This window comes from Pinus tabuliformis, chromosome 5_1 (assembly GCF_031772625.1).
Source record: "Pinus tabuliformis cultivar Carrire ecotype Pingquan chromosome 5_1, CPIR1, whole genome shotgun sequence".
NCBI lineage: Eukaryota > Viridiplantae > Streptophyta > Pinopsida > Pinales > Pinaceae > Pinus > Pinus tabuliformis.
This window is the reverse complement of record NC_142305.1, coordinates 359,880,679-360,024,857: the sequence shown is the minus strand read 5'-3', so window position 1 is coordinate 360,024,857 and position 144,179 is coordinate 359,880,679. Positions and strand designations below refer to the sequence as shown.

The 144,179-nt window shown below is 35.9% G+C and overlaps 1 pseudogene; it reads left to right on the top strand.

The window, feature by feature from the left end:
• Nucleotides 1-27,571: 27,571 nt before the first annotated feature.
• LOC149164932 (laccase-3-like) lies at nucleotides 27,572-85,744 on the top strand (annotated as a pseudogene).
• The last annotated feature ends 58,435 nt before the right edge of the window (nucleotides 85,745-144,179 follow it).

Below are 144,179 nucleotides of genomic sequence, written 5' to 3'. Positions count from 1 at the left end.
CAAAGCAATGGGTCTTTCATCTTGCATTAAAACAACACCAATTCTATTTCCTGAAGCATCACATTCCACAATAAAGGTTTTTGTGAAGTCCGGTGTAGCTAAGACCGCTGCTTGGCACATTGCCTCTTTAAGATGTTCGAAGGCCTTTGTTGCTTCTGGAGTCCATGAAAATGCATCTTTATTTAATAATGTTGTTAGAGGTGCTTCTATTCTCCCATAATTCTTAACAAACTTGCGATAATACCCTGTCAATCCGAGAAATCCTTGTAGATGCTTTATGGATGTGGGGATTTTCCATTCCTTAATGGCTTTAATTTTGCTAGGGTCTACCTTAACTCCTTCATGAGATACAATGTGACCCAGATATTCCACCTCTTGTATGCCAAATAAGCATTTGGATCTTTTTTCATATAATTGTTCCTCCTCCAATAGTTGTAGCACCCTGTCAAAATGTTCAACATGATCCTTCCAAGACTTGCTCTAGATTAGTATATCATCAAAAAATACTAACACAAGTTTTCGAAGGAATGGTTTGAAAATGGAATTCATCAAACCTTGAAATGTTGAAGGTGCATTGGTAAGGCGAAAAGGCATGACATAAAATTCATAATGACCCTCATGAGTTCTAAATGTTGTTTTCGGAATGTCTTCAATCTTCATTCTTATTTGATGATATCCTAAATGAAGATCCATCTTGGTGAAGTAAATTGATCCATGCAGTTCATCCAGTAATTCATTAATGACAAGAATGGGAAACTTATCTTTAATAGTGAGCTTGTTGAGCTCCCTATAATCCGGACACATGCGCCATGATCCATCCTTCTTGTGCACTAATACTACTGGAGCAAAGAAAGAACTTTGACTCGGTTGAATTATACCAGCCTCTAGCATTTCTGCAACCATACGTTCAATTTAACTCTTTTGGGCATAGGGATATCTGTATGGCTTGATGTTTGGAGGAACACTTCCTGGAATCAAATGAATAGAATGATCATGATTTTGAGTAGGTGGGAGACCTTTGGGAGTCTCAAATACCTTGGAATGATTGTCCAAGAATTTCTGGAGATCTGGAAAAATAGATGAATGCAATGTGGAAACATCTAGCGAACATAATTGTGCAATTACACCCATTTGTTCCTTTTTTAGAAGCTTTGTCATACCATTAGAGGTAATTATCTTTCCATGTTTCCCTGCAATACCCCTTAATTCAACTTCCTTTCCTTCCATGGAAATTTTTTTGAAAAGTTCTTGAAAATTAAAAGCTATTGTACCCAAGGATTGTAGCCATTGCACTCCTAATACAACATCAACACCTTCCATTGGAATGGAAAGCATTGAGCTAGTCAATACATATTCTCCCATCGATACCTTGATATTATGGCACTTGCCAGAGCAATTGATTGTTCCTCCATTTGCAACCATCACTTGACACTCTGGTGCTGGATATAAGAAGCAATTCAATTCTTTTGCTACCTTACAATCAATAAAATTGTGGGTACTTCCTAAATCAATCAACACTATCACCTTTTTCTTCTTGATTTGTCCTTCTATCTTGATTGTTTGAGGAGTGGTAATTCCTGCAAATGCATTACAAGATATGGTTGGATTCATTTCTTCTTTATCTAGGCTTTTTTCCTGGAGTATATCCTCTTCTTTTGACCTTTCTTGCTCCTTTTCTTCTTCCTCTTTGCAATCTATGTAGAATAATTTCTTCTCAACACACTTATGACCTTTAGTGTATTTTCTATCACAACTGTAACAAATCCCTTTTGCTCTTTTTTCTTCCAATTTTTGTGGTGTCAACCTTATAGGTTGTGGAAGACTAGGGAAAACGACACTTCCATCTTTAGAGTTGTGAGTGGTATGCTTCCTGGTTGCCATAATTTTGCTTTCCATTTTTCTTGCTAACCTGAATGCCTTTTCTAATGAATCAGGTTCCCAAAGGTGAACATCATGTTGGATATTATCCTTTAAAGTCCCTATGAACACATCAATCCTATGCTCCTATGAAGTATTTTTTGCCCTTATGTTCAATTTTTGGAACTCTTCAATGTGCTTCATAATTGAACCCTTTTGTTTGAGACTTATCAATTGGCTAAAAAAAGTGTTGCTTTTTGTATCCTCATAATGTGCTATCAATTCTTCTGTAAATATTTCCCAAGTGATAATTTGTTTATAAAAGTAAAGCCATTGATACCATACAAACTGATTTGGTTCCAAATATAAAGTTGCAATACGTACCTTTTGTGTGTTTTGCACATTATTGAGATCAAAAAATTGCTCCATTTGTAATATCCATGTTGCAGGATCCTTGCCATCAAACATCGTCATATCAATTTTTGGAATACTGTGGGTCTTCGATCTCACATTAGAGTCTAAGAAATCATGATTAACATTTCTTTTGTTTGCATCACGAGTTTCCTTTACTACCTTTTCACCATTAGTAAGTATTTCTTGTAGAAAATTTGTCAAATATGTCTTCAAATCTGCCATTCCTGTCTTCAAATTTATGTTCAAATCTATCTTCAAGTTGTCCATCTTAGCTTCCATGCCATTCATCTTAGCTTCCACGCCATTTATCTTAGCTTCTGTTATCTTTTGCGAGAGTGACATTTGTTGCACTTATTCTTGTAATTTTGATATATCATGTAGCATTTCTTCCTCTTCTTCATGAGTCATGCTAGCTTTCAGATTTCTTACTAGGTGTTTGCATTTTCTTTCCTCGGGGTATCAGTTACTAATAATAATGCTCTACTATGCCCTTTGAATTCCTTCAAAATAAATTTTCAAACCAATCTTAAGCAAAAATTTTAAAAATCTACACACCATTTTTCACTTTGTAGAAGCTCGATATTGCCTCTGATGTATCTCTGTACTTTTTAATCATCCAGTTCTCAAATTGCAACCTATAGTATCCCTCTACGTTCTCTTTCCAATGCCACTAGTTTGACCCAAATTGGATTCTCCAAGGAAGAGTCATGTGAAATCTCACACAATGAATTGATTATAGCCTAGTTCAATAGAGCAAAATTGTATGACATGCCACGAGTCACTGTGTCGACCTTTGGCTCTGAAAAATATCTACAAGAAACTAGAGTCTACCCTCTTTCTATAACTTCTAACGAAATTTCAATCTGATGCTCAGAGAGAATGATATGACGATTTTTCCCAGGTCACTTGTTTGGAATGTAATTCAGGAGTTTGCAAAAATACCAACTTCCTCAGATCATATCTCTGAAAATATAGTGCAGAAAGCTATGAAATGTGGACCCGAGGTTCAGCATGATGTCTTCTCAAATGGGTTTTTTTTAGCTTTTGAAACATCGCAGAAAAAAAAAAATTATAGTGAAAATTCCACGATGACCTATTTGGAGCAGCGAAACCCTAGAATCCAAGGCTTTGACTCCAAATGTTATGGAAACAGCTCAAGAAAATATAGAAAAGATAGATCAACGCCTTAGAATTCAGCCTCTTTGAGAGGGAAACCTCCTTTACATTACATAAATCAACAATTCTTGGATGATTCAAATGACAAAACCTCCTTTCTATATAGAGGAGTCTAAGGAGTCACAATATAACCTAGCTGACCTAACAATAATAATATAAAGCCACAAAAATAACAATAGAGGGATTATATGGGGCACAGTAATAACAATATGGGGATAATAGGGCACAACAATATTAATAAGGGATGCAACTACAATAGTAATGGGGTAATCACTAGTATTATAGGGACCCAACATAGAAGGTATGAGTAATAGCTCTCTAGATTTTGATTTTTGTAAAAATTGTGTATGCGGGAAGTAGAATCGGGTGAGTTTCCCCTATAACAATAAGAGGGTGAAATATATATTAGAGCTTGTGCACAGTGATGTGTTTGGACCTGTGAAGGTTCCATCACTGGGTAAGTCTGTGTACTATGTATCATTTATAGATGACTTCTCAAGGAATACATGGATATATTTCCTTAAGAAGAAATCTGAAGTCTTTGATAGGTTTAAAGAATTTAAGGCTCCAGTGGAAAACTAGACAGAGAAGAAGATAAAGGTGCTGAGGATAGATAATAGTAGAGATTTTTTCAGTAAGGAATTTCAAGAATTCTGCAAGAAGTGTGGTATAGCACAGCAGAAGACTACTCCATATACACCTCAGCAAAATGGAGTTGTAGAAAGAAGGAACAAGACGTTGATGGAAAGGGCAAGAAGCATGCTGAGTGGTGGGGGGTTAGGACAAGAATTCTGGGCAGAGGCGGTGGATTTTTGCTTGTTACCTGGTCAACAAGTCACCTTCATCAGCATTGGAGGATAAGACTCCACAAGAGGTATGGACTGGTAAGAAACCCTCTGTTTCACATCTTTCAATATTTGGATGTGATGCATATGTACATGTTCCAAAGGAGAAAAGAACAAAGTTGGATAGTAAATTTGAAAAGTGCATCTTTATTGGGTATAAGAATGGTTTAAAGGGTTATAAGCTTTGGAACTCAGTAACAAAGAAGATTATGTACAGCCAAGATGTGGTGTTTAGAGAGGTGAGAGATGTTATTAAACATGAAGTCCAACCAAAGGAACTTGAGAAGATAGAGTTTGAGATAAAGGAGGAAGAATCAGACTCTGCAACATCGGAGGAATCAGAAGATGAAGAGCCACAAACTCTGGCTGTGCGAAGATTAGTTCAAGAAAGAAGGCAACCAGAAAGGTATAGTCCATCTGGTTTTTGTTCAAATTTCCCTTTGTCTGTCACTGATGATGATCCCAGAATTATGAAGGAAGCAGTGGATTCAAAGGATGGAAAACTCTGGAAAGAGGCCATGGTTGATGAAATGGCATCTTTGCACAAAAATGAGGCTTGGGATATGGTGGAGTTGCCAGCTAGAAGGAAACCCATTGGTAGCAAATGGGTGTTCAAAAAGAAGACAAATGCAGAAGGAAAAGTGGAGAAATACAAAGCTCAGTTGGTAGCAAAAGGTTATTCTCAGGTGGCGGGAATTGATTTTGGTGATGTTTTTTCTCCTGTTCCCAAGGTAACTTCTATTAGATAGATTTTATCTGTTACTGCTGCTTTTGATTTTGAGGTAGAATAGATGGATGTGAAGACAACATTTCTTCATGGGGATCTAGAAGAGGAGATCTACATGAAGCAACCTGAAGGCTTTGCAGTGAACGGTAAGAAAGAACTGGTATGTAAGTTAAAAAAGTCTCTATATGGGTTAAAATAGTCACGAAGGAAGTGGTATTAGAAATTTGATACATTTATACGGGAACCTAGCTGCACCAGAAGCAAAGTAGATCATTATGTGTATTTTAAATTAATTGGTGACTGTTTTATTTATATGGTCTTGTATGTTGATGATATGTTGTTGGTTGGAAATGACAAAGAAGTTATCTAGGATTTGAAGACCCAATTGTCCTCCTAATTCGACATGAAAGATCTTGGTGTTTCAAACTATATTTTGGGCATGGAAATTAAAAGAGATCAAGCAAAGAGGAAGCTCTAGTGAAACCAATGGAAGTATGTCGAGACAATATTGCAGAGGTTTAATATGAAGGATAGTAAACCGGTGAAGGTTCCTATTCCTGTAGGTGTGAAGTTCTCTATTGAACAGTGTCCCAAGACACAAGAAGAGGAAGAGGACATGTCCTTTGTTCCATATGCAAGTGTAGTCGGTAGCCTGATGTATGCAATGGTCTATACTAGATGAGACATTGCACATGCAATTGGAGTATTGAGCAAGTTTATGTCAAAACCAGGGAAGGAGCACAGGATAGCAGTGAAGTGGGTTTTCATGTATTTGCATGGCACTAGTGATTATGGCTTGTGTTACCAAGACCAGGATTCGACAGAGTGTTGGATATTCATGGTTTTGTTGATGCAGACTGGGCTGGAGATATGGATCAGAGAAGATATACAAATGGGTATGTGTTTAACCTATTTGGAGGTGCAGTCAGTTGGATGAGTAAGAAACAATTTTGTAGTGACACTGTCAACTACAGAGGTAGAATATATGGCAGCCACTCAGGCAAGCAAGGAATCAGTTTGGTTGCAGAGCTTGTGTTCAAGTATGGGGTTAGTGCAGGAAGCTATAAGGATAGACTGTGACAGCCAAAGTGTAATTTTCTTGGCAAAGAACCCCGCATATCATTCAATGACAAAGCACATTGATGTTCAGTATCACTTTGTGATGGATATGGTAGAAGACAAAAAGGTGTTGCTGGTAAAGGTGGACACTTTGAAGAATACTGCAGATCCATTGACAAAATCTGTGAGCTCTTAGAAGTTCTCTTGGTGTAGAGAGACAATGGGCATTTCAGGGCTGGAAAAATGACTAAACTTTCTTGTGGGCCCCTATGGAAAGAAAACAACAAGCGGGAGAATGTTGGGTTGTGTTATATTCTTTCCACGTAGTTAACAGGGGGTTTGAGGGACACCCGTAACCCCACTTTATAGGGTCCAAAATTTTGGTTTTGGACCCTATGTTAGGTTGGGCAGACCCACCTATGGTTTTGTGCATGATTTTCACACATGTTTTTAGACGCAATGGTTTTCAGTCCATGGTATTGGATGCTTTGACATGTATAAATGTGTATTATAACATTGAAAGGAACATAATGAAAAATCAAGTTGGTAGTCCCAGTTTTGCGATCTAGGGGAAAATATCTGTGTATATGTGTTTTATGTGCTTTTCTCTCACATTATTTATTTTCTGTGATTTAGAATTCGTATGAAGGTAATTTCTATACGGGGTTAAAACTTACAAAGTTTGAGATTTGTGACAGTAATAAATATGTGAAAGATGTTACAATAGATCAGTTGTAGGTAGAGGATAATTCCATAAAGGATATCAAGGTGGAAAGGATTTCTTGAAGATTAATGGTCTTATAGTTTAAAGTTGTCAATTTTTGCAGGTAGCAAGAGTAGACAAAACATTTTCATAGGAGATCACAACTATAAGTTGTAATAAAGGGAGCAAGGAGCATGGGGGCTTCACTAGGGAAGAAATACCATGCCACGTGTATTCATATTGGGGGTATAAATTGATGAAAAAATAACAACATATATTAAACATATATTAGAGGGTAAAGGGGTTTTATATTAGCAATTATAAAAACTGGATCTCAAAGTTAATGAAAAAATATAAAGGCATATAAAAAAATGTTAATGGAAAATGGATACCTATAATATCTAGTGAAAGTAGGGTTCTTTTAATTGAGAAGGCGTATTGGGTTCATATTGATAGGGGATTAAATCATCTGATTTTTGGATGTATTTTCCAATATGTAGTTAAATTAGGGGTATTGTTTAGTATGCCATGAATGCATGTGATATGTTATAGGTTCATTGAGTGAAGCCCTTGTTGCAAGGAGGCTCTTAATTGAAGAAGATGTGTGACACTCATAGAGATGTTGTGGTATTGAAGACAACTAGAAGAGCTTTAATAGTGGACAATGGAATCTCAAAGAGGTGAGCTAGGTTAGTGCAATAGTTAGAAGAACAAGAAGTGCATGGAAGGAAGAGGTTGTAGAGGAGAGATCCTAAGAATACCAAAGGAATGAGTTAAGGACGACCTTGGTGAGTTATTTGGTAATAGGTCAATGGAGAATACTTGTTACAAAATTTGGATTGTATCTCACATTAAGCTAGACAAAGCTCACATAGAGAGGAATAAAATGACTATTGATAGTCATAGTAAAAGGTTCAGGAATAAGCCACAGAGGGATAAGTGAAGAGGAATTTTATAAGGAGCTCACCCAGATAAAAGTACAACTATATGTACTAATGAGTATGCTACAAAAAACCAAGGAAGAAGAGAGGTGTGGATGGAGTATGCAAAGGAAAGAGAATAGGTTGAATGCTCAATTGGAAGTGAATTTAGAGAATAGGTTGAATGCTCAATTGAAGAGGGAAGAGCTCAAGGTAGAAGATATGAATGTTTTGATATGTGAAATACAATGAGGATGTATCCTTGGTGAGGATGAAGATGAACGAGTTCATGAGATATAAGAATCTCATGGTTTTGAAAATAATGAATTTTTGTGAATGCATGTGTTGAAGATAGAGTTACACATTATTTTATTGCAGTCATGACAAACAATGTCATATCTTTATTATTTGTTGTCTGAAGAATTGTTTCCATGAATCCCTAAATATGGAACCAAAACATTACTGTGGAGAACAAGAATATGAAATACCTTAAAATCCATTTTTTGGAAGAGTGTTTCATGTTCCATAACTAACAAAGCGTGACAGTATCACATGTTTTGCAACTGTGAGGGTATGACACTATTTTAACATGGGTAAAAATAAAAAAAATCATGAGAAGCTTCCATTATAGAATCCTCATAATGGTATCTGGTCCAAATGGTGGGGATTTGGATCACAACCCTTCTATCATGGATCTCACTCCTATCTTACTAGATCCCATCCCTAAATTAATGGATCTTAACTCACGTTTCTTATCCTCCACTCACCCTTACTTGACTTATAAATACAATGTTTTTTCATGATAAGGTGGTCGGAATTTTCACTTGGAAATATTCATAAGTTTTCATACTCACACTTTCTCTAAGCAACCATACTATGATACATAGTATTTTTAAGCCATGGTTTTTGGAACGACGGTAACCGGAAGGAGGTCACAACATGAAGGCTTTGGTTGTAACTCACTTTTTTTTTTAAATATAATCGCATATTTCCCTTCTCGCATCCATTTTCTCAGATATACATGGTGTTTGTTATGATTTTCCATCATTGATATATATTTCATTTAATCATATTAGTATTATATGATTGATGTTTTGTTTGAGTGTGTCACTTACAAGTCCTTTCACAAAAGCAATGAGGACAAGAGAAAAGACAACAAATAATAGTGAGGAAAAATGTCAGTAGAAAAGGTAATATTTATTAATCATTCACTTTATATTTATGGTTTAATTATCATTAAATATAGAGAAAGTTGTATAATTTTGTCCAATTTGTTTTAGATTTTGTTTCCATATCTAGATAGATCACTCATGCCCTTAGGAGAGATTCATGCATTAATAGATAAACAGTTTTCTCATGAAGGAAATGCATTGAAAATTCCAATCCATGGAATTGTGGAAGACCTTCTTGGAAATAGGAAATGGATATAGACTATGGGGAAGATAAGGAATCTTAGGAGTATCTCCTATATAATGAAGCATTGAACATGACACGAACTAATAATGTATGTATTCATGCAGATTATGAAAAATATGATTATGGAAAATATTATACAACTTTCATGAGGATGGATGAGAGTTTCAACATCAGATATGATGAAGAATGTATCTTGATTGAGGATACTTTTGAGTTATTGCATAAGAGGAAGCTCATAGATTCACTATTCAATGGAGGAAAATTTTAGTCCGATGACTAATTAGATGAAGCAAATATATATGGATTATGGTATGGAATTTGATAAGCATAATGATATTTTCTACTTTATTTAGCAAGAGAATATAGAGAAGAAGAAGAGAATGAAATAGTATATTTAGAGACTGTTGAAGAGGACATGGAAGATAATAATGGTTTCGCAAGATGGCATAAGTTTTTGGAAGATGTATTGAACAATATAATGGAAGATTAAGACCATAAATTCATTGTAGGAATAATGAGTTCCAAAATAATATGTGGCAACCATATAAATAAAGAAAAGGAATGTCAAAGCATACATTTTTTACTAGAATAAGGAACGAAAGCCCAAGAAGATACCTTAGAAGATAATTAAATAACTAAAGAGATGACCAAGGTGAAATCAAGAGTTTGTGTACAAGAGGAGTCAAAAAATTACCTGTATGTTAAAGGGGATTATGGTGAGTTAGCAAAGATTGATAATGAATAACACGATATGGAAAAAAAAAAAAAATCTATCATAAACTTATCCATGTAAGCATTTTTGAAATCAAGGAAGTGAATTGTTTGTAGAGGAACAAGAATGACGGAGTAGAAAATTATACCTCTAAAATGGTTTGAAAGGGACAAAATTTCGACAAAGTTCATTTTGAAAGGCAAGAAAAAGGTAGATGAATATACTAATGATTTGTGAATTCTAAACAGGAAGATTATCATAAAAAGGTACAACAAGAGAAAAAATACAACAAACAATATTGTACAAATAACAAAAGATATTTCCATTAGCAAGGTAAGTGGATAAAGAAAACATGGGATTTGGATTAGAGAATTAAAGGAAACAACAACAGGGGCAATGTAGCAGCAACATGATGAAATTGATAACCAATTACATTATAAAGTGTGGGATGAAAGAGGATTTTGACCAGGGGGTTATAAATTTCTATGCATTAGGTATTTGTTGTAGGCGAATTTCAACTTCTTGTTGACCTTTTACTCACATAAACAATAATTAAGTCCTAGTTTTTCACCTTTAGTTATTTCACATCTTAGGAGATAGATTTAATCCTAGGTATGTTTATAGGGTTGTTTGATTGGATTTTCTCTCTTCCTCGTTTATCTCTTCTGTTAGGTGTCGAGGTGAGAACATATGAGGTGGTTTCATCATTATATTATATATTTGTATCACTGGAAGATGAAAATTATAATGTGAGTGTGTTGGCATTATGATTCTGGTATGGTTCTATGATTCATGTGTTGTACTTGATGCCAACTCATACAGGTGGAAAAACTCTAATCAGGCTCTCAAAATGATAAAAAAAATTAAGAGGTCCGCATGTGCTCAGTGAAAAGCATGCGTACCTGCAGGTACTTCGTGCAGGAGCTGCGGCCATACACGCAGGCCACCCGTTCAGAAGGTGCGGACACCCAGTTCACTTACTTCAAGGCAGAGAATCGCGCTCACTAGGGGTTTCTTATGTTTTGGCCCGTGGTATTTAGCCCGCCGTTCTTGATCCTATGGTTTTGGCCAGTGGTATAGGATCTATTTTAGCCCCGGTTTGGATTCCTTGTATTGGTTATTGATGGTTTTGTCCCATGGTGTAAATAAGGCCTTGACTATAAATAGGGAAGGAGATCACTTGGCTAATGTATCTTTTGCAAATTGAATATCTTAAGATCTGAAATATTGGGTTATCGGTTTAAAAGCTTGATCTATATAGAAGTGAAGTTGAAAGTGAATCTATGAAGTGTGATCTCTCGGGTGCATGATCAGATCTGGGCATCTGACTATCTGTGGCACACTGGGGAACTGCCAATTCGGCCCAAATCAGAGGTACGCAGGTGATTAACAGTGCAAGTGCATGGGTACGCAGAGCAGAAGAAGGCGTACTGCGTGGGTACGCAGAGCAGAAGAAGGCGCATTGCGTGGGTACGCAGCGCAACAAAAGCCGCAGGTGCGGAGGCACAGTGAAAGTACGCGGCGCGATATAAGCAGCAGGTGCGGAGGCACAATGAAAGTACGCGGCGCGATAGAAGCAGCAGGTGTGGAGGCACAGTGAAAGTACGCGTTGCGATAGAAGCAGTGGGTGCAGGGGCACAGTATAGGTACGCGGCACATTTACAGGAACAGTGCGTGGATACACAGTACAGTTCAAGGCTCTCTGCGGGGATACGCAGAGGTGCAGAAGGTGAAGTGTGTAGCAACGCATGCTAGATAAAGAAAAATTGCGTATCTGTCTTAAGGCATTTATTTGACTGATTTTTCTCTCTTGATAAGGTGTTCTGGGTTTAGTTTACTGTTACTATTGATCTGGTTACTGCAGTTGACTGGGTGATTTACTTGTACTTGATGATCATTTGATGTTCATGGATCCAGTTTGAAAATTTATGAAAAGTGGTCCTTGAAAGAAAAGAAGTAGGGGTTTGCAGCTCCCTTCCAGGAGAGACTGGAAAACGAGAGAGAGTTGTAGCTCTCTGCAGGTTGCAGCCTGTGTATTGGTAAAGGACTGCACCAGTACAAAATCATTGTAAAAGGAGTTTCTAATTGGAAAAAGATAGAGACATATTGCAGCAGGTGGTTTTCACCCACATTTGGTTTCCACCTTACATCTGGTGTTCTTTGGTGTGACTATCTATTTTTCTTGTTCATGCTCACTGTTTTATGGTACTGACATACAAGAATAATTCAAAGTATAAATAAGGAAGATTTATTAAAAGAACTTGATAATATTGATTCACCCCCCCTTTCAGTATTATTTCCAACAATTGGTATCAGAGCAGGTCCTTCAGAGAAGCTTGATCGCTTGAAGGAAGATCATTCATCATGAGCAATTACGAGAGGAAAGCATCAATCAGGCCACCAATTTTTGATGGGACAAACTTCAATTATTGGAAGCTAAGAGTTACTGCCTATCTTCAATCTCTTGGTACAGAAGTTTGGGATATCATAGATACAGGCTACACTTTTCCTTCAGCTACTCCTACAGATTCGACCGAGAAGAAGAAATATGAAACAAATGCTAAAGCAGTCAATACTCTACTGGGATGCTTATCTCAAACATAACTCGTAAAGGTTATGCAATATAAATCCGCAAAGGAAATATGGGACAAGATTGTCTTGAGCTACGAAGGAGATGAACAGGTAAAGCGTGCTAAACTTCAAACCCTCAGGATTCAGTATGAGAATCTCAGAATGTATAATGATGAAAGTGTGCCTAACTATTTTCTTCGGGTAGACGAGATTGTTAATTGCATGAAAAACTTGGGTGAAGAAATAAAAGAGGCTATTGTGGTTGAAAACGTTTTAAGATCATTGTCCCCCAAGTTTGAATCTAAAGTGTCTGAAATAGAAGAAAAGGAAAATCTACGAATTCTTACTATGTCTCAGCTACACGAAATTATAACTGCTTATGAAATGAGAAAGGGAGGTCCATCAGATAGGAGTGAAGCTGCTTTCAAGGCTTCAGGCAAAGGAGACTACTATGAAGCAAGTCACGTGCCAGAAGAAGAAGAAGAATCAAATTTTGTCAGAAATCTTCAACGGGGTAATGGAAGGTTCAGAGGTAAGTTACCTTTTAAATGTTTTGCTTGTGGAAGAGTAGGTCATTATGCTGCGAAATGTCCACATAAGGATAAGATTGAGAAAGGAAAGGAACCTGCTAGATGGAACAAGAAACATAATGCAAATAAGAAAAGCTACTACACTCATGAAGATAGTGATGGTCTATCAAATAGTGATGAAGATGAACGAGGTAATGACTATAAACTTTTAATGGCATTTGAAGATGATTATTACATGGATGCTATAGATGTGGATAGCCTTTATGAAGAAATTTCTAGACTCAAGAGATGTATAGAAGAAAAGAATATGATCATTGATACTCTACAATTTCAAATTGATGAAAAGGAAAAATATCTTGAAAAATTAGAAGGTGAAATTGTTGGTCTTAGAAAAGAGATTGAGAAAAAAAAGGCTATTAATCTTAAGTTTGTCAAAGGATCTGAAACTCTGGATGAGATCATCAATGTACAGTGTTCTCCACTAAACAAGACAGGTATGGGCTATAATGGAGAAACTTCTCAAGCATCCACCTCAAGAAGTTATCTTGATGCAGCAAGAAGGAATGAGCAAAAGCATAATGGAGATCACCAGGTAAAGCAGGGACGAATTGCAAACAAAGACTATCAGGGGCAATCCGTCTTAACGGTGAACAATAGCTACAACCATCCACAGGTAAAATCTTCTCAATTTGGTTCAAGAATGGATGACAATAGAAATTACAATCATTTGGCTAGTAGATTTGATAACCGCAGAAGTTTCTTCAATGGACAATGTTTCTCTTGCCATAACTTTGGTCACAAAGGAGCTCAATGTGTTGCATATAAAACAATCATGACTAGAGAAGCTCAAAAACAAAGAAGTATGACCGGGATTACAAAAAGGACCTATAACAACTTTTCGGCTCTTGAAAATGAAGTTGAATGTTCTATTTGCAATCACTACAACAAAACCAGCGATTAGCATCCCTTTTTACTTCTTTTTTTGCATCTAGAGCCCATTTTTGGTGCTATTTGCATCCATTTATGAAATATGGTGCAAAACGTGACACAAAATTTGCATCAAGTTTTGCACCAAATCTTACACCAAGTTTAGCACCAGGTATTGCAATAGGTTTGCACCAAATTTTATGCCAAGTTTTGTGTCATCCTTTACACCAGGTTTTGCATCAAGTTTGGCACCTAATTTTGTTTGACATACTTTTGCATCCTCATTTTCATCCACTTTTTGCACCTACACTTGCATCAACTTTTGCATCGACTTTTGCATCCTTTTTTAAATCATTTTTTGCATCCATTTTTCCATCCATTTGTGCATCCCTTTTGCGCCAAGTTTTACATCATGTTTTGTGTCTAGTTTTGCATAAAATTTTGCATCTACTTTTGTTGCATCCACTTTTCCCTCTTGTTTGGCATCCATATTTACATCCTCTTTTGCATCTATTATTGTACCCACTATTGCATCTAATATTTTTGTGCCACAATTAGCGCCTAGTTTGGCACCTCCTTTTGCACCCACTTTTGATTATAATTTTGCATCCACGTTTGCATCCTCATTTGCGTCTAGGTTTTCATCAACTACTACATCTATTTTTGCATCCCTTTTTGTATCCAATTTTGGACCGGGATTTGCATCGGGTTTTGTGTCTCGTTTTGCATCTACTTTTGCATCGACTTCTATTGCATCCACTTTTGCACACAATTTTGCATCCACTGTTGCACCCATTTTAAATTTCACTTTTTGCATCCCTTTTTACATCTTCATTTGCATCATACTTTGATTCTTTTTTTGCATCTATCATTACATCCACTTTTGTTATGCCACAATTTGCACCATGTTTTGCACTCACTGTTGTATCCACGTTTGCTTCCAATTTTGCATCCATGTTCACATCCTCTTTTGCATCAAATATTGCATCTATTTTTTCATCCACTTTTATGTCAGGTTTATGCATTGGGTTTTGCATCTTGTTTTGTATCTACTTTTGCATCTACTTACATTATATCCATTTTTTGCATCCAATTTTGTTTTGTCTGTTGCATCAATGTTTGCTTCCACTTTTACATCCATTTTTGCATCTTATTTTGCATATTTTTTGTCTATTGTTACATCCACTTTTGTTGCACCATATCTTGTGCCTACCATTGCAACCACATTTTCTTCCACGTTTGCATCCCCTATTGCATCCACTTTTGTTTCATCCATTTTTGCATATACTTTTGTTTCCGTTGTTGCATCCACATTTGTTTCACCACAATTTGTGCCAAGTTTTACACCTACCATTGGACCCTTGTTTGCTTCCACTTTTGCCTTCATGTTTGCATCCAAGTTTGCATTGACAACTGCATCTACTTTTGCATCCACTTTTGTGTCCGGTTTTTCATGTTGTTGTGCATCTACTTATGTTGTATCCACTTTTCATCCAATTTTACTTCTATTGTTGGCCCCGTTTCTATGTTCGCTTTTGCATCCCTTTTCCAACACTCATCATATTTTCTGCATTGATGATATTCCTTATGGCATTGACAATTATGAACAATTGATGACAATGTCAATAATATTGACAATGATGAAAATGAAGATGATGGCGATGACATGAATTGTGATTATGATGATAAAGATGATAGTGGTTACAATGACAATGATGATGATGGCAATGATTATGATGATGATGATGCTAATGACGTTGGCGAATCTTCCCAATTTTAGATGTTGTCATTGTCATAATCATAAGCATTATCTTTGGTGTCATGATCATCATTTTCATCTAGGTCATCATCAAAAACAATAATGGCATGAATGATGATGATGCATGATTACAACAATGTCGATAGAAATTACATTAATGATGATGATGGGGATGATAAAAATGACAATGACGATGATAATGGTGGTGATGATGATCATCATCGATCATCTGTCAAAAATAGAGTTCACTACAACAAAACCCTGTGATTAGCATCCCTTTTTGCTTTCTTTTTTGGATCTAGAGACCATTTTTGGTGCTATTTGTGTCCATTTATCAAATATGGTGCAAAACATGATGCAAAGTTTTTACCGAGTTTTGCACCAAGTCTTACATCAAGTTTAGCACCAGATTTTACACCAATTTTTACGCCAAGTTTTATGCCAAGTTTTGTGTTATCCTTTGCACCATGTTTTGAATCAAGTTTGGCACCTAATTTTGTTTCACCATCTTTTGCATTCTCTATTGCATTCACTTTTTGCACCTACACTTTAATCAACTTTTGCATCATCTCTTGCATCCTCTTTTGCATCATCTCTTGCATCCTCTTTTGCATCATTTTTTAAAATCATTTTTTGCATCCATTTTTGCATATTTTTTGCATCCCATTTGTGCCAAGTTTTGCATCGAGGTTTGTGTCTAGTTTTTGCAACTAATTTTTCATCTACTTTTGTTGCATTGACTTTTACATCTTGTTTTTCATCCATATTTACATTCTCTTTTTCATCTGTTATTGTGTCCACTATTGCATCCATTTTTCTTATGCCATTATTTGCACCTAGTTTGACACCTCCCTTTGCAGCTTTTTTTGTTTCTAAATTTGCATCCACGATTGCATCCTCATATACATCTAGGTTTTCATCAACTCTTACATCTATTTTTAATCCATTTTTATATCCACTTTTGCGTCAAGATTTGCACCAGGTTTTGTGTCTCGTATTGCATCTACTTTTCCATAGAATTTTGTTGCATCAACTTTTGCATCCTATTTTACATCCATTGTTGCACCCATGTTTACGCCCACTTTTACATCCCTTTTGGCATCCTATTTTTCATATTCATTTGCTTCTTTTTTTGCATCTATCATTACATCTACTTTTGTTGTAACAAAATTTGTTCCATGTTTTCTACTTACTGTTGTAACCATGCTTGCTTCCAATTTTGCATCCATCTTCACATCCTCTTTTGCATAAAATATTTCATCTATTTTTGCATCCACTTTTGTGTTTGGTTTTGCATCTCATTTTGTATCTTCTTTTGCATGTACTTCCATTTCATCCATATTTTGCATCCAATTTTGTTTCTCATGTTGCACCCGTGTTTGCATCCACTTTTACATTCCTTATAGCATCTTGTCTTGCATCTAAGTTTGCATATTTTTTGTGTCTATTATTACATCCACCTTTTCTGTGGTATTATTTGTGCCATATCTTATGCCTATCATTGAAACCCACATTTTCTTCCACTATTGCATCCATATTTGCATCTTATTTTGTGTCCAAGTTTGCATCAAATATTGTTTATGTTTTTTGCATCCCATTTCGAATTTACTTTTACATCCACTTTTGATTCGTCCAGTTTTGCAACTAATTTTATGTTCACTATTGCACCCATGTTTGGCCCATGTTTACATCCCTTTTTTCATCCAAGTTTTCCTCCTTTTTGCATTCAAGTTTGTGTCTCTTTTTTTTTACATTCATTGTAGTATCCACATTTGTTTCACCACAATTCATGCTAAGTTTTATGCCTACTATTGTGCCCATGTTTTTTTCCACTTTTTCATCCATGTTTGAGTCCTATTTTGTGTTCATGTTTGCATGAACTATTGCATCTACATTTTCATCGACTTTTGTGTCAATTTTTTTGTCTTGTTCTGCATCTACTTATGTTGTGTCCACTCTTCATCCAAATTTACGTCTATCTTTACCCCCATTTTATTTGTTCACTTTTGCATCCCTTTTTCAACACACATCATATATTTTGCATTGATTACATTTCTTATGACATTGAAAATTATGAACAACTGATGACAATGTCAATAATTATAACGATGATGATAATGAAGATGATGATGATGACATGAATTGCGATTGTTATGATAATGACAATGATGATGATGATTCTAATGACCTTGGCCATTCTTCCCAATTTTTAAATGTTGTCATGGTAAAAATCATAATAATTATCTTTGGCGTCATCTTCCAAGTCATCATCATCTAATCATCATTATCATTATTTTCATCTTGGTCATCATCAAAAACAATAATGGCATGAATGATGGTTATGATGCTCATGATGAAGATGACAACAATTATGATAAAAATTATATTATTTATGATGATGGGGAAGATGAAAATTATAATGAAGATGATAATGGTAGTGATGATGATGATCATCAATCATTTCTAAAAAATAAAGTGGTTATTTTTCTTGCATATATCATGTGTCCTAACAACCCTTTTCGAGCACTCGTAACATTTTTTAGGTTGGTGATATTTCTTATGATACCTATAATTATGAACAATTGACGACAATATACATAATGATGATGATGATGATGATGATGATGATGATGAAGACATGAATGGTGATTATGACGATAATGAAATGATGACAATAATGATCACATTGATGGTGGTGATGATGGCAATAATGAAGATGATGACCCTCCCTCTAAACTAGCAAGGTACTCATAATGAGACAAAAAAGTACTCTCAAGTTGAAATATTCATATAAGAAGGGATATGGATTGACAAGCATCAATGATGATTTACATCATCATAGCCAACATTTTCAAAATAGTAAGGCCTTGACTAACAAGTTTATCTCTCGATTATATCAGAGCACAATGTTGGGAGGCATAAATTTGGACACCACTGCCTCTCAAGGCACCTACCCCACGAGAATGTTTAACCAGGTATGTCCTCACATGATCATTTCCTAATCCACTATCATAATATTTGACACCAGAAAATGTCAATCCTCATGACTATTCTTATCTTGGATTAATGTACTTGACTTATGGCGATTAGTCCTAGTCAAAGTCCAAATTCTCAAAGAATATTGGTCCCAAATGTTTATCCAATCCACCATTATCCCTACTAGTGTCTTTACTAGGCTTACGATTGTTAGTCCTCGCCATAGTACATGACACATGGATAACATGGTGTCTACCCTCACTCCCTCTCAACCAGGGAGGAGGCATCCACAAGCATAAAATTTTCTCAAGAATACCCATCAATTTCGTAGAGAATAACATCATTAATTTGTTTTCATCACATGACGCCTTTATGATTAAGCATTCATAGATTTGTGGCAAAATATTTCCCATTTTGTCATTTGTGATGAAATAAAATAAAAAAGTGAAAGCCAAAATTACACTATATTGATTTATCTAAGTCTAAACTCTAAGGTTGAAGTGAAAATTCATGTAAATCTTATATGAGTTGTGCCAAACTTATGAAAACCTTATTCCCTAAGTCCTATATATAACAAAATGAAAAAGAAAGAAAAATAAGGGCCAATAAATGGTAACTCATGTATTCACTCCCTCTTTGGAAAATATATGATTATATCCACTCCTAGTCACACTTGATCACATCTATGTGATGGTTAAATCATGAATTCCTCTTTTCTCCTTGCATTTTCACTTCATCATTTAAGCACCTAATTGAGGATCTAGGGAATGTTTGTTTCCTAAGGCTTTCATGTCTACTCTTGGTTTACTTATGTCACACTACTGTCAATTTATGTGACAGAGTGAAATACATAAGTTTGTGGAGTTATTATAGAGGTGTATTGAGTTAGTAACCACACACACATGTATTACATCTCATTGATCCACATGTGTGGGTTGGAGACTCATTGCTTGACAACTTTAATGGAGACTACTTTGTGGCTTTAATGGTATAGCTTGTAAAATATCTTGTTAAACATTGCGATTCATTCTTTCTTTTCCTCGAGACACTTATAATATTGAAGTCACTCCCAGTAATCCATGGAGATGGGGAGTATAAATTACTTGTGCTAGAAATAGAATTGAGAAATAGAGGTTTTCCATTTGCGATATTGGAGTCATAGACATTGGATACATGGTAGTAGTCCTCAATGTCAATTAACTAAAATTGTATTGTCATAATGCGAAAAGAGGTAAACATATTGGTAACCTTGATGTCTTAATCATTTCAAATAATAACCATTCCACCCAAGTATCTCTAAGCATCAATCACTACTACTTGGAAATTCCTCCCCCATTTTCTAATTATATGAGGTAGAACCTCACTTAATATTTTTGCTTCTTATATCAACATTATTTATGGGTGCTTTGCGTACCATTTTTCTTTTAGGAGTTTGTTTTCCTTTACTATTGACGCCCCTCATGTTCGAAGACTATTTTCATCAAGAATTTACATAGAAAGGAAGTATAACGTGACTAAAAAGAAACATGTCTCAAGATTTAAGTGCTTGGACAATTCCACTTCATGGCTCCTATATTTCCTTAACCTGGGACCAAATGGTGAACTTGATGGCCTTAAGGGAAATTGACCAATGAAAATCTAAAAAAGTGGTGATTTTTGACTTTATCACATACAATTTAATATACTAAAAAAATATCCATAACAATTTCATCAACCAATGAATCATTAAAAAAAATATCCAAAACAATTTGATCAAGCAAAGAATCATTGCATTATAAAATACAATTTATAAACATTTTGGGAACGTTTTGCTAAAACATGCTAAAAAATCAGCATATTTAATATTAATATTTAATAATAATATGGACAATAACACATTTTAATAAATTAAATAACATATTATCAAGCCTAAAAAATGTCACTAACAGAAAACTATAAAGCATGCAACTAATGGAAGTGACCACTCAAGGCCACCACAAGACAATTAATCTATTAAGACCAAGATTAATGGGGACAAAGATCTATAAAGGACAAAGGCAAACCTATTTTAAGTTTATTGTTTTATTAGTCTGGTTCAAGATGAACATTTCAAGATATCATGAAGAACATAATTAGTTTTATTGCATTAATAAAACCCAACCACATTCTATAACTTAGCAAGGAAGAGATGTATAACACCCATCTTAGCGACACAACACATGACATTAAGTTACTTTTTTATATATAATTTAAACTCCTATCATTAAATCACAAATTTAGCATGAATGGAATGTTTAAAATCCATTTTTATAAAAACAAAATATAATTTTTCTTATAGAAAAACATACCAAAAACTAAATATATTTTTCTAGAAAATAAAAAAAATACTAAAACTAAATATATATTTAAAAAAAAAAACTAAAACATAAGCAAACTAGAATTTGAATTTGACACTCTTGGTCACTTTCGGAAACTCATATGGTGGAATGTAATATCTTTATCCTCATTTTTAGCTTTTTCCTAAAAAATAAAAGCATAGAAAAGCGGGGAAGAGCCATAAAGCATGGGGAAGATTTTTCCTAAGCACAAAAGCATCTAAAAAGTGGAAAATTCCTTTTTTATATGAGGAAACATTATTCACCCAAAAGATTTTTCCCAAATTGAACTAATGAGGAATTTTGGAAATCTTCATAGCCTTCACTTTCCTATATATTAGAGGCTTGGCCATTGAAAAAATGATGGGAATTTTGTATTGTCACGCTGTTGAGATCTATCTTGAGAGGGAGATTTTTGGAGAAATGAGTTGGGGGAGGTGATGTTGCAACTATATCTGATTGTTGTAACTTTCCTCCAACTCCTTTATTCATATAGATCAGTTGTTCTTCCTTCCATATGTTTCTATTCATTCTTTACTTCTTCTATTTAACTAATGGATGTATGGGTTTTTGGTTTATATTTATTTATTCAATAATATTTATATGTTTTTGATAGTTTTGATTATCAAGATATTATGTTGTGAAGGTTGCTTTATTCTCTCTCTTATGTGTAGGACCAAGCTTTGGAGCTAGCTAGGAGCGCTTCTTGGCTATACTAAAAACTCCAAGAAGACCTGCATGCGAGGACTCACAAGAATTCATTCTCTTTTTCTTAATATATACTCTACATCTTGATCTACTAAGAATCCTAAGCCTTAGAACAACCTTTCTCTTAATTGGTTTGTCCTAGGTTTCTGAGATAAACTGAGAGGGTTTTATTTTCATCTAACCGTGTATTAAATCCTACAGCAAAATGATATTTAGAAACTTTAATATATTTCACTATGTAAATTAACTTAGTAAAATGAACCCTTAGAGGGGGGTCATAAATGGAAATAAAAGTAAAACTCTAAACAAGAAGCCAAAAGTGGATTTAACCATGGATGCAAAATTGGGAGTAGAATTGGATGTTAAACTAGCCATCAAAAAAATATGCAAACAATGACACAAAAAGGTTTTTAAAGTAAAATTAAAAAAGGGTGCAACACTAGACACAAAGAAGGGAACAAAATACGGCATATGAAAGGATACCGAATTGGGTGCAAACAAGGATGCAAAAATGGACACCAAAATGAGGATGCAAAGAATGGTGTAAAATTAGGATGCAAAAAGGATGTAAGAAAAGACACAAAACAAGATGCCAAATGGGACTAAAAAAGGGTGAAACCAGGGATGTCAAAGATGATGCATAACTAGATGAAAATTCCAACTAAAATCTAGGTGCAAAATGAGATGCAAATGTGGACCCAAAATGTGGCAAAAAAAAGGATGCAAATTTGGAAGCCAAAAAAGATGAAAAATTAGATACCAAAAAGGAAGCAAATTTGGACATAAAAAATGGTGCAAAATTGGACACAAAAGAAGAAAAAATGGCGCGAAAATGGGCATAAAAATGACTCAAATTTGGATGCAAATTGAGATGCAACATTGGATGTAAAATGATGCAACAAATCATTCAAAACTTGGTGCAAAAACAAATGCAAAAGTAGACGAAAAAATGGCTCAAAAATGAACGTAACAATAGACACAAAATGGGATGCAAAGGTGGATGCGACATATGTTTCAACATAGGATGAAAATTTAGATGCTCAAAAGGATGCACAATTGGATGCAAGAAATGGTGTTAAAAATGATGCTAAAATGGATGCAACAAATGATGCAAAATTAAATGCAAAATATGGTGCAAAATAGGATGCAAAAAAGGGAGATAAATAAAACGCAAAAGTGCATGCAAAAAATGGTGCAAAAATGCATGCAAAATTTGGCACTAAATCAGATTCAACATATGGTGCAAAATTGGATGGAAAAGATGGTGTAAAAAAAGGCCCAAAAATTGGCACAAAAATACATGTAAAAATAAGTACAAAATTAGAAGCAAAAGATGGCATAAGACCAGATGCAAAAACTGGCACAAACTGGATGTAAAAAAGGCACTAAATAAGATGTCAAAGATGGTGTAAAAATCGATGCAAATTATGACACAAAAATAGAAGCAAAGAATGCCACAAAAGAGGAAGAAAAAAATGATGCAAAAATAGATGCGAAAAAATGGCACAAAACTAGAAGCAAAACCTGTTGTAAAACCAAATGAAAATATTGGTGCAAAATATGATGCAAAAAAGGATGGAAAATTTGGCGTAAAAAAGATGCAAAATTTGGTGCAAAAAAGGACGCTTTAAAAATTGTACAATAGAGCCAGATTTAGCGCCAGGCTACTCATTCCAATTGAGAAAAAAATGCACTAGAATCTGGTGCTAAATCTGGCGCAAATTGCCTATTTTGTTGCAGTGAATAACTTTGGTAATGAAGATTCTGAATGCAGGAGCAGGTTTCAGCAGACAAAGGAACAAGCCTCAAGCACCAAAACATGGAGAATAAAGGAACCACAAACAGAAAGATGTGGGATAGCATTTTATGCAGAGGGACATGAAAATCTATGGTACATTGACAGTGGATGGTTGAAGCATATGACAGGTGATAAAGAAAAACTTGAATCATATTCTGCTTTAGAAAAGGGAAAGAAAGTTTCATTTGGGAATGATACTCCTGCAGCTATAAAAGGAAAAGGCACTGCTCAGTTAAAAGGAAAGGTCAAAGCTGGAAATATTTTGTATGTTGATGGATTGAAGCATAATATTCTGAGTGTTAGCCAGATGTGTGATCAAGGAACCGAGGTGATATTTAGATCAAATGGATGTCTTGTTCGTGATCTCGATACAGGTAAAACAGTGATCAAAGGTGAAAGAACTCCAAATAATTTATACATATTTGAAGAAGGACAACAACAATGATATCTAAGCAAGGATGATGAACACTGGTTATGGCACCGGAGGTTGGGGCATCTAAGCTTTTCACAAATAAGGAAAGCATGCAAATATCAGGCAGTTCGCGGTCTTCCAGATATCAAAATTCCAGACAACACCATATGCAAATCATGTCAGTTTGGAAATCAAACCAGAACTAACTTTCCGGAGAAGGAATGATCAGCTAGCATGCCTCTTGAGCTAGTACATATAGATGTATGTGGTCCATTCAGGAAAAGGACACCTCGAGGAGAAGAATACTTGATATTATTCATTGACGATTTCTCCAGGTTTGTTTGGTTAGGACTTATGAAGCACAAAGATGAAGCATTCGAAAAATTCAAATCCTTTAAAGCCTTGGTTGAAAATGAATCAGGATACAAAATTAAGTGCCTTAGATCCGACAGAGGTGGGGAGTTTACCTCAAATGAATTTTTCGATTTCTATGAAGAACATGGGATAAGAAGAGAATTCTCTACAGCTAGAACTCCTCAGCAAAATGGAGTGGTGGAAAGAATGAACAGAACAGTCCAACAAATGGCTCGTGCTATGCTTGATGAGTCTGGAACTCCCGCAACTTTCTGGGGTGAAGCAACATATGTTGCGGTCGTTATTCTCAACAAAACAAATGTTCGGGTGAACAACACTCAAACCCCTCATGAGCTCTGGTATGGTGAGACTCCTTCGGTAAAGCACTTCAAAATCTTTGGGAGGAAATGCTATATTAAGAATACTGATGAGCAACTTGGCAAACTTGAACCTAGAGCAGATGAAGGCATTCTTCTTGGTTATTCTCCACATAGCAAAGCATACAAGTGCTACAATAAAAGACTTGGAAGAATTGTTGATAGCATTGATGTAGTGGTTGATGAGAAGGGATACATTCCTAGGCAAGTAAATCATGAAGATATCGAAGAAGATGAAGACTACCCTCAAAGACAGAATGATGAAGAAGAAGAACCTCAAGAAGAACCAGAGGAGCAGATAAGGATAGAAGAGAAGACTCCATCCAGATATGTTCAGAAGAATCATCCACAATCTCAGATTTTGGGGCAGAAAGAAGCAGGTGTACAAACAAGAAGAACAATTGCAGAAGCTTCAAGCTATTTGGCATTACTCTCTTCCATTGAGCCACAAAATGTGAAAGAGGCATGCAAAGATGAATGTTGGGTCAAAGCAATGGATCAAGAACTTGAGCAGATCGAAAAGAACAACACTTGGGAGTTGGTTCCTAGACCAAAGGATAAGAATGTTATAGGGACAAAATGGGTCTTCAAAAATAAATTGAATGAAAATGGAGAAGTAATTAGAAACAAGGCCAGACTTGTTTGTAAAGGGTATGCGCAGGAAGAAGGAATAGATTTTGAAGAAACTTTTGCTCTTGTTGCAAGACTTGAGGCCATCCGAATGTTCCTTGCTCTCTCAAGCTTTCAATACTTCAAAGTATTTGAAATGGACGTGAAATCAGCCTTTCTGAATGGAGACTTGGAAGAAGAAGTATATATTGAGCAGCCAGATGGTTTCATTCTTGGAAATGATCCAAATCTTGTATGCAGATTGAAAAAGGCTCTCTATGGTCTCAAACAAGCTCCAAGGGCTTGGTACTATCGTTTGGACAAATATATTCATCAACAAGGTTTTTCAAAAGGATCAGCAGATAGCAATCTTTATATAAAAGTTGAAAATGACAAATTGCTAATACCTGTAGTGTATGTAGATGACATTATCTTTGGCAGCAATGAAGAAGCTATGAGTCAAAGCTTTGCCTTGGTAATGCAGAAAGAATTCGAAATGTCCTTGCTGGGAGAACTGACATATTTTCTTGGTTTGCAAATCCAACAAAAAGAAGGAGGGATCTTTTTGTCTCAAACCAAGTATCTCAAGTAGATTTTGAAGAAATATGGCACAGAAGATGCAAAACCAGTATGTACACCCATGGTCACAGGATGTAGCCTTAGTGCAAATGATGAATCAGCAGCAGTGAATCAACCAACCTACAGATCTATGATTGGAAGTCTACTTTATTTGACAGGTACCCGACCAGACATAATGCATGCAGTAGGAATAGTTGGAAGATTTCAGGCAAATCCAAAGGAAACTCATCTTTAGGCAGTAAAGAGAATCTTCAAATATCTTCAAGGAACTCAAAACTATGGCTTATGGTATCCTAGAGATACAAATCTCACACTTCATGCTTATACAGATGCAGATTGGGCCGGAAGCATGGATGACAGAAAGAGCACAAGTGGTGGTGCATTCTTTATGGGTTCCAGATTAGTATCTTGGTTCAGCAAGAAATAGAGTTCGATTGCCTTGTCTACAGCTGAAGCGGAATATGTTGCTGCTGCATCTTGATGCACTCAACTCCTTTCGATGATGCAGACCTTGCAGGATTTTCAAATCACTTGTATACCACCCATCTCCATCTTATGTGATAATACAAGTGCAATCAGCATTTCAAAGAACCCAGTCATGCATTCAAAGACCAAGCACATACCGATCAAGTATCATTTTCTCCGAGAACAAGTACTTGAACAAAAGGTCAAGTTGGAGTATGTTCCTTCCAAGGAACAAGTTGCTGATATACTCACCAAACCATTGTCGAGGGAGACCTTTGAATACCTCAGGAAAAATCTGGGGGTTGTTGATGCATCATCTTGTTGTTGAATCTCTTCTGGCTGGTTGTACGCAAGGCTCATCTGGGGTATATGCGTACATGTGCTGGGTTGCGGATTGGTCGAAGATCGAATGGCACAGGTTTAGGGGGAGCATATAATGTATTGTTGGCATTATGGAGGAAGTACAGAAAGAGATCATGGATGCTGGTCTGAATATTGCTGCAATATGTCTCTATCTCTTTCATGGTCATTTATGGTGTTTGGTGGATTATGGTTTTTCTTTGCAGATCTGGTTTATAGTCAGGGGGAGCATGTTCTTAGGGGGAGCATCACCCTTTGCCCTTGATGTCAAACGGGGAGAATGACATTGAAGATCTTGAGGTTTCCATCAAGTCCAAAGGGGGAGATTGTTGGCATTATGATTCTGGTATGGTTCTATGATTCATGTGTTGTACTTGATGGCAATTCATACAGGTGGCAAAACTCTGATCACGGTCTCAAAATGATAAAAAAAATTAAGAGGTCCTCATGTGCTCAGTGAAAAGCGTGCGTACCCACAGGTACGTCATGCAGGAGCTGCGGCCATACACGCAGGTCACCCGTTCAGAAGGTGCAGACCCCCAGTTCACTTACTTCAAGGCAGAGAATCTCGCTCACTAGGGGTTTCTTATGTTTTGGCCCATGATATTTAGCCCACCGTTCTTGATCCTATGGTTTTGGCCCGTGGTATAGGATCTATTTTAGCCCCGGTTTGGATCCCTTGTATTAGTTATTGATGGTTTTGTCCCATGGTGTAAATAAGGCCTTGACTATAAATAGGGAAGTAGATCACTTGGCTAATGTATATTTTGCAAATTGAATATCTTAAGATCTGAAATATTGGGTTATCAGTTTAAAAGCTTGATCTATATAAAAGTGAAGTTGAAAGTGAATCTATGAAGTGTGATCTCTCGGGCGCATGATCAGATCTGGGCATCTGACTATCTGTGGCACAATGGGAAACTGCCAATTCAGCCCTAATCAGAGGTACGCAGGTGATTAACAATGCAAGTGCGTGGGTACACAGAGGAGAAGAAGGCGCACTACGTGGGTACGCAGAGCAGAAGAAGGCGCATTGCGTGGGTACGCAACGCAACAAAAGCCGCAGGTGCGGAGGCACAATGAAAGTACGCGACGCGATATAAGCATCAGGTGCGGAGGCACAGTGAAAGTACGCGGCGCGATAGAAGCTGCAGGTGCGGAGGCACAGTGAAAGTACGCGGCGCGATAGAAGTAGTGGGTGCGGGGGAACAATATAGGTACGCGACGCATTTACAGGAACAATGCGTGGATACGCAGTACAGTTCAAGGCTCTCTGTGGGGATACGCAGAGGTGCAGAGGGTGAAGTGCGTAGCAACGCATGCCAGATAAAGAAAAATTGCGTATCTGTCTTAAGGCATTTATTTGACTGAATTTTCTCTCTTGATAAGGTGTTCTGGGTTTAGTTTACTGTTACTATTGATCTGGTTACTACAGTTGACTGGGTGATTTACTTGTACTTGATGATCATTTGATGTTCATGGATCCAGTTTGAAAATTTATGAAAAGTGGTCCTTGAAAGAAAAGAAGTAGGGGCTTGTAGCTCCCTTCCAGGAGAGACTGGAAAATGAGAGAGAGTTGTAGCTCTCTGCAGGTTGCAGCTTGCGTAGTGGTAAAGGACTGCACCAGTACAAAATCATTGTAAAAGGAGTTTCTAATTGGAAAAAGATAGAGACATATTGCAGCAGGTGGTTTTCACCCACATTGGGTTTCCACCTTACATCTGGTGTTCTTTGGTGTGACTATCTATTTTTCTTGTTCATGCTCATTGTTTTATGGTACTGACATACAAGAATAATTCAAAGTATAAATAAGGAAGATTTATTAAAAGAACTTGATAATACTGATTCACCCCCCTCTCAGTATTATTTCCAACAGAGTGATTATACCTCTAAGGCATTTTCCATCATTTTTCTTGTCTATGATATTATGTAGGTGTTTGTTGTAGGATAATTTCAACTTCTTGTTGACCTTTTACTCACATAAACAATAATTAAGTCCTAATTTTTCACCTTTAGTTATTTCACATCTTAGGAGATAGATTTAATCCTAGGTATGTTTATAGGGTTGTTTGATTGCATTTTCTCTCATCGTCGTTTATCTCTTCTGTTAGGTGTCGAGGTGAGAACATATGAGGTGGTTTCATCATTATATTATATATTTGTATCACTGGAAGATGAAAATTATAATGTGAGTGATTATAGCTCTAAGGCATTTTCCATCATTTTTCTTGTCTATGATATTATTATTTCACTTTCTTATATTTCTTCACTTCTAAGCCATTAAGCCTTTGGAGTCAAAAACTTCCAAGAGGGGTGTTGACCTTTTTTTACAAAAATAATCATTTGATGTAATTAAATCTATTTTTGGAGAAAAACATGAATATTGATAATTAGGGAATATAAAAAGAAGAGATTCAGTCTCTTCATTAGTGGTAGTTAGAATAATGTTAGTTATTCGTTGATTTTTAAAATAATTAGTTAGAGAATGAGAGATTATAAGGAAATATATTAGCATAGGATTTAAACTAAAATATTTATCATTTCAAGGTTTTAATGAAGCATTGTAATCCTGTGGAAATTAGAGAAAGGATAGGAGAAAACAGAGAGGTTTAGTATGTGTAAAAGTGAAATGACTTAGCACCTATGTTGAATATTAGGCCAATAATATATCTCTATTTTAGTGAATGAAGAGAGATCCCTAGGAGGTATTTCTATACCCCATGGCTTAACATTGTCTAACAATGTTATGCATATATCTATAGTAGTATTATTAATGAGCGTAAGTAATTCTCATATATAATTCTTGTACCAAATGCATAGGTTTTAACCATTGGTAAATTTCTAGTAATTGAGAATGACCGATTTTCAAGAGAATTATGAGTGTTTCTTGGTCATTAAAATCAATATGTATGTATATAACTGCATGAATGTGTGCACAATAATGTTGTGATTTGTAATAGTTGTAGGAAAATGAGTTTCCTATAGAAAAGATTAATACCTATCAGACTTAGAGTGGACTATTGTTGGTGAGAGCATAAGTCGAAGGGAGCAATAAATGGCTCATAGTATGCATTAGAAAATTGATGATTAAATCCTAGTGAAATCATCTTTTCATGTTAGTTTGATGATTCTTTGACCTTAGTATTCGTTGCATTTGAAACAGAGTCTTCCTAGTGATGTGTTATTGAGGAATGAGGATCATTCCAAGTCTGAATCAAGTTACATGAAGAGTCAATCAATGCATATCTTGAATGGAGTTCGCTTTCTGGAGATAAAGAATTATGAAATTCAAAGATTTTATCTAAAAGTAATGAATCTAGACTGGGTCATACATGCATTTGGCATGCATAGGAATGCATAGGATCAATGTCTTTAAAGGTGTCCTTAGAATTCTAGGTGTGACAATGTCGACACATTTTCGGAATCAAACCAATTTCACAACACTTGTGTTAGTTTGTATTCAATATGAAATATATATGCATTGGTAAAAAAGGAACATGGTTAATTGAGGAAAGGAATAGTGGACACCCTGTGCCAAATTGGCATTCTTGATTGGCAATTCGAACTCAGTCACAACATGAGAGAATTTTAAGAGACGAGAATTTTGATTGTGTTGTGATCTTCATAAAACATTGGAGATGTGTATCCTCAAGTCTAGACATTGTAACCTTCTATATACTAGTTCTTCGTATGGTTTATTCTTTTGTCTGTAATTGAATTAGAGTGAGCCCTATGTGGCCAATGAAAATGATAAAGAATTAATTGAGACTATTTCTCTCATAACTTAGTGGTAAGTTAGAAAATCAATCAAATCAGTGAGTTTTTAGCTATGCTATCTCGCTCTAGTATTTGTAGTTCACTTCCTGTTATGGGTATAAACTTCCTATGAATAGAATTATAGTAGAACATTCCTCTTATGTGACAAAACATTGATGAATGAGTAAATGAATGTGTAATGAATGCCTAGAGGACACAATATGGTGATAGCTTAAGAAAAACATAAGAATATATTTGATAATGATCTTGTAGATGTTCATCTTATACCATATTAAACTGGAATTTTCTGCAAAGGAATATGGATAAGAAGACTTGGGAAACTATTGGCTTGGAAGTTAGCATCACTTAAGAAGGGTTGAATAACTAAATCTAGTTGACTATTGAAGGAATCAAACTTAACCACTAGCTAGTGATAAATGGGTGCTATTATCAAGCCAATTAGACAAAACGCTGATCCATTCTATTTGAGAGAATTTTGTTGCATAATAGAGAAAAGTAACTGCCATTAATATAGTGTGGACAGAAAGAGAGCTAATCATAGAGGGGATTTATATTCTATATAAAACATGGTACATTTCTCAAGCAACTCGATACCAAGTATATTCTCTTTTGTATTTCCATCGGATCCATTCCTGAGAAAAGTGAACTTATCAAGCTCACCTTGTAACAATTTTTCTCCAAAAGCTAATTTCCCAAAGCATATTACAATACTTCTTGTGGTTTACAACTAATTGTGTTTACATGTTCCCTATTTTTGACATTTTGTCTATTGCATGAATAAAAAGTAAAACAATAACATCAAATTGAAAATCTAAAACGATTCAATTCCTGAAAGTGTATATTTTTGTTTATTTTTAAAAATGTATTTTGATTAACTATACAGATCAACCTCATTATCTCATGTAACTTTAGTTAATCTTCTGTGATTGCAGAAAAACATATTCGTTTACTTCATAGAGCGTACACAAAAACTCCAATGTATAACCTACTGAGGAAATAATTATAATATTGAATTTCTAGGAATAAGATAACCAAAGCTTCATAATATAGTTTATTAATATAAAGAAGTGATGGATTCAAAAATCAATGGAGTTGAATACCGTTCTTTATACATTTGTCCATTTTCTAATGATAAAGACATTACTCGTTTTGCATTATTTTAATGTTAGAATGTAAATGTGTACATTGAAATTTTATCCACTAATATTGAGAATCCCATAACATTTGAATATAAGAATGAACGTAAAAACATTGTAATGGAGAAAGTGTCACCATTTTGTTTTTGTTTTTTGGTTTCGGCGTAATAATGGACTCCATTTTGGATCAATGAAAAGTAAAATTGTTTTGTAAAACTTCATAATACTATATACCACTAGTGTCATTATTTTTTTTTAAATCACTTTATACCACTTCAATTTACGACGCTAAAATATATATATATATATATATATATATATATATATCCTTTCTCGTCTTATACGATAATTTACATTATTTTTTTATACAATAAAGTTAATAAAAAAATAAATAAACTAAATTTAAATTTAGAGAACAAGTATGAGAAATTTTTTATTGAAAATATATATATATATATATATATATAGATATATATTATTTTCTCAAGGTTTAAAACTAAAAATATTGTGAAAATTATATTTCATTCTACTTAAATTACATAAAATAAAAATAAAAATTGATGTGAAAATTTTATTTCTATTGTAGTCAAATTATATAAAAAACTGTCTTAGATCTATTTTAATTCCAGAACTATGAAACATCAAGTGGAACCAAAGATCCTATATTTGAATGTGATATGTATATTATAACTTTATTTTATTTAAAAATTATTCATAATTTTATTAATTATAAAAAATTACAACAAAAGGGAGTTGAATTTAAAAAATATTTACACCTATAATCTAATATCTAAAATCTAGCTACTAGATATTTACCTCATATAAATGATTTATCTTTTAAATTAATATAATACTTATTTTTGAAGTAATTGTTAAATCTTAAAATAACTAAAAATAATATCTACCTCCTGCACATCTACCTCATATAAATTACTTACCTTTTAAATTAATATTTTTGGAATTTTAAAATAACTAAAAATATTTACAATCAATATATTTGTTAAATTTAATATTTTGTTAATTATTTAAAAGAGACCATACATCAATCCTTTTCTTACCATAGTCTCTCACTATAAAACTAGGCCAACAATGGAAAAATATTTTACTTTTCCAAAAAAATTATATAATACTAAAATTTCTACTAACATACCACATGTTTAGTCAAATAAGATTACTGTCAAGGACTTTATTTTATAGGTAAGAGTAATGAAACTACAACTACATTGAGAATACATTGGGAATAACCTACGGTAGATGAAGACATCAATAACCATTGGAAATCATTTTTGTAATCAACATAGTAAGCCATATAATAGACTAGGTTGAAGTTGGACATATCAATTGGCACAATGTAGGAACATGCAGAAGATGTTTTCTTTCCCTTATTGAGTAGGGTCTCAATCCTAGGTAATCAGATTTCCATATCCTTATGGTTGACAAACATTTTGTAATTCTCTAGTAGAGAAATATTACTTTTAGTAACTTCTTTATCCTCCAAATTTGTTCCAATATTCATTTTGAGATTCCAATAGAGCTCAAAAGTCCATAGATACATATTTTTTCGACCATGTGTAAGGGTTAGATCAAGAGTCCAACTTGTACCATGGCAAAATATATCACCATTAATGTAAGCATTATGCTCTTTCATAGCTTCCAATGTGGCTGTACCCATTATAGAATGAATATGTGCCAAAGATGAATCCTTGTATCTGTGAGTTATTGATTATCCTCGAGAGTAATCCTAATAACTTCATTCAATTCTACTTGCTGAGCGACATTGACGCACATAAGAAAAAGTGTTAGCTCGTTTTTTTATTCTTGGAAGAAATCATTGTAGATAGAGAAATTGGCTTTTTCCAAGGCAAATGTAACCAAGTGGACCAAGGCAGTGGATTGTGAATCCATCACGAGGATAAGTGTTGCTTGCAAAGGATATCAATCACTATTAATAAATCTCATCCAAAATATTATACTTTTATATTCTTCCTTTTTCATTTCAACATGACATTATTCCGGTGTAGATGAACCCAGTAATTCAAATTGCATGGGATCATTAGTGCTACGCAAATGTATGTTGCTTTTCCAATTGTATCTAGCACATATGGAGTTATGCCACAGACTTATTATATAGTACCTTGTATTAACGAGTATGTGTTACTTATTAGATAAAAACAAGTGGATAGTGAAATAGAACCTAAAATTGTGTGGAATTGTGGGATATTTTATAGAAAAGATAATAAAGCTATTGGTTATGAGGGTGAACCAAAGGAATTTGACGTTCATCCAAGTATTTTTCTAAAAGGAATGATAACTAGGAGTGGTTACAATGGACTCAGGGGGTAAGGTTATTGGGAAACCATGTAGGTGTGCATGTAAGGGACACTAATGAGATCTCGTGAGGATTCCTTAGAGTGAGGAGTTAGAGAACTAATAGCGCAATTGATAAATTCATAATTTAATAAAAAATAAACTTATGGTCTTGGATTATTGAGTGCAAGGAAATGGCATAAATAGTCATCTTTTCTGAAACTATCCATGAATTCTATAGAATAATGTAACAGGAGTTGGGGAGAAGTTGTGAAAACAAGACATTTTTAATTCTACATCAATTTTGTTAAATGTTATTGAACACCAAGAGTTGTATTCCATTGCGTCTTCAGCACCGAATACTAACAAAAGTTACGCTAACAAAAGTTACGCTACCCTTCACAAGTTGCTGAGCACTCTCATAGCGCCTCGATGGAATTTCGATTCTCCACTCGAACATGGTCCAATCACCCACGAGATATAACCAAGGGGAAGCTAGGCTAGGTGGACTTACCCTTTCCCTTCTACTCAACATAGAAGCAACACTCTAGAAACAAACTTTTAGAGAATGATTAGTTAACTACCCAATGTACTAAGGCTATGCTACATGAAACCAATGTGCCTCAAAATAAGTTTATGTCGAGATCACCTAAGCATCTTAGCCATATTGATAAAAAAAAAAATACATGTATTCAATACCTTATCATGTCATTTACGTGTTTTTTTAATTGGCCTTTCTAGATAAAAAGCATGATGAGCCTTCTTCCCCATCGTGAAAGAGGAGTAACAACAAAGAACCTATCTACCTACCACCTTAACGTACCTTGTTAGTAATACACTCGAACTCAAAGAAAATTAATAATAAAATTTAAATTTAAATAAAAAATAAAAATAGTAATATTAATATATAAATAAATGCAATTAACCTTTAGATTTCCCTCTATATATATAACCTTTTATTCAAACATCTATGAAACATTCTTATGAGTCCATTCAATGTAATATCTCCTTCCTCATCAAGAAGCAGTCAGATTGAGTGGGATCAAATGAAGAGTTAATATTTTCTCATTTTGTTATAAATTGGTATATTTTTGGACAATTTACTTATCATACAATTTTTAATATTATGTTAACGTAATTTAAAAAAGTACTTTTAATTTTATATATATATTTATTAGTTTTATTATTAATTTTTTTCTTTTAAATATTTAAATTGATTGACTCTAATCAATCACTTTAGTTTCTTCATTAGCAAAATCTAACCTAAAAGTCTTAAGGAAGAATTAATGAGATAACCCCTTATATATAAATATTTTTAGTAATATGAATTAAACTCATTAAACTAACTACCTAGACTAGTTTAAAATTTTTTATAAAACAAATGTACCTCATTTTCTATTATGAAATTCTTGAAAGGTAAAGTTGATATATTGTTCTTTTCGATATGAATTTAACGAATTTAAGTAACCGCTAGACTAGTTTATAATTTTTTTATAAAACAAATGTTATCTCATTTTCTATTATTAAATTCTTGAAAGATGTTATTGATTACAAAGTTTTAAAATTTTAGCTTTTAGCGATTAATTTATATAAACAAATAATATGTATTAAAGATGATTTTTTCGTAGTTATTTATATAGTTATGAATGGTTTCTAATTGCTTTGAGAGACATATTCTACCCCCTAATGTATGATGTGTAATCTTTGTCAAAATTAAAAAAAAGTTATCTAAAATAAAAGTTATATGATTTATATAGTTATTTAAATTCAATGTATATGATAAAGTAATTATTAAACGAATAAAATAATTATATTGTAATACAATTATCTTATGTGTTTAATAGTTATTTTATTATAAGTGTTGAATTTGAACGGATCATAAATTTATCTTAAACAGAAAAATATTTTCACATTAAAACTCCAAATCACTTAAAATTTTAAACATCTTTACTCTTTACTAAAATCAATATCATTTTGTAAAATAAAGTAAAAAGTTTATTTCAACACAAAGAATCGAGAATCTTCCTCCAAAATCTTTTAATATTTCTTTTAATTAAATATTTGTAGAATGAATCTTTCAAAGTAAAACCATATCCTATGGATATATTAAAATCTCTAAAGATATAAATATTTCCATGTAAAAGTACTAATATTTGAAAATTTCCTTATCATGCCATGTAAAAATATCATTAAATCTAATATTAATATTAATATATTTTAATATTAATATTATAAATTTAATAACTTAGGATGAATACAATATTAAGCTTAATATAATATTAAATTTGTTATATTATAATTTATATTAATGTATCATGAAATATATTAACTCCATATATATATATATATATATATATATATATATATATGGGAGAGAAGAATAAAGACAGAGTGATCGAAGTGGATAAATAAAGGGAGTGAGAGGAAGTGAGAGAAAGAGAGGGAGGGGAATGATAAGATATGACATGAGAGACACGAGGAGAGAGGGAGGGATAGAGAAATGAAGTTTGAAGGAGAAAAATTTGGAGAGAAAGAGAGACGGAGACGCAGATGGAAGGAGAGATAGATAAATATGTAGAAAAAAAGTGTATGTTTTGGGGGTGATATAGAGAGACACAATAGAGACAAATATATATATATATATATATATATATATATATATATATAGAAGGTGAAGAGAGAGAAGAAGAGAGAGATAGAGAGGGAGAGATAGATAGATATGCAGGTAGAAAGCATGTGTGTTTGGGAGGGGGTGTTAGATAGAGAGACAAAGAAGGATATATGGATGGGGATATGGATATAGATGGATGGGGGAGAGACAAAATAAGAATTATTTCACTATATGCATTGACTTCAGTGTAGATGGTGATTTATAATCCTTTTTCATTGATTACATTGAAGGAGATAAATTGAAGGACATGGGAGAGGAAGAATGAAGAAATAGAGAAGGAGAGGAGTGAGAGAGGGAAGGGAGGGTAAGAGAGAGAGGGAGACACAGAGATGGAGGGGGGAGAGAGGGGGAAAGAGAGAAGAAGAGATGGAGGGAGATAGTGACAGGGTTGGAGGGTAGAGTGATATAGAACTAGGAGAGAAAGGGAGACATAATAGTTACAATAGAGGAGGAGAGAGGGAAGAAATAAAAAAAACATATAGAGAGAAAATTGAACTGAGAGAAATGGGAGAGTGAAAAGGAAGAGAGGAGAGAGAGTGTGTATGTTTGGGGGTGAGGTAGAGAAACAAAGAAGGATAGATGGTGGGAGATATAGATATAGATGGATGGGAGAGAGAGGGAAAAATATTTATTGAACTAAATGCATTAAATTCATGGTTCATGGTGATTACTAATCCTATTTGATTGCTTGAGCTAGATGCACTGATTTCAGTGTAGGTGTTGCTTTTCAAGGATATTTGATTGCATGCACTTGATGCATTGATTTTAGTGTAGATGTGGATTTCTAATCCTATTGATTGCTTGCACTAGATGCATTGATTTTAGTGTAGATTTTTTCTAATTCTATTTGATTACTTGCTCTAAATATATTGATTTCAGTGGAGATGTTTATTCTAATCCTCTTTGATTTCTTGCAATAGATGCATTGATTTTATTGTAGATGTTTTCTAATTCTATTTGATTTTTTGCACTAAATACATTGAATTCAGTGTAGATGTTGATTTCTAATTCTATTTGATTTCTTTCACTATACACATTCGTTTCAGTGTAGATGGTGATTTTTAATTCAATTTTATTACTTTCACTAGATACATTGATTTCAATGTCGATTGTCATTTCTAATCCTATTTGATTTCTTTCACTAGATGCATTTATTTCAATGTAGATGGTGATTTCTAATCCCATTCGATTGCTTGCACTAGATGCATTATTTTTAGTGTAGATGTTGATTTCTAATCATATTTAATTTCTTGCACTGGATGCATTGATTTCAATGTAGATGCTGATTTCTAATCCTATTTGATTGCTTGCACTAGATGCATTGATTTTAGTGTAGATGTTGACTTCTATCTTATTTGATTTCTTGGATTGGATTCATTGATTTCAGTGTAGATGTTTTCCAATATTATTTAACCGTGTGCATTGGGTGCATTGATTTCAATGTGGATGATAATTTCTAATTTGATGTAATTCAACGTATGATGATACATTAACTTAAAGTGATTGGATTAACTATGTCCATTTATGTCAGTGTAAGCACAAAAAAATGATCGAGAAATTTTATTGATTTTTGTGTTATCGTAGTTCAACCTATTAATATTGGAGAGCAAGAGAGACAAGGTATGACGTTTACTACAATAGTCCGAGTTAAATAATTTAATGGTCCAAAATCTCAACTATCATTTTCATATAATCAATATGAAAAGATGGAAAAACTAACAAATAATGCAAAGATTTTCTAAATATGACCACTCATTAAAAAAAATCAAAATTAAATTATTTCTTGACTTTTTCAAACAAAACTATCGATAAAAAATAAATCATCAAAATATTTTGAAGGAAATAAGTTATTTCACACATTAGCAATGAAACAAATGATTTCAAAATATTTGAAGGAAATAAGTTATTTCACACATTAGCAATGAAAAAAATGATTTCAAGACTAATCTTGATGCATTAAATTATTAAAACTACTCTTCCAAATATATTTAGCAATACCTAGAGTGACACTATTAAGAATTATTAATTGTCAAAAGTTGTGATAGCTAACACTAAATCAAATATATGTGCAGTATCAATCCTCTTACAAACTATTGACAATATTGTATCCCTTCTTCATCACCAACAAACAATTACATACACACATAGAAATATAACACAACAATTGTAACATTCACAAACATTATCATCCAAATCCATACACATAAACACACAAACCACTCAAAGCATCCAAGTGCAGATGTACAAATCATTGAAGGCAAGCAACAAAAACAAAATTAAAGAGGATAATGATATAGTAATGTCAAACGAAGAAAACATAATGTAAATTTCAAAGTATTAAGTTTATCTCAAACATATACTTAATAATGATAATACGAAAATGTGTCATTGTTGCTCTCAGCTAGAACCAACATAGATCCATGTAACTTTGAATCTACCATGTGCCAAAAATGATAAAGTCCCTCAAGGTGAAAACCTTTCCTCAAATTCCAAGCTAAAAAATTAAAGTTTACACCTAAAGGTGTAAACCTTTCATCAAATTCCACACTAAAAAAATTAATACCTCGAAAAATTTGATCCCTATCTACACATTAAATACATTTACGTTGATTTAAAAAAAAACACACAAATATAACAAAGAAATAAACGTACAAATTAAACTTTCCCAATCTATAAAATCAAGATTCCTTATGTTATGCATTGAACACCATGAAAATACATAAGTAATCATTGGGCGGAAAGAAAAGTATGAGGCTTTCCTTTACTATGATGGAATCCGAAGATTATGAAATTCAATTCTTACATCTTATGGTATTCAATTCTTACATAAACGAAATTGGGCGTAGATCCAATCAAAGTAAAACATGGCTTAATTATATGAGTAACCTTTGAGCTAATATCTAGCTTTCCATCAAACGTTACTAATTACAAAACATATTTAAATTTTTATTTTTTAAAATAATTTATAGTAATAATTATGCTAAAATATATTTATATTTAAATAAGAACACATATTCCATTGAAAGGTATATAGATTAAAAATAAACACCCCTATCAATCACCCTATTAGAAGTTCTTAACATCTGAAGAAATATCTCAATTATAGGAATTAGAAAAACAACGACAATGATAAAGAAGAGATATCAAAATTGAAAAGATAAATTCTGTGCATAAATTAATTTTTTAACCACTATTTTTATTTACATAGATAAACCGTGATTATGATTTTTAAAATTTTAAATTTTATAAATAAAAATTAAGATGAAATATTATCTTACTTTAATAATAATTTTAATTTTAAATTTCTGGTCAAATTAGATATTTCTGGTTTTATTATCAAAATTTATGAAAATGGGCATGTGCTACATCATTTTAAATTTAAACAATATAAATATCATTAATTATGATAATCAAACTAGAAATAACAATGTTTACATGATTCAGTGTATAATATCAATTAACGTTCAACAAGATTGTTTTAAGATATTTATAGTTGAAAAATTAGGAAAACACACAAGCATATTTTAATATATATATATATATATATATATATAATTTTAACAAGATTGTTTTAAGATATTTATAGTTGGAAAATTAGGAAAACACACAAGTATATTCTAAACCATAGAACTCTTTTGGAATATATATATATATTCCATTCCATTCTATTTAACATCTTTATATACAGATTTAAAAAAATATTTGAATCGTAAAAAAAATTTATCTTTCTTTTTATTTATATAATATACGTTTTCTTGATATTGAAATATTTTAGTTATTATCTATATTTTTCATCTTAATATTTTTTTAACTAACAAATTTTCAAAAGTACACCTCCTTTATACCAAGAACTATAAAGTACAATGAGATACAAATTATTTCTCTTTATATATATATATATATATATATAAGTTGATGTTTTTGAATGCATTTTCCACGTTAATTTTTTTTTGTTATTACTATATTTTTAAAAGAACACATTTCTCATATAGAGAATGTTAAAGGATATATCAATGAAATAGAATCTCTTTGTATATATAATTAATTTTTTTTTTGTTGATATTTTTCTTTTTTAGAAGAAAAAACACTAGATTTATATTACAAACATTAGATCTAGTACATATAGTCAGTGAGAATCATATACTCCTAATTTCAACCTCTGAGCTATATCCAAAACTGATGAAAATATTATGTGTCCAAACATACTGTGATAAGTTGCATGTGAGATTGGATCCAGACAAACTACAATATAAGAAGGAAAAAATATAAACATGGGTACTATCATATGCTATGGGGAATGGAGCAATCACACCTCACGAGTGATATTGTCATCTATATACCTGTACTTCATCGTCCCAAAATCTCTGTGAGCCACTTTAGAGAGAGAGTCTATCACCATGTTTGATTCATAGTAAATATGTTTAACATAAATACCCAAAAGAGTCCCCATGATTTTACTCATACGTTCAATCCATCCGGATAAGAGTAGAGGATCAAAATTTATGTTCCCTTTTATTCCTTCAATGAGGGATCTCGAATCTCCATAGATATGTAAGCTATTTACCTGCATTTTTTTAGAAAACCAATGTAATGTCCATAATACCATTAGTTTTGACTTTGTGTTAGTACCTTGGCTTACATTCTAGTGGAGTTCATTATGTTGTATTTCATTAATTATGATCCATGTGCCACATCCATAGTTTTTATGTTGAGCCGCCCCATCGAACAGACTTGTAGGAACACAAAGTTATGATGGAATGTTATGATAGGATAAACCTTTGATAGTTCCATCATTTCTAGAAGGAGTAGATAAACAAGAGATAATTAAGTGGCATATCCTATTAGAGTTTATAGGCACTCCTTCAAACAAGCAATAATTTTGTACTTTCCATATCTCCCACAATAGGGAAAAAGGAAATTCTTTAAAATTCCCATCTCCTCAAGCCTAGTGTGTGATGCAATGTTCGATGTTGTTGGCCCATATGTCCATAATGTGAAGAGCATGTGTAGTGCTCCTCTAGATCAATCTAGTGGTTGAACATAAAAGGAAAATATGAATGCAGGTTTCCATATCATTTTTACAGAGAATACACTACCCAAGACCTAAGTATCCTCTTTTTAGAAAACTATCCCATGTAAGAATTTTATTCTTCCAGATCAACCAGATGAACAAGATGATCTTGAGAGCAATGTTCCATTTCCATATGTTCCATAACTATGGAGTGGTTTGTAAATCATATGTTTGTGCCATATAAAATCAATATTATTCTTCAACCTCCACTGATTAGATCTGAAGACATCCACTCCAAGTGATATGATCTCCCTATACATTTTGATAGAGGCTAGCCGTGCGAAGGGTTCTAATATAACTGTTCCATTATTCTGCACTTTGTTCGTGTAGTCCCATCTCTGCTACCTCCTTCCAAATTGGGCAACCTTCATGGCAACGTCTGATGACTTGATATAAAAAGAAGTAGCCTATAGAATGTACGATTTACAATGTCTATCCATTTAATAATGAATCCTCTTAGGCACCCAAAATATTCTCTAGACCTATGAGAATCATGTGACCATTACCAAACTCCCATATTATTCTCATCCTAAACCCGAATATCACTTTAGTAAATCTCCTCCAAATGTATGACCCCTTTACCCTAGAGAGATAACTATATCTATACAATGTGCTAATCCGAAATCCTTTTAGATATTTTTAGTTGATAATGTCATGCCAAATCCTATGACATGTTAGAGCACTCTAGAAAGATTTGATCAATACGGTCTCACCAAAAACTTTATTTTCCAACACCCTAACCGGCCATATTCCTTTGGTTTAGTCAGAGCTTCCCATTTACACATATGTAATTTAGTTTTCTCTCCCACACGAGATCATAGGAAAACTGTAAGGATGGTTTTGATCTTGGATGTAATAGTGGATGACATCAAAAATAGATGTGCCTAATAAAAGTAATTTATTGTAGAACAACTTGTATAAGAATTTATCTGCTTCCCATAGTTAGCCATATGTGGGACCAATAGTTCAATTTCTTCTTATACTTGTCAAATCTGAGTTAATGTAATTATTGGGCTTGAGTCTAAAGCTCAGATAGGTGAATAATTCAATGAGAAGAGAAATTATCACACCTAAAATTCCACCAATAATCTCAATGGCCATCTTGTCACCATTTGAAAAGAGTAGAATATATTTTGTTTCCATTTTCCATTAGACTAGAGACTGCACCATGTCGTCAAAAGATATAGGATAGAGTTTACCATTGAGCTCTATAATTAATACCAAAGGTAAGGATATCATCAATAAAAAATAAATGAGTGATAACTACTTGAGAAGATAATGAGAGACCCAGAAAGAGACCCCTAGACTAAGCATCTATGATATTCAGACTAAGACTATACATTACAAGAAATAAAATTAAAGGGGAAAGTCAACATCCGTGATGAACTCCTCTATCAGCATGAAAGAAGCTTGAGGGAAAACCATTTATCAAAGAAAAATATCAAAAAAAGGAAATGCACCCCATTATCCGCTCTACATTTTGTGGATATAAAACATTCATGATATAAATGAGGTGGTTGTATGACTAGTCCACATAGTTGTAGGCCTTATGTAAATCCACTTTCATAACAAGAGCTTCCTGCTTCTTTGTATAAATAGTATGAATGCATTATTGTGTAGTATCTATTTCATCATGTATCAAAGGATGTTTCAAAAATACATATTTCTCTTGGGATATATATTCATAGATGACATTAGAAATATGTCTCACAATCACCCTAGCAATCAATTTTTATGTGACATTGTAGAGGAAGATGGACCTAAAATCTCAGAAAGTGCAAGGGGAAGAATATTTTGAAATAAGAGCTAAAATGCTTTAATTAATACCACGAGTGAATTTGTCCCATCAATTCAAAAAAATGAATAAAGAACTGCACAGTCCACCCGTTAGGGCCCAAACATTTCTCTTTAGCAAATGATTTAAGAACCTGTAGAATTTCTTCCATTAGCACAAGGTGATACAAGGCTTCATTTGAAGCCTCATTAAACATAGTAGGATATAGGTCCAAGGGCCATATTTGATCCATATAATCTACTCAAGACTCTCTTATAAAAGCCTCGTTTTGGATCTTTAGTGTTGAATATTTAATCTCCCCGTCTGATGATTCAATTTGCGAGATTGAATTCACTTTGTTTTATTCGGTGTGCATAATCATGAAAAATGAGTGCTACGATCCCCATATCTCATCCATATAGGCTTTCTTTTGAGTCGTCAAGTGGGAAGTAAAATTTGAACGATGAAAATTTATTTTAAAGTTTATAAACTTTGGCGAATATCGGTAGTGCATAATATGAATTTTGTAGAGCGTTTGGAAAGGTTTTTGCAAAATTATTCAAATTTCTAAGAGATTTTTAAGGTAAAAAAATATTATAGTATAAAATTTGGGTGAATGAATTTTAGAACAAATGAAAATTAACAAATCTTTTTTTTAGGAAAAAAATGGAAAATTAGCCCACCTGCAAATACTGGCCCCCAAAAGTTTCCCTGACAAGTGGCTTACAGAATACTGAATATTTAGAATCTCATTATTTCTATCTTCGAGGGATTTTAGGTGATCCAGGTCCTGTTGTGTGAGACATTTCATTTCCATGGACTTACTGAAATTGGATATATCCATTATAATATGTTGCGGTTTCATTATCATATGTTGTGTTTTTTCCTCTCCCGTATGTGTGCCCTTATTTTTAATACATGGAGTTTCTAAGTAATGGCTTTCATGGGACAAGATCCCTATGGTCATGCAACCTCGGTCAATGCAATTGTGATTAGATCATTAAAATCACGATCATCAAACCAAACCCTGTTATATTTGAAAGGGATCTCGTGATGAATATTTTCAATTCTCCATTGTAGAATGATAGGTAGGTGATCAGATAGATAAGACCTGTGAAATTTCGACTTCAAATTACCCAGAGTCTCCACCAAGTTACGAATGCCACATAACTACATATTAAGATTTCAAATACGTTATTATTAATTTGGGTATTGGTTGAATATTTTGTTACTAATTTCAATAAGATTAAATTTGAGCATAAAATGGTCTCTTAAAAATCAAGAATTAATAAAAAATGCTATGTAGAATTTTTTATTATTTCTAATTTTTTGCTTTTATTAAATCCGTCAATATAGTGATGAAATATATATATATATATATAAATATATATATATATATATATATATATATATAACAATTTTTTTGTTGTTTCCACAATTTCATTTGGAATATATTTTATTTTTTCGGAAATGATCCATCTATGCTGTCTATATATATGTTATATTTAATTAAAAATTTTGGTGTTTTATTGAACATGGTTATTAATGTTAAATGAGCCCACATTTCTAATTTATATTTTTCATTAATATGAAGATTTGCATTGCACTAGTAACTTTTTCAATATTCTAATTCATATGGGTAATGTAGGTAAATAACATTAATAAAATATTTCATGAGTACTAAAATTAATAATAAAATATACCACCAATACCCAAATTAAAAATAAAATACTTTACAGATACGCAAATTAAATAATTTAAAATTATTTATGACATGTAACTTTTTTTAAATTTAAAGGATTTTGATTGATTTACATATTATGACATGGAGATTACATGAAAAATTAATGGATTCTTTTAGGCTAAAATTTCCTCTAATCATATTGACACCTTGACTCATCGAGATTTCTGCAGTAAAAGTAATCAAGTAATAAACTATCCTATGGACCAACCACAATCTTTCATATATTTCGCTTCTGGATATCCATTAGTTGCTAGGATGGAAAATTTAATCAAATAACTTGACCTTACTAACACACACGAATTAATGTTTCGGACATCGAGACTTCTAGTTTAAGAAACACCGACCCTTTTCATAACCAATAAAAACAAACAAGAATTGATGTCTAGGACATTGAGGCTTGCTGTTTAAGAACCACCAACCATTTTTATGACAAGAATAGAAAACTACTCAACTCACATAACACAATAAATCTGAATATTAGTGTTTTCCATCAGAACTGTTGCGTTTCGATCTCGATATCTATACAAACAGTACCACAATATTTTAGTAGTTCATATCTAGAATTAGAACTACCAACATTCCACCTCCATGCCACAATTGCACATCTTGCACCATCTGATAATCTTGAGAACCACCATTTAAAACATGTAGACATTGCTCTAAATTATAAATCCATAGTAGATCAAACTAAATCTATGTTGATCCAACTTCTTTACAAGAATATTTCCTCTTCGTTTACAAAGGTTTGTCCACAATGGAGCTTCACACAATAACAACAACATTGGGTTTTCACAATTCGCTTTTGCATGCAACTATCCACAATCCACACACAAATCAAATATTCACACAAAAGACTCACACAAAGAATAGATCAAATAGTCTATTAAACTAATCTATGTACAAATGAGTATCATGGCTAAAATTGTATTATATCAACCCCTCTCGTTAGAGACCGAGGGCTGAACCAACTTTGATACCATGTTAGAAAAAATAGAAGACAAATTACACACAACAAATCACACTTTTGATATCTTTATTGATCATAACGGTTACACATATATAGGACATAAATATTTGACATCCACACTTCTAGATCATCACTGCAAATCATACATATGAAACACCAACTTCTAGATTGATGTTTGGGAACTCTCAATGACAATTCATCAGAAGACATGGAAGCATTACTTCCAATAAAATATATAAAACTTCAGCGAGCCTAATGGTTAAGAGCATGTGTTTCCTCCTAAGAGGTCACAGGTTGGAAACCAGAGGATTGTAGAGTATGTATGCATTCATAGACTCAGTGGTAAAATCGTTGCAGGGGTCTCGTACACCAATAATGACCTTAAAATTGGATAACAACAACAATAATAATATATATGTTGAGCTGTCAAATATCTATTTTTTATGTAAAAACAATGTGTAATTTTGTTTATGGTTAAATTGTATAATAATCATAATAAAATATATGTTGAGTTGTGAAATATCTATTTTTTATCCATGAAAACTATGTCGAAATTTGTTTATGGTTAAAGGTTAGAGACTTCTCATTGGGCCTCATCGCACAAACAAGGGTGTCTCATACACCACTTTGGTGAGCCATGACCTTAAAATTGGATAATAATAATATATGTTGAGTTGTCAAATATCTTTTTTTTTATGCAGAAAAACTATGTGGAAACATTTTTATGGTTAAAGGCTTCCCATTGAGTGTTTACACCTACTTTCCTAGGGGTAGTCTAACTTATAGATGAAATGACCTTTTTCAAGACCCTTTTTCTGGTTAATTTTAATCAAAATCGACATTGATTTCTAAAAAATTGAGCTTAAATTATTTTAATGTACATGATTTCAGTGCCCGAGGGATTTTCATCATGATAAATTCATTATGCATTCAAAAATGTATTTTAAACAACAATAAAGTTTTTCAGCATGCTAAATTCATTAATGCATTAAAAAATGTATTTTAAATAATAATAAATCTTGAAATTCTGTTGCCATTTTAGTAAATTCAGGCAAAAAAAAATGTTTTCTTATTTACAATGACATAAAAAAAAGAGTGGATCTCTTTGTGTGTGTATATATATATATACTAAAACGTGTTAAATTAATAAATTTGAAGTTAAATTAATAAATTTGAATTGTTAAATTATATTTTTTGTTTTTCAAATTCTTGAATTTTATTCAATACACTAAAATAATAATGTTATGAAAGACATAAATTTCACTATTAACATCGATTTAAAATTTATTTACAATATCTCTAAAAGAATACTAAGAATTACGATAAAAACATAGTTAGAGTTATTTTGGATTGAATCGAGACAAATGAAAATAAACTCCAACCACAAATTAATTTACAAGTATTAACCGAGTTGTTAAGAGTACCGAAATGATAGCATAAAATGATAAAAACGAAACATTTATTTATGAAACTTTCTTAACAAGTTTGGCTGTCGCAATAATTCCAGGGATTCGTAGGTGGCAAAAGCACAAAATCGTTACCGGTAACATCGTGGAGAACCGATGAAGCAGACAACGTTCCAATTAGGAACTTCTTTACGAGCAGTTAACGTGAATATAATTTGGCGCCTTAATTGGGCAATTTCATTGAATAATTAATTTATAGATAGTGTAGTTTAATTATGTTATCATATGGCTTTTAGAAAATATTGAGGATTTAAAAGAATGGTCAAAATTGGTCATACATTGAAAAAAAATTAAAATAGCAAAATTTTATTAAGATTGTAATAAGGATTCATATATAATTTTAATCATAAAAATTACTATTTAACCTAGCATTACCAAATGTCCATCGTAATCGCGAAATAAAAATATCGTGTAACTTCGGGACTTTGTTATTATATGTCAACATTACCAAATAATGTTAATCCGGTAAACCTAATTGTCTTTCTTTCATTCGACCACCGAAGATAGTTCGGAGAATTTATAATGATTGTAACTGTCAACCAGCACAATTATGAAATGATAGTGGATTACAGTGGACTTACAGACCCCGAAATTTTGTTCACTTGTATATTGTTTTCAATAGCTGGAACCCCAGTGCCGTCAGCGTCCTTCTGGAACCCTATTTCATTTTTGACAGCAGTGATAGAAACTGGAAAACTGCCCATTGTTATGAAGAACATCCATTTCATTTGTTTACACACATATCCCGACAATTTCGGGGATATTCTTCACTGTGTACACTTAGCTATTGTCAGCAGATGAAAAATGGGTTACCCTATGGAATTTCAAATATGGCGGCAACCAGCTGGCGTTGAAAATTTGCATTTGGCATCCCTCATTGATCCAATGGTACGTAACATGTCTTCTGAAATTTTCCTTCTATATATCCGCGGGTGTTCAGAGATCATAAACTCAAATCTTAATTTCGTCCTCTACACAAGTCTCCGTAATGGAATTTGATCTTCTGTCAAAATGGCTCTAAGTTTGGGAGGATGTTTAGCAATGACTGTGCTCTTATTCTTCGTCATAGTGGCTACTGTTTCACGAGTTGGAAATTTCTGGTAATTTCAAACAAATATTGAACAGAGGAAATACAGGATCTTTTGCAAAGGGAAGCCTCAAAAAAATTTCTAAGCAAGACAGAGTTTTTCAGCCAAAACAAACTTGTATTAATTTATAAACTGCCTAATACAATTTTCTTCCTCTCTCTCAGAGGGATTCACCAAAAACAAAATACTCAGTCTCTCTTTTACAAATGATTTTTACACTCTTTTACGAAACCAAAAACAAAATACTCTGTCTCTCTTTTACAAATGATTTTTACACTCTTTTACAAATGATTGTAAAAGATTTTTACACTGCTGTGTAAAATCTTCATTCACATTTTACTACTGTAAAAAGGGTTTTTACATTTACTGCTGTAGAATAAAAAATTCTTACATTGATTTACTGTTGTAAAAGCAATTTTCTTACATGGGTTTACTGCTGTAAAATAAAAGAAACTTTCACATTCACTCCCGTGTGAAATTTCTCTTTACATTCAAAATTTTGGGTTTTCACATTACATAAAAAAAACTTTTCCATTCCTATTCGTTTCAACAAACTGCAAGTACGTGTAAAAAGGAATTTTAAATGTTCATTTGTTGGGGCAAGTTTTCTCTGGTGTCAATATGTTAGCACGACAGTGCTCCCTGTTTTTATTCGCTCCTCTGTTTGTTTTTCGCTGCAACGAACCCTATCTCATTTCATCCCCGTGTGCAAAATTACAATACAAGGTCAACGCTAACACATTATATATGGATTAACAATAAATACATGCCGTATGAAAACTTTAAATATTTTACCTAAAACTATGACAAAACATTAAATGAAACGGGCGGTAAAAACAAAAACTAATGTTCTGGCAGGTTGATGAAGATTGAAGTGCGTTGACTTGATCGGACGCTTTTCAGATCCTACAACCACACAACCTAAACGAACTTTAATGTCCGGGAGATGGGCAGTATTTGGTTCGTACACAGGACGCGTGGCTGGAGCTGATTCTGTCGGAGGCCTCCAGGGAAAAACAACCTTTGCCAAAAGGCAGTGCGATAAAGATAGGTAGTTTTTGGAAGTGGTTTTCCTGGAGTTAATGCGGGCTGTACGGCAGGTGAAATTAATGTTTCAACACTCCCCTTTAATTTCAACTGCTGGGTTATCAGTCATACCCAAACATTTCCTCAAAAATTCAAAGCTTTTATGATCCAATGGTTTGGTCAAAATGTCTGCAACCTGTTCCTGAGTCCTGCAATGTTCTAAGACAATTTCTCCATTGCTCACCAATTCCCTGATGTAATGAAACCTTGTGTCAATGTGTTTCGTTTTCTTATGAAACACTGAATTCTTGGATAATGCAATACCCAAGCTATCGTCACAAAAAATCATTGTTGCTTTTGCCTGCTCTTGGCTTAAGCTCCTCAACATCCTTCTCATCCAAACTGCTTGACATGCTGCTACTGTAGCTACCACATATTCTGCCTCTGCTATAGACAATGCTACAATGGACTGCTTCTTAGAAGCTCATGAAATGGCTCCAGAACCCATGTAAAAAACATAACCGGAAGTGCTTGCCGATCATCTTGTTGTTGGGAAAAGTATCCATTCGGAATGCCCCTATCCCACTCTAAGGTGTGATAGTGCCTTAGCAACAAACAAGGAAACTACTTGAGTATTTCTTCTTTATGAAATGTAAATGAGGAGGAATGATGTAACTAACCTGTGTCTTCCGCTAGTTTGTTGATCCAATCGTTCTTCTCTTCAATAGCTCCCAGCTCCCTGCTCCCTTACCGGCCCAGCTTCACCGAATTCCTGCAAGATCATAAGAGAGAGAAACTACACGAAGATATAGACATACATTCATAAAAAGCTCAAGATCAGATTAAGCTAAACATGCAAATATAACAAAACATCATTGATACACAGCATGTAGGAGAAACTCAAATAGTTTATTGATAGAATAAGAAAGTCCAAGAGGAGATACAACCAAGTGAGTTCTGATCCAACATCTACCTCCTAGCAAAGGAATCCCTTCCTCTCCTCCAACAAAGCATAAATCACCCACTGTACTAATCTCAATCTCAAACCAACAGCAATTCTCTGCATAGTACAAAATTCTAGCCTCTGGATCTCTGGGATGAGGGATCCATATATAGATGTAAGCAGAGAGGATGAGTCAGCTTATGTTTTGACTTGTCGCTTCTCTCTGTCAGTTCTTGCTTCCACTTGGAGGTTGAGAGCCTCTTACTCATCACTAGTCGAATTCATTGAGGCAAGTGTCACTGGAGAAGATTCTGGAAGCTTCCATGGTCTTTCCTCCTCGTCGAATGAGCTTGCCATTTGTCATTTCCCGCTCAGTGCACCTGGGTAGTGTATCCAAGTGCGTTGCAATGCACCTAGCCAGTGCATTTGGGTGCTTTGCAACGCAGGCAGCTAGTGGAGCTTCTGAATTGATCCTGATTTGACTAGTTCTGAGTGGTTTTTGGTGGAGAACTTCTGGGAGAAGTTGTCATTGGTTGACCTTGTTCCTTTAGGAGCTGTAACAACATCTTTAGGGACTTTGGATCCCTTGGATTATGGACATTTCATGCTTATAGCTGTAAGGCACAAAAATGTCTATAACAGTTGCCCCCTAAAGTATGAGGCCGTTTATCGGGTGAAATGCTTTATTAGGAGGATCTGAAGTTCAGTCAATGCTGGGAGGAGACATGTAATAAGATACAATACAATACATTATTCTTCATACTGTTTTCATGATCTAGCTGAGGCAGGCATTCCCATGCTCAGCTTTATAAATTCATTTTTATGTACATAGGACAGACAATTGTCTGATGGTAGACTGATGATCCTGCTGAAATCATCATCCTTTTGGTAGGATGATTGTCTGTGCTGCAATGTTGTACATGTCCATGTCTTTATTTTTTCTGAATATATATCGTAGCCCGGATGGATGAAACTAGATCCGGGGTCTTCAATCTCGTCCGATCTTCACTCTAAGTACAAGTCGATCCATGTGAGAAATGTTTTGAAGTCGAACATGGAAAGACATCGATTGATTACCAGTCAATGATGTAAACTGTTAACAAGCGCGAGAGGAATCACCGATAATGATAATGACCCTCAAGGTACTGCAGTACAATTCACGTGGTGTGAATAAAGGACTTGGCGTCGAACACCACGCAAAATCTTTCGGTCGAAGGTCATTGATGTATACCTGTCGCCGGAAGTGAGAAACTTGCCATTGAGGCATGGAAGCTTCAAAGTACTGAAAGGGATGTTCCTTTCCTAGATCAACTTCTTGGATAATGAGCTGATGTCGACAAGAAGCGATCCGTCAAAGGAGGGCCTTAATGTATCCCACATCAGTGACACGGAACGGAGAAAATGATTTTTATGGAGGTGAAAACGATCTGATGATATATGGTTCAGGGTGACGGTCATGAAAGAATGAAGGATAATGTATGGTAGTGGATGGGACACGGTTGACTTCTCTAGATGACTTCTCTTGAACATATCGGCGACACTTATGTGATGGATTGGTAGCATTTACCCCAAAGGTGGATGGTATGGTGAGACCATGGTGATGTGACCGGTGAATGAAACAACCCAACCCGACTCAGGCATGGAGCGGAAGTGTCATGTGTTGGGTGCGGAGCTTGATTATCTTCTATATTCAAAGGTATCGCCACATAGGACCCCAGTTCGAAATGGGGGCGGCAACGACGCCCGTAAAATATTCGCTGCAGGGGGGGTCCAGGGGGGCGGCTGTGACCTTTGGGACCCCCCCCTGGCGGGGGGTTGCCCCCGAAGCTAAAAACAGCTGTAAAATTGCCTTGTAAAAGTATAGTAATTTATAGTCAATCTGGGTCGTTCATTAGGCGGATGATCTCACGGTAGAACTTATCTTTAGTTTAGGGTTTTTTGCCCTAGAAGGCAACCCCTCTCTTTGTATGAGGGTATTGTATTTGAGACTGTGAGATAGATGTGTATTATGTGAGCGAGAAACAGAAAGGTGAGACTGTGAGAGAAAACAGAGGATATTACAGCGGTTTTGCTGTAGGTTGTGTCTCTTAATTTTGCTGGATAATAAAAAGGAAGGACTGGCTGTTCGGGGTGGACGTAGCCCAAACTGGGTGAACCACGTATATTTGTGTCTCTCTTGTTTTGTGCATTTTCTGTGTTTATATTTCTGCAATATTTTATGTGTTCCATTGCTCCGTAATATATAATTTTCTAACAACTAGTATCAGAGCCGAAGGTCTATTTGGCTGATAAACTCGCAGGAAAGAAGGGTTCCTGGTTCGAGTGGGAGCAATGGCGGAAGATGGTAAGTTTAGGGTCGAGAAATTTAACTGCCAAAACTTCTCGCTGTGGAAGATGCAGATGGAAGATTATCTGTATCAGAAAGATCTATACCTACCATTGGGCGGAAAAACAAAGATGCCGACGGGTATGAAAGACGAAGAATGGAACCTTCTCGATAGAAAGGCACTCGGAACAATACGGTTGTGCCTTGCTGCATCAGTCGCCTTCAACATTTGGAAGGAAACCACGACAGAGGGTTTGATGCAGACGTTGTCGAAACTATATGAAAAATCCTCGGCCTCAAACAAGGTATTTCTTATGAAACGGTTATTTAATATGAATATGTCGGAAGGTGGATCTGTTGCAAACCATTTAAATGATTTTAATACAGTTACAAGTCAGTTAAGCTCTGTAGGGGTAAACTTTGATGATGAAGTTAGAGCTCTGTTATTCTTGTGCTCATTACCAGAAAGTTGGAATGGTTTGGTAATGGCCATTAGTAACTCCATTTCTGGATCTAGTACTTTAAAGTTTGATGATGTCGTCGATGCTATCCTTAGCGAGGAAATGCGACGGAAAAGCTCCAGTGAGACATCGGGAAATGCTTTGAGTGCAGAGTCTAGAGGAAGAAAAATGGAAAGAGGAAAGAGCTCAGGATATCGCAGTAAATCAAGAAAGGCAGATCCAAGTCCAGATCGGGGATAGTGTGCTGGAAATGTGGAAAGAAAGGACACCTAAAGAAAGACTGTAGATCTCGGAAGGGAAAAGAAGGAGATGCACAGCAAGAAAACAATCATGAAGCAAATGTGACAGGTGAGGTGTTACAAGATGCTTTGATTCTTTCTTTCGAAAATATTATTGATTCCTGGGTGGTAGATTCAGGGGCTTCATTCCATGCCACACATGATAAGAAATACTTTCATGACTATGTTCAAGGAGATGTTGGACAAGTTCATCTAGGTGATGATAAACCCTGTAAAATCGTTGGAATGGGTAAGGTTCTTGTAAAACAGTAGAATGGAAACCAATGGCTATTAAAGGAGGTAAGGCATGTTCCAGATCTAAAGAAAAATCTGATTTCAACAGGGTAGTTAGGCGGTGAAGGTTGTGTGACAACTTTCACAGATAAAGCTTGGAAGGTCACTAAAGGAGCCCTGGTAATAGCAAAAGGGAAAAGGTTGGTACATTGTATTTATGGAATGGTATTTCTAACTCTGTTAATGCTTTAACTTCTAGAGGAGCAGATGCAGCATTATGGCATCATAGGCTCATACACATGAGTGAAAAGGGGATGAAGATTCTTCACTCAAGGAATTTGTTGCCGGGTTTGAAGAATGTTGATTTGGACTTCTGTGAGAACTGTATTTATGGAAAACAGAAGAGAGTCAGATTTCTCAGAGTTAAGAAAGAAAAGAGGAACGAAAAATTAGAGCTTGTGCATACAGACGTATGGGGACCTGCTCAGGTATCATCTCTCGGTGGCTCTCGTTATTATGTTACTTTTATTGATGATGCAACTAGAAAAACTTGGATTTATTGTATTAAGAATAAATCTGATGTATTTGATACTTTCAAGAAATGGAAAGCTTTGGTTGAGATTGAGACAGGAAAGAAATTGAAGTGTCTTAGATCAGACAATGGAGGTGAATATTGCAGCAAAGAGTTTGATAGGTACTGTTCAGAGCATGGAATTCGCAGAGAGAAGACAGTTCCAAGAACACCACAAGAAAATGGTGTGTCAGAAAGGATGAACAGAACAATCATGGAGCGTGCAAGGTGCATGAGATTGCATGCAGGATTGCCTTTACAGTTTTGGGCAGATGCTGTAGATACTGCTGTTTATCTAATAAACAGAGGGCCTTCAAGTTCCTTGGATGGTGGTGTTCCGGAGGAAGCATGGACAGGTAAAAAGGTAAACTACTCTATTTTAAAGCTTTTTGGTTGTGAGGCCTTTGTCCATATTGATAAAGAAAATATAACAAAGCTTGAGGCAAAGTCAAAGAAATGTACCTTTATTGGATATGGTGTTAATGATTTTGGTTATTGCTTATATGATTACGAAAATCACAAAATCATTAGGAGCAGAGATGTAATATTCAATGAAAAGGTCTTGTATAAGAATCAGTTGCAGGAAAAGAAACATGAAAAGGAAAACAAGGAATGCGCAGTTCTTGATGAAATCACTGAAAAAGTAAAGGTGCCTGAAAATAATAATAATCAACAACCACAACAACAACGACCACCACAACAGCAACAGGCACCCCAAACACCTGAAAGTGGTGTTAGAAGATCTACCAGGATAGGTAGACCCCCTGAACGATACTCTCCTTCATTATATTATTTATCGTTGACTGATTCCGGTGAACCCGAATGTTATGAAGAAGCAACGCAGGTTGAAAGCAGGAAGAAGTGGGAGGTAGCCATGGAAGAAGAGATGGACTCCTTAATTCATAACCAGACTTGGGATTTAGTCAGGTTGCCTATAGGAAAAACTACATTGAAGAATAAATGGGTTTACAGGCTGAAGGAAGAAGATGGAGGAAAACAGAGGTATAAAGCTAGACTTGTGGTGAAGGGGTTTGCACAGAAGAAAGGTATTGATTTTGATGAAATATTTTATCCTGTTGTTAAAATGACTTCAATCAGAACTATTTTAAGTCTTGTAGCAGCTGAAGATTTGCATCTTGAGCAGTTAGATGTAAAGACAACCTTTCTCCATGGGGATTTGGAGGAAGAGATATATATGCAGCAGCCACAAGGATATGAGGTGAAAGGGAAGGAGAAACTAGTGTGCATGTTGAACAAGAGCTTGTATGGCTTAAAACAGGCTCCAAGGCAATGGTATCTAAAATTTGACAAGTTTATGTCTGAACAAGGTTATACTAGATGTCACTCTGATCATTGTGTTTATTTGAAAAAGCAAAATGATGGCAGCTATATTATATTGTTACTGTATGTGGATGACATGCTTGTTGCAGGATCTAACATGCAGGAAATAAATGTGCTCAAAAGAAAATTGGCAAATTCATTTGCAATGAAGGATTTGGGAGCTGCGAAACAAATCCTTGGTATGAGAATAACTAGAGACAGGAAAAATCGTAAATTAACATTGTCTCAGAATGAGTACATACAAAAGGTGTTGAAAAGATTTAACATGCACAATGCAAAACCAGTTAGTACACCTTTTGCTAGCCATTTCAAACTTAGCAAGGAAATGTGCCCAAAGACCCAAGAAGACATGGATTATATGTCTAAAGTTCCATATGCATCAGCAGTTGGAAGCTTAATGTATGCAATGGTCTGCACAAGGCCTGATATTGCACATGCAGTGGGAGTTGTAAGCAGGTACATGAACAATCCAGGAAATGAACATTGGATGGCAGTGAAATGGATTCTCAGATATTTGAAAGGTACCGCAAATCAAGCATTATGCTTTGGTGGTTCAAACATCTCCCTACAAGGATATGTTGATGCAGATATGGCAGGTGACAGAGATAACAGGAGGAGCACTACAAGATATGCATTTACTGTTGGAGGAACAACTGTCAGTTGGGTTTCAAAAATCCAAAGTGTTGTTGCACTTTCAACAACAGAAGTAGAGTATGTTGCTGCTACAGAGGCTAGTAAAGAAATGATTTGGTTACAAAGGTTTATGATTGAATTGGGTAAGGAGCATGATATGGGCACGTTATACAGTGATAGCCAAAGTGTCGTTCATCTTGCAAAGAACTCAGCATTTCATTCCAGGACTAAACACATACAGCTCAAGTACCATTTCAGACGATCAGTGTTGGAAGATGGAGAGTTGAAGCTGGAAAAGATACGCACTAGCCAGAATCATGCAGATATGCTAACAAAAGTTGTAACCAGGGAGAAACTGAGAATATGCTCAGTTTCAGTTGGTCTTCAAGGATGACGATGAAGATGAGGAACAGCCAGGTCCAAAGAGGAGTCATTATCTAGCAAATGGAGCAGCGGTGGAGTTGCTACAATCAGTCTCCAAGTGGGAGATTGTTGGGTGTGGAGCCTGATTATCTTCTATATTCAAAGGTATCGCCACATAGGACCCCAGTTCGAAATGGGGGCGACAACGCCACCCGTAAAATATTCGCTGCAGGGGGGTCCAAGGGGGGCGGCTGTGACCTTTGGGAGCCCCCCCCTGGCGGGGGTTTTCGGGGGCAGCGCCCCCGAAGCTAAAAATAGCTGTAAAATTGCCTTGTAAAAGTATAGTAATTTCTAGTCAATCTGGGCCGTTCATTAGGCGGATGATCTGACGGTAGAACTTATGTTTAGTTTAGGGTTTTTTGCCCTAGAAGGCAACCCCTCTCTTTGTATGAGGGTATTGTATTTGAGGCTGTGAGATAGATGTGTATTCTGTGAGCGAGAAACAAAAAGGTGAGACTGTGAGAGAAAACAGAGGATATTACAGTGGTTTTGCTGTAGGTTGTGTCTCTTCATTTTGCTGGATAATAAAAAGAAAGGACTGGCTATTCGGGGTGGACGTAGCCCAAACTGGGTGAACCACGTATATCTGTGTCTCTCTTGTTTTGTGCGTTTTCTGTGTTTATATTTCTGCAATATTTTATGTGTTCCATTGCTCCGTAATATATAATTTTCTAACATCATGTTCAAGAGCGACTTGCTACCAATAAAGGTTCTTTGAGTTTCTTCTCAATTTTTCCCCAGTCATTGCTGACCAGTACCTCTTTATCTTTGTCAAGCTTGAGGAGGATAACATATGCTTGTTCTATAATTTTCCCTTCGGGCAAACCCATCGCTATGTTTTAACGAGCCTAGCGATAGTGAAACTCGTTCTCGTCTAAAGACAAGTTTGTCGCTATTAATGTTTTTAACGAGTCTAACGACAAAGATAACTCGGTCCTTTTCATTTTTAGAGAGTCTGAAAAGGTACGTAAAGTTAACTCCAAAAGTCCTTTTTCATCATCTAATCCCTTAAGTCCGAAAAAGTATAAAACAATACAGAAGGGATGAATTTTTGATAGTTTTAACGAGCCGAAGAAAACAAGCGCTCGATCTTTTTGTGCAATAATCCCTCAGGTCCAAAAAGATTAAAATCTAAAGGAGTGATAGCTCTTCCGGTCGCTTTAACGAGCTGGGAGGCCAAAACTCGGCAATCTTTTCATATTTTACGAGTCAGATGAAAAGAGCTTAAAGAAGACTCGTCTTTTGAGGAACGAGTGATAAAATGGGTAGCAGCTGATTCCAGGTACGGGTTGGAATTTTCCAAGCACGACAATGTCACAAGGATGGCTAGTGAAATCACTCTTCGCAGCTATTCCTCAGAATGGGTAAACAATCATATGGAGGTGAATGATCGGCCAATAGAAAAGTGGAGGTGATGGTGCAAACACGACCAAGGCTTTAATGGCTGATAATGTTACATTCACGGTGGTTATTTACCGGAGGATAGTTCATTTTTTAACGAGCTTAAACACGGGTTGAAACACTTGCTCGATCTTATGTTTATTTTTTAACGAGCATGAACTATATGCTAAAACTGCTCGATAACATGCTCTAGTTTTGATTCTTACGATAAATAGCTTTGCCTTTTCAAAGATAGTACTGTACCCTCAATTGCTGCATCAAACTATTTAGAAATGAATAAAATTTGCTTGAAAATGAGATTAAAACACTAATATTTCACTTTGAACTACGTAAAAAGCAATAAAAAGTGTTTTTACCTCTCATTTTACCATTTCATTTGAACTTGGTTTGTTGGAGCTTTGGAGGTGCCTCTTCCCCCTTGATTTTCATCAGCTGATTTCGGGAGATTCTGTGGACGATTCTCGGCGCCGTTTGGACCAGGTAGGAGCTAAACCTGAGCTCTTTCATTTCATGGTTTCCTTTCTGCATTCTGTGCTTCTTTCCTTGCTTCTATGAGCCCCTAGGGTTTGATGGGGTCGCTCTGCCATCAGCGCACCTTGGGCACTCGAAACCTGCGCTGAATGTCAAGCAGTATGAAGGCAGTTTGAGCTTCAATGCAGGTGGAACACTGTGTAGGTCAGAAAAGGATTTTGTTGCACAGCTTTTTGATGAAAAATTTTGCCTGTTTCTCATCAAAACTAGGATCTAACTCCTCTCATGTTTGTTTTTGGAGAGATATTGGAGCAAAATGACCCTTACATGGTGAGAACGAGAACATGAAGAAGAGGACATGATTGCCCTACATGATCCTGTTACAGTGAGTGCGCTGCGGAACTGTGGTTTGTTGAAGTTCTTCCGCATCTCTAGCATGAGACAGTAGATCAACCTTTTGCAGTATTTGCTCGATGCTTGGGATCCTATCAACCAAGTTTTCCAGATTAGGGGCAAATCCATCCCCTTGATTGCAGTAGATATTTACTTCTTGACTGGCTTGTCGCGGCGGGGTGCCCCCATTTCTTTGTCAGGTTCGGCCCGAGGGAGTGACTCTGTGAGAGATTATGTCCGCCAGTATTGCAGGGAAGGATCTCAGCCGAGTAAAGATGGCAAGATCATCATCCGAGACGTCGCTGACAGGTCCCTCAGGTCTATCGTGTTCACTTTCGGTAGGATGGCCGGGAGTGCATCTCTTCATGTAGCCAACAGGTCCTATATGCAGCATGCCTTGGAGTGTCTCCAACCGAAAATATTCAACTGATGTGATGCAGTACTTCTGGTGATGAAAAGCCAGTTGACCAAGATAAAGGATGGGAAGTTGAAGAACTTTGGGTTTGGTTCTATTTTGACCGTCTTTGCCTTGGAGAAAATACCACTGATGCAGCCGCAGTACATTGCACTCGACATACCTTCTCCTACTGAACCACGCATGCAGAGATGGGTTGACCACATGTCTAGGCATGCTGGTCAGTCTCAGATTTCTTTTTTTGATACCTTCTTCAGGTGGTTCGATCGGCAGGAGATGGCTTATGCCGAGTATCCATATGCTGGCATGGATTTCCAGGGTGATCCGGATTTAGTACTACCAGATGGCGAGCAGTGGGGCGCTATTGGTAAAATCTTTGACCATGTCACTGTTTATGGTTTTTATTTATAATGTCCTTGTGCTTTATTCTATCAATACTTTTAATCAAACTCTTGTGTTCATGCAGATGTTGGTCCTGTTCGTCTAGTAGTCCGTTTGAGAGTGCCAGTCGCTGCCCCAGCAGGAGAGACTGCCGGGAGGGTTATCCTTCGTGACCTTTATGTGGCCGAGACCCTCACAGCTGTGCAGGAGCAGGTTGAGAGCCTTACTCTCGGTATTCCAGATGTGAAGATCGACGATTTACCTTTACAGTTGCAGTGGCATACTACTGGTGTGCCTAGACGATGGACTCGTCTCTTATGTATGATCGCACAGGCTGTGACGTGCTATCACGAGCATCATTAGACTAGGGTGCCCCCTAGCATTTTGAGTTTTTGGGTCATGTGACAAATTTTGTCTTGGTTACAAAACATTATATGTAAACCATAAACAACTATATATATATTTTGATTTTTAGGTTTTATTCTGGTTGAGTTATATGATCCACATGTAAAACATTGATGATGTGTTTCTTTTTACAAATGTCGCAAATGTCTATCTAACACATAGTTTGCTAATGAGTCGGTTAATGTGTTTAAGTTTATGGAAATATGTTGGTATTGAATAAAATCAAATTGTCTTTCCAAAATCTTAACTCTTAGGAACATGCGATAAATAGCTGGATTTCGGACGAAATATATACCATTGAGTTGTAGTATTACGAGTTGTGAGTCTAGCTTGACGATTAGTCGACGTATACCATGGGTGATGGCATCAGAGAGAAGTTCTATCAACGCGCTATACTCAGTGATGTTATTCGTTGATCGACCGATACATACACCTCTGAAACTTACTAACTCGCCGCTTGGATCAAAAACGGCCCAGGCTGCAGAGGACAGGTTCCATGAACTACGACTCGCTCCGTCGGCATATCCAACACATGTCTCAAAAAGGTTTGACATCTGCAATAAATGTAAAAAGGTGGATTACTCAAGCAAAACGAACACTTTAGCGAAAACAAAATACAACAAAAGCATATTGGTTACTATTTAAGCATAGTAACGCTTGAGGTACAACCCATTACGGGGTTGCGCCAGTGGAATTCCGTCATAATCCATTAACTCGTAGGCTCCTTTCACTAACACTCGTTTAACAATATAGGGGCCCATCCATAAAAAATTAAATTTACCTGCTCCCAATTTATCGGATTCTTGGTCGTAAAGCAAGACCAAGTCACCTTCTGAGAAGACACGTGGTTTGACATTTTTGTCGAACTGCGCCTTGAATCATTTCTTATGGGCTTCGTTAGCCAAAGAGGCATCACGACGGGTTTCATCCAATTGGATTAATTCCAAGAAACGGGCCTCTTCTTTTGAAGTTCCGGGGAGGAGATCAATTGCGAGTTTAAGAGACGAGATTTCACACTGGACTGGTAAGACTGCTTCCAGGCCATATACCAGTTGGAAGGGTGTGAACCCGGTTGCATTCCTTACCGATGTTCGGTAAGCCCACAAGGCTGAGTACAGGATTAGGTGCCACCTTCTTTTGTGAACTCCGATCATCCTTTGCAACATACGCTTTAGGACATTGTTGATTGCTTCAACTTGTCTGTTGGCTTGCGGATAATACGGAGTAGAGCTATCGTGAGACAATCCTAGCTTGGCAGCTAATTCAAGCATCATGTGATTGCGAAAATGCGATCCATGATCTGTGACTATAGCCTGTGGTACGCCGAATCTGGCGACTACATGATTGAAAAGGAAAAGGGCAGCTATTTCACCAGTGTTATCTAATGTAGGCATCGCCTCGGCCCATTTGGTAAAATAGTCAACTGCGACTATGATATACCCATGCCCCCCGGTTAAGGTGGGGTTACATGTCATGAAATCGATGCCCCATTTGGCGAACGGCCCAACAGCAACTATTGGCTGTAGAGGTGTGGGTGGTCTTCTGGTTTTGCTATCAAAAATTTGACAAGCATGGCAACTTCTGACTGCGGTTATGCAATCCTTGAACATGGTTGGCCAGAAGTATCCTTCTCGTAAGATTTTTTGTGATGTAGCATAACCAGATTGATGCCCCCCACAAGCTCCTGAATGACACTCATTCAAAGCTTTCTCGGCCTCCTCATGGATGAGGCACCTTCTCAGAACTGTATCGACACCACGACGGTAAAGTGTATCACCGATGATCATGTAGTCTTTTGCTTGGTATCGTATACGTTTCTGTTCTGAGTGAGAGGTGTTAGGCCTAAAATTTTGGGTTTGGAGATAAATTATTATATCTCCATACCACTCATTGCTTGTGGATATCAGAAACAAATTTTTGTCCACGATTGATTCTTCGGATGTTTCATCGTTGAACGACGATGGGAGATCGCATAATAATTCTACAAAAACTAGAGCTTTCTTTGATTTGGATTTTACGGATTCCAGATCAAACTCTTGGAGGATTGCTATCCATTTTGAATATTTGCCCCCCAGAAATTGTCGCGACAATATATAAGTCATGGGGTTGCAATCAGACAGAATGGTAGTTTTCCGAAAGAGGACATAGTGTCGAAACCTTTGTATCGCTTGAACAGCTGCAAGCGCTAGTTTTTCAACATAAGAATATTTACTTTCTATATCATTTAAGTTTTTACTTAAATAATATATAGGGTGTTCAATTCCATCGACTTCTTGAACTAAAACCATTGCGATGGTCGTATCTGTTGCAGCCAGATACAGGTTAAAATCTCTTTGATAATCAGGGGTGTACATTAATGATGCTTTCATCAAGGAATCTTTTAAAGCATCAAAGGAAGCTTGCGCAACCTGATCCCAGACGAAGGATGCCTCCTTTTTCAAAATATGTGTATAACCTTTAGCAAGTTCGGCGTAATTTGGAATGGACCTCCTCAGAAAGTTTGCTTTCCCTTGGAGTTTCTGAATCTGAAGCAAATTTGAAGGTGGAGGCAAATTTATGATTGCCTGTACCTTGCACGGGTCGAGACGAATCCCATCCTTGGAGACTACAAAACCAAGTAAACGACCAGAACTGACGCAAAATACACATTTGTGTGGATTGAGTCGTATCTTGTAGTGTCGGCAACGTAGAAATATCGCTCTTAAATGCTGCGGATGATCAGTCCGCTTTCGCGAATGAGCCGGAAGGTCGTCGAGGTATGGTTGAACGATGTTCTTGATGTCATGGAAGGCATAATTCATTGCCCTCTGAAACGTCGCCCCTGCGTTCTTTAAACCAAAGGGTAATTTTCGATATGTGAATGTGCCCCACGGACAAATGAATGCAGTCTTTGACTGGTCCTGTGGGCGGATATTTATTTGATTATACCCGGAAAATCCATCCATGAACGAAAAGATTTCGCATCTGGCGCATTCATCAATTATCTGGTCGATGAAGGGTGTAGGGTAGTTGTCTTTCGGACAAGCTTGATTTACATCCCTATAATCGACACACACTCTAATTGTCCCTTGTTTCTTCATAACAGGGACAATATTCGATACCCAATCGGTTAGAGGAACCGGGTAGATGAATCCAACATGGAGAAGTTTTTCAACTTCTGCTTTAATGGCAGCGACTTTCTTGGGGTGCACCTGCCTGAGCCGTTGTCGTACTGGTTTTACATCTGGATACATCTTAATTTCGTGTTCAACGATACTCGAGTCGATGCCTGGCATTTCACTGTATGACCAAGCAAAGACATCTCTGAATTCGCGAAAAAGATAATTATATATTTCCAGTTCTGAAGGAGAACAACATTTGCCAACATAAATATTCTCTACAACATCTGTTTTAGTCGAGATATTTATGGCTATAGTCTCTTCAATGTTGGATAAGTTTCGCTCAGAATCCACCGTATTTATAGTATTTGAAAGGAATTCAAAAACTGAAGGATGATAAAGGTCATCTTAAGCATCTTCTTCATAATCCGGAAGAAGGGAACGATGGTGGCAATCATTCCATGGTGCCCCTTCAATCAACATTGATTGTACGATTCCTTTGTCGGTTCCATGCACTCGCGACCAAGGATTTGAAGGAGTTCCATATTCTCTAGACCTATCTACCCAAACGCTTGACGAGCGCTGATTCGGGTTTGCCTCCCATGCTAGAAACATTGATTGCTATAATACTTCTATTGGGCTTGGGGGCAAAACCATTGCATGATCCATGTCGATATCGTTTTCTGAAATCTTTGTGGAAGATATCATATTGCAGGTTCCTATCGACACTACTCCCGCCAGATTGATTGGAGGCGGAAGAGCGAAAGTTCCCATTAGTATAGGATCTTTTAGTAGGCCTACTCCGATATTCTGAAGCGAATGGGGGCTTCCATGGATCATAGGAATGCTTCCTGTAACTTGAGAACCATTACGGAGGAAGTTTTGTTGATCGACGATTGTAATCCCTCCTTGAAAGGGAAATGCAATCTTTCTAAAATAGGTCGACACAACAGCTGCCATGGCATATATCCATGGTCTTCCTAGTAGGATGTTGTAATCAAGATTCCCATCGATGACTTCAACATCTATTTCTACTGTTTTTCCCCTAGTTCAACCTTCAAGTTATTTAGGATACCATATGGGGTATATGACCTTCCGTCGAATGCTTTTAATGTCGTCGAAGATCGTGACAAGGTTGGAGATCTTAAAGTTTTCCAGCAACTCATCGACATAATACATGTAGATGCCCCCTCATCAATAATTGTTCGATGAACAGTTTTGTTGAGGGCTTTCACTTGAATAAGGAAAGCTAGTTGAGCTGGTAACTGAGGATCGTATCCTTTGTGGTCGAAGGATACAAGATTGGAATCCTTAGGATCAACCCCACCAATGGCTGATAACAAAGCCTGCCTTTGGGATGGGCAATTTTGTAGGACCTCAAGAGTTGACATAGCGGATTGCGATTGGGCCATATCTTCCACTATGTTATAATGCTGCACTGCTCTAGCGCGAGGATTAAACGTCGACTTGTGTACTACTCCCTTTGGCGGTTTTATGGTTAATTCAGGAATGATGGGTGGTACAACTTCTGTCGAAGTTGTTGTCAAACTACTTGGTTGATCTTTATCCTTGTTGTTCGACAGCTGCGGATTCCCGTAATCTTTGTTCCTTGTTGAAATCAAAGCATCATTCTGCTTGTTCGAAATCGACAGCATTAGCACTTGCGACGGGGAAGCATTTCCACTATCAACGAGATTTGTCCCTGGATTTGGAAATGGATCAGTTAACACAGCCGAGGTTTGCGAACTTTTAAAGAACCTTTTAAGCTCAGCTTTGTATGGACAATGTGCGGTCCAGTGATCCTCATCGCATATATGACACCCTGAAGGGGGTTTCCTATTTCCAGGAGAGTTTGAAGAAGGTTTTTAAGGAGATGATTCCTCCTGTTTCTTCTTGCTTCGTGGTTGTTTGGTTTCTTTTCCTTTATCTGCTGATACGGCATTTACTTCCGAAGCAAGAATTTCGTCTTTTGCATTTTGATTCGAAATCTTACGGGCTTTCTTGGACGTAGCCTTTGTCGATTTCGCGTTTGTCGTGCCAATCACGCCATCGCTCGCGTGAGAGTCATTGTTTGATTTAGGAGGAGGAGGAATTGAGAATTCCGGTCTAGGGGCGTCAGGTATTTTGTCGTAGAGCATGCCGGACTGAGTATAAACCAAGTCCAGATATTGCGCACGAGCGATGACTTGCTCTTCCGTTACGACTCCCCCCTTTGCCACATCTTCCGTTATGGTAGGAAGTAACGACTTGATAAACCATTCAGCTAATAGCTGATCGGGAACGTACATTTTTACCATCCTACGACGACGTCGCCACTCATGTATATGATCAGATATGTGAGTGGCCGTTGTCTGTTTGAAGTTGGTTAAGATTTCCGTTCCCATTTCATACCTTATCGGTAATTGAAAATGGGTTAAGAAAGTCGTGGCTAAGGTACTGAAGTTGTCGAACGAAGCTCTAGGCAATTCAATATACCATTTTTCCGCTCGACCCGTTAACGTCCTCTGAAAAAGGCGAAGCCTTATCGAATCATCATTTAGGGTGTTTGATGAACACCATAGATGAAATGTCATCACGTGATTCGATGGGTCTTCACCTGGATTTCCATTAAATTTAGGAATATCTGATGGAAGTTTATGAGGAATCGCTGGCCACCAAGGGGCGTAAGCAATTGGATCGTTTGTTAACCGGTGCAAATCAGGTAACTCTAAAGTTGCCACGAATGGTAACTGTTGATTCAAGTTAGGTGAAGCATACCCAGGGTACGATGGAATTGCCTGAGCTGTTGGCCTTTGCATACCAGCATAATGCAATTGATGCTGGTATGACTGATACGGTTGGTGGACATGACCACTGTAAAGTGGTTGATTTTGACCGTTTTGAATGTACGGCTGTCCACTGTTCGCAAAGATCTGCTGCTCAGAACCTTGGTATACTTGTTGGAATTGTGGTTGTTGATATTGCACCAGCCACGGTTGTGAATTCATGTTCTGTTGCGCTATACTAACCGTTGGACCAAGGTGTGGGGCAATTGTACCCGTTTGGACCTGTGTCGTCCCACCAGTTGGCGATTGTGGTTGAGTCACAGGGTCAAGGGGCTGTTGCATTACAACTTGAGAAATCTGAGGTTGACATACAACAGGCAGTGATTGAACTTGTGACACTGTTACAATAGCCGGTGTAGTCGGGATGTTCGACATAGGTACACATTGTTGCATAGAATACACAACCCTTGGTTGTTGGGGTAGTAAAGGTACCCAACCACTTGATGTAATTCCAGTATAACTTGAATACTGTTGTGAACTCCCGTATGGATATCCTCCCAGAGGGGGTAGTGAAAGGGCATACTGCCCCCCATACGGTGGCAATCCGGAACTCAAAGGGATTGTCTGCCCTTGGGGACTGGATTGCCCAAATTGTCCTCCAAATGGATCAATTTGGCGAGTCTCAACATAAGAGTTGTTGGATATCATTCCAGAGGAACAAACAGGAACGGACCATACCGTCGAAATAGCCCCTGGATGGACTCCTTCTAGCGGTTGTGAGCTAGTTGGGACAGATGGTACGCCGGCAAACATTGTCGGAGTGACGGCAGGGAGTTTTGCTGTCGCTGTGTCAGTCGACACAGTCCTAGATGTTGACGGTTGCTCAGACATTTTGAGTCTATCCAAAAGATTACCTAGCGATTCTACAGGAACTTCCACTGGTGGTAGAATAACTTCTGATGTAGAAGGAAATAGAGTGACCCCGACTCCAAAATGTGTTGGAGTACTTGCTGCGGATCTTCTACAATTTCCTCTATCGCAATCAAACCAGGTGGAAGGGGAAGACCGTCAGGTCTGTAAAATATTTCTGGTGCTGAAGAAGGGGTTGAATCGACAGCGACAGATGTTTGAGGAGCAAGACTCTCCGAACCGGTTGCTGATGGAACTGGCTCAGTAACACAAGTGTTTGCTCTCATACTAGGATCAGTATCACTGTCCCTTTGTGGCTGTTGAACTTCTTCTGTAGAGGCAGGGTTTCCAGAAATGTTTGGAGTAACCGGAATCTCAGATGTTGTTGGAACACTTGTTCTAACATTGATAGGAGATTTCGAACCGGTTAAACGAGTCCGCTTTGTCCGTATTGTTTTCGATTCCGGAGACAAAGACGGTTGACTCGTAAGCCTCCGCGAACGACGGGGTTTCAATTGACTTTCTTCCACGATTGCGGATTACTCGATCAACCAAAATACAAAAAGGGGAAATATGTTTCCGAATTAAATGAATTTTAGATGCTTTAGACACAACTTGCTTTTTCAATTTTAAAGAGTCGAGAAAAAGCAAAAGATGACTCTAGTCGCCTTCGATGTTTTAACGAGCCCGAAGTGACAAATGCTCGGATGGACTTTTTCCGTTATAGAGTCTGAAAAAGGCCAAAAGGAGCTGCTCTGGAGTTCTAGGTAGAGGGTGTGCCAAACTTTTCGCAAAACCGCAGAATACTTTTTAAGGTACGGGCAGTCAATCTTCCCGAATGCTGTGTTCAGTGCATTGCGATCAGTAGGGCGGCCGACACGGCTTCCTATGGATAAAGGTTTTATGCCTATAGGGGTCTCCCAATATATACTCGATAGTACGTGGGAGCACAATCCGTACTGGCGCTTATCGTCTCTCAGGAGGAATCACCCAACCATCAACGAGATCGACAGTCACCAGGTTTTACGACGCCAGAACACGTCTCTAGCCTAGACCTCTATGTTGTGTGTTAAGTTACAAAGCGTTGTTAAGTTCATTCAATTTATTTTAGGATGATCTTTCTTAGAAGTTTGCCTTTTTGGATCACCACGAGATGTATATACAATTCCTAAATGCAGTCTAAAGATGATAAGCAAGCATTTATCTCTTTTCAACAATGAAAATCCTAGCTACAAGGGGAAAAGAAAGACACAATCTTTTCTCAAAGAGCATAGAGCACACTGTAAATGCACTTTTCCTAAATCAAACCATACAAACTATCAATATGCAAATGCACAAATGCATGTATTTGTTTTTGCTTTCTTAATATTGATGCCTAAAAAGAAAGCTGTTGTACAAATTTGAATTCGATTTCAAGTGAAAACACAAACAAGTTTCTTTTTGAACTCAAAAAGACGATTACGACACTTTATGATTTTGAAGTAAACACTTGTTTCGACACTAGAAATTCATAAATTCAAACCAAAAGACAAAATTAAAAGCGCAATCAACTGTCAACAACAAACAAACTTACTCCTATGATCAAAACGACACTTACGACATGTCTAGATCTAAGGGCGACAGTATGACTAGTTTACTTTTGTAATGGGAAACTGCAAATGATGTAACAAATACACAAAGAACAAATACAGTTTCTTTATACAACTGAGGCGGAATTAAGGCAGAGAAAAGGGGTTTTCAGATAGGTACACACACTGATAACAGGCTGCAAAAAACAGAGACAAAACTGAGCAAAAGGAAGCAGAGAACCACAACTGCACAAGGCAAAGGCTGATCAGCGCACCCCCAGCACAGAGAAACTGAACTTCAGCACAGGTAGCCCTCTCGGGACCTGTGTTGAAATGCAGAACCTCTTCACAGAGCCTGCGCTGAAGCAGAAGCAAGAATTGTCTCTGGGTTCTGGGTCACGGTTTGCAGTTTAATCTACAGTTTTTGGCCGGATAAAAGCTATCAATTAGGTACAATTAGGAGGATGATTTAAAGGAGGACTAAGATCTATCACAAAGGGTTGTTAGAGCACTTGTGGATCAGCTGTTCAGATCATAAAAACAGGCCCAGTGAATGGACTAGAGTAGCAGATCTCTACTTTGCATTTGTAAATGGCAAATGCAGTTCGATTCGGCACTCCTGAGTTTATGAGAAGAACAACAATAGAAACACAAATAAACTAACTAGATATGTTCCCCAGTGGAGTTGCCAATTTGTTGTTGGGAAAAGTATCCATTTGGAATGCCCCTATCCCACTCTAAGGTGTGATAGTGCCTTAGCAACAAACAAGGAAAACTACTTGAGTATTTCTTCTTTATGAAATGTAAATGAGGAGGAAGGATGTAACTAACCTATGTCTTCCGCTAGTTTGTTGATCCAATCGCTCCTCTCTTCAATAGCTCCCTGCTCCCTTACCGGCCCAGCTTCACCGAAATCCTGCAAGATCACAAGAGAGAGAAACTACACGAAGATATAGACATACATTCATAAAAAGCTCAAGATCAGATTAAGCTAAACATGCAAATATAACAAAACATCATTGATACACAACATGTAGGAGGAACTCAAATAGTTTATTGATAGAATAAGAAAGTCCAAGAGGAGATACAACAAAGTGAGTTCCGATCCAGCATCTACCTCCCAGCAAAGGAATCCCTTCCTCTCCTCCAACAAAGCATAAATCACCCAATGTACTAATCTCAATCTCAAACCAACAGCAAATCTCTGCATAGTACAAAATTCCAGCCTCTGGATCTCTGCGATGAGGGATCCATATATAGATGTAAGCAGAGAGGATGAGTCAGATTATGTTTTGACTTGTGGCTTCTCTCTGTCAGTTCTTGCTTCCACTTGGAGGTTGAGAGGCTCTTACTCATCACTAGTCGAATTCATTGAGGCAAGTGTCACTGGAGAAGATTCTGGAAGCTTACATGGTCTTTCCACCTCGTTGAATGAGCTTGCCATTTGTCATTTCCTTCTCAGCGCACCTGGGTAGTGTATCCAAGTGCGTTGCAACGAACCTAGCCAGTGCATTTGGGTGCTTTGCACCGCAGGCAGCTAGTGGAGCTTCTGAATTGATCCTGATTTGACTAGTTCTGAGTGGTTTTTGGTGGAGAACTTCTGGGAGAAGCTGTCATTGGTTGACCTTGTTCCTTTAGGAGTTGTAACAACATCTTTAGGGACTTCGGATCCCTTGGATTATGGACATTTCATGCTTATAGTTGTAAGGCACAAAAATGTCTCTAACACATCTACACTTCCAACCGAATCACTATCAGTGTATCCAACTAAATCTGAATGTTCTGAGACATTATATAAGATGCCAAAACTTTTAGTACCTTTAACATACCTCAGAATCCTTTTTGCTTCCTGCCAATGTGCTTCCTTTGGCCTCTCCATGAATATCGAAATTAAACTAACAGCAAACATTATGTCAGGCCTAGTTGCAGTTAAATACATAAGGCTGCCAACTATGCTCTTCTACAAACTAGGATCAAAATCCTTGCTACTGTCCTCTTTGCTGAGTTTTAATCCCATTACTGTGGGATTGATTGCTGCCTTGCATTCTTGCATGTTAAATATGCCCAACAGATCATTTACATATTTTGTTTGTGAGATGAAAATTCCATTTTCATTTTGATCTACTTCTATGCCTAAGAAGTATCTCAGCAGACTCATGTCAGTCATTTCAAATTCCTCTTTCATGACTGTTTTGAAGTTTTCAATAAGATAAACATCATTTCCTGTAAAAATCACATCATCAACATATAAGACAACAATCAAAATTTTATCATCTTTTTCTTTGATGTAGACTGTGGGTTCTCCCTCACATTTTTCAAATCCATTTTCTAGTAGATAGGAATCTATCCTACTGTACCATGCTCTTGGCGCTTGCTTCAGCCCATAAAGAGCTTTCTTCAATTTGCACACTTTGTGTTCTTGGCCTTTCTTCTCATAGCCTAGAGGTTGCTCAATGTAAACCTCTTCCATTAACATTGCATTTAGGAATGCTGACTTCACGTCCATTTGGTAAAATTTCCACTTGTTTTGAGCTGCTATGGACAGCACTGCTTTTACGGTTTACATTCTTGCAACTGGTGCGAAAGTTTCCTCATCATCTCTCCCATATTGCTGCTTGTACCCTTTGACAACCAGCCTTGCCTTGTGTCTTTCTATTTCGCCTTCAGCATTACTCTTGGTCTTGTAGACCCATTTAACTCCAATGACTTCTTTACCTTTTGGTAGCTCAATCAAATCCCATGTCTTGTTTCTTTCTATGGATTTCATCTCCTCATCCATAGCTTCTACCCATTTCTTATCCTTAATTGCATCTTCGAAATGAATAGGGTCATCGACATGACAATACAAAGCAAACAAGGAATTCATACCTTCATCATAAATGTCACTTAAATTTCTGAATTTCTTACCTCTTTCATTTGGTGTACAAGTGCTTGAAGATGCACTTGAATTTCCTCCGTGTGGTGTGCTTGGACAAGCACTTTCATTTATCCTCAAGGGTGTTCCTTACTGTCCTTGTGTTGGCACTGCTGTTTGGAGATGTATTTCAGCCACCTCCTCATCATCTTCATCATGAGACAAACAATTTTTAAAATTCATTGTTTTCTCTATGCTTCCATCCCAAGCTTCCTCCTAAATGAACTGAACATCTCTGCTAACAAAAAACTTCTTGGTAGATGGGATATACAACCTGTAAGCTTTGGACTCCTCACTGTATCAAATGAAAATAAATTTCTCCCCTTTGCTGTCCAACTTCCTCCTTAGTTGATTTGGAATGTGTTCATAAGCCACACATCCAAAAACTTTCATGTGGGTGACTCCTTTCTTTCTCCCACTCCATGCTTCTTCTGGCACTTTGTTCATCACTGCTTTTGTAGGACACCTGTTCAAAATGTAAACTACACAATTTACAGCTTCAGCCCAATAATCCTTTGGCAAATGCTTTGCCTTCAACATGCTCCTCGCCATATCCATGGTGGTCCTGTTCTTCCTTTCAGCAACTCCATTTTGCTGTGGGGTGTACCTAGCTGTAAATTGCTTATGAATCCCATTTTCTCTACAAAACCGTAGAAACTCCTTGGAGATATACTCACCTCCTCTATCAGTTCTCAAAACTTTGATGCGCAGCCCACTTTGATTTTCTACAAGTTCCTTGAAATTTCAAAAATTTTCAAACACTTCACTTTTGTTCTTAAGGAAATAGACCCAAGCTTTTCTGGTGAAATCATCAATGAATGTTAGAAAATATTGGCTGCCTGCTAATGTTGGAGTTTGCATCGGTTAACATAAATCTGAGTGGATAATCTCTAAGGGTGCCTTTGCCGTTATGCTTTTCCTTGATGGAAAACTTTCTCTGTGTTGTTTTCCCAAGATACAACCTTCACAAAGGCTATCCGGTTTCTCTATCTGAATGGTAATCCTCTTACCATTCCTTTTCTGCTCAACAAGTTAAGACCTTCAAAGTTGAGATGTCCAAATCTCAAGTGCCACAACCAATTTTCATCCTTTGGTACGCTTTGGAAAGCCTATTGGGTAACTGCTGCAATTACTTCTTTGTTTTTCAGATCTGCTGTTATTCTGAGAGGGAACATCTTGTTCCTTGTCATCTTTACTTCAGCAATACATCTTTTGTTGGATGCTCTATCCATGATGGTGCATACATCATTCTCAAAGAACACATTGTACCCCTTTTCAACAAGTTGTCCAATACTTAAGAGGTTACATCTCATTCCAAGAACATAATAGACATCTGCTATGGTTTTCCTTTCACCTTTCTTTGTAAATATTTTTACCTCTCATTTTCCCATAACAAAAATTTTGCTATCAGTTCCAAGTGTGACTTCTGATTTCACATTTTTATCTACGGCAAAAAACAGGCCTAAGTTTCCTGTCATATGGTTGCTGCAACCTGAGTCTAAAAACCATATGTTTTCACTGTTTGTTTCAGCCATGTTACAAGCTAACAACACATTATCTTGACTGATGTTTTCTCTAGTGACATTTGCATTTGGTCTATTACTCATATCATGCTGCTTCTTCCTATATTCATTTGCATAATGCCCATATTTTTTACAATAATAACATTGGACATTGGATTTTTCATACCTTTGTCCTTGATCATGATGTTGTCCTCTTTGTTGGCTGATGCCTTGGCCTTGGTTCTGATTTGGATTACTGCCTCTCTTCCTTGAGCATTTACTGGGCTGTTCCTTCCACCTCTGTTTTGACTTCTGCCTCTTCCTCTCTTGTTTGCTCTGCCTTGACCTCTTCCTCTTCCAAAAGACATCTGGGTCTTGAAGGCTTGCTCTAGAGATGAGTTTTCATTTCTGCTCAACCTCTGCTCATGTGTTATCAGTGATGCATGGAGTTCATCAACAGAAAAGTTTGAGAGATCCTTTGTCTCTTCTATGGTGGTGAAAATCACATCAAACTTTGAGGGTAGGACCCTCAATATTTTCTCCACAATCCTCCTTTCTTCAAGAGTTTCTCCATGAGTCCTTATCTTTGTGACCAGACCAATCACATGTGTGAAGAATGAGTCAATATTATCTGACTCCTTCATGCACAGATTCTCAAAATCTTTCCCCAGCAACTGTAGTTTTGTTGTCTTCACTTTCTCCATGCCTTGATAGGCTATCTTGAGGGTTTGCCATGCTTCTTTGGATGTCTTAGCTGCTGCTATCCTTGGAAACACACTCTGGTCCACTGCTTGATACAAAAACACACGGGATTTTGAATCCTTCTTCCTATTACTCTTCAATAGATCCTTCTCTGCCTGAGTTAATCTATTAAACTGATTTTCATCTGCTGGTTCTTCAAACCCATCCTCAACAAGTTCCCATAAATCTTGTGAGACAAATAGAGCTCTCATGGCTATAGCCCAGTAGTCATAGCTTTTCCCATTAAACAGTGGGAGCTGGGTATTAAACATGCCCATGCTAATGCTTGTGCTAGCCATTCCTTGCATTCTCAGCTATGCTTCTAAATCCTTGACTGTATATTAAAAAAAACTGGCTGTTTCTTCAGCAGTAACACATAGAAAAACTTTGAGGAATACCTGGATTCTTTTGCCTGAGACTTCACTTTGCTAGAGAGGATTTACTGCTGCAACAAAAGAAACCTTCCTTCAGCTTCTTTATCACTTTCAAAGAGCCTGGATCTGCTCTGATACCAAGTTGGAAATTTCTGGTAATTTCAAACTAATATTGAACAGAGGAAATACTCTGTTTCTGCCACAGGATCTTTTGCACATGGAAGCCCCAAAAAAATTTCTGAGCAAGACAGAGCTTCTCAGCCAAAACAAACTTGTATTAATTTATAAACTACCTAATGCAATTTTCTTCCTCTCTCTTAGAGGGATTCACCAAAAACAAAATACTCTGTCTCTCTTTTAGAAATGATTTTTACACTACTGTGTAAAATCTTCATTCACATTTTACTGTTGTAAAAAGGGTTTTTACATTTACTGCTGTAGAATAAAAAATTCTTAGATTGATTTACTATTGTAAAAGAAATTTTCTTACATGGGTTTACTACTGTAAAATAAAAGAAACTTTCACATTCACTCCCGTGTGAAATTTCTCTATACATTCAAAATTCTGGGTTTTCACATTACATAAAAAAAACTTTTCCATTCCCATTCGTTTCAACAAACTGCAAGTACCTGTAAAAAGGAATTTTAAATGTTCATTTGCTGCGGCAAGTTTTCTCTGGTGTCAATATGTTAGCACTGCAGTGCTTCCCTGTTTTTATTGGCTCCTTTGTTTGTTTTTCGTTGCGGCGAACCCTATCTCATTTCATCCCCGTGTGCAAAATTACAATACAAGGTCAACGCTAATACATTATATATGGATTAACAAAAAATACATGCCGTATGAAAACTTTAAATATTTTACCAAAAACTATGACAAAACATTAAATGTGTTAAATGAAACGGGCGGTAAAAACAAAAACTAATGTTCTGGCAAGTTGATGACGATTGAAGTGCGTTGACTTGATCGGACGCTTTTTGGATCCTATAGCCACAAAACCTAAACGAACTTTAATTTCCGGGAGATGGGCAGTATTCGGTTCGTACACAAGACGTGTGGGTGGAGCTGATTGTGTCGGAGGACTCCAGGGAAAAACAACCTTTTCCAAAAGGTGATGCGATAAAGATAGGTGGTTTTCGGAAGTGGTTTTGCTGGAGTTAATGCGGGCCATACGGCAGGTGAAATTAATGTTTCAACATCACGTGCATATGTACAACGTACACTTTCGTTGTAGGTTCGCCTAATCGCTTTACCATTTGCTTGAACTTCTACATTGGTATATGCAACGATTTTAAATCAAATCCAACTTAGCAGCAATTTAATATTCGTTAGTGTATTCCTACTGAGATAACTTATTGATCTCCACCAATTTTCAGATTCAAAGGACGGAGATTACCAAACCATAACATAATCACAGTCAATGGCAAGCTACCAGGTCCAACTTTTTATGTGCACAATGGCGACACGATTGTTGTTAACATTTATAACAAGGCCCAGTACAATGCCACACTTCACTGAATCACTGGTATGTCTATGCAACCTTATGGACACTTTTGAAAATAATTTGGTGCTTTTAATAGTAGAGGTTTGAAAATATAGTATAAGAGTCATTTATAATGGCTGGCACGGAGTGAGACAGTTGCGTACAGTGTGGGCCGATGGGCCCGCATATGTTACAAAAATTCCCATTCAGCGGGTGGAAGCTATACATATAGATTCACCATTACTGAACATGAAGGAACCCTGTGGTGGCATGCTCATGTGTCATGGCTAAGAGCTACGGTTCATGGAGCTTTGGTCATACTTCCTAAGAAGGGCAGCCCCTGTACGTTTCCTAAACCCAGCGGTGAAATTCCCATTATACTAGGTCAATAACATGATTATTATGTTTGTCTATTTGATTTTTGTCTTGATTTTAAATTTTATAAATATTTCGGAATTTGTAAGACATCTCCTAACTCAAAATAATTTTGATTTTGCTTTTTCTTCCCAAATTCTAAAATATTTTTCAAATTTACATTCTTCATAAATTTAATAGATTTGCACGCCAATTAAATTTACTATTTATTTCTATTAAGTTTTCACACCAGATCTTATAAATATTTTGAAATGTGTAACAAAATAGCGTACTCAAAATAATTTCAATATAATTGATTGTTTTTCATCAAATTATAAAATATTTTCAAAATTTAAAATATTCTAAAATTCAATCCTGAAATTATTTGGATTGCTAATTATAATTAACTGTTTTTCATCAAATTCTGAATTCTTTTCAAAACATAAAATATTCTAAAACTCTATCTGAACTTATTTCTATTAAGTTTTGACACCATATTTAATAAATATTGTGAAATTTGTAACAAAATAGCTTACTCAAAATAATTTCATTATAGTTTATTGTTTTCCATCAAATTCTAAAATATTCTCAAAATTTAAAATATTCTAAAACTCTATCCTGAACTTATTTAAATGGTTGATTCTTTAAATATTTCTCAATCAAAATTTACCATTGAGATGGCTGATTCTTTAAATATTTCTCAATCAAAATTGACCATTCCCATATTTATCTAATTGCCCAACATGAACTTATCCCTATTACTGATTAGCTAAATATTCTTTAGTCTGAGCACCCATGTCGGTCTGATCGCCTCATATTCCGCGAATTAGCAATCTAGATAAGGGAATATTGCCAATATTTTGTATTACGTAATTAAATAAAACCCTTTTTCAACCCTTTGGCAATAATAAGGAATTAGGGTATTGATTTCCTTAGGAAAAGATGCCCAATTGCCCACTCCCATATTTGTCTAATTGCCGAACCTAAATGTATCTCTATCACTGATTGGCTAAATATTCTGCAATCGGAGCGCCCATGTCAAACCCTTTTTCAACCCTTTGAAAATAATAAGGAAATAGGGTATTGATTGCCTTAGTTAAGGATGCCCGTTTGCCGATCGGGGAATCAACAATCGTTATAAGGATGCCCAAACTCTACCATCCAGTTAAATTTAAAGCTATAATAATCCAGTTTCCAAAATCTACACTAAATATTCCAGTTGAATTTAAATCTATAGTTATGTACTAGCAGACTTAGATAATGAGCCCGCGGGCTTGTATAATGTATGTTCCTTTTTATGGGGTATCACAATAATTCAATGCACTGTACTATGATGAGCAGGAGAATGGTGGAACAGCGATCCCGTAGTTGTTGTGAATCAGGAAACTCTTACAGGTGGTGCAGCCAATATTTCTAACGCCTTTACGATAAATGGACAACCAGGAGACCTGTATCCCTGCTCAACATCAGGTATTCACTTTTTCTGTGGGAGTATAGCCAACTTAGAAATTTGTAGTGTTAACTTGACGACAAATTAATCCAAAATTTTTTAATGCAGATACCTTTCGATTCTCTGTCAAACGGGGAGAAACATATCTTCTGCGAATAGTAAATGTTGCACTTAATAATAAGCTCTTTTTCAAGAAATCAGGACACGAATTTACAATTGTAGCCGTAGATGCTTGCTACACCAAACCATACAAAACAGATGTAATCGTGATTGCTCCGGGGCAGACTTCTGACGTTCTTCTCACTGCCAACCAGCAAGTCCGCAAATATTATATGGCCGCCCGAGCATACAGTAACTTGAGTCTTGCAATTGGTCGCTTTCGATAATACAACAACTACAACCATTCTAGACTACGTCGGAAGCCAAATTTATACACGTCTTGTTCTTCCTACCCTTCGATTCTATAACAACACTGCAACTGTTACTACATTTGACAATGGACTTCGCAGCATCGCTTCACCAGAGCACCCTGTAGGCGTTCCGCGCAACTAACCGAAAAACTTCTCTTTACCGTCGGATTAGGGTTGCTCCCGTGTCATCCGGGCAGGGTCCGGTGAGCTTAGGTCGATTGTAGATTTCTTCAATCCGGGAATATTTGGGAATCTGATTATTCCATTCTGTCCTCCACATATCTTGCTTGCCATTCTTAAGTCGATTGTAGATTCCTGGAATATCTGGAAATCCGGGTTGTTCCCATGACATCGGGGCAAGAACCACAAGTGAGTATATGTCGATTGCAGATTCCTGTAATCCTGGAATATTTTGGAATCCGACTATTTCCATTTGGTCCTCCACAGATCTTTCCTGTCATCCTTAAGTCCCTTAGGTCGATTGCAGATTCCCGTAATATTCAGAAATCCGATAAACATTGACGTCGATCGCAGATTCCTGTAATCCCGTAATATTTGGGAATCCGACTATTTCCATTCGGTCCTCCACAGATCTTGCCTGTGATCCTTAAGTCCCTTAAGTCGATTGCAGATTCCCAGAATATTCGGAAATCCGATAAACATCGATGCGGTCAAGACCGTGCCCATGTCCTTCGGATTCCCGAATATTCCGCGAATCTGCAATCGACTTAAGGTTGGCTGGCAAGATTTGTCGAGGACCGAATGGAAATAGGCTTGCTGCAAGTGTCAACAAAGTATCTTTCGCATTGCCCACTATCGCGTTGCTTCAAGCTTATCGTTTATTAAAGGTGTTTATACAATAGATTTTGCTCCAAACCCTTCTGTCATTTTCAACTACATGTGACAGAGTATACCATGAAATCTTTGGTCTCCGTTATCCGCAACAAAAGTGAAAGTTCTGGACTACAATTCTACAGTGCAACTGGTTTTTTAGGGAACAAAAATTTTTGCCGCAGAAAGCCATCCAATGCATCTTCATGGTTACAGTTTCTACGTGGTTGGACAAGGATTCAGAAACTATAACAACCAAACCGACCCGCCAAAATTTAATTTGATTGATCCTCCAAAACGCAACACCATAGGTGTTCCAGTGAACGGATGCGCTGGGATTAGATTCATAATAGACAATTTGTTGAAATTATAATTTCAACTGTGCATTTATTGCAGCGCATTTAATTGAGGAAACAACGATGGATCTCCCCGCACCACCTTTCAAGCTGAGTGGTATTTGTCAGGAGAGCTCCAATCACCCTGACTTGCTGCCATGCGTCGAGTGTACTTTTCCAAAACCGCCCATCACCCGAAACGTAAAGTTCGTGCAAAAGGGGATTCCGGGGAAATTGCGATAGCCGTTCAATTAAATCAATGGACAAGGACCATTTGAACTTGCGTGAAGTGAATGTTTTGGTTGACCGCCAGGTTTGTCAGTAGAACGATGAGAAATTTAATTCTCACCATGCCGAAGTAATAAAGGAATTTATTATGGTCATAGATTTTTGGTAAAGTCCTTAAGTATATTTTTTCTTACATGGCATGTGATATTGTAATGTTTTTTTTGCACGGATGTAATTTTTGTTTTTTACGAGACAAGTGAAAAATCAAGTTATGTATTTTTTTTTGTTGGTCATTGTAAGTGTGAAGAAACGCATAAAAGTGCGAAGAAAAAGAAGTAAAAAAAAGGAGGAAACATGTGTAGCGCGTAAATGGTGGCAATTTTACACAGCAGTGTAATTTTTTTTTGCTGAGACAGAGAATGAAATGTACAGCAGTGCAGTCAGTTTTTTTTATTCCAGCAGTGAATGTAAGTTATTTTATTTACATCAATAAATGTAAATGAAAAATTTACACACAGTGGTGTAAATCTTTTCAAAAGGAGACAGAGTAATTTTTGTTGAAATTTTCTTGGTGAATCCCTCTGAGAAAGAGAAAGAAATATGTAACAGGGAGTATTTATCAATGAATATAAAGTTTTTTATGGGTGTGAAAAATATCTGTTCTCAGAAAACAATTTAGCTTCCCTGTGTTAAAGATCCTGTGGCAGAAACAAATCATTTTCTCTGTTCAGTAATTGTTTAAAATTACCAGAAATTTCCAACATGGTATCAGAGCTTGTCCAGGCTCTTTGAAGGTGTCAAAGAAGTTGAAGGAAGGAGTTTTTTGCTGCAACAACTTCTCCAGCAGAGTGAAGTCTCAGGCAAAAGAATCCAAGGTATTTCTCAAAGTTTTTTTTGTGTAGTTGTTGAAGACAGTCAGTGTTTTTTTTAAATACACAGTCAAATATTTGAAACATAGCTGAGAATACAAGGAATGGCCAGCACAAGCACTAGCATGGGTATGTTTAATACTCAGCTCCCACAGTTTAATGGAAAAAACTATGACTATTGGGCAATAACCATGAGAGCCCTGTTTGCCTCACAAGATTTATGAGAACTTGTTGAATATGGGTTTGAAGAACCAAGAGATGAAGAATAGTTTAATAACTTGACACAGGCAGAGAGAGATCTGTTAAAGAGCAATAGGAAGAAGGGTTCAAAAGCCTTCGTATTTTTGTATCAAGCAGTGCATGAGAGTGTGTTTCCAAGGATAGCAGCAACAAAGACATTCAAAGAAGCATGGCAAACCCTCAAGATAGCCTATCAAGGCATGGAGAAAGTGAAGACCGCAAAATTACAGTTGCTGAGGAGAGATTTTGAGAACCTGTGCATGAAGAAGTCAGATAATATTGACTCATTCTTCACACATGTGATTGGTCTGGTCACACAGATAAGATCTCATGGAGAAACTCTTGAATAAAGGAGGATTGTGGAGAAACTATTGAGGATCCTATCCTTAAAGTTTGATGTGATTGTCACCACCATAGAAGAGACAAAGGATCTCTCAAACTTTTCAGTTGATGAACTTCATGCATCACTGATAACACATGAGCAGAGGTTGAGTAGAAATTAAAACTCATTCTAGAGCAAGCCTTCAAGACCCAGATGTCCTTTGGAAGAGGAAGAGGTCAAGGCAGAGGAAGCAAGAGAGGAAGAGGCAGAAGCCAAAACAGAGGTGGAAGAAACAGTCCAACAAATGCTCAAGGAAGAGGCATCAATCCAAATTAGAACCAAGGCCAAGGCAGTAGCCAACAAAGTGGACAACATCATGCTCAAGGACAAAGGTATGAAAAATCCAATGTCCAATGTTATTATTGTAAAAAATATGCGCATTATGCCAATGAATGTAGGAAGAAGCAGCATGATATGAATAATAGATCAAATACAAATATCACTAGAGAAAATATCAGCCAAGATAATGTGATTTTAGCTTGTAATATGGTTGAAACAAATAGTGATGATATATGGTTTCTAGATTCTGATTGTAGTAACCATATGACATGAAACATAGCCCTCTTTTCTGCTTTAGATCAAAATGTGAAATCACAAGTCACACTTGGGACTGATAGTAAAATTTCTGTTATGGGAAAATGAGAAGTAAAAATATTTACAAAGAAAGGTAAAAAGAAAACCATAGCAGATGTCTATTATGTTCCTGGAATGAGGTGTAACCTCTTAAGTATTGGACAACTTGTTCAAAATGGGTACAATGTTTTCTTTGTGAATGATGTATGTACCATCATAGATAGAGCACCCAACAAACGATGCATTGCTGAAGTGAAGATGACGAGGAACAGGATGTTCCCTCTCAGAATAAGGGTAGATTTGAAAAATAAAGAAGTAATAGCAGCAGTGATACAAGAGGCTTTTCAAAGCATACCAAAGGATGAAAATTGGTTGTGGCACTTGAGATTTAGACATCTCAACTCTGGAGTTCTTAACTTGTTGAGTAGAAAAGGAATGGTAAGAGGATTACCATTGATAGAGAAACCGGACAACCTTTGTGAAGGTTGTATCTTGGGGAAACAACACAGAGAAAATTTTCCATCAGGGAAAAGCATAAGGGCAAAGGCACCCTTAGAGATTGTCCACTCAGATTTATGTGGACCGATGCAAACTCCATCACTAGTAGGCAGCCAATATTTTCTAACATTCATTGATGATTTCAGCAGAAATACTTGGGCTTATTTCTTGAAGAACAAAAGCGAAGTGTTTGAAAAATTTCGGAATTTCAAAGCACTTGTGGAAAACCAAAGCGGGCTTCATATCAAAGTTCTAAGAACTAGTAGAGGAGGTGACTATATCTCCAAGGAATTCCTACTGTTTTGTAGAGAAAATGGAATTCATAAGCGATTTATAGCTAGGTACACCCCACAACAAAATGGAGTTGCTGAAAGGAAGAATAGGACCATCATGGATATGGCGAGGAGTATGTTGAAGGCAAAGCATTTGCCAAATGATTATTGGGCTGAAGCTATACATTGTGCAGTGTACATTTTGAACAGGTGTCCTACAAAAGCAGTGATAAACAAAGTGCCGGAAGAAGCATGGAGTGGGAGAAAGCAAGGAGTCACCCACATGAAAGTTTTTGGATGTGTGGTTTATGCACACATTCGAGATCAGCTAAGGAAAAAGTTGGACATCAAAGGGGAGAAATGTATTTTTAATGGATACAGTGAGGAATCCAAAGCTTACAGGTTGTATATTCCATCTACCAAGAAGTTTTTTATGAGCAGAGATGTTCAGTTCATTGAGGAGAAAGCTTGGGATGGAAGCATAGAGAAAACAATGAATGTTAAAAACTGTTTGTCTCATGATGAAGATGATGAGGAGATGGCTGAAATACATCCTCAAACAGTAGCGCCAACACAAGGGCAGCAAGAAACACCCTTGAGGAGAAATGAAAGTGCTTCTCCAAGCACACCACAAGGAGGAAATTTAAGTGCTTCTTCAAGTATTTGCACTCCAAATGAAAGAGGTAAGAAATTCAGAAACTTAAGTGACATTTATGATGAAGGTATTAACTCTTTGTTTGCTTTGTATTGTCATGTTGATGACCCTATTCATTTCGAAGATGTTATAAAAGATAGGAAATGGATAGAAGCTATGGATGAGGAAATCAATGCTATAGAGAGAAACAAGACATGGGATTTGGTTGAGCTACCAAAAGGTAAAGAAGTCGTTGGAGTTAAATGGGTCTACAAGACCAAGAGCAATGCTGAAGGCAAAATAGAAAGACACAAGGCAAGATTGGTTCTCAAGGGATACAAGCATCGGTATGGGAGAGACTATGAGGAAACTTTCGCACGAGTTGCAAGAATGGAAACCATGAGAGCAGTGTTGTCCATAGCAGCACAAAACAAGTGGAAAGTTTACCAAATGGATGTGAAGTCAACATTCCTAAATGGACTGTTAATGGAAGAGGTTTATATTGAGTAACCTCTAGGCTATGAGAAGAAAGGCCAAGAGCACAAAGTGTGCAGATTGAAGAAAGATCTTTATGGGCTCAAGTAAGCGCTAAGAGCATGGTACAGTAGGATAGATTCCTATCTACTGGAAAATGGATTTGAGAAGTGTGAGGGAGAACCCACCGTCTACATCAAAGAAAATGATGGTAAAATTTTAATTGTTGTGTTATATGTTGATGATGTTATTTTTACAGGTAATGATGACTACCTCATTGAAAACTTCAAATCAGTCATGAAAGAAGAATTTGAAATGACTGACATGGGTTTGCTGAGATACTTCTTACGAATAGAAGTAGATCAAAATGAAAATGGTATTTTTATCTCACAGGCAAAATATGTTAATGAAGTGTTGGCAAGATTTAACATGCAGGACAACAAGGCAGCAATCACTCCCACAGTGATGGGATTAAAACTCAGCAAAGAGGACAACAGCAAGGATTTTGATCCTAGTTTGTACAAGAGCATAGTTGGCAGCCTCATGTATTTCACTGCAACTAGGCCAGATATAATGTTTGATGTTGGTTTAATTTCTAGATTCGTGGAGAGGCCAAAGGAAACACATTGGTAGGCAGCAAAAAGAATTCTGAGGTATGTTAAAAGTACTAAAAGGTTTGGCATTTTATATACTACTTCAGAATGCTCAGATTTAATTGGATACACTAATAGTGATTGGGGTGGAAGTGTAGATGATCAAAACAGCACATCCGGTTATGTTTTTCACATGGTTTCAGGAGCCATTTCATGGGTTTCTAAGAAACAGCCTATTGTAGCATTTTCTACAGCAGAGGCAGAGTATGTGGCAGCTACAGCAGCAGCCTGTCAAGCAGTTTGGATGAGAAGAATGTTAAGGAGCTTAGGCCAAGAGCAGGCAAAAGCAATGGTGTTCTTTTGTGACAATAGCTCAGCTATTGCATTATCCAAGAATTCAGTGTTGCATAAGAGAACGAAACACACTGACACAAGGTTTCATTACATCAGGGAATTGGTGAACAATGGAGAAATTGTTTTACAACATTGCAGGACTCAGGAACAGGTTGCAGACATTTTGACAAAGACATTGGACCAGAAAAGCTTTGAATTTTTTAGGAAATGTTTGGGTATGACTATAACCCAGCAGTTGAAATTAAAGGGGAGTGTTGAAATTATAATTTCAACTGCGCATTTATTGCAGCGCATTTAATTCAGAAAACTACGATGGATTTCCCTGCACCACCTTTCAAGCTGAGTGGTATTTGTCAAGAGGGCTCCGATCACCCCGATTCGCTGCCACGCGTCGAGTGTACTTTTCCAAAACCGCCCATCCTCAGAACGTAAAGTTCGTGCAAAAGGGGCTTCCGGGGAAATTGCGATAGCCGTTCGATTAAATCAATGGACAAGGACCATTTGAACTTGCGTGAAGTGAATTTTTTGGTTGACCACCAGGTTTGTCAGCAAAAGGACGAGAAATTTAATTCTCACCATGCCGAAGTAATAAAGGAATTTGTTATGGTCATAGATTTTTGGTAAAGTCCTTGAGTATATTTTTTCTTACACGGCATGTAATATTGTAATGTTTTTTTTTTGCACGGATGTAATTTTTGTTTTTTACGGGATAAGTGAAAAGTCAAGTTATGTATTTATTTTTGTTGTTCATTGTAAGTGTGAAGAAACGCACAGTAGTGCGAAGAAGAAGAATTAAAAAGAATGGGGAAACATGTGCAGTGCTTAAATGGTGGAAATTTTACACAGCAGTGTAATTCTTTTTTGCTGAGATAGAGAATGAAATGCACAGCAGTGCAGTCAGTTTTTTTTTATTCCAGTAGTGAATGTAAGTGATTTTATTTACAGCAGTACATGTAAATGAAAAAATTTACACACAACAGTGTAAATCTTTTCAAAAGGAGAGTAATTTTTGTTGAAATGTTCTTGGTGAATCCCTATGAGAAAAAGGAAGAAATATTTAACAGATAGTATTTATCAATGAGTATAAAGTTTTTTATGAGTGTGAAAATCTCTGTTCTCAGAAAACAATTTAGCTTCCATGTGTTAAAGACACTGTGGCAGAAACAGAGCATTTTCTCTCTTCAGGAATTGTTTGAAATTACTAGAAATTTCCAACACAATCCAAATAGCGTTAAACATAGTTTAGGTATCCTTATGTCGATGGTAATATTTTGGAAATGATACTCACAAAAATTAATTATTTGATTTCTCGATATTTATCAAAATAAGTAATTCGCATCACATTTACTAATATACTGATATTTAATAACACAAGTAATATTTAACAACACTTATTGTCTGAAATTTAAGTGTGAACTTCTCACCGCTGAAAGGTCGATTTCTGTATGTGCAGGAGTGTGGTTCATACACTGTCACTTGGACGATCATCAAACGTGGGGATTGAGTATGGCGTTTTTAGTGAAGAATGGCGCCGGTTCTTCAGTGACATTGGAACCTCCTCCTCCAAACCTCCCGATATGCTAACTGAAAAATTCACCTGATGTGGATTATAAATAAGAGGGGTAACTTCACAAATAGGAAGGATAATATTCGTCTATGTCTATGTGTTTTTCATGTTTATCTGGCACAATGATCAGCATTATTGTATGTTCTTGTATTAACACGAATATGTCAAATTTTGAAAGATGAGCTCGTGGAAAAAGTTATTGGAAAATATGTTCCTGATTCTAAGTTATCAAATTTGACGTTGACCATGAAAGTTATAATAGAATTTTCATATATAAATATCGGAAAATTACTTCAAGATTCTCTAATTGAAGTCAATTTTGCGTTTCGGACATCGCACAGACACGAAGGGATATCTCCAACAGAACTGGTTGAAACAACCCAGCAATGTCTCGAACAAAATGGATTCATATAAAATAAGATTGTCCCTGCCGCTTGAGACAACCCAACAATGTCCCAAACAAAATGGATTCATATAAAATAAGATTGTCCCTGCCACTTCAAGTTACCTAGCAATATCCCCAACAAAATGGTTGCAAATAAACTAAGATTGAATGACGTATTAGTCCATTTCCTACAAGACAACGACCAGCAACAAGAAGAAGGTTTTTATTAGTTAATTAGGTTTGTAGACAAGAATGATTCCTTCGCTTTGGCTTTGGAGTTGTAGAAAACTATGATCTAAACCTTCAAAATTTGTTTACCCATACTTAATAATTATGTTTATAAAATTCAAATCCCTTTTTACGGATTATTGTTAAGAATATTTTAAATATTCTATAAAGTTAAAACACGCAAATTAAGAGAAAAATTAAAATTCTAAAAATTGAAAATACATATTTTAAAACTTGGACTACCAAAACGAAATCCAAATTCAATGCTCTTATTACCAAAGTTAGATACATGCCTTATACTATATAATAGACAAACATAAACCATGTTTTGCAGCAATAATATTAGGTACTAACTTAGATGCTACATTATAGTTAAAAAAATTATTTAGGAAAAACTAGTTCACATCTTGTTAAAAACTGAATATATTAACTATAAATTAAATGGCTTTCCAGGGGAGATACCTCGAGAGTGTACAAACATTCATACAAGCCCATCTACATTGAGTGAGATGGGCCTCAAATATATATGCTTTCACACAAACTGGATGGTTTTAACTACTCCCTAGATATTAGGATATGAGGTCTAAGATTAGAGTCTCAAACCTATCATCATCATAACAATAATCTAAGTTTATCTTTTTCGATTACTTCCAACACTCCCCTTTAATGGAGAAAGGGTACTGAACAATAACATACGCCTGTTGGTTTAGTCTCAACTAGGCTTACAATTAAAACATGAAAAACTTGGTAACGCACGTTGTCATTTTGGCTTTTTTTCTTGTGAGCCCATGGTTGTTCATCTTGAATCGAGGCTTCATCTTCACTTTCCTCGCCATGGGGTAGTGATGTATCTTCTCCTCATTTCTTCCCTAGTGATGGAAAGATTGAATTCTTATTCTCGACCTTCTCAAGATTATGATAGGCTGGATAGGAGAATTTTCCCTGTCACTATTTCTAGTGTCAACCATCTGAATGTCAGCTATGATGTCTTCATCATTCATTGATGTAACATCTGAACACACAGAAATATTAATGAGATCATCACAAATTCTCTCCAACTTTGTCTTCTTCTGCCATGTGTTTGCAATCAGCTTCATGTGGCTTGTCCAATTGATCTTCAACACTTTGTTCCTCTTTACACCCATCCTCAAGATCAACTCATGTTTCTTCAATCTCAAGATCTTGCAAAATAGACTATGCCTCTTGATTCTCGTGGTCATCAACAAAACGACATTGTTTTTCTGAAATTTCTTTTGACTAGAACATACTACTCATGCTAATGCCTTCAAATGCTCACATGAGAAAAACATCATCATCAGAATAAAAAATATCTACAAATGTAGACATGTTGTTCAAGTCCAACTTATCTCGTTTTATCTTGCTTCGAGATTTCTTTTCAACTACACACGAGCTCTAACAAGCTCCAACAACCCCATTACCACGCAGGCAAGAAACTTCTCCCTTTGGCAGCTCTTCAAGTGTAGAACCTTGTAGACTGTGGCTTCTGTGCCATGCAGGTCTCAGTGCCCTCTGATCTGGCGGCGAGCAACAAAACGACCTCTCACAAGCTGGAGAGGCTATCAATATCTAATTCTGATGTATGTAATTAGCAATTTCTGATAACACATATTTATGAAGATGGGTTCAAATTAACAAGAACTTTCACATTTTGATTGTGGGATATAATAATGTGAAGAAAAATTACCCAATTTGTTTTGGAATCTTCTAAGCCTACAACTTAAGTTTCAAAAACAATTAAATTTCTAGGACAAATCTGGCAGATGACGTTGACAACAATATACCACCCAACAACGTCTTCTTTGGCAGTCCCAGACTCCACCATGCTGCGCAGGCAAAGATTTTTTTTTTGGTTCCATCTCCACGTAGCCCTCCCTGCAACCTGAATGCCTCCTCCTCAGGCTGAATGCCTACAAGACCACCACTACGGATATTATGCAGGTTCTACAGCCTTCATCATGTGGCATCTAGGTAGGTTTGCGGCCTCCAACATAGGGCCAGTCTATGCAGGAAGTGATCCACCTCAAGTCTTTAGCCTCTTTCACGCCGCCTCTACCATGCAGCCTCCTCCACGTGTCTTTCACACCTTCCACAGCTTCTTATCTACAACAATGACCGCATATTAGATGTTTCTCTTCGCAGGTCAATAGCATGAGATCAATTCAGATTCACAGATTAATACCATAGATAATCCGTATGATTCATAAAGATGTTCCTGGAACCGTATCAAGCAGCCAAAATTAAAAAAAAATGTGCCCCTTTGACCATGCCACAGTTGCCACAACTCATAGGCTTTAAAAAAAAAACACGCAACTTTGTTCTTGACAGGGTCGACGCTATTTACCAACACAGATTCACGACGGTCAACGTGATTATCCAACTTGGATTTGCGACGGCCATCAAAAATAAAATACGAGTAGTCTCATAGTGGGATCGACGGGATTTTTCCCCGAAACCACGCGACTATTTCTTCTCTGTGCACCTGGAAAATCCTTTACTTAGCATACAGGTTCCTCAACCATGTATCTCTAATACCATGATAAAAACTAAATATATTAACTATAAACTAAATGGCTCTCCAGGTGAGATACCTGGAGAGTGTACAAACACTTATATAAGCCCGCCTACAATGAGTGAGGTGAGCATCAAATATATAGGCTTTCACACTAATGGGATGGTTTCAACCACTCTCTAGATATTAGGATATGAGTTGTAAGGTTAGAGTCTCAAACCTTTCATCATTATAACAATAATCTAAGTTTAGATTTCTCCATTACTTCCAACACATCCAAACGCAAAACATTTTTAGAGAGGTAATTGACAAAAGAATTTATCCTTTAAAATACTCGCGTGAAACAAATCAAGGAGAACTATTTAGAAATGCCATTGAATGGTAAAGAGATATTTGAAGACCTTTATTGAGTACTACTCAATATTATTCATCCACTCTCCTTTTTGCAACCAGCATTGTAAAATCTAAATTTAATAATAACAAAATAGTGGAATCAAGAATTATGGACGATTACTCTACCCACAAAAGGTATTCTCTTTTCTTTCACTCAATTTGAAGGAAAGAGTTCTTACTTATGACATAATTTAGCTAAGAAATAAGATGGCATAGGAAGGTATTTTCTTTTCCTTTTTACTTACCTTGAAGGAAAGAGTCCTTACTTATGATATAATTGAGTTAAGAAATTAGATTGCACATACAATCTATCTTTTGTATAAAAGAATGAAAGAAACAAACGTTAAAAATTTCTTGTACTGTTGTTTTGTGAAATAATTTTTCATGAGATTGAATTGTAGTTAGATGTGAGCATATATGGAGTAAATAATTACAACAAAAATGTATTCCTGGAAAATATTATAAAATCTTTTTATTTTGAATATTTGGGGTGTCTAACTAGCTTGAAATGTGAGTTTTTTTAAGTATAGAGAAAACCTTCCCTCGAAGGTATCAAAATGGTAGGCCTCTACTTTCCATTTATAATCATTAAGGAATGTGTATGGTAGGTGGAGAAATTATCAACAAGAAGGTAAGTGGATGAATGGTAGGGTGTAAGTACTCAATAAAGGTTCTATAGAGATTGATTCACAATAAAAGGTAATTTCTAAGTAGTTCGCTAGTGTTGTGAGAGATAAATACTTTTATTGATTCCCTTGCTAAATTTTTTTTAGCTCTTCCTTTGCCATTGGATGTGAATGAGAAGTTGTCAATGTTGATAACACTCACCATCAAGTCCCAAGTCCTATTCTTGGGGCCATTTCCTATTTTTAGTATGACATTCTAATTTTGTCACCAATCATGTTAAGTGTCAATCTTACTACATCCTATAGTTGTAGAACTAGAGCCTAAAGAAGGAAGATATTGTACGTGGAACCGCATATCATATCCATGCCAGTTGTAACATCGATGTCTTAGCCCACCTTTTGCGTCGAAAATTTCCTAACTATACGAAATATAAGTATTAAATACTTTAATTCTTCTCGCGCACTATGGATATTCATTTTTTGTGTTAAAATCCATTCTGATAAAGAGCACAAGGAAATATATTTTTCAATTAAAATCATTTTCCGTAAACTACCCCAATTTAAGAACAACCAAAGAAACTTAGTTGTTATGTCCTTGGACATAACAACTACCCCATATATATATAAAAGCTCCACCCACCTTGCTTTTTTGGAGTATCCATTAGCTTCTTTTATAAAATGGGGTGAAAATACTCATTGTTTTAATTCCAAAGATAGTTGTAACAAAAAATCATTATATGATTTAGTAGACATTTCGGAATACGATCTACGATGCCAATACACTAGGATCGATTTAGTGACAACTTTAATAAGCATAATCCAACTACCTATGGAAATCCACATAGTGTACTAGATGTTAACTATATCTTCAATCTTATTTAGTATCCTTTTATAGTATGTGACCCCCTAGTTATTCAGTTTTAATATATACGTAAGGTACTTATGTCCATTGTAAAAATAAAATTAAATTAAGGAAAGAATACAATATTAACCAAACAATGTCTTGTTTCTTATACCATAGGAAGAATGAAAATTGCTAGCTTATTTAAATTGACTATCACCGATCGCATCACAAAATAAGTCAAAAATATCCGTGTTATTTTCTCTCGAGCTTTGAATAGAAACATAAGGGGAGATAATCATCAAAAAACAAAACATCAGTTAAATACTCAACATCATCGATCTTCATACTATTAATTTTATTAAATTTCCTTGAATGTAATATCACTTGATTGAGCCCTTTAGCAACTCGAAAGAGAAAGTATGGAAATATACGGTAGTTACGTTGAAGCACTGAAGATAGATTAAAGAATTTTGAACATGAGACATTGTCTGTAATACTAAAGAATGACGAGGTGGAACATCCCATTATTCATTTTCCAAGAGGAAATTAAAATTGCACGTTATAAAATTAGTCGAAGATATACCCATGAAACTCTATCATAATCTTTCTGTAGACCAAGCTTGAGCACCTCTATAAGAAACTATATAGTTTTAATACCATGTAAGACTTATTTCACTCTCCTAATAGCTTCATGGATAATCATAACTTTGAGAAATAGATATTGTCATAGAGATATGAGCTTCAATGGGAGAATGTTAATTCTAAACACAATAAGTATTGTTATCATTTTGAACAAATTGTTAGACAATGAAATTTTCCAAAACTCATCAAGAGAGGCTAGGAAATAAACCTTAATTATAAAAAATACAATGATGAAATTATTCTACAAAACAATTATTCTATAAAAATGAATTTTCTCTATTAAAAGGAGTCAGATATCACCCAAAACATCAACAACGTCTACGAGGAACTCATCAATCCATCCATCTGAACCTTAAGTCTCGGTTTTATTGAATGATTTGATTATAGCTAGTTGGTCGCTCGACTATGAAGAGATTCATGTTCTTCTTCCTGAATGTGTCTCCAAAAGTGACATACCAATTTGGGAACCTCCCCAATATTTGACTTCTTTGGCTCCCTAAAATTTTATTTCAAGTCATGAGCCCTCAAACTCACTAACTTTATGAAGCCTCAAACATTACTGGAATCCTTGTTATTCAATTCCTTAACAATGCTTAATTCTTTTATTATAGTTTGCATTTTTTTTGGAATTATTTTGTAGTTTAGTTCCTGACCTTGATGCACAAAGAATCACTTTTAAGGATACTCTCCTCTTAGCCTAGACAAAAAATGTAGTTTTGGAGGGGAGTCCATATATATTTGGCGGTTATCCTAATTTATCTATTCTCTGTAAAATTAAACATGCAGACATGGATGAGTCGACAACTGGTTAGGAAGGCAGCAAGGACCATGATGAATTACAAGTGTAACCTTAGTTGGATCTCCAATATATCTTAAACCATACTTTTATTTTATTTTTTAGTACTATTAAATTTTATTATGTCCTACCTCATTTTGTGGTTAGTATTGTAACAAAAATATGAATTGTGCTATGGAATTAGTACTAACATGTAATATTGAAATTTTTTCCATAACACTACAGGTAATGACCATGATGATGATGACACATACTATGTTGAGCTTACATAAGATATCATAGACGACGATGAAGAGTATGGTGATGGTGTTGGTGATGATGATGTGAATGAGATTATCGGGATGTTCAGGGTTATGATCGTGGAAATTATCATCAGGATGACCTTGACTATGATTTTTGTGGTGCTAGCTAGCCATGCGTTATTTATTATATTCATTTGGGATGTCTTAATATTGTAATCATACATTTCAATTTTAGTTTATTAGAATAATGGTGATGATACTATCAGTACTATCGTGTTACCTTTTGAATATATTGAAAATCGTTTGCATTTTTTTATGAAGAATTATTGTGCATGATGATATTCCTATTTTATTTGGATGTTGTGAATTTAGTTTAGAATAATGATATATATGAAATTGTTTGATTTGGAAATCATACATTGACTTTTAGCTCATTTGATAAATATGGTGATGATATTACCATTATTATCATATTACTTTATGTATATATTGAAAATTATCACCATTATTTTGATGGACAATTATTTTGTATGATGATTTTACTATCTTTTGATGGATGTTGTGAATTTACTTTAGAATAATGATATTCACAAAAGATTTTGATCTGATAATCACACATTTGAATTTGATTTGATTTGATTGAAGATGATGAGGATATTATCAGTATTATATTGTTACTTTATATATGTAGTTAAAATTGTCAATGCATGTTTATGGAGAATCATTATGTATGATGATATTACTATTTTTGGATGTAATTTTGTGAATTTACTTTGGAATAATGATATTTGTGATAGGTGTTGATTTAGTAGTCATATATGTATATTGAAAATTGTTAATGATTTTTCGATGGAGAATTGTTATATATGATGATACTGCTATTTCTTTTATGAATGTTGTCAATTACCCTTAAATTTGTTTACAAACATTAAGTTATAAATTTGAATTGTGTTATCATCTCAAATGAAATTTAGAAAATATAAAATATTTCACTATGTAATTGAAATTAGTAAAATCAACCCATTAAGGGGGTCATAAATGGAAATAAAAGTACAAGCCTGAACAAAAAGGCAAAAGTGGATGTAACCATGTATCCGAAATTCAGAGTAGAATTGGGTGTTAAGTTAGCCATCGAAACAAGATGCAAACAATGACACAAAAAGGGTTTTAAAGTAAAATTAAAAAAAGGTGCATCACTAGAAACAAAGAAGGGAGCAAAATAACGTAAAAAAAAGGATACCAAATCGGGCACAAAAAATGACGCAAAAGTGGACACCAAAATGAGGATGCAAAGAATGATGTAAAATTAGGATGAAAATTGGGTGCAAAAAAGGATGTAAGAAAAGACACAAAACAAGATGCAAATGGGACTAAAAAAGGGTGAAACCAAGGATGCCAAAAATGATGCATAACTAGATGCAAATCCAAACTCAAATCTAGGTGCAAAATGAGATGCAAATGTGGACAGAAAATGTGCCAGAAAAAGGGATGCAAATTTGGATCCCGGAAAGGATGAAAAATTAGATAGAAATATGATGCCAAACCATATATAAAAAAGGGTGAAAAAATGATGCATAAAAATGGCTCAAATTCAGATGCAAATTGAGATGCAACATTGGATGCAAAATGAGGTGAAAAACATGGTGCAACACTTGGTCCAAACAAATGCAAAAGAAGATTAAAAAAATTAGTCAAAATTGAATGTAACATTAGACACAAAATGGAATACAAAGGATGACACAACACATGGTTCAACATAGGATGAAAATTTAGATGTAAATTTGGACGCTCAAAAGGATGCAAAGATGGATGCAAGAAATGGTTTTAAAAATGATGCTAAATTTGATCCAACAAATGATGAAAGATTATATGCAAAATATGGTGCAAAATAGGATCCAAAAAAGGGAGAAAAATCAAACGCAAAAGTGGGTGAAAAAAACATGTAAAATTTGGCATAAAAAAATATGCAAAATTTGGTGCAAAAAAGGGCTCTCTAAAATTTTTATAATAGAGCCTGATTTAGTGCTAGGCTACTCGTCCCAATTGAAAAGAAAATGAAATAGAATCTTGTGCTCAATCTGGCACAAATTTCCTATTTTATTGTAGTGTATGCCTTTCAGTCTTAAGAATGTTGGTGCCACCTTCTAGCGAGCAATGGACTACATCTTCGATGATCAAGGTCATCTCATCCTTGCCTATCTATATGACCTTATGATACATTCAGAGAAATGTTCCAAATATTTAGACAACCTTCGCCTTTTTTTTCAAAGATGTTGACAATATGACCTACGCTTGGACCCTCTCAAGTGTGTATTATGTGTCAACGCGTGAAGACTACCGTGTTTCATAGTTTCCTAGCAAGGTATCAAAGTTGAGCCTCTCAAAGTAAAAGCCATCAAAGAGTTACCTACCCCAAAGACATTAAAACTATTACAAATTTTGTAGGGTAAGGCCAATTTCTAAACAATATTTGTACCCAATTATGCTACTTATGACAAGGTTTCCTATGCCTCCTTTTTCAAGATATCCCCTTCTAGTGGGATGATCAATCCAAAAATTCATTTGATGCTTTAAAAGATGCATTCTCTCAAGCTCCTTTGATTAGCCCCCATGATCACAAAAAATACTATACCCTATACCCATCTACATTAGAGGTCACCATCATCGGGGTATTATTCCAAGAAGGACCAAACAACACAGAAAACACAATTTATTACGTTAGAAAGAACTTATAGGGACTTTATTGACGTATGATCATTAAGAAAAAATTGTCTTAGACCTTGTACATTTCATACAAAATCTTTGGCATTATATCATCCTTCGAACCACTACCATAAGAGAAACCATCAACCCCATGATGTATCTACTCACTTGCTGTATGATGAACGAAAAGTATGCTAAGTGGGTTATTATCCTACAAGAAGGATAACAAGAATTCGATCTATAATTTAACCCACCTAAGATAAAAAAAGCACTCATCCTTCATGAGTTCATCACATACCTCCCAACAAAGACCAGAGGCTCTCCCGTTAATGAGCCTCTTCTGAATGAACATGTATTTTTAGTATCAACAGACGACCCCTTGTACGATGATATCCTCCTCTTTTTATGAACTTGAAAGTTGAAACCCCAACTTACTCATGATAATCGGAGGTGGATATGCCAACGGGTCCCCTGCTACATCCTATTGCTAGATGTCCTGCATCAACAAGGCATTGACACCATCCTATATCGATGCCTCAACCACCAACAAGCTTAGAAAGCCTTCAATGAATGCCATGTAGGGATTGTAGTGGCCACCTATCAGGGATGGATGCTTCCTTAAAAATCCTTCACATTGTTTATGTTTGGCCCACCGTTTTCCACAATTGCATACAAGTAGTTAAAATATGTGAGCAGTGCCAATGATATGCTCATAAGGAATGAGCACCACTTTCTCCCTTACATCCAATCACAGTGGTCGGACCATTATTTAATTGGAGCATCGAATTCATGGCATGTAACCCCCTGTCATGTTGCAACCAGAAATACATTGTGGCCTCTATGGAATATTTCATAAAATGGGTATAAGAAATGCCCACATATAATAACATCACAGAAACTGTGGAACAACGTTTATTCAACCATGTCATAAAACAGTGGGGTGTTCCTAAGGAGATGGTTTCAGACCACGATAAACATTTCAAAGATGAAATCTTATAATAGATGTCCCAACACCTTGGTTTCTCTAACAAGTTTGAATCGCCATACTACCCATAGTCAAATGGAGAAGTAGAAGCCATTAACAAGGTCCTAAAAACCTTGCTACAGTGTATGGTGAACACTCATAAAACTAATTGGTCTCATATAGTGTTCTCCACTCTATGGCCATACGCACATTGGTCAAGGCATCTAGGGTTTTACACCCTTCCAACTAGTATATGGCATAGAAGCATTTCCCATTGAGTGTGATATGCCAATCTTACAGTCTACCATCAAAATTTTAACGGACACCAAAACCTTTGAAAAAGAATTGGTACAACTGGAGCTTGTTGATGAGTGCCAACAAAAATCCCTCCAGTACAATGAAGCACACAAAAAGAGTGTCAAATCCTAATTCGATTGCAACATCACCCTCTGAAATTGACTAAGGGGACTTAGTCCTCTGCTACGATGTTTCTCAAGAAATGATAGTACCTGGAAAGTTTGAAACCCTATGTAAGGTACCATATATGATCAAACACTGCCTCGTCAAGGGGGCATATATATTGTCAGAGCTTGATCGAACTTGCCTAAAAAATATCGTCAATGGTATCTACCTCAAAACATTTAGCCCATAAAATGCTAGAATGGACATTTATGCACCATGAATTATTTTTTATGATGATCACATCATCATGGATTCACTCTAAATATCACTCTCTCATCATTTGCTAGCACATACATCCTCTGCTAGCTTATCATCATGGGTTTTCTGATGGTGCATCTCGATGGTCGCAAAACTTTGTTGCTGCAGTGTGGGTCATTTACTCTCGTAATCGGAGGCCTCCTCTCTTTAATGTAATTTGTATCGAGTCAGACACCAACAGTCAAGAAAAATATGACACTATTATAGGCTGCTTGGCTAATTCCCACCACTTACATGTCCATCACTTGCATGTATTCCTTGATTCCCATCTAGTTGTATCACAGTTAAACAAGACCTTTCAGTTCCATGGTATATGAGTTTCCCATACGTATCTACATGAAAAATTGTTAGCACGACATTTTGATCATATCACATTTACACATATACCAAGGGATCAAAATCACACAGCTGATCACATCACTAATCAAATCCAAGACTGGCATGTGTCAAATATATATAGCCATCAAGATACATAAAGCATAAACATAAGATAAATCTTAAACAAAATCCGGAAATACATCAAAAAGTATAGACACATGTGACATATCATGAGAGCGGCCAAACAATAATCTCATATATACATAAAAAAATATGTACGAGTATAAAACAATTCGACATTGTCCATTAGCTCACGACCAGGAAACGTAAGTTAAAAAATATAGGGGAGAAACCTCATAATGGGTGCTTTCCCTAGTAGATACATAATCTCATCCAAAAACAACAAGATCATAAAGTCCATCTAAGGCTTCTGCAGACCAATCTCTACATTAGGAGCCAAAATTGAACCATCTATAGCCATCGTCATTGCTATATGGCACGAAATTGGTCGGTGCACTCACTCTAGCAACAACGTCTTCTTCGCGATGAGATTCACCAAACCTGCCCATCCATCAATAGGAATACCTCTCGTGAGGGCCTCTGCTTTGCCCTAGGTGTCTTGATAGCTCTGCAGCTGAACCCTTTCAACTACTAAACGTGCCTCTACCACTTCATCATGCTCACATGATCACTCTATGTCCCAACTATCATTGTACTGGTACCCTCACGAGAGGGTCCACTAATATCTATTTGGCACAGCTGCATCGGTTGCTCAGGCCCAGTAGGTGGCCTCACCACCCTCAGTCTCAGTGATACGGGTGCATGCCCTATGACACCAATATGTATAAAATCATGGCCTACCAAATAGGTGAGTGGTCATCCTTGTGTCCCCGCATCTACAAGTAAACAAACATGGTATCATCATCATCATAAATAAAACATAATATTGATCATGCAAATAAACATATGTATACAAATGCAGAAATAAAAATATACCTCTTGGTCCCCAGATGTCACCCAGAGCAAGCCCCATGTCTTAATCTCCCGATACGTCCATGCCATTATAGGGATACTCCAGAATCGACTGAGGATTTGAGTTAAACCAATCCTATACAGTGGAATTCCAATAATGCCCTATCGCACAACTATCATCTTACGGCATCACAGGTGCTTAACAATGTATAAGTGGGTCCCTGGTAGGTCCTACCGGCACTGTTAAAATCAATCGCAACATAGAAACCCTCTCACATATAATATTTCAAACACTCGCATAATGAAAAATCTGGAGTGTACCACGGTGCACCTCTGTCAAATCAGAAAGCATCCCCCGATTCAACAACCGAGCCCAATAAAATATGTGGCTCACCTGCAACTTCTAGAGGAACACTATATGTGGCATTGATGCTCTATTCTAGGATTCTGATCCCACCAACCTCACAATAATCACCAAGGTCGCTTTCTCAACGAGATCCAACACAACCGCAATCCTAATGCAACCTTCCTCATACGATTTAGGCCCATAGTAAGTGTCACCCTCAAACTCTTCCCATTAATGGATTTCCACGTTCCAAGGTGGGAGTGGATAGGGAAAATCCTCCCGATGATGTAGCAGACTAGAAAAAAAATAAATATTAGTAGAGATTGATATCATCATATCCGTTAAACAAATAAATAAAACTTGTCAGTCCGCATCCTAGCATCGAATTAAAAAGTGCAGGAACCTATCTGTTAGGCCCCTATACTACTAATGTAACCCCTTATTGTTATTAGTATAACCCACTTATTATATTTATGTACCCATGTAGTGCCCATATTGTTACTATTGTGCCCCATAGAAGCCCACTATTGTTATTATTGTGCCCTTACATTATTATTGTTATGTCGGCTCTGATTATGTTATGACCCCTTAGACTCCTATATATAGAAAGGAGGTCTTTTCATTTGTATCATCAAAGAATTGTTCATTTATGTAATGTAAAGGAGGTTTCCCCCTCGAAGAGGCTGAATTCTAAGGTGTTGATCTATCTTTTCTATCTTTTCTTGAGCTGGTTCCATAACATTTGGTATCAGAGCTTTGGATTCAAGGGTTTTACTACTCCAAACAGGTCATCATGGCATTTTCGCTATAACTGTTTTTCTGTGACGTTTCAGAAGCCGCAAAGAAAACCCATTTGAGAAGAAATCATGCTGAACCTTGGGTCCGAATTTCAGAGCGTTTCACGTCATATTTGCTGAGATATGATCTGAGGAAGTTGGTCTTTTTGCAGACTCCTGAATTACATTCAAAACAGGTGACCTGGGGAAAATCGTCATAACTTTCTCTTTGGGGATCGGATTGAAATTTCATCAGAAGGTACAGAAATACAATGAATTGTATTTTCTTGTATGCATTTTTTTAGATCAAAAGGTTGAAACAGTGACACGTGGCACTTCATACAATTTCGCTCTTCGGGAAAGGTCTATAATCAGGTCATCTTGGGAGATTGTGCATAACTCTTTCTTAGAGAATCCAATTTGGATCAGACTGGTGGCATTGGAAAGAGGACACATAGGGCTACTATAGTTCACAATTTTGGAACTTAAAGATCTGAAAGTACAGACTTACAGTCGTTTCAAGGTCGAGCTCCTAAAATCAAGAAAAAGCAAGATGAGGAAGTTTGATGGAAAGGATCCGGTAAATTGGATACTTCAGATGGAGCAATATTTTGATCTACATGGTGTACAACTGTTACAAAAGGTATGTATTGCATCTTCTTATTTAGAACTAGATCAATTTTTATGGTATGAAGGGCTTTGTTCTCGTAAAAAACTTGTTACGTGGTCAATTTTCACGGAGGAAATGATAGCACATTATGAGGATACAAAGAGCAACACCTTTTTTAGAGCAACACAACAACAATTGGAAAGAGTAAAAGGGCTTTGTGACATAATGGAAAGCAAAATTATGGAAACCAGGAAGCATACCCCTCACAACTATAAAGATGGAAGTGTTGTTTCTCCCAGCCTTCCACAACCTACAAGGGTTACACCACAACAATTGGAAGAAAAAAGAGAAAAAGGGCTTTGTTACAATTGTGATAGAAAATGCACTAAAGGTCATAGGTGTGCTGAGAAGAAATTATTTTATATAGAATATGAAGAGGAGGAAGAAAACGATCAAGAAACATCAAAAGAAGAGGATATACACCAGGACACCACCCCAGAGAAAGAAGAAATGAATCAGACCATATCTTGTAAAGCATTGGCAAGAATTACCACTCCTCAAACTCTAAAGATAGAAGGACATATCAAGAAGAAAAAGGTGCAAGAAGTGAAAGATCACATTGAGAAAGAAGAAATGAATCCAACCATATCTTGTAATTCAAGGGACGAAATTACCACTCCTCAAACTATCAAGATAGAAGGACACATCAAGAAGAAAAATGTTCAAGAAGTGAAAGATCACATCGAGCATCAAGAAATGAATCTGACCATATCTTGTAAAGGACTGGAAGAAATTACCACTCCTCAAAAGATAGAAGGACATATCAAGAAGAAAAAGGTTCAAGCAGAGAAAGATCTCATCGAGCATCAACAGCAAGTTCTCCAACTTTTAAAGGACAACGCCACTTCGATGCAAAATGAAACGAAACAACAGGTAGATCAACATCGTAGTGAAAAATGTTTTGATGTAGGTGACTAGGTATTTTTACTGCTACATCTCAAGCAAGCTATTTATGAGAATGAAATGTTGGCAATACTACATGCACTTAAAAAATAGCGACCTTACCAAATGGGAAGACTCTTCAAGGATGAGGATGTGGAAGCATTGTTTTGTGCTATTTATATTATCTAACCAAATTGGATAAACAAAGCAAGGGATGAATGGAAGAAGGACGAAGAAGTATGGCCACTTATTCAACAGTTGCAAAAGATCCCAATTCAAGCAATATTGCTAAAAATTGAAGAGGAAGGAAAAATCATATTGGAACCTGGAGCAGTCACAGAAATAAGAACCTGACAGCTACGAAATCGATCAATTTCATAGTATCTCATCAAGTGGAAGAACTTACCCGCTGAATATTCCACATGGGAGGACAAGAATTTTATACAGAAGCATCAAGAACTACTCAAGCGTTGAGGACAACGCTTTTTGAAGGAGAGGGGCATGTTAGGCCCCTATACTACTAGTGTAACCCATTATTGTTATTAGTATAACCCACTTATTATATTGATGTACCCATGTAGTGCCCATATTGTTACTATTGTGCCCCATAGAAGCCCACTATTGTTATTATTGTGCCCTTACATTATTATTGTTATGTCAGCTCTCATTATGTTATCACCCCTTAGACTCCTATATATAGAAAGGAGGTATTTTCATTTGTATCATCAAAGAAATTTTCATTTATGTAATGTAAAGGAGGTTGCCCCCTCGAAGAGGCTGAATTCTAAGGCGTTGATCTATCTTTTCTATCTTTTCTTGAGCTGGTTTCATAACATTATCCTGCGCCCTCAAGAGGGGCTTCCAAAGAAACTAAATAAGCCCCCCCTACAACAGCTATTGGCTAGAAGCTAGGTCCCTGTCCACATCCACACAGAGGTACTCCAAGTCTCTCACCCTCCGAATTATCCTACCATCTAGGATACCATGTATCAAATTCATCGCTCCCTAGGATATCAAAGAAAAGAAAAGAGAAAACCTGTTTTTTCTCATAGTTGAATGCATATGAGCATGAAAAATGAAATTTTACGTGCCCTTTTCCTGAATATACATGTGGACTTTCATCTCTCACACCCTATGCCATGACATCTAGGCACCTAGGACTGTGCGCCTATTTTCCAGACAAGCACATGGTCTGTGCGTCATTGTTTCATACAGATGCGCGACCAGCACACACTACTATAACGATGTCACGCTGACCCTTAAATGGTTTCACCGTGGCATATCTCACCTTAGATGCATGGAAAACATGTCTGAGGATGAGTTTTGCATTGAGCCACTGTCCAAAACATTTAGTTTTGCACAGCGACAACACAAATCTAAAGGAGTCACCCGCAAGGCCAAGAAAAGTCAAATTTAGAAGGTCGTAGAGGGGACCCCTCTACGACCTATCTACCCTAAGACTATCAAAATGAAAAATAATATGATACAAAAGCTTACCTGCCTCTCCCTACATGCATATCTGGTGCTCTTGCTGACCGTAATGACAAGAAAAGCTCCAAACCCTCACTCTAACCTCTACAAATTAGCAGTGCAAATGAAGTGATATTTGGCCCCCTTAGCCCTATCAATCACCCTTTTCACCATTTTTTGCAGTCCATTACAGAAGTTTAGAACATAAATTGACAAAATGGAAAAGGCACAAGTATCAATACCATATCATCTTCATCATGGAACTCTTTGTTCTAGTACATGCCAAAACAAATTTTTGGGTCGTTGCACACTCATAAATTCATGTTAGCTACTTATCTAGTTCGTTGTTTCATAGAATTAAACCAGTCAGATATTATATGTATTCTTTTAATAAATGGTTTCACTTGGTGTATTGGTCGTGTATATTACAGGTACATCACACTCCATCCACTTCAACCAAACAGACAAATAATAGAGAAGGTATCATTCTCCACTTAGCATGATAGACCACCTCCTATGCTTTACATATCCCGACATAATTTCTCCAAAATGAACCATAAAGTTCCTTACCTTGACCATTTTTATCACCATTTCACCTTGACATATGATAAACATATACATGGGTCTATAACGCTCTCCCACTCATGGCTCAATTCATGATTGTAGACCCCTCTTCAATATGAGAGCCATGAAAAATTAATCCTACATGGGAACCACTCCACTTACATGCCTTGAAGTTCAGCCTTATTAAGCCACACTCATCACACATACACCCCATTTCCCCAACCATCCCTAGTACCTTATGACAGATCACGACAGATCCACCTCTGCGTCCTACATTTCACCTATCATTCACATTGCATAGGCCATCTATGTCACTTCATCTACCTGACAAAACCGAACATGGATACTAATCAATCGGGCCCCCTCCCTAAACAAAAGGCACCACACCTCCATACAGGTCATCATCATTATGGGGCACTCATCTTTGTGGTTGTACATCCAAATCATCCTCATATTCTTTTGTCAAGAGTAGAAAGATTTGTTTTTAGGAAAGAGACTCCCACCCACATTTTTGTTATTCATGTATTTTACCTAGTGGAAGTTTCTAGTTAGCCTTAGCTTAATATTGCACATCATCAATAGTAATTTCCCATCTTCACATTAGTTAGAAAATACTCACACCCACCCTGGAAATTGTACTGACTCTGGGGCCATCCCTATCAGCAAACATGTTTTGACTACCGCTATTTGCACAAAATTTTTGACCTCAGACTAGTTGGCCATATCCTCTTATGTCGTCACCTCTCACTATCATTCTTTAAATGGCCCACACTATTAGAATTTGTTTGCATCTCATATTGATTCCCAGACACTACATGTCAGGAGGTTAATGCTACTTTCTCGTCAACCTGAACATTCATATTCTAGGATAGGGACAATACTTTGGATACTCCCTCATTTGAAGGGATATTCTCAAGTGGAACAATGGAAATCACTATTACCAAATGATGTCGTATGTCCCCTTGAGATTTGACAACACCACAAACATTATTTTTAGGGTGGTGTCATACATAGCTACTGTTACAGTTTTTTCATTTAGTCAAAGACCTCTCATCACTAAGAACCTCATTCAACAATACTTACACCATCATATAGGTGAGGTACCTAGAGTAAAATATCCATGCATACTGAAGCACATCTTTCAATAGTGCTTCATCTCTATTATGCATTGAAGAACTAAAATTCAATCTATTTGATGAGGAGCATCCCTTGTGGGAGTTAGTAGTTATCATCATCAGCTATCATCATGTCAACCACCATAATGTTGAATGGAAAGGACCATACTTTTTCCAATTGTAATAAGTTAATATTGGTCATCATAACTAGCATGGGACACGCCCACCTCGTATAGACACATTTTTTCACTCTTTGGGTTATCACCAGAGCATGGTTACCATTTACACTCACTCAAGGGGTTTCTCTACTCATCTCCATAAGAAGTTATCATCTCTCTAAAAACTTTGATCATATTGTACGTTAGAAAGGAAAACGTGATTTATTTTGCCTATACATTTTCTCCTAACGTCATAAATCAGGGGGAAACTATTAACACCAGAAAATCCTAGACATGTTGGCACAATCTAGAAGACACTAAAAGGTGTCCAGTAGAATGCACAAGTGAATATTTTCCAGCTAAATACATCATGAAGTTTAAAGAATTAAATTTCTCCTAATTTCCAAATTTTATGAAGATAAAAACAATTGATGTCGCGCAATTGTTTCTTCGATAAATGTGCATGCACATACTATCCTTCAAAAGTAACGTGGTTATAGAAATGGATGACTCAGAGATTCGACACCACTCCACATACTTAGCGTCGATTCTATGACATGAGATTAGTCTCGTACAACCCCATTTTTATCACCCTGAAGCTGTGTAGCCCTCAATGGAATGATCATGTCCTACTCATGTGCCATTATCATGCATGAACCAAGGCGAGGAAGATGGATTAAAAAAATTCTATATAAGGAGACCATGTGAGAGCCAAAATATGAGACATTGTTATGCTAGCCAAATTTTATTAAGGGAAAACCACCATTCCATTGTTGAAGCCAAAGAAGGGAAAAACACTAGCATACTGGCCATATTGCATCTAAGCAATCCATCATCCTAGTGAGAATAGAGGAATCCACCATTTGAGAATATTCATACTTATTTGAGAGAGAGGAGAAACTTGCAAAGAGATTGAGGAAAAGAAACCACTTGGATGGGGATTTTTGAGCACCATAGCTCAAATAATTCTCTTCAAGTGTCTAAGATTAATTTATTGTATTCAACCTCTACTACCAACAGTCAATAAATGGAGATTTTTCCATTATTTTGTTGACTTGTTTTCTCCATTGAGAAATGTTTGTGTATTTACCTCTTTGTTTAGTTTATGTTTATGTATGGATTGTTTCCACTATGTACAATGTTGTGTTTATTTACATTTGTCCACTAATATCACCAATGTTGCCTATGATCCTTTGCAGAGAACAATAAATTGCTAAGGAGGTGTATTTGGTACTCCTTTGCCACAAAGACTATCAAAATGTGTAAGAGTTGAGCGAGACCTACATGAGGTTTGAAGGTTTTCTTATTTATTACATCTTATATATGTTAACTATTTATGCTACTAATAGTGAATTTTATAAGAGAATTTTCATAAAGATTTAGACATGAAGTCCTCAAAGAGAGAGTTTCCAAGGATTGAAGATATGTCACATGTTCATGGAGAGTATTTTTTCTTCTCGTGGACCAATAGATTGTTTGCATTATGTTAGTTGTGGAAGAGCTTATTATATTTGTCATGCAATTGATGGAATTTTCTTATTACAATGCTCATCAATATTCGATGTTCATGAATGTTTATGATGAAGCTTCATTCAGTCATGTGCATTGGAATTGGCATGTATATGGTTTTCATCAAGAATGTATTGTCTCTTAGTCTTGTATTGGCTCATATGTGCTTTCTTGATGATATGTTTGACTTTTTTTTAGAGCTCTCATTATGGCATGTCTAACTACTATTGTTGTATGCTTAAAAGGGATTGAGTCACATGTGTTGTTAAATAGCGTAAAGGTTTTTATGGTTATATTGTTGATATGTAAAGTAGAATGATGATAATGCATGGAGTTCATGTTTGCGGTCATAGATATTTGTATTGATTCATTATTAAATACTTGTCACATGTTTGAAAGGGATTAAGAGTTGATTACGATGGATATATATTATGTTGTTTTTGCTATTGTATAGATTAGGATTTTTAGTTGCTGCTCATTAGATACATTATTTTCTTAGCCACTCACCATTTTCATTGATGATTGAGATCTACCTAGGGCTTCTATGGTGATGTTGTTGTAGGAAATTTCGCATTAAGAGTACGTTGATGTATTGAATCATCTACAACTAGAGATATTCTTGTTGCTTCCTAATATGTTGTCTAGAGCTAGAGCTTTTGTGTTAGGAGTATGGCTCTATTTTCTTGAGATCAATTGATATATAGTTTCTGTCTTAATGAGGAGGATTTTTGAAATTATATGTAATTCTAATACTAGTTCAAAGTATCTGCAAAGGTTTATGCTCAGTATGGTGGTTTTTTTACTACCATGTTTTTGGTACAGAAGACTGATATGTATTTTTGGTTGGTGTGTTCTTTTCCTGATCATTATTGTTGTTTCTATGAGGGTTTTCATGTTGTGAAAAGATACTTCATTATATCATATTTATATGTTTCTACTATGCTACCAATAATTTCCATGTATTTGTTGATGAAATTTGGTAAATTTATGTTCTTGAGATCTTATACTATTGCCAAGTCTTTGAGAGTTTGATGTGTTTTATCATGTGTTATGTACTATGATTATATCATTGGTATGTATAGGAAATATTGTTGCTCAGAGTTGCCATGTACTTGTAGTATATCATTATATTAAGCATGCATTGAAGAGAGCATACATGTGTGCAATTGAGTAGCACTTGTGATAACCATGCATGGGATTGTCAATGGGATTTCCCTAGTCTTATATCAGTCATGCATAGAGGTGAGCCATATTTTCTGGCATGTACTATAGTGGATACTTTTTTTCATCCATATATGCACCCTAAAGTGAAAGATAAATCCATACAAATTTGTTTTTTTTATCATTTTTCTCATGTTGATGTGTATTTATGAACCAATCATGCTTTGTAAGACAGATGTTACTGTCGTTTCCACCATGTATGGGTTGTTGGGCATCATTTTTACATCCATGTATTATCATTAAACACCATGTATCTCATTGAATAACATTTTTTCATGATTTTTACTAGAGTCTTTGATCTGGCTGATGTAATCTCTTGCATGAGGCAAGGAGGCATAAGCAATTGTGAATGTTAATGAACATCAATTGGGAGGACATATTTGCAAGAAAATATTTGAATTTTTGGTTGGAAAAAGAATAGTTCTTCTTTCATGCAAGGTGAGAGTGTTCAACAACTCAAGGTGAGTATGTTAATGTAGGAATTGTACCTTATCATTGTTATGCATTGTCTGTTGGAATTTCTATGAAATAACCTTTTTCATTGATATCAAAGGGCAAGAGAGTACAGAGATCAGATTAAGAGGTTTGGTTCAAGAGGGAAGATCTGGTTTAGGTTGAAATTAATGCCAAGTAATCATGGCATTCATGTCAACAAGAACTTAGCATTGTTTTCCTTGTAATCATGTTTTCTATTACTTATATTAGGTTTCATGTATGATCTTCTATGGTTATAAAAACTACTAAGTCTACATGCTAATGCCTTGAAGCTGAGTTGTAACTTTGGTGACAGAAGGATGCGAACTCCATGTGTCAAGGAATTTTGTATGGGAGACAATTATTCACGAATCGAAAGTAACAATATCGCTATTAGGATTCTCATACTATCCAATTTAATATTTTCTCTAGGAGCTAGTTTTGTCCCATTGAAGATAGTTGTAGGTGGAATTATTGAATTGTGGACACATTCAACTATTTCCATGGGTTTTTCTGTTGTATTTGAACATGGTATTTTCTAAAAAGATTGTGAAACATTAATATTCTTCTAGAAAGTAGCTAAGGTTGAAAATATCCCTCATTCAATCAAGATCAAGGGGCATCAATTTAGGGAGGAGAAATGCTAAAAATACCAAACTAGTTCAAGAGTGTATGAACAAATTTTTTAAGCTTTATACTCTTTTGTAATTATTATTTTAGTCACTTTGGAAAATTAATCATGTGAGGAAATTCTCAACAGGAGATCCTGGTTAGATGTATTATGAGGTTCAGCAAGTGTATGAGAAGAGAAGAGTGTGCAATCTAGGAGGAAAATTATGTAGAAAATTTAATGTAGTTTTCAGAAGTTACAAAAGATTGCAAAAGTGTGTTTTTCCGAGCATCTTATGAAAAGAGAGATGAGATGGAGTAAGGAATGATTTAAAATCATTCAATGTATTATTGTTTCTAGTGCATCCATGATAATATTGGTTTGTTTCACTAGTACACAATGGCTAATTAATTACAAAAAAGCTGACTAAAATTTGCATATAAACGACCATTTTTTAGTCAGTGACCAGTAGTATCTGATTTACAGTATCTTGTAACGTGACCAAATTTTAGTCATTTTTAGCTTAGTCATTAATTGGTTGTCTCAATTTTATCATCTAGTAATATATTTAATCATAAATTTTGTCATTGATTTAGTCATTAATTGTCAAATTAATGACCAAATATATCACAACATATATTACTATATGGTCACCCGAGACAACCAATTAATGACCAGGGAAATATGAATAAATTTTGGTCATGTTATAAGATACTACAAATTAGCTACTAATAGTCATATATATGAAAAATTTAGTCATCCTTTGGAATCAAAAATTTACCATTTGTAGTAGGCATTTTTTTTTGTAATTTCATATTTATTATATAAACAACTAAGTTAGTAGTTTATATTCATTTCATTTACTTTCATTAATAATCATTATAAATGACTAATTTACTCTTATATTCATTTTATTTGTGTTCATTACTAATCAATATAAACTACTAATTTAGTAGTTTTAGATATATTTTATGTGTTCATTATTAATCAACATAAATTAATTAGTATGATTTTACAACTAAATTTAAAAATGTCACACAATGTGCATGTTCATCTAATATGAAAACGTAGAGTTTCATATGTTAATTACAATACCAAACAATATCAATTGTATCTATAAATAATTTCAGCCACATAAATTATATTATATGAAATGTTAAAGTATTACAATATGAGTTTCTAACTTAATATTGTTTGAATGACAATTTACACATGAAATATTTTTCACCACTTCAAAACATTATGTTTATGTTGCCAGGGCATTACAGGTGAATTCACCAACTCTGAAGACTTGATCGTCAGTCGTTATGTGTGTGTCTTATGTGGGATATTGAATCTAAGAATATCTCTAGATCGGTTCTCTTCTCTCTCTATTTTTGCATTTGTCACTCTAGTGTTAATTGTCTCAACCTCTTTCTTCAATTCCTGCTTCTTAGCATCAATACTGAGTTCATTTTATAAAAACAAAAGAAGATACAATGCCGAGTGTAAGACATCAAATACAATGAATAGTAAAATATAAACTAAAGTAGACTATAAAGATTTTATATAACATCAGTAATGTCAGATCTATTTTCCACATACAAGTAAAAAGCTCGAACAAGTTTTCTTCAATTTGGAGATAGTGGCTAGATGACCTGTATAAACAAAGAAAATAAAATGTCACCATATAAAATAACACATTAGTAACTTAGTATTCAACCTTTAGGGAAAGCTTAGGCACAATCTTGCCAACCAAGTTACATGCTAAAAAGTTCAAGCTATAGGTAACTTGTGAAAACAAAAAATTTAAGATGTGATGTTTAATCCTTGTCATTTTATTTGCAACAACATTTGATTTTCTCATACATGAACTTGGCCAAGTATATAAACAACATGTGCTCAAATAACAACATAGTCATGAAAATATTTTAACACAAAATAGTTATAAGGATTCCAATCAATATCATGTAATATTAATTTCATCTTCAAGCTTTGACTGTTGTTTAAATTGACATGATACCAAGTATTTTCAATTTCATTGTTAAAAGACAAAACAAAATCATAAGAAACATTCAAAACACAATCAAACAATAAATAGTGGATATCATGGAATGGACATCTCAATTATAAGAAAATTGTTTATCAGTCTACTAATGTCTTGTTTGGCATTCTTAAAACATTTGATTTCCCAAACTAACCATGAGGTGAAAGAATCACAAGATTAAAAACCATAGGAGTACCTAATAGAAAATTTTCCAAAATCGATGGCTCAAATGCCTGGAGGACCTCTAACAACAAATGAATCATATCCAATACATGATCTGCATTGTCTCCCCATCCTTTTTCAAATGGCATTTCCTATAAAACGCCCACAACAGAGTCAAGTAACAATCAAACAAATACATTGACATTTGTTTTATCTTTCCTATCTATAAAATTTGAATCTCATTTGTTTCGAGAATAGATTAATTCATATTTAAAGTCTTCTTGGCATATGAGAAGGTACCAATCAAGCATGACATGAGAAAAATTGACCTCAATGAGGTCCTCAAACAATTTCTACAATATATTTTTCATGCTATTATATCTTGGGTATGAAAAAGAACATCTCTGCAAAAAAAAATCCATATATTACTTATGTTCAAACTTTGTATATGGTGTATTCTTAGGCAACCTTTTAAGATGTTCCTCCGGCTTTACCAAAGTGAACTGTAGCTTGGTTAAACTCGGTATCCTTTCATTCAACATCACTACAAGATAAATGTCACACATTATTCTTTCCGATTTATCAACATGCTTCATTTGATAAATTAAAAGTCACATAGAACCAAGATAAAACCCTTTTCTAATCAAAACAAACAAAAAAACAAATAGTGCCTCTAATGAAACTTCATTCTAACAGCAACAGATGAAAAGAGAGTGGACCATTTTTGCAGCTTGACTTTGCCTGTTTTTGTTATGAAAGTGCTCAAGCTTCAGGAGCCAACAAAGTTGAGGGAAGTTCTAAATGTGAAAAAAATTATGTTGACCTTTCTAGACTTCTTTAAAATGATGCGAATGATGCCATTTTTAGATGTGGTAAATCTAATAATAATAAATGGCCACATTGGACGCAGAGATTAAATATAAAAACTTGTGGACGTGGCAAGTATTCTAATAAATTGCATTGAAATGACTACCATGGGCCTCCACAGGTTACAACTCCTTAGTATATTAGTCTTAATGATGAAAGAGAGATTACAATGATAAATATGGGTGGTCCTAGTTTGTATGGTGGATATCTTCAAACCAAGGTCATGATCTTAATGAACCTAGGTTCTGACATGGTAAACCTGGATCTGGTCCTCAGCCGAGATCTGTCAAGGATATTTTCATAAGAGTCGCACAATTTATCCAATAAATAAATAGTTAAATTGTATATTAAAACAAATCGAAGTGAACTGCTAAAAATCGTCTTAGGTGGGTTGTGTTCAAGTGTTTAAATCAAAGCACTTTCAATGGCAAAAAATGGGTTCAAATCCACCCGAAGACATGTTACTGAATTCATATGGCCAACGAAGTTATCTACCTCATCCAAAAGTCGGTGGAAGCATTAACAACCTCGATGGCCCATGCTTATGGTATTTCTCAACAAGCGAGGAAAGATGCAAGTATTGGATGAATTTAATGTGGCCAACGGAGTTATCTACCCCATCTAAAAGTGGGTGGAAGTATTAGCAACCTTGATGGCCCATCGTTATGGCATATCTCAACAGATGAGGAAAGATGCAATCCTGGATGAATTTAATGGAAGAGATACCCTTGTCCATGGCCTCTAAGAAAAGGTAGAGCCCAATTCATTAAAAAATTTCCATTTTCCAATTGCAAAAAGAATATCACAAGATCCTGAACTGGATGGAAAAATACCTTTGCTATTGTACCCGTCAAGTCATGTATGGAATGTACAGCCTCGTATGTTTCAAAGAAGGATGCTTCTTTAGACTTTTATATGGCAGTTGAATACACCTATGCAAAACTAGATTAACTCAACTTTAAATATCAAATGGAAATAAAGAAAAAGTATCAACTATGGTGTTAATATCAGTCCCAACAAAAAAATATTATTGGCTAAAAATGAATATGTCACACACAAAACAGTGCCAACTCCTTTTCTTGCAGAAGAAAGAAAACCAATTGGATCATTTGAAGGTCGAGCATTGATGTCCACAGCAAATTTGGGCAAGCCAACATGCCCTCAAATTATTAATTCAATCAAAATGGCAAGGTCTAAGCTCTCATCCAAATGTTGAAACAATATGAAATGAATGGCCTGAACAAAACCACACCCATATCAAATACTGAAGAGATCAGTTAATAATCTTACCATTACCTAAAACAAAAAATCTTTCACAAATTTTCAACCAAATTGATGCTCTAGCCAACCATGTTTGGCAACGCCCATTTGAAGAGCATATTTTTTATAAAATTTACAACATATGACTTCAAGAAATTACATTGCTAATTAAGTCAAGGTGTTGAGTTGCTTTGTGCCTCAAAATAAAACACATGAATTGAAATAATTATTCTAAAAGGAAAAACTCAAAAGTTCCAATCAAAATTTGGCACAGACCTTCACTTAAATTTGTACCAAATAGTGCATATCCATGATATGTTCTTCAAGTCTACAAAACAAGAGATAACACCACCTTCGCATCTTTGTGAAAGGCTTTTGTGTCCACCTCACTAGAAAGAGTAAAAAAACTTGTATGCCTCTACTCATGCTGAAGTAGTGCAATTGTCGTTCCATAATTATTGAGGCACCCCTTAATTTTTGTTGGTGGGTCCAAAGCATGTTGAGTGCCTATGGTGAACATTTTCTCGTTCCTTGAAAAGCTATGTGATACCTTTGGTGTGACAACAATCTTTTTTAGAGGACTAAAAATGTGAAAGTAAGATGCCTTCAATGTATCACCCTTAATAGTTCTGCAGAGCATGAGTCACTTTCAGCATGACACCAAAAAAATCTCTATGCAATGTTTCATAAAAAAGTTTGCAATTGCCCCTAAATTTTACCAAAAAATCCACTAAAATCCACTATATTAGTTTACAAGAATGCCAAGGACAAAGTCCTACAAGGTCAAAGAAGAAATAAAATCAAGCTTTGAAATACCCAAGCCTTCATCATATTTCAACAAGTTTCTTGCTGCAATGTAGAAAGCAACTTCACCCCCTACATAAAGATTCTTGTTTCCAATTACTCCTGAGAAATGTGTTATTGGAGTTGGTGTCAATACAATGCTTGTACTTACCCCTGCATAATCATCCAAATATTGAAGCTCAACCTGTCAAAATTACAATATATAATGTTAGCAAAGTTAAAATGTAATCCGTTTCACAAAAAAAATTACAAAATTATTTTTATCACTATAAAACATAAGGAATGTTGTTAAGGATTGTGTTTATCACAACACACCAGCATGAAATTTTACCATGACTATTGATCATCAAAATTAGGGGGCATGCTAAAGCCTGACTAATACGAATGTCCGATTAAAGTTCTACAATATTATAAAGAAAAGGCTCCAGATAGAAACAAGAACAAGATGTTTCGTTGCAGTGGTTCTCACATATAAAACCAATTATTATTTTACATGTCCTTCCAAATGGCTTATTTCAAACTGCAGAACTAGCAATTTGATCCATTCTTAGGTCAGACTGAGTGTAAGAGCACACTACAGATGAAAACTACAACATGTTGCAAATATATTCATTTAGGAAAATGGCACAATTGACACAAATTTATAATCACCTTAATTGTCATGTCTTTCTAAATGGTAAAAATGAATGCCACAATAAGGAAATAATGTTTTAACTTATAGAATGTAGCAATGTCCTAATTAATACAAAGTACCATAGGTTGTTACATTACAGAAAAACACCTACATTAAGTATGCAAATTATTCAAAGCTAAATATCATGTCAAAGATATATTTGATTGTTCAAATCCAACAATTAATAGAGACAACATCTTGCACAACTAGGTTTTCACTCTCAAGTTTTCTATTCTTTGAGGTAACCATGACTTCCCTAAGGAGGGGTGGATCCCTTTCCTCCTTTGATCTAGCCTTTAAGGTAGCCACAAAAGCTTTTGAATATCTTGTGGAAACTTCTTTCTCAAAAGAGAAAGAACCATAACATCAACTAAATGATGGTTTGTTAAGAAATGGAACAAGTGCTTAAAATCATTCCATCAATCCAAGAAGAAAAGAACTTCATTGCTACCTCTAAAATCTGTGCTTCGAAATATATATTCAATTATCAAATATAGACCCCAAAGTTACTTGAAAAAATCACCCATTATCACCTTGGTGATCATCCTACTCACATAAGGCTAGCTCTCCTCCAACAAAATGGAGGAATCCATGATAAGCCTACAAACGTATCCTTCAAATGTTTAAAAAACATATTTGCAAAATGATATTGTTTTTGTCTTTTAAAATTTGAAATGGAAAGCTAGGCAAGACATAGTGCCTGGTCCCTCGAATATAGACTCTAAGAAACAACAAAACTTTAAAATTGATGAATAAGATGTGATTCATGACAAAAAAACCAAACAACAAGTGTTATCAGTCAAGAATAAATCCAATAAATATGTAACAGTGATATCTCCTACATCTAGACAGAACATTTGAAGATAATGTGCTCCCCCAACTTGATCTCTTGTAAGTCACATACCTGAAAATTCCATTTGAGGTCTATGATGTCATGAGCTATCTCAAACCAAAGCTAGTGGGAGCCCACTATGAATGAACAAAGGGGAATCCTAAGGTTGTGCGTCCAATCTCTATTAGTATAGATAGGCCCAACAATAAGAGTCAGTTAGCTAGATAAAGCACTCAAAATAATAAAATGACATATTCAAGCTAATTCTCTCACATTTGGTCAAGTCTCCTATCACTTTTTGGTTGGATACCAAATGAAAACTTTGTACTTGCATATCAGTCAGGCCCAGTGTCTTTTGGTCCTGTCATAGTTACCAAGGAGCTTTCCTCTTAGTTAACAAGTGTTGGACATAGATTGTCATTGATGTCAATATGGAAATATTCAAGAGGAGGAGACAGAGCATATTGGAGCCAAGAGGAGCAAATGGAGCAAAGAGGAGCAGACCAAGCCAAAGGAGCCACATGGGAGCAAAGAGGAGACAGAGCATATCAGAGCCAAGAGGAGAAAATGGAGAAAAGAGGAGCAGACCAAGCCAGAGGAGCCACATTGGAGCAAAGAGGAGACAGAGCATATCGGAGCCAAGAGGAGAAAATGGATCCAAGAGGAGCAGACCAAGCCAGAGGAGCCACATTGGAGCAAAGAGGAACATATCGGAGGAGCCACATATATATATGCCATATATATGCCAGATAAGAGAGGAGCGGGTGCTGAAGCATTATTACTTAAACTTTTCTCTCGGTCTAATGGCCTTCTGTTAATTGAATGTGTATGCAGGCCTCATAAGCTATCTTATAAATTATCGTGTCTACTCTGTTTACACAGAGGATCCACGACTTTTTCTTTAAGCGGGCCTTTATAGCGGACGTGAAGCATTCTTAAGATTGGTTCATACCCCATCGGGTCCGAACCCAATATCGCGTCAGAGAGGGCCTTTTAAGCTCTTAATTGTGCGCTCCTAAATCCCACAGCCGAAGTATTATAAAGTGCAGTGGATAAGGATTTCGGGTCCGAGCACAATATCACGTCGGAGAGGGCCTTTTAAGCTCTTAACTGTGCGCTCTGAAATCCCGGAGCCGAAGTATTATAAAGTGCAGCGGATAAGGATTTCGGGTCCGAAAGGAACCTTTGATACGGCTACATGGGAGAGCTCCGATATCCCGGAGCCGAAATACTATAGATTGGAGTTAATGGGTATCGGGTCCGCAAAGGCTTAGACTGTACGCTCCGATAATCGGAGCCGAAATATTATAAAACAGAGCCTAAAGGAGCGTCGGGTCCACAGACCCATTACATTGCAAATCTGCTGATAGGGAATTGCTGATAGGCCGGACCCAAAATCTCTTTAGAAGGGAGCTTAATGTGCGTCGCGTCCACACAGCAGATTGGAAGCATTGGTGTACAGACTCCACCGATAGCGATCGCCGATATCGCGTCGGGGGAAAGGGAAAAGGGATATCATAAGGCGCGAATGTATTTAAAGTCACTCTTTTGAATTACTGCCGATAGCATAAAGCCGCCGATAGAGTGTTGGGCGTATTATCCCTATAAAAGCCTCCGATAGTGTTTTAAAGTAATTCCTTTGGAATTGCTGCCCGATGGAAGAGTAAAGCACTATTTGTCAATTAAGCAAGGATTGTGGGCTCGGAGAGATCAATGAAGATATCAGTTTAATGACTGATAAGCCAAAAGAAGAAGAAAGGGAAATTGAGACTGATATAGGAGAAATTACTGCCAGATTGGGAAGATTATCCCTAACGCCTGCACCCAGGCCATCAGGTTCTGAGGCAAAAATACTGTAAGGAACAGTCCCGATAGTGTGGGAGACCGAATCATGGCGATTATGATTGGGATAAGATGTGGCTGTCTATTAAATGAGACGGCTCCAGTGTATGCCTGCGATCATGAGCAAAACAAGAGTGTTGTTACAATTTTGATATATGTATCCTGTGAATATTGGAACGGTTGGATAGACAGAGGGAACTGAAGTCCGGGAAGCCGAAGAAGCAAGCAAGAGAGGAGGTAACTGACAGGGTAAGCAAGCGTTGAGGAATCCGAAGAGCCTGCGGAGAAAGGAAGCCAAAGAGCCAGCGAGAAAGAGGAAATGAATGGACAGAGGCATGGATGTATTAAAGCAGCAAAAAACAGAGAACTGATGTCGTCGTTGGTGTATGGTATAACCTGCGTATGAGATAGTGGAAGCAAAAGAGGTAAATGGGGAAGCAGAAGTAGTGGAAACTGAAAAGAGTATAGTAGCACACCAGTGTATACCAAAGAGGTTGGAACCTCAGAATTGAACAGGATTGAAGTCCTTGGGAGTTGGTGCTCCTAAGTCCAAGATTGGTGTCTTGGCAAAACGAAGTTGGTACTCTGGAGGTTGGAGCCTTACTGAAGTCCAAGTTGGAGCTTGGCAACTGTTCACAATTAGATATATATTAATATTATATTTATTTCATTGCACTGTTTTGTGTTTCTTTAATAAAAGCATTAATTCCAGCTGTTGATTTCTGTGGTCTGTGTATACATATACAAATATATATATGTTTTTGGGAATCACTAGAACAATTAAAAATGATTGTAAGAAACACTGATTCACCCCCCCCTCTCAGTATACCCAACAATTGGTATCAGAGCCAGCTTCTTCATTCTAGCCTAACAGCTTGAAGAAGGATCCGCAACCATGATGAGAAATCATGAAGCTTCAGGAAAACCTCCTCTGTTTGATGGCACTAACTTTGGTTTCTAGAAGAAAAGAATGACTTACTACTTAATGTCCCTTGGACCTGAATTCTGATATTTTTGTCAATCTGAATACCAAACAACTTCCACTCTTCCAATAGACCAAGACGATAGGAAAGCCTACATCACAAATGCAAAGGCCATGAACTCCATCACTAGTGGAATCACTGATTCCAAGTTTACAAAAATCATGCACTGTACCTCTACCAAAGAAATGTGGAAGAAGCTAGTTGGCTTGTACGATTGAGACTCAAAATTCAAAAAGGCAAAGCTTCAACTCACAGAAGACAATTTGAAAGTTTGAAGATGGAAGATGAAGATGATATTGCAGCATACCTCCTTTGAGTAGCTAAAGTAGTAAATTCCCTGAAAGGATTGGACGAAAAGGTGGAAGAAAGTACCATTGTCCAAAAGGTATTAAGGTCTCTTCCAGACAGATTTGACTCCAAAATAAGTGCTATAGAAGAACCAAAGGATTTAGATACCCTCAAAATCGATGAACTTCATGGAATTCTCACTGCCTATGAAATGAGGAAAGGTGGCCCTCGCTCCAAAGATGCAGCATTCAAGGCCTCAAAGTCAAAGAAAGGGAAAGAAAGGAATGACTGTAGTGATGAGTCAGATGTGGAATCTGAATTGGCTCAATATGTATGAAAGCTGAAGAGAGGATCTAAGCTTAAAGGCAAGTGTCCTCTTATCTATTTCAAATGTGGTAAAATAGGTCATTATGCAGCAAAATGTCCTCATAAACATGACACTGATGATGAAGGAAATTCTAAAAGAATGGGACATAAAAAGAAAGGGTTCAATAAGAAAAACTTCTTCTCCAAGGAAGATGAGTCTGATGAGGATGAGTTTATGGTCATCAAAGAAAAATCAGATGAGGAAATTGATCATGATGAAAGCCAAGAAGCATTATTCATGGCACTCACAGATGAAGATGATGACTCGGGGCTAGAAGGAAATGTAGATGAACTATTAATAAGCGCCATTCAAGAAAACGAGAAACTACGGAACAAAATCATTTCTATCAAAGTGGTAAATGAGGAAATAAGAAGGAGAGAAGATCTCTTGGAAGAAAAACTTAAAGAAAAAGAAGAGACTTGTGAAGAACGTGAGGCCGAAATAGTATCTTTGAGAAAGGAGTTGGAGCAAATTAAAAAGGGTTGTAAAAGCTCTCAAATACTTGAGACTATTCTGAAAAATCAAAAACCTCAACATGATAAGTCTGGAATAGGTTTCAAGGGAGAATCCTAAAGCACTAAGAAAAGCGCAAAAAGCTATGCCGATGCACTTCCCTGCAATCCAAAAGATGAAAAGGTATGTTATCAAAAGTGCATCCCAGTTTCCAAGAATGAAGAAAGAATTACTCGAAAGAATAATGTGGAGTCGAATCATGGACACTACAGCAAATAAAAACCTGTACTCCACCAAGGGCCCATCAAAAATCCAAAGGACGAGGGAGGAGTAATTCCCACGAAGGAAATCGACTTAAACCGTGGTTGTTTCAAAACTATCCTTCTTGGACACTTTTTTCACTGTAAAAACTTTGGTAACCAAGCTAGACACTTTATGGCTCGCAAAGTGAAAAAACGATGCAAAAGGACCGAGTAATCAACTCATATGCCCCCAAAAGGCAGGGACAAATCAAAACCTTCAATTCATTTGATCCCTTGACCAAATTTGATCTGACTTGCTCTTTTTGCTACAATAATGGATACTATGAACAAGACTGCCCACTCAAAGGAAGAAAGACGAGTAGCAAGAACTCTAGCATGGACAAATGCGGCCTGGCTCTATTTGCCCAAAATAATGGAAACCAGTGGTTTGTGGATAGTGGGTGTTCCAGACACATGACAGGAGACAGAAGGAAGTTTATTTCACGGAGCCAAAACGAAGGGAATGTGTCCTTTGGAAGGGGAACTGGCAAAATTGTAGGAAGAGGAACAATTACTCTGATCAATGAAAAAGGAAAAGCTCAAGATGCTCTGCTGGTTGACGGACTCAAACACAACCTTCTGAGTGTTAGCCAAATCTGTGATCAAGAACATAAGGTTGTTTTCAGCACCAAAGACTGTGAAATAAGAAACTCTACCTCAAGGAAACTTGTGGCAAAAGGGGTGAGAACACCAGACAACATTTACATTCTGAAGAAGATTCAAGAAAATAAATGCTACTTGAGTCAGACAGATGAGAGTTGGCTGTGGGACAAGCGACTTGGACATACAAGCTTCGAAAATCTGATCAATATCCGCAAGATCAAAGCTGCACAAGACATCCCAAGGCTGTTCAAACCAAATCAAGCAGTGTGTGGTCCATGTCAACATGGAAATCAGACCAGAACCAGCCACAAGACAAAGGAACACTGCACATCGAAGCCCTTGGAGATCATCCATGCTGATATATGTGGGCCAACTAGAAATCAAGCACTCCAAGGAGAAAGGTACTTTGTGTTATTTGTTGATGATTATACTAGAATGATGTGGATATATTTCATAAAGTATAAATCTAAAACTTTTGAGTGCTTTAAGAATCTAAAATCCCTTGTAGAAAATGAAAAAGATTCAAAAATTAAGTGCCTCAATAAAGACAGAGGAGGAGAATTCACATCAAACGAGTTCAGTAAGTTCTGTAATATTCATGGAAATAAAAGGGAATTCTCGGCTGCCAGAACACCTCAGAAAAATGGGGTAGTTGAAAGGCGAAACCGAACAATCCAAGAGATGGCAAGAACCATGCTATTAGTAGCAGACTTACAGCCTAGATTCTTGAGAGAAGTTGTAGGGACAACTGTCTACACACTGAATCAAACTCAATTAAGACCAAACTGTGATAAAACTCCTTATGAGCTATGGAAAGGAAGACCTACTTCGGTGAAGTACTTCAAGATCTTTGGAAGCAAGTGCTTCATAAAAATAAATGATGGCTCACCCAGAAAGTTTGATTCTCGGGTTGATGAAGGGATATTTCTTGGATACTCTACACGGAGCAAGGCCTACAAGTGCTACAATTATCGACTGAAGAAAATAGTGGAAAGAATTGATGTAAAGGTTGATGAAGATCTTCCAGAAAAGGAAATTGAAGAACATGGAGATGACTTTGTCATTGAAGAAGAAGAACCTAAAGAAGAAGAAATAGATGAGAAAGAAGGAGAAGAAGAAGAGGAAAGAGAACCACCTAATACCCCTTCAAAGATGAAGTATATCGAAAAACATAATCCAAAAGACCAGATCATTGGCGATAAAGATGAAGGTGTGCAGACCCGAAGAAGGATATCAATCACACCCAAGAGAAAAGTCATTTCCCTCCTATCTATAATAGAACCAGAAACATTTGCAGAAGCAAGGAACCTCATTGGGTAAAAGACATGGAAGAAGAAATGTCCAAAATTGAGAAGAACAAGACTTGGGAGCTGGTACCTCATCCAAAGGACAAAAACATAATAGGAACCAAATGGGTGTTCAAAAATAAAATGAATGAGGAAGGACAGGTTATCAGGAACAAGGCAAGACTTGTCTGCAAAGGCTATTCACAAATTGAAGGAGTTGACTTTGAAGAGACATTTGCACCAGTGGCCTGTATGGAAGCTATCAAGATGTTCTTGGCATTTGCTTGCTTAAAAGGATTCAAAATCTATCAAATGGACGTGAAATCAACATTTCTAAATGAGGAACTCAAGAAGGAAGTCTATATGGAGCAGCCAGAAGGTTTTGATCTAACCGTAGGAAAGGACTTAGTCTGTAAATTGAAAAAGGCTTTATATGGGTTGAAACAAGATCCTAGAGCTTGGTATTCAAGACTGGATAACTATCTACAACAACAAGGATTCAAAAAAGGAGTGGCTGGAAGCAATCTATACATAAAGACAGATCAGGGTAACTTACTAGTTGCTCTTGTTTATGTCGATGATCTGATTTTTTGCTAGTAATAATAATGAAATGAGCCATGAATTTTCTCAAAGCATGGAAAACGAGTTTGAGATGTCAATGATAGGAGAGTTGTCCCACTTCCTTGGACTTCAAGTATCTCAAACCAGAGAAGGATTGTGTATATCTCAAGCCAAATATCTAAGAGAGATGCTCAAAAAATATGGAATGGAGGACTGTGCACCCGTGAGTACACCTATGACTACAAACTGCAAATTTAGCAAAGATGATGACTCCCCTCTAGTAGATGCAACTCATTACATGTCAATAATTGGAGCCCTTCTATACTTAACAACTACACGACCATACATAATGCAAGCAGTAGGAATGGTTGGAAGATTTCAATCTGCTCCAAAACAATCTCATTTATTAGTTGTAAAAAAAATTCTCAGATACTTGAAGGGAACTTCTGATTTTGGTCTTTGGTACCCAATGGACTCAACACTGATGGTAACTGCATACACCGATGCTGATTGGGCTAGAAGTATAGATGATCGGAAAAGTACTACTGGAAATTCATTCTTCCTAGGAGACTATTTAGTATCCTGGCTCAGCAAAAAATAGTCATCCATATCATTATCCACAGCCGAAGCCGAGTATATTGCTACAGCAGACTTTTGTTCTCAGATACTATGGATGAAGGAAGCTCTAAAAGATTTCGACATATGTACAGATCAACCAATTACCGTTTATTGTGACAACACAAGTGCTATCAGTCTCAGCAAAAATCCAGTGATGCACTGAAGAACCAAACACATATCGATTAAGCATCATTTCCTCCATGAGAAAGTAGCTGAACAAAATATCGTCCTAGAATATATCAGTACTAAGGAGCAGATAGTTGATATTTTCACAAAACCTCTTCCGTGAGAAGCATTTGAACATCTGCGTCAAAAGATGGGGGTTATTTCTTTATCATCACTCAAGTTCATTCATAAAGATGTAGCAGGACAGGGGGAGCAGTTTGACAGGGGGAGTTCATATGCATTCCTTTGCCATTGATGTCAAAGGGGGAGATAGCAGAAGAATATTGCCATCACTAACAAAGGCGGAGATTTTTGGACACAGATTGTCATTGATGTCAATATGGCAATATTCAAGAGGAGGAGATAGAGCATATCGGAGCCAAGAGGAGCAAATGGAGCCAAGAGGAGCAGACCAAGCCAAAGGAGCCACATTGGAGCAAAGAGGAGATAGAGCATATCGGAGCCAAGAGGAGCAAATGGAGCAAAGAGGAGTAGACCAAGCCAGAGGAGCCACATTGGAGCAAAGAGGAGATAGAGCATATCGGAGCCAAGAGGAGCAAATGGAGCCAAGAGGAGCAGACCAAGCCAGAGGAGCCACATTGGAGCAAAGAGGAACATATCGGAGGAGCCACATATATATATGCCATATATATGCCAGAGAAGAGAGGAGCGGGTGCCGAAGCATTATTACTTAAACTTTTCTCTCGGTCTAATGGCCTTCTGTTAATTGAATGTGTATGCAGGCCTCATAAGCTATCTTATAAATTATCGTGTCTACTCTATTTACACAGAGGATCCACGACTTTTTCTTTAAGCGGGCCTTTATAGCGGACGTGAAGCATTCTTAAGATTGGTTCATACCCCATCGGGTCCGAACCCAATATCGCGTCGGAGAGGGCCTTTTAAGCTCTTAACTGTGCGCTCCGAAATCCTGGAGCCGAAGTATTATAAAGTGCAGCGGATAAGGATTTCGGGTCCGAACCCAATATCGCGTCGGAGAGGGCCTTTTAAGCTCTTAACTGTGCGCTCCGAAATCCCAGAGCCGAAGTATTATAAAGTGCAGCGGATAAGGATTTCGGGTCCGAAAGGAACCTTTGATATGGCTACATGGGAGAGCTTCGATATCCTGGAGCCGAAATACTTACGCTTCGATAATCAGAGCTGAAATATTATAAAATAGAGCCTAAAGGAGCATTGGGTCCGTAGACCCATTACATTGCAAATCTGCCGATAGGGAACTGCCGATAGGCCGGACCCGAAATCTCTTTAGAAGGGAGCTTAATGTGCGTCGGGTCCGCACAGCAGATTGGAAGCATTGGTGTACAGACTCCGCCGATAGCGATCGCCGATATCGCGTCGGGGGAAAGGGAAAAGGGATATCATAAGGCGCGAATGTATTTAAAGTCACTCTTTTGAATTACTGCCGATAGCATAAAGTTGTTGATAGAGTGTTGGGCGTATTATCCCTATAAAAGCCTCTGATAGTGTTTTAAAGTAATTCCTTTGGAATTGCTACCCGATGGAAGAGTAAAGCACTATTTGTCAATTAAGCAAGGATTGTGGGCTCGGAGAGATCAATGAAGATATCAGTTTAATGACTGATAAGCCAAAAGAAGAAGAAAGGGAAATTGAGATTGATATAGGAGAAATTACTGCCAGATTGGGAAGATTATCCCTAACGCATGCACCCAGGCCATCAGGTTCTGAGGCAAAAATACTGTAAGGAATAGTCCCGATAGTGCGGGAGACTGAATCATGGCGATTATGATTGGGATAAGATGTGGTTGTCTGTTAAATGAGATAACTCCAGTGTATGCCTGCGATCATGAGCAAAATAGGAGTGTTGTTACAATTTTGATATATGTATCCTATGAGTATTGGAACGGTTGGATAGACAGAGGGACGTGAAGTCAGGGAAGCTGATGAAGTAAGCAAGAGAGGAGGTAACTGACAGGGTAATCAAGCGTTGAGGAAGCCGAAGAGCCTGCGGAGAAAGGAAGCCAAAGAGCCAGCGAGAAAGAGGAAATGAATGGACAGAGGCATGGAATGTATAAAAGCAGCAAAAAACATAGAACATATGTTGTCGTTGGTGTATGGTATAACCTCCGTATGAGATAGTGGAAGCAGAAGAGGTAAAGGGGGCAACAGAAGCAATGGAAGCTGAAAAGAGTACAGTAGCGCACCAGTGTATACCAAAGAGGTTGGAGCCTCAGAATTGAACAGGATTGAAGTATTTGGGAGTTGGTGCTCCTAAGTCCAAGATTGGTGTCTTGGCAAAACAGAGTTGGTACTCTGGAGGTTGGAGCTTGGCAACTGTTCACAATTAGATATATATTAATATTGTATTTATTTCATTGCACTATTTTGCGTCTCTTTAATAAAAGCATTTATTCCAGCTGTTGATTTCTGTGGTCTGTGTATACATATACAAATATATATATGTTTTTGGGAATCACTAGAACAATTAAAAAGGATTGTAAGAAACACTGATTCACCCCCCCCTCTCAGTATACCCAACAACAAGAAATATTATTTCTTCCTTTCTCACCAATGTCAATTTTGAGGAGAAGTATCTATCAGGGGAGGAGATCATGAAATTGGTGGAAACAACTCTTTAAGAGAAATTGCCATGAAGTAAAGGGAAAAAACCAACAAAAACTATAATAGATGATTTGAAGTCCAAGTACACAAATTTCATGTTAGGAAGGTTTCCTGATCTGCGAGAGGAAATTTCATTCTAATAATGTGATGGAATATTGCTCTTAAAGATTATTTTTTGCATTCATATGTTTTTCTATGATCTATGACCTATGTAAGTCTAGCGAAATTCAGGATGAAAACAACCAATTGAGATAAATTTTGAATAGGGGTTTGTTTTTGAGTTGTACTACTTAAGTGGCATTCATAGGAAAGATGGAGGAAGGTGAAAGGTTGGTTACTAAGGGAATGATAGTTAGCCATTATCATCAAAAATGATTTCTACTATCATGTACCATACACCATCATTGCTACGAGTAATACTTAATTAATTCTTGATTTAGTTCCAAGTACAAAATGATGGAAAATACTTGCCTCCATACCTATTGCAATTAGTTTGGTGTTCTACGCATCATACAAAAAATTGTTGCAAAGTTTCAAGTTTTTAATAATGTTACCAAAATAGAGGGTATGAAAAATGATCACAAAATATGATTGCATATAATCTTTGTAGCTTCTTATGTTATAGAGCCTACCATCTTATGCCCTTATTGTTAATTACATATTGCTACTGATATTGCATACTGCAAAAGTTCAATAAAACGTATGCTAATGCTACCATTAAAAAATGCTTGTTGAGAAAATTCATCTTTGAATCAATCCATCCACTAAGAGACAACAATAGAGTTTGTTGATAAAGTGTTTGGCATAAATGAATAGCAGCACAAATAGTATTATGATTATTTTGACACATTTCTTGCCCAACACACATAAAAGCAAATAGAAATAAAAGTATAATTGTTCTTAGGATGACACACACAATCATTTACAAAAAAGTTATATCTCTAGGTTACAAAACAATTTGGCACTCACTGTTACAAATGAATAAAATAGAGTAACAATGACAGCATAAAGGTTTTATCTGGATGCATTCATAGAATATACAATTCTTGAATATGAAATAATATGATGTAAACATTTTGACTTGATTGGAATCCTTTTTGCAATTGTTTCTAGGTATTAAGTGTAGCAATTGATACATTCCATTACTTTTGGATTCCTTTGAAGTATATATATACCTTTACTTGAAGTTGTCATATTGGAAACTCATGGTTAACCAGGTAAGCTTGTAGTCCATATAATGGGTTGGGTGCAGTTTGTATTAGTTAAGGACATTGTTCAAAACCATAAACCTAAAACCTGCCCCCCTCCAACAGAAACAACAAACACTATCCGTGTTCATTGTTAAGGGATATCGTAAATTTTAGGTTTTGCCAGGTTAGTTATTTTTTTATGTTTTTTTTCAAGGTGAGGGGGGTGGGGCTCTGTAGAGATTATATTAAATAAGTTGTCGCCATATGATACAACTTAAGTTTACTAAAAATATATAGTTCTGGGCAAGCATAACTTGGAATCCCTAGTTAAGGATGAACCAATCAAAATAATATAGAGGCCTACCTATATCTGCTTCTTAGAATTCCATAGGTATATTGCTTAACATATTGGCATAATAAAAATAGAACTCAACAAAACATACTAGGTTACTAAAAAAATGTAAAAATGTAATGCCCGTTTTGGGTTTTAGTTACTTGGTCCACATGACATGCTACGGCTTCATATTTCACAATTGTGGAGCTAGTATCAATGTAGATAGTCACATGATTGTCTTCAGTGGGGCTTTCCAGTAGCTTTGAGATATGACCACTTAGGGTTTATCCATAGAATGAGGTGTGCTAGAGGAGGTAGAGTCTACAAAGGTGTTGCTTAAGTTGAGAGTGGGAGATCGCTTAACCACTAGGTGGAGGTTGAAGTGAACCAATGTGCACCCAACCATCATTTATAGAGTCTCCATAATCGAATCCATTTTCAACTGGTTCCCTCTAAAATGGTCATGAAATGTCCAGCCTCCCATTTCCTCAAATTAGAAATATGATTCGATGTTTGTGGCATGCATTATATAATTGATCTTAGTGTATATGGATGTGGATGGAAATTTTGGGCAAGCAATATTGCTGAAATAGGTCCTATAACTTAATTTCTTTATGCCACCATTGTCAATAATGCACCAGCCCAAGAGAATTTTAATTTGATGGCTATCACTAAATAATGGCTCACTATTTATGCACAAGTAGTCATTGATCAAATTTACAGTGACAATTATTAACCAATTGTTTGGTTTTGATTCATCTCTTCCTTCATTTTCACAATGAGATCAACCTTTTGCACCTTTCTAGATTTAGACATTCTCCACATGAATGCAAGAATTAAGAAAATATTACATTTCAACAAAAAGCAGAGGTGGGTACCAAAAAAATTGTTCCTACCGTGTTATTGGAACGGGTGTTGAGTCTCATTTTCTAGTATGTTACCAGCAGTAAGTGAATTGTTTACTGTGTGGAGAAATGACTAGCACATAGAAGAAGTAAAAGAGTTCCTCTTTATGAAAATAAAATATGCAAATATGATGCACAAGGAAGCATTTTATGCAACTACAAGACAACATACAACCATCTTCGAGGCATTGGAAATACCGATATACCTTCATTACTTTGGATAATTTAATGTGTGAATATTAAGGGTTTTGAGGTATTTACACTATTTATTTTCCCATCCTTGCAAGGGATGTCCCATTTGCCGAGCTTCAGGGTATAAGAAGCACTAGAATATGGAATTCAGTGCACCAGTGCAACTATCTGTACATAATTACATCACTTATACCATCCTCTTCTCAGGATTCCATCAAAAAATTTCCATAGTTGATTTTAGGCCCAACTATTCTATGATTGGGTGTGAAAGTGGCCATGAATACTACTTAAGGAAGTTTTGTTTTACCTTTCTCCAGAAAGCTTGACCAAGGAACATCACTGGCTAAGGGGGGGGATCATTTGTAGAATGATTGTTGAACTGAAATAATGTCCGAGATTTTTTTCTGAGCTGACCTTATTGTTTTAGATTTTATAATGATGTGCAATCTATCCACATGGATACACTTTGATGGAAATTGTTCACTTTGTACCTTCTTATAGCATCTCTTTCACATCAGCAAGAGCAGATACAAAAGTGGATCCCGTGGACCTTTACACATGGTAAAGATTTCTAGTTTATGCCAACACTCCTATGTTTTAATCCAGCACATGGAAAATGAATTCTATGAGATATTAACCAATCTGACATATAGTAACATGGAAAAAACCTTATTTAGAAGGGTTGTAACTTGTGACCCTTGTTATGTCTATAATAATGATTTAGTGGTGCTTAAATCCTACAAAAATGAGTCACAAAGTCAAATTGGTTATCTTCTTTAGATATTGGTGACAATATACAGAGGTGTTAAGAAAACCTTATCACAACATCGATATGATGATATTGCAGAGATATTGTTTTCAGCCAACAGTTATATCAGAATACTAGTTTAGATCTTATTTCTATACCTAGATTTTAAAGAAAAATTTTCATCACGTTGCAAAGGCATAACTCATTTTTGAACGTTTTTTATTTTTGAGGGTTGTTTGGTTAAAAATCTTGAAGGACCACAGTAGAGGAGAACTCCATCCTATGCACATGGATCACTACTTTAATGCATCTCTTTTGGAGCCTGGAAGTCACCACATTTTGAGGAGTTGGTTAAAATGAAGAAGAATACCCAAGCTTTAAGGGATACAAGGCAACTCTCATATTCTCCAAGGTCAAAGAGTCAATAAGAAGTAAAGTTCTCCATGCCTCAAGGATACAAGGGTAATTTAATATTAATATTTGATTGGAGTATTTTAAGGAATGCCCTAGATATAAGGATGACTATAATATTTTTTAGTTGTTAACACAAATCTCAAGAAGTTATGCCTTTGAAATGCCATAAAACGTTTCAAGTAATGTTTCACAGTTCTAAAATGCCATCTAAAATTTCAAATGGCATTTCAAGTAAAAATGGGCATGTCTTAATCTGGTTTAACTGTGCTTTCATAGAGAAATTGACCATAGGAACTTGCCCAAGTGCTTTAAATTGGCATTGACATAAATTTTGACACTAATTTCACATTGAATAAGCTTCTAGAAAACCGTTACACCCTGCCTTTGTTCTAAGTATAGTTTAAAACTAATTATTTCCTCATACTTTCTTCTAGATTGTTTGAGTAAAGGTATCTCCTACACAAACAGGAAGCACTTCTAATGTGCGTGAAGCATTGTGACATGGTTTTGTAGTCACAACCAAAAGATAGTTGTGAGGAACAACATTGTTCCACACTTCATTTCTTCACATTCTCTTCAGCAACTTTTAGGCAAAAGTGTTTTCTATAGCTACAACAAGCATGTTATGTTAATTTTGGACAACATGGATATTATTGGAGGCTAAATTTAAATTTTTTTACTCAATTATCCTTTCTTCTTGTTCTATTTTATATTTATATATAGACAGACATATATCGTTTCCCTATTTCAATTTTTTTGTCTTTTTACTTTTTCGATGGGGGATGAGGTAGGGATCATGCTTCCAGCATATACCCCTCTCCCAATACCATGCAACTTCGCTTCCAAGGATTTTTGAGATGGAGACTTAAAGGCTTTCTAAGAGAGCCCTCAATCAATCTCCAAGGACTTTGTCACTCTTAAAAAAATAATTCCAAATCAGAGCGACTTTTTTAGTTAAAATTGAGGCCCTTCAGGGTTGATTTGAAATGGGCTTCTAAGTAGTTCATTTAACGATTTCACAACTAGGGATCTTTATTATAAAATATTAATATAACAATAATTTTCAAATGTTGATGCATCACTAGGATAACAGGATTAACGCATCCAAATCATTTCAACAATTTACATTAAACTTAAACTCAATCAAGAAAGCATCCAACAATATCAAGAAAGAGAAAGGAAACATATAATAAATAATGTAGACAGTTGACTGGAAAATTACTAATAATACCCGTGACCCGATTCCCGAGGCTTCTTAATGCTACTTACAAAGGTCTGTTCTAAGAGAACTAAATTTTTCACCACTACAACTCGTACCACTAGGTAACCACTATATTCTCTCTGCCAGATATATGTAAAACAATATAAGATTACTTGCAATCCCCTTCCATAACTTTTTGCATGTTATCATCATATGTAAGAATAAACACATCTCTAGCCAAAGACACCATGTAATCCAGTGCAGCCATTTTAGATGAATGATTTTGGAATGGCCTTAAATCCATAGGACTAATAAGAGTCTCCTAACTCACCTGCAGATTTTTGTTGATCAGCATGAGTGCATGACATAAGAAAATCCAACTTCAAAGGAAAATGAGTTGAAGTGTGTGAATCGGTCAACTTACAATATTTGGATAAGTTGAATATAGGGCAGGAATCCTTCCTTCTCCCCCATAGATTTGTTCAGCAGAAATATATATATATATACATATATATGTGTGTGTGTGTGAATATTTCTATCAAAATCAAAAGCTTTCAATACTAATGGAGTCTCCTTTGGTATTATAGAACATGGTCCATCCTTACTCTTCATTTAAGAAATTATGACCTCCTTCCACCAAGGGTAGGCATGCCTGTAAAAGAAACAGAACAAGATAAGAGGACCAACATTGTTAACGATAAATATTTTACCTTGACCAAGAAAATATTATGATTTCTAAACATGTATTATACCTCAGTCTAGTGAGTTCCTCAACATATTCATTGGTACAATGAAGAGTGCAACCAGAAAAAACCAATATATCCATTTCATAACAAAGATGAAGAGGCACAAATAGACCATGTTGTTGCAATATTAAAAAAATGACCTAATTCATCAATTTTTGAAGTGAAAAGAAGAGTGTTGTAATTCACATGACAACATAGCTTTTAAAGCTCAAGTGGCAAGCTATCATAGCTTTTAAACCTCAAGTGGTAGGCTATCATTTGCTATATGTGCATATGCCTTATTCAAATGCAAAACTTTGTTCTTTCTTAGAAGGGGAAGGATTTTTATCATGGTAGGAAACTTTGTTAGTATACTTGTGTGAAAAGCCCAAAGTATTAAATTATAGTCTTCGATACTCAATCAGATGTAGGTAATAGGACATGTTTGGCCAGCTCACAGGAGGCATGGTGAAGACTACCCCATCTTTTGCCTTTGCCTTCATCTTCGAAGGAAGCTTATTTACTATGTAAAACTTGCCTCTGAGAGATGTGATAAACTAATCCACAAAAAGAATGTCTTCAAATTCACTATTCACATAGAATTAAAGATTAATTTCTGCAAAAGGAAACATGAAGGATAAACCACCGCCACAAGTAATTAATGCCATGCAATACCCAATGCTAAAATAATTGAATAAAACGTACTGAAGATTTGTTAATAGATAGGATGAATACTGAAGTTAGACACTTCGGATCCTCCCAAAGTGAATCCTTATCCAGCTTTGGGACAACCACAGTCACATTGAGATAATTGTAACCATGTCACATATCTAACATGAGAAAAATATTGACCAAAATGAAGCCTTGTCCTTCTTTGGGACAACCACAATCACATTGAGATAATTGTAACCATGTGATATATCTAACATGAGAAAAAGATTGACCTTGATCGAATGATAATATATCACAAAATAGTCACATAAGAAAATTCAGAAAACACAGTGACAACATGAAGTGAATAATTACAGAGTTTGGAGAACCATAATGAAGGCCCTAGCTAAAGGAAAATCGTGAATAATTCTAACAGGTGGAGATAAAATAGCTTGCATATTGGAGCTCACATCTTCCATGTTCCATTCTGTGCTCTAAATTTAGAAAACCTTTGCTCCAAGAAGACATGGATATCCCTTCTTCTGGGTTAGGTGGCTTCTTTGCTGATAACATTCACTGGATTCTCCTCAAATGAGCTTACCCATAGCTGAATTGTTGTACCTACCTCATAGTCCTTGAATTATCTTCTTTTATCAGTTGTGTTTGGAAGTCAATTAATATATCGCAGGAGATGGCTTCGGGCTTGCTGGTAGTACTGTATTTTGTTGGCTTTTATCGATGTTGAAGCTAGCTATGTCGCAGTGAGGGAATATGACTATACATCAATAACAAGTGTCACATTGTTGGACTGTTGGAAAATTCCTTGTTTCTTGTTCCTTACATGGATATTCTTGAAGACAAGATACAAAATTAGACAGTTTATTGGTGTACGAGTATGTGTTTTTGGGCTTGTTCTCATTGTATTTTCAAATGTGCATGCCTCTAATAGAAAAAATGGGAGAAATCCTATTATGATCCAAGCCTCCATTGCAACAGATCATTAGCTATCCATTTCTTTTATATAGTCCTGCCAGCAATTTACATATTCAAGAATTTCAATATAATATTCAATATTTTCTCAAATAGATACCAAAAGGAGGGTATGATAGTTCCAAGGCTAACATTTGGTCTTGCAGGGTCATATTTTTCGTTCTATTGGCAGGTTTCTTTCCATTCCTGAGAATCTTGATGGCCTTGTATAGTAAGCTTCACCTATCACACTCTACTCATGGTCTGCAGTATGGAAAATGCATTGTCGTCATCGGTAATAGAAAACCATGTTTGTTCCCTTGATTAAGAGGGAGAAAATAACAAATTAGGGGGGAAAAAGTCTTGCTTGATGCAATTAAAGGTCAATAGCATCCACACAAATTTTAAATTTCCTGCCACCGACAACCCAATGATAGTATGATCTTCTCATCGGAATCCTACACTACTTTTTAAAGAAATGTCGCCATCTCCACCATGTTGTAGGCAGCCATGATGTTCAATTTGATCTCCCACAAAAAAAAAATGTCGCTTCAATAAAAATTTGCATATTCAATCATCTCAACTTAAATTTCAAATAATCGAGAAATTATATATTTGTTTCATTTCCTATTGAATCATCTAAATACACAGAGGGAAAATTGTAGATGAGCTATAGTTTGATTACCTCTCCTTTCACTTTTGGAGGAAGTATTGCAGAGATAATTTCGTCACTATTTCCAAACTTGTACACAGAATGAAACCATGTTAAAGCAATTTAATACCTAGAAATATTAATTTAGACTTTCACATTCTATGTATCCAAACCCTATTCAAAATAACATATGTGCCATACGCATCTTACCTGTTGCCACATTTTGAGGTTGATTTTCATTCATAGCATTTAATGCAGATTTGGAAGGCTGTTGTCCCAATATCTGTTCAATTTCGCCACTGGTAATCTTAGAGGCAATCTTAGAGGTTATTTTATTTTCAATTTTATGGCCTTTTATAAGAAGATCCACAAGGGCGACTTCAAATTCCTTCGCTGGTTTTCCTCCGACGTCCGACAACTCATTCTCTGGTTCCTAGATCCCAATGTTGAGATGAGGATAACCTTCACTGAGCTAATGGAGGTCCCCTGGTTTTAGCAGGGCTTCAAACCCCTACATCCTGGCTATAATGTCGATGTCAGCCTCTTTATATATTTTGATTTGGCGTTCTTTATTCCTAAGCTAGCCTGCTTCAATGCATTCGACATTATCACTCTTTCCCCTGAATTCGACCTCTCAGGGTTATTCGAGGACAAAATCCTAATGAAAGAATTGTTTCTCACATCGACTCAACCATCATGGAGCATAAAATTGAAGGTATGAGGAGATTTCCAAAATACTGAGACTTACAATCAAGAAATCTGAGGATTGCAAGACAAAGTTACAAAGACCTGAGCAGGGGCTGAAGGGGCATTTGTTCGATCGATGCCGAGATTTTTGAAGTAACATCCTCGTTATTCATGGTGGATCTTTGCAAGATCAATATCAGGGGAGATACAAAAACAGGCGCCAAAAAAATCGATGTTTTGTGTGGCGACATATTGAAGAGCTCCTTCTCCTTCCGTCGTATTGAAATTCAACCCTAAAACCTTAGCTGTCTGTGAATAATTGTTGAATTTCCTATGAAAACGTAGAACAAATCTTTGTGAAAAAGAACAAATTTGTAGCTAAGGCATCAAAGTTCAATCGATTTTAAGAACGACAATCGATCTAGATATCCTAAAGATTGATCGAGTGTGACCTCATGCTTCTATATATTTCAGCGAGATTGGAGATTGATATTGTTGTGAAAAACTATTTTTATGGCCTTTGTTTTTTTGGTGGGAATTAGATCATGGTAAAATATGTTTAACAACATGCCCAATTTTGAGAAAAATGTGCCAAATTATGGGATGGATAGATATATTTTTAGGCACTCAATTTTGAGCAATCTCTTTTAAATTTATTTGAAGATTTTTGACATTTGTTTTTTTTAAATGGTGTGTAAACTAATAAATTTTATTCATTGTGAAAGGTCACAAAGGTATGTGTGTTGATAATTTTGAATGTAAAAATCTTCTTAGAGATTAAATATTTTGGGTGTAATAATGAGATACTTACACAATGAGTTTTTATATCCGGGATAAGCTCTTTGTTTCATTTTATATATTAGAATTTTATGATGGGCACACTATGATGTTAGGAGTGTTTGGTAGCTTACAAGAACAATATATTTTTCATTTTTTTCATAGCATTGTTTTTCATCTACACATTCAGTAGGGTTTGATTCATATGCTCTTGCATGTCATTATAACCTTGTTCATCATATCATTTTTAGTAGTGCTGACGAGTTTAGTGATAACCTATCTAATAGAAATTTCGCATACATAGCTTCATCACTAAATTGAGAAAAAGAGGGGAAAATATCCATCTAAGCTGGGAGGACCTAATGTGACAAATTAGGCCATGATCGCCAAGGAGCATCATCACTAGTAGTTCACCTCCCATGAATGATCCCTTTCTAGATCTTAAACGCTAGTTTGTTAGTTAGTTTCATATTTTTTTGTTTCTTCTAGCCTTTCATTTGTATGCATGCGAAATTTAAGGATTGACTCTTCAATTGATTATCTCTTTGTAAAAGTATAAAAAATCCATTGTGAGATGAATAAGAACCAATAATTTTTCTTTGGATTCATCTATGATTTGCTTTCTCTATTGTTTGGGTATTCTTTTGCATTTCTTTCTGGATGTTTGAGATAAATATGATTAAACCTCATCACACTTATTATTCTACCTGAAAATTTGGTAGGTTTTAAGAACATACCAATAAGACAATGAGTGACATACCTAGACCCTTAGTCTAAGGCATGTTACCATAAATCCAACTCTAATACCATTTTGAAAGAAATGAATGTTTTTTGTCTAACATATAGGCTCATGTGACTGCCCATGATTTTAAAATTAAATAATGTAGATGAATCAATCATGCAAAACAACATTTAAACATACATAACATAAATTGAACATAACCTTCAAGCATAACATTTCTATATTAAATGATAGAGTGATTGGAATATTTATCCTTATAAATGTTTTACAAAAGTAGCTACAAATGTCAAATATTCCATCCAACCATAATTATTTTTGGACTAATTCTCTATATAATAGGCCACCCCTAATCTAGGGCTATGATTCCACAAAGGTGAGAATGCTCCTATGGATGTCTATAGTCAACACTAAGATACCAATACGTAGTAAATTAAGAGTGATGTGACCCCTACAATAATTCCTACTAGTTAACTCTCTTTCCCATCATTTTTCACAATCTAAGGGTGATATTTATTTCTATGTATCAGAGTCCCTTAGACAATATCCATCTCCTCTAGGGATCTAACATAGATTGGTAAGCAATCTTTTAGTTATGGGATTTAGGAAATCTAGCTACTAGTGGAGAACTTACAACATCAAACTTTACACAAGAACTTGAGTGATTTCTAAATGAAAACCCCTCAAAAATAGTCAAAGCTAGTTCTTGTCATAAATATCAACACTAGAGATTTGTTTTCAACGCAAATTGTGTTTTCTCCTCTTGTAGCACCAAAACACTAGTTTTTTTGTCCTCTTGCTTTTTGAAAGTTAGCTATCTCCTCTGCTCAAATTCCTTTTCTTATGCATGTTATGACTTGGACAATTCAAAAGACAATTTTACTCATCACATGCTCTCACACCTAGGTGAGATGACTCTCTCACCCACATCTTACACGCATTCAATAAAACCACTCTCCTCATGAGTGTTCTTATCCCATGCTTCAATAAATAATTGATATGACTCTTCTACCAACCTCAAAAATGCATTCAATGACTAGTTTTAATAAGACAAATGGGGATTATATGGTAATGACATTCAATTTATGCTAATAACATGGGATTTTAGGCATGTGAAATTTACCCTTGGACACATTTTTATCCTCCTTCTTTATGGAATAATAGGTGCTCCATGAATATGTTCTTGTCCATTTTATAACCAGTATTATTTTCAATATAATAGTTTACATATAATTTTTTGTTTGATATTGTGTCCATGACTTATGGTACAAGCATGTGATATAAGAAACCATAACCTAGGGCATCTAAGCCATAAAATTCCCTTGACGATCACACGAGGCCTAGACCACACCAACCCTTAACATGGATAATGTTTTTTGATGTCTCCTCTCGACTATTACGAGTTTCACACATAATGAAACCATTGAAATCCAATAATGCTAGTGATATTTTACTACATTTTACATATTATATATCTAGGCATTTACACATTCATCATATTTAAAAATATACATTTCTAATCTAGTGATAAAAACCGTTGTGTTATATTTTCCTCCCCCTAAACTTTTTCACTATATTTGATGCACATCACCATATAGGTTTACATGTATATACATAAAAAAATTACATCTTAGCACTCTATAATTTTACAATTTAGTAACTCCTATAGAAATTCCAAATTCCCAACTCTCACTCCCCTCAACCTACATAATCCAAGGAAGAGTAATCCCTTCTCTCCATCACAATCCTTTAGGCTATTCCACTTACCTTCGAGGGCTCAACCACTAGTTGGACATTAGAATATCCAAGCTATGGAATTTAGTAATTCTAGCTATAAAAAATGGAATCTTTAGTCATTTGTGCACAAATGCACATTCATATTCCTCAAAACATGCAAAATCTATGGGTAGTCCTCCCACATAGCCTCTTCATGCTCCAATGTGGTATCTTCAAGATTGCAGTAGGTCCATTGGACCTTTACGAAGATAATGGATTTGTACAGGAGCACTTCCAATTTTGAGTCAAAGATGCATATTGGCTCCACCCAAAAGTCTTCTTTGTGCTCCACCTAGACCATAGTCTAACCAATCACAAGGTTAGGATTAGGCACATACTTTTTCAATAAAGGTACATGAAACACTTTTATGAATATTCACGGATGCAAGTAATGCAAGAATGTATATAATCTACATTATCTTATCTAGGATTTCAAATGGCCAACAATATCATGCTATTGATTCTGGGTAGCATCCCAATTTTAACGAGCTCTTTATAGCATTCACTTTGAAAAACACATTCCCAACCAATCTAAATTATCTATGCATTTTTCCTTTGTTTGTGAAACTTTCTACCTATATTATATTGTATTCTTTATATTTTCACATATCTTTAACATATGTTATTACATCTCTTTTATAATATACCCCAACAATCACTTTGTTGTCTAGGTTATCCCAACTCAAAATATAACTTCACAATTTCCTTTTTATATAAATTTCCACAATATTGGATTCTTTATCAATCAACTTAGTTGAAATAATATGTGTTCCTTATAAGATTTTCATCAATACCATGATGGAATCATCTCACCTTCTTATCCTTGGTAGCTTGGTGACGAAATTTAAGGTAATAATTTCTCATTTGCATTTAGGAATGGACAATGGATATAGAAATCATGTTGGATGTCTATGTTTAGCCTTGACCTTCTAACATTACATGCATTTGGCTATGTAATCAACCACATTTTTTTCATACTAAGTCAAAGATATTGGATTCTTATAGCTACAATAATCTTTTGGTACCCTAGTGTCCAACACATGGTGCATCACATAGTTCTTTTATCACTAAATTTCTCGATTATTGAGAATTAGGATCATAAACTTGTGTTCCTTTGCAAGAGGTTTCCATCCTCTTCTAGCATGTAGTCTTTAAACTTTTTGTGTGAATTACCTTGTTGTAAGCCTTCTTTAATTTGTAAATAGTTTTAGTTTGATCATAATCTTCCAAAATTATTATTTTTAAGTCTATGCTGCATATGATAATAGTTATAGCATCATGCATTACATGGACCTTCTTAATTTTGAGTGTGTTAGCCTCTTTATTCTCATTTCTCTTAATGTTGTTGATGTCAAAGTCAAATTCAATAGGGAATTCCAACCATGTAATTTGTCTATGTGAGTATTCCAAACTGCCATGGTCTATTTTCAACTCAAAATTTCATCCCATAAGATAACGTCTTCACATTTTCAATGCATGGATAATAGTTGTAAGCTCCAAGTCATGGGTAGCATAATTTCCTTCATGTACTTGGATTTTCTTTAATTCATATGACATGCCTATCTTGCATAAGGGGTCCACCAATTCCTTCTTTACATGCATTTATGCACACTAAAAATATCCGCATTTGGATATGCATTCTTTAGAATACGTGCATTGGTTAATAAATATTTCAGATATTGAAAATTATCTTCACATTTTGTAGTCCATTCAGTCTATACTCATTTATGTTGCAACGAAATAATTGAATGTACAATTGTATAGAAACCTTGAATAAATATCATGCGGTAATTAGGTAAACCCATAAAGAGTCTCACCTTTGAAATATTCTTTGGTGATGGCCAGCCTTTGATCGATTAATCCATATTCCCTAGGTCCATTATTATGCCCTCATCTAAGACATTTTGAACTAAATCATGGATTTTCCTTTAACAGAAAGTGCACTTGCGGAACTTGGCATACAATTATTGGTCTTGCAACACATATAGCACCATCCTCAAATGTCACTCATGCTCCTCTTTTATCTTGGAGTGTATAATTATATAACCCAAGAAGGCAATAACAAATTAGTCTATATAAACTCTAAAGACTCTATTCATCAAGCATATAAAACTGGAAACTACACAACATGTTTCAAAGTAAATGTTGTAAGGTGGTACCATAGGGAGCAATAGCATAGAAGAAAGAAAAAATTTATGCAATTTTGTTTCTTTACTAGCATTTCTTTGTTTTCATATGTTATGTTTCAAGGAGATTTCAACCAGGCCAATATTCTAGAATATTTCCAAAATGAAGGTAATGTACAACATCTTAACTCCAAAGTATTTATGAAAATTCTCTTCATTAAGATTCATGAACTATTACAAATAAATGATATAAATCAAACTTTTCATAGCAAAAGTAATCTCATATCACCTTTTATTCAGAATGCAATGGATAATAGCTTTTGTTAGAAGGGATTCACGGTAATGTATGTGCATTTTGAGTCATTTTTATGTTAGATGTTATGACTAGAACATTTTAGTCATTTTGAGTCATTTTTATGTACTTAACATTGCAAATGGATTCATAGACCATCTTAAATGGGTCTCTAAATTTTAACACTACAGATGGACTCAAAGACCCCTTTGTCTCTAAACTTTACACTCTAGATGGATTCAAAGAAGGGGATATATCAATCCATTTACAGTGCTAAAATTTAGAGACAAAAGCGTATTCATAATTTTAACACTGTAGATGGATTTGGAGACCCCTTTCTCTCTAAATTTTAACAATGTAGATCGATTCAGAGACCCATGTAGTGAAGTGTAACATTTCAATATCAAAATGGAAATTTTCCATTTTCAAAGTGACATAACTAAAAATGACTAACATAAATGAGTAATTCATATACTTGTTTTACTTTTTATTTGGTCATATTTTTATTCTTGGACTATAGTAATCATATAAGATAATCATTATTAGTTTTATCAATTATTATCTAGTCATATATTTTAGTCGTGGACTAAATTAGTCATTTAAGCTAGTCCATTTTAGTTTGGTCAATTATTATTTATTCGTATATTTTATCCCTATACTAAATTAGTCATTTTTAGTTCGGTCACTTAAAATTTCTCAAATTTAGTAGTAATTCACTTGAAACAATCACAGTGACTAACTCTTTTAGTCACCTAGTCACTAATTTCATCATTTTCTACTAGTGTTTGTAGAGTTTTTTTTGGAAAGACTTATTGTATTACAGAAAATATGGACATGTTGTTGTTGAGTTGTGAATTGCTCCTTGGAGCTTAGTATAAAAATGAATGGATGTGTGGATTTTATATTTTGAGGGGGTTGTGGCCTCGATTCAATAGTAGCTAATCAAGAAATGGGTAGTTTCCCCTTGCTAGTTGTGACAAACAAAATAATATTTAGTTTTTCATAGGTCCATCCAATGATGGTTTGTTAGTTTAGAGAAAGGTAGGCTACACTTATTTGGAGTGGTGGCTTCCACCAGGTGATACCCTGTAATTTCGTGTGAGTAGAGACTTCCTAGTTGGTGTTGGCTAGCAATAATGTTCAAAGGGATAGTTTCTCCTAGCTAGTGCAAGCTAGTAGAAAATGTAATGATTTGATTTATTAATGACAAGAAAATAAGAAGAAAGACAACAACAATGGGTGGTTTTTGTCCCGTTGGGGTTTCTACCAAAAATCGCTGGTGTTTCATTTGTTGATTAATTTTGTAATTTTTTTTTGTGTTTTGATGGCCTCATGTGCTACAAATGATGAATTTTTAAGCAAATAATTATTTAGCAAAAAATTGTAAAAGAGAGATCTTTATTGATTCACATTCACTTTCACTAATGATGTACATTTCCAATGAGTGGTATCTGAGCTAGTTCCCTCAAGTGGATCTTAAATGCTTGAGGTTAGATCAACGAAATATGGCCAAGAACAAGAAGTAGTCTTAGAAAAGGAAAGGAAACAAACTGGACAAGGAAACTTCAGATCCAGAATAATTCCTTTTTTTGTTGGTCAAGCATGAATATGAAAATAATGAAAATGGACCAAGTGTTGAATGTTGTTTTAATGGTGGATGTAATGTTCCTTTGACTTATATTTTCCCATTTATCGCTACATATAGTGATGATGATTGTCTGGAGATTGACATCCTTGCCATTGATTACCTTCTATAATAAACAAGCATGGAAAACTAAATGTAGGCATGAAGATGGAGGGAACTCGAATTTGTAATCCCTACATCCGATTCTCTACAACACCTTATAGGGACCATAATACCTCAATGGTAATTTACTTTATTTTTTCTTTTTTCTTGTTTTTTTTATTGCGGAAAATCTATTTATATCATTGCAATGTTTATCTTATTTCTTTATCATCATTTTTCATTCATAAGCAAATATTCCTTCAATAATTTGACAAGAACTTATTGGTACCATATGTTGTCATCTATTTATTGAGCCTTTATAGTCCCTTTCAATGGTGATCTAATGGCCGAGGGTCCATATACATTAATTCGAACAAATGCTGACATTTTTTGTGAAGTATTGAAGTATATTTTGTTTCAACATTCTAAAGAGGGAAATAGTTGGGCTATTCTACCTATTTATCAGATGAAAATTAACATAGATATCATTTCAAAAATTTATTCATAGTCCTAGATCTCCCATCATGTTCTTCATGTTAAGATGAGATATGTGAACATTGAATAACCAAAAAGGAAAATAACTCAACTCAAAATGCTAGTAGAATTTTGATTTTTATCATTTAGAACAATCTTTGGTATTCCATGTAGAATGTGAACTATTTACATGAATTCATATTGATCTATACCTACTTTAAAAGGATCATAAACATGAAAAAATTATTATATTGTTTAATGCAATATCTTGATATCGTAATGACACTCTTTCATTCAAATTTGGGTAAACTTCTCAAAGATCCATGGACACACCTTGGCAACCCTGACTTTGCATGACTACTGATTTTAGGAGCTTTGATATCTTGTTTTTATCTCCCTTATTTTTTTGTTATAAACTACATTAAACGAAAAAAATTCTCACATAAACCTCAATATCATTTTAGAGAAAATATTATGTAATCATATGCTAAGTCCCCAAGAACCATTAATGTCCTCCCACAGGAGAAGTGTGAAACTGCAAAAGAATTTTATGTTTGAGTTGGGAATTGTTACATAAGTATAATCAATCTTGAGACCACAATAAATGATCGTTCCACCTAAATGTTTCTGATACATCTAGGTCTTCATATATTTATTGAATGATCTTGCATACCTTCTGATCCTACTTCCATTATATCCTTGATTCTTCCAACCAATTAAATTGTGGGATCAAAAAAGGTTTTTTCCCACATAAAACTTGTTAGGTCCCTATAATACTAGTGATTCCTCCATTACTATTATCATTGTATCCCTTATTGTTATTGTTGTGCTCCTATTGTCCCCATATTGTTATTATTGTGCTCCATAGAATCTCACTATTGTTATTTTTGTGCCTTTATATTATTACTGTTAGGTCAGCTTTGGTTATATTATGACCCCTTAGACTCCTATATATGGAAATGAGGTTTTATCATTTGAATCATCTAACAATTTTTCATTTGTGTAATTTAAAGGAGGTTCGCCCATCGAAGAGGCTTATTTATAAGGCGTTGATCTGTCTTTTCTATCTTTTTGTGAGATGGTTTCATAACATTTGGTATCATAGCTTTGGATTCTAGGGTTTCATTGCTCCAAATAGGTCATCATGGAACGTTCGCTATAAGATTTTTGCTACAAAGTTTCAGAAGGTAAAAAAAAAAACATTTTATACCGAATCGCTTTGAACCTCGCGCCCAAATTTGATATATTTTCTAGCTATATTTTCGAAGATATAATTTAGGAAGTTAGGGTTTTTGCATACCCCCGAATTACATTCCAAACATGTGACCTTGGGAAAATCGTCATAAATTTTGCTCTGAGCATCAGATTGAATTTTCATCACAAGTTACATAAAGAGGATGGAATGTAGTTTTTTGGGGTATCATTTTCAGAACCTAAGGTTAAAAGAGTGACCCGTGGCATGTCAGACAAATTCACTCTATTGAACCAGTCTATACTCAGGTCATCGTGGGGTATTTGACATAACTCTTCATTGGAGAATCCAATCTTGATCAGACTTGTGAGGTTAGAAAGATTACTTAAAGGGTTTCAACAGGAAGAAATTTCAGACATTGGAGATTGAAAATTACAGAGATGCATCACATTCAATATTGAGCTCCTACAAAGTGAAAAAAGGTGTGTAGTTTTTAAATTTTTGCATAAGCTTGGTTAAAAAATTAGTTTGAAGGAATTCAAAGGCCATAGTGAAGCATTATTATCGGTAATTGATGCCCTGAAGAAAGAAAATGGAAACACTTAGTAAGAAACCTGAAAGCTCTAGCATGACTCATGAAGAAGAGGAAGAAATGCAACATGATATATCAAAATTACGAGACCAAGTGCAACAAATTTTACTCCCACAAAACGTAACAAAAGCTAAGATGAATGGTTTAAAGAAAGGCATAGAAGCTAAGATGTATGGCGTGGAAGTTAAGATGGATGATTTAAAGAAAGGCGTAGAAACTAAGATGAATGACGTGGAAGCTAAGATGTATGGCGTGGAAGTTAATATGGATGGCATGGAAGATAAGATGGATGATTTAAAGAAAGACATGGAATATTTGAAGACAGAACTGACAAAGTTTCTACAAGAAATGCTTACTAGTGGTGAAAGGGTAGTAAAAGAAACTCTTGATGAGAACAAAATAAATATTAATCATGATTTCATAAACTGTAATGTTGGATCAAAGAAACACCAAGTTCCAAAGATCGATATGAGGAAGTTTTATGGCAAGGATCTTGTAACATGGCTACTATAGATGGAGCAATTTTTCAATCTCCATAATGTGCAAAACGCACAAAAGGTACGCATTGCAACTTTATATTTGGAATCAAATCAGTCTGTATGGTATCAATGGTTTTTCTCTCATAAACAAATTGTCACTTTGGCTATTTTTACGGATGAAATGATATCACATTATGAGGATACAAAAAGCAACACTTTTTTAGCCAATTGATAAATCTCAAACAAAACGGTTGAATGATGGAGCACATTGAGGACTTCCAAAAATTGAATATAAGGGTAAAAGATATTTCAGAGGAGCATAGGATTGATGTGTTCATAGTGAATTTAAAAAATAACATTCAACATGAGGTTCACCTTTGGGAACCAGATTCATTGGAGAAGGCATGAGGTTGGCAAGAGAAATGGAAAGCAAAATTATGACAACAAGGAAGCCTACCACTCACAGTCATAAAGTTGGAAGTATTTCTACCCCTAGCCATCCACAAACTACAAGGTTGACACCACCACAGTTGGAAGAAAAAATACAAAAAGGGCTTTGTGACAGTGGTGATAGCAAATACACTAAAGGTCATAAGCTTGCCGAGAATAAATTGTTTTACATAGATTGTGAAGAGGAGGAAGAAAAGGAACAAGAAATGTCAAAAGAAGAGGATATATACGAGGAACAAACCCTAGAAAAAGAAGAAATGAATCTGAACATATCTTGTAATACATTGACTGGAATTGCCACTCCTTAAAC